Consider the following 144,179-nt stretch of genomic DNA (forward strand, 5'->3'; position numbering starts at 1 on the left):
CGAGCAGAGCTCCAGTGGTAACATGCGAGAGGACTTGGGGACCGAGAAGCACCGTCCACCACTTATGAGGAAGAGCTTTATTCGAGATGAGCTCGAGCTGGCACACACTTATGATGATATCTACAAATGAAGAAATTATACAAATGATGATTACATGTCCAATTGGTAAAGAAAAGTCGGTGACTGCACTCACAGTCCTTTCGGCTTTTTCATGCCCGTGCCAGTTTTTTCGTTCTCCATATCTATGCCGGCGCGCGCTTCATAGCTCCACACACTTCACCAAAGAAACCCCGCTGCCCGCGCAGGCCATGGGGAGCGTGGCGAGCTCGTGCAGCAGGCCGGCCCTGCGGGATGACAAACGACGTGGTGGTGACACTCCGTGGACCAACGAGGGTGCGGAGACCAGGAACGGTGAGAAGAATAGAGCATTTAACGGTGCGACTGTTGGGGACACAGCCAGTGAGTGCGATGACCTTGAAGCAGAGGTCAGAAAGTGCCCGATGATAAATCAACGGCCGTCAAGAAAAAGATGACAAGAAGCAAAAAAGAGGAAACGGAAGATAACGGTACACAGGGACACAAGACTAACACCAGACGACTCGGAGCCTGGCACAAAGGCGAACAAGGCCAGAGTTTGATTTTGAGGTGGCCAAGGCTGCACTTGAAGTTGAAGTCAATCATCTCAAACAGGACACATCGCAGCATGCTATCTGCATCAGCCAGCTGGAACGCGAGTTGGGAAGCTTGACTGGGAAGCCCCAGCGTGACATTTAGAGAGCCAAGGCAACCACCGTGATAAAGAAAAGGACCACCACATTTCTGACCTGAAGGACAACATCTGTACTCTGGAGAAACAGCTCGAACAGCAGCTGAACGAGTCTCAGCAGCATTTTTTCGCGGCCGAAATATCCTGGAGTGACAAAATCTACACCCTTGATACTCAGATCTTCGTGAACCAAAAGATGGATGAAGACTCGTTGGAGTGCTGTCGCATCAAGAGGCTGCTTGCAGGTGCTCAGCAGTGCCTTACAGATCAGCACCAACAGTATGCTAAGCTCAAGGGGCTTGAGAGGGACACTGAACTAGCAAACAACCAATGCAGCCACAAAGAAGAGCTTCAACGGCAGCACACACTCCAGGACTTTTAGCTGGACGAGCTATGAAGGCAGACAGCTGACCATGCGAAGCTCGGCAAGGCCATGCAGCACCGCGACAGAGAGGCCAGTCAAGCACAAGCTCAAGTTGCAGAACTGGAAAAGAAGGAAGCCGAGTACAATGAGAGCCAGGACTGAATCCAAAGGCCCGAGCTCAACCAAAAGACTTTGTCGGCAAAAGTCTTCAAGCTAGAGACTCAGCTCCGTCTGGCGTCACACTCCGAGAAAATCTTCAAGCCCAGTTTGAAGAGTGAGGCGAGACTATAAACCATGCAGGAAGAGCTTGCAAAATTGAACAAGGTGCTAGCCTCAGCTGAGGCAAAGAACAAGCGGCTAACGGAAGAGCTTGAGGCAGAGCACCAACCAGCGGATAAACAATCTAGGCCGAAACAGATGACACAGCTGCAGAAATCCCAGAAGAGGACGGCAGAATAGGTGGACCTGTTCTAGGAAGAAGCTGCTGCCCACGTGAACAATCGCACCAGCGTGTCTGACCCAGAGTGCAACACCAGAGAGGAAGGAAGAAGTTAGTGCCAGAGGCATATGCAGCCAGAACTTCATTGGGGACGTCACGCTTTTTGGCTGCTGAAATAACAACAACCCGCACATAGATGGTCTGGAGGGTGAAAACGGCAACAAAAATGTACAGTAGCCCATGTCCTTTTCCCCCACTTTTTTCGATGCCAGGGGGGGCAGTATGGGGGCGCTCGGCGGCTGTGAGCACTCCTAGAGGACAAAAATCTCAAGTGGCTAGTGTCATGCAGCCAGCGGCCGCTAGGAGTTGCTGTTGGGCATCGGCGGAATAAAGATGGCTGCTAGTCTGCCTCAGTGTCTTCTGATGTGGTGCCAAGCAAGCAGAAGCCCCGAATGCCGTAGACACCACAAGCCAAATTCAAGCACAATAATGGCTAGTCGAAAGAAACTGAATAATATGGGCAGAAAAAAACTTTTCTGTGTTGCAAGCGAATTGCTAGGTTCTCTTGAGTAAACTCGCCTTATGAGACAAATCAAAAACATGTTGAAGCAAAGTTTTGCTTCAACATGTCATTGATAGCAAGCAGTGACCAAGGTGGATAGCGAGCCGTGACCAAGGCACGTGCAAAATCTACATGCCTCCCATTGGTGTCCTCATTGCTGTCCTCCTCATTGATGTCTACCACACATCATAGCAAAGTGAAAACTTAAAATAGTTCATTTTATAATTCAGTAGACTGCACGATCAGTAAGAGCTGCAGCAATTGTGGCTATTTTTAATTATGGGTGTTTCAATCACAGCGAAAAAGTAACACACATTTGTACCACTAATCCGCAAAGGGTTAAGACAGAATGATCAGTCCATAATCAAGTCTTAAACTAGCTACAACGAGCAATGCATGGCAATCAGTAGTGCTGCCAAAACCATGGTAAGACAAATCTAGGAATCACGAGCGCACATCATGCTCAGCATTATGGATAAAGCTTATCATAAATGTTGAATTCAATTGCAACAATAAATGAGTGCACAGGAGCCACCACTAAGCCTTCCTTGGAGCATTGAATGCAATAAAAAGTAAATAGGCTCTCAGGTTATCACTAAATGCATTGAAGTATTAACAATTACAAATGAATGACATGTAACTCACTATTTTATTCAGGGCACTGATTACACTTACACAATAATTTTGCAACACTGTGTTCAAGCAACTAATCATAGCAAATAAGCACTCACATTGAAAAATACTGTAATGCAACATAATTATACAGCTCAAAAATACAAATAACAAAAAGCACACAATCCACAAAAATATCTTGCTCTCACAAGAGCAGAATAAATTACAAAAGGGGCTCTCTAATACATTTCAAGCCAGAGATTTATTTGCAGGTACTACAGACTGACTGGTGAATGTGCATTAAACATGAGTTAAAACATTGACATTGAAATACTTGACATTTTATTCAATAGAAAAACCTCAACACTGCTGATCACCAAAGCATGTGGCGGTTTTTGCAAGAACCATTTCTGGCGGACGCATTGTCGCCACGTGCTTATCTACATTTGGGAAAAACTTGAAAAACCCTGTTGGACATTTCTTGTTTCCTCTGCTTTGAATATTATGGGGAGATGAGGGTTTTGGAAAATTTTATTAGTTGGGCAAACTCAACAAATTTGAAACATATTTAGTTTTTTCTGCCAAGTTCATATTCTTAAATATACTAAATACAGATGTTTAATACCTGTCTCAGAACAAAAAATGTTAAATTTGTGAAATATGAATTTTGAGTATTTCTTAAAGGCCTTTTCGATAATTTTACCAAAAACAAAGTATTTGGAAAAATAGCCAGAGAGCTTGTAAACTGATGATGCCATTCTTTTCGTTTCTAAGAAATTACGAATGTAAATTGGGCAGATTAAACCACGGGCAGATTTTTTCTGCTATGTATTATGATCATTGAGAATTATTTGGTGAACAATATAATCTACAAACGAATAGCATCACTGGCTACGCTACCTCACTTACAATATAGACACATAATTTGTGTTTTAAAAAGAGAATTTGTCGACAAGCTCATTAAAGGATATGCTTCATTCACATTTTAAATGGCATTCTTTTGTTTCATTGGTACCATTGAAAATCTACCAGCACTTTTAGAACATGCAGGCAGCTCTATGAGCATATTCGATTTCATTTAGATCACCATACCATTGGAAAAAAAAACATGTTGAAGAACCACTTCCCTCTTTTACGTATGCAGATACATTCGCTAAAAAAAAAAAAACAGAGTGAGATCTCTGAAATTACAAAACGGGCTAATAGCGCATGCTGCTTTTCAGCCTGTGGCTCTGGCACATACAAAAATTCTAAGACACTCGAATCCATGCAAAAGCTTCTCTTCCCGCTTATCTATGCTCATCAACTTCGTTTTACATGTACTGTACACATGTGCATTTAAATAAAAAGGTAGATGTTTTTCAGCTTGGCTACTTGCTTTCCTTGTGGTATGTATACATAGCCACAGTGCTTGTTACCATGGAAATGGTGCATCTGGCACAATGAATGGAACAAGCCACAATGTTCCACTATGCAAGCGTTCCAAGCTCTGTCATCAAAAGTGCCGTATTACATCGTGGGCAAGAATATTGAAGACAGTCTTTTGCTCTCTTGTATGCTGATTTTTTAATGCTCAGTAACTTTAAACTATGTAGCCCTATTATTCCTATTATTAAATGTATTTACCTCCTTTGTCTTTCAGTCAACATAGTCCACAAACAGAACACAGGGATTGGAAGTTTCAGGGGGCTCCCTTAATGTAAACCAAACAATACTAACAAAGTTGCAACCGAAACCAATACAGAGAAGTAACAAAGGCACACCGGAAAACAAACAGTACAGTCACACACAGTTGAAAAAACTTTCAATTCACGTGTATTCCACGACCTGTAGAAAACTTTCAACCTGGAACACATAGCCACTAGCAGCATGATGCCACTAGTGTGGCTTGAAAAACGCTTTACGCAATGCTGACAAATGAATCCAAAAAGTGCCAATTCCACAGCATTTCTATTGCTGAACATTCAAGACAAAAAAGACGAGTATGCCCGAAAACTCGTATCTTTTAAGTAACTACAACTTATCAAAAAGTAGCTACAATGTCCATCATATTGAAATTCCGGCAAAATTATTCAACAGATCCTATAATAGTAATCACAAACCTCTCCTTCAGTGAAAAATTCTTGAAAAAAATTTGCAGACATAAAGCACTGCACGTCAACCTACAAGATTTCTCCAGAGTACATGTATGTGATCTAGTAACTGATATAGTTATCTACTGTAATCAAAGCCCCCGTGCAAGTGTCAGTATTTCAACCAAGCAGTTGTGTGCCTCTGACAAACAAAAAAAACATCAAACTAGCTTGAACATCCATGTGAATCTTGTAGATGCCATGAAATGTACAAACATGTGAGCCTAATAAAAAATGATTAATAACATGATACTTCCTATAAAATTTAGACTACCAAGAAAAAAAAAAAAAGGTCACCAGAATGCAGAGAAAATGATGGATAGATAGATGAAAAACTTATGACACAAAAAACATGGTTGATCCCTCCATCATAGGAATTGATAAAACGAGAAAGAAAAACGCCTCCTTACAGATGTCATAAATGCACGTGTATTCACAATGTGTGCACACATAAGCACCATCACGTCTTAATGAAATATTTCAGCCTACCGCAGTTCATGCTGGTACTGTGTGGCATTTAGCTAATGTTCTTCCATACGCATACTTTGCATAACGTCGATTCGCAAGGTACACAAGATCTGCCAATCTTTCTAACTGCTGGGGTTTTACCAGCTGAAACAATCAAGTGATTACAAGGCAGCCTTAATGAAGCAATCAGCATTAGATTCCGCCACCTAGTGTTCTTAAATACAACCTGAAATCAAGAACACTGGCGATGCTCGATTCAGTCCCCCATTGAAATACGGCTGCCCCCGTGAGGATTCAGTCCTGAATATAAGTACACTGACATTTCATTCAGCCCCCTATCGAAGTATGGCTTCCACATAGAAGATTCAGTCCTGTGATGTCACTTGTAGAGTTATGCCCAGAGTTTTCATAAAAACTTATTACTGCCCAAGTGCTCTAGAATGCCCAGTTTGATTTAGTTTAATGTGCCTCTAACGAAAGGACTCACCAGAAATTCTACTGAAACATTCACTCGTGATGATCCAGGCGCAAGTGCCGGGTCAAGTTGCTTTTCCACGCAAACGTACGAGGACATAGGGCGCACTTATGCGGATCGCCTGCATGCATGTTCAGATGATCTCTCAATAAGCACTTTCGAGCGAAGCTCTCAGGGCAGAGGTGGCACTTATGTGGCCGCTCGTCCTTGTGGGTGTGCAGGTGTTCTACCAAATGCGGTTTCTGTGAGAAGCTGTGAGCACAGAAGTGACACTTAAATGGCCGCTCGCCTGTGTGAACCCTGAAGTGCACTCTCAGATTGAACGATCTCTCAGTCTCATAGTCGCACAAGTTACAACGGTAGCGGAATCCATGCGGCGACTTGTGACCGCCCTCACGACGTGCCGGACGTGTAGACCGCCCTGGTGCTGCACAAAGAAGATAAGACAGGTAAGCTTTGCATCGTTTTCAACAGCACAGCTTTTAGTTTGGCCAGTTTGTATGAGAAGCTGTCCATGTAAGGCGGGTTTGTGCCAAGCACCTCCGAAAACAGCACAGCCAAGCATAGTGAAGTTTAACAATGGGATGGGAAGCGAGAGTGGGGAGACTGAAGTTAGGGTGAGGAGGGAGGAAAGGTTGTGGAAGAGGAAAAATCCATAGCATAACCATGAACAGTGTAGCACAGCTAGAAATGAGACAGAGAACTAAAAAGAAGCCAGAGTGATGCAAGGGTATAGAAAGTAGGAATGGGCCACATAGATAGAGGTAGGCAAAGAGAAAAAGATAAAAGAAAACAAAAAGAAAGAAGGAGATGCAGAAATACATACAGGAAGAAAGAAACAATAAATAAGAAGATAGAAGACCTCAATCTTCATTTGCCTTTTGTTAGCTCTACTGTTTACTCAGACTGCACAGGTGTAGAAATGGCTCTGACTCGTTTACGGAAGAAACACAACGAAGATAAAATGACCTTACTCAATATTTCAAATAACAACAACGTCTTGGTTAGGAGGAACTTTTTTGACCACTTGAGTTCTTATCACACGCTAAAGTCCCAGTACACAATGGTTTCTGCTTTCACTCTTATGACAATGTAACTACAATGTCCGTAATATTGAAATGCCTACAAAATTACTGAACAGATACTACAAAGGCAATAACAAACTTCTTCAGTGAATAAGTCCTGAGGGCGATTTCCAGACACAAAGCCCAACACATCAACCTATTTAGGATGTGCACAGTGCACTGGTATGTGATTGCAAAGAATTAGAATGTAGTAAAATCTGCACACATTAAAGCTTACCGGGTTTTGTACAATACAAAAGCTTATAGGTGAGAAGCAGTCAAGGGTGGCTTCACCATAAATGACTTCTAAATCCTAGATTGTAAGCCCATAACTGAAAGGGGCCCTGCAAAACTTCTGTAAGTAACCAACTAATTGCTTCATTCAAGCGGTTTATTGCTTCACGAATTGCCTGCCGCATGTTTTAGGCACTTTCTCTTGCGTTTTGCGCTAATTGTACTTGAAAGCTATGCAGGAGGAAACGAGAAAAATGTGCCGCAATATTGAATACTTGTTTTTATTTTAGTTTATTTTTTGAATTCGTGATTTAGCTTTGGTGCGATTCCGGGCGAATGCGAGCATGTTGCGTCATCCTGTGGCAGCCAACCGTAAATATGCAGCTCACGGCGCTTAAAGCAGTTCATGGCAGCGGGCCTTTTGTTTTTCGTTGGTTCATTCCAGTTTATGGCCTCATGTGCCAAGAGATGAGAGCAATTTCTTGGTTACAATGAAAATTGTGGATTCCATCCAACGTGCTGCACTTTAATTTTTGAAGTGAATGTTCTGAGGAGCCTCTACTATCGATCGGCAGTGTTTTCTGACTACGCTGAAAAAGTGTTGCAGGGCCATTTTAAGTAGTAATATCATAGCGTGTTTCAACTCTGTCTTCAGTAACCAAATCAAATCGAGCCAATATCATACCTGGGGCATAGATTCTCCCAACATTGTGTGCTGCAATGAACTATTACATATGATTACAATACATATGCTCCATGTCGTGCCTCTACTAATTATTTAAACTACAGTGTCTTAATATACGAAACATAAGCATACACAATTACCAAAATACCCAAATCCACGTTCCTATATACAAAACCAAATGCAATAAAAGTCAATTTGATCCCCAAATATAGTCTACACAATAAGGCTTAAACAAACAGGGTACATCTAAAAAGCACCAATGAACACAAAAAAAGAAAAGAAAAGGCAGTATTAAAAACTCAACACACAGAACTACAACAAAACCATTTTCCTTAAGTCCATATTTTTTATCAACTGATATATTAATAATTAACAACTGTAATCAAAGCCCATGCAAGTGTCAGTATTTCAACCACACAGTTGTGTGCCTCTGACAAACAAAAAAACAACTAACTTGAACATTCATGTAAAACTAGTAGATGCCATGAAATGTACAAACATGTTAGCCTGATAATAAAATAATGAATTGCATGACACTTCATATAAAATGTAAAGACTATGGGGGAAAAAAAAATCAGAATGAAAAGAAAATGATGGATGAATGGATGAAAAGCTTAGACACAAAAGACACGGCTCATCTCTCCATTATAAGAATCGGTAAAACGCTAAAGTAAAACGTCTCCTTACAGATAAGAGAGCCTATACAATGCCTATTGGTGTTCAACAGCTAAAGCCCCACATCCAGGCGAAGCAGGTGCATTGCTCCATAGAGTTCGCTGCTCTATGCATTGCAGGACTATTTTTGGCATGGATTAATACTATGAGCCACACTGACGCTTTGGATAAGCTCAGCACCTGGCCGTGTGTTAAAGGGTTGATAAAATTGCGCTTCTATTGGAAACGCACTGAATAGGATGGATGTTTAGAAACGACGCTATGGTGGCTAGCATAACGATGCATTGAAGGAACTAATCGTGGATTAGACGTTCTCAAGAGTACTGCGAGAGGTAGATGTAGATATAAAAGACAGGTTTTTAAACCTTTCAAAGAAAGTGGCTGTCGCACAGTAGATAGCGTTCCCGGCAGCTGTTATGACCGACCTAGGTATTGTGGGTGGGAATCCCATTGACAAAACGGTGCTTTTTTTCTAGACGTCACTTCAGTGACAGAAGTAAGTCTCTGAAATCTTGGTGCACACCTGCACAAAGTGCTTTCACGTTTTAAAAAAATGCAATAGTAATTCAAGCATAAATTAAAACATAAAATACAGCTATGAAAACAATATTTAAAATGCAGTGTTGTTCATTTAACAGTACACTCAGATTCCTTCCACATTCTGCAACAAGAACTGAAAAACACAAAGAAAAGCAATAACGTTAAAAATAATTAAATAAGGCAACAACAGCTATCACTTCTCAAAGCATTGCGTTTTCAGAAGCAGTTTTGGAATTCGTCTTTGAAGCTTGAACAAGCAATGTTTTTACGAATAAATTCTGTTTCGATTGCAATCCCTTTCTAACCAATTAATGCACAAGAAAACTTAAAAATCACTGTTTTGCACATTCAGGCAAACATTGCATGACTTGTAAGAGTGCTTTGCTCAAAGCACATTCGAATCTACATGAGACTATCACTGCCACAAACCATGAACAAACAGCTACGATGAACTATAAGATGCTTCAGGAGCATTATTAATGTACTTTCTTATATTTCATATACAATTTCAGAGCAATTTAATGGACTCTGAAAGAAAATTGTAATGACTGAGGAATAAAAAATAACTGGTTTGTATTCATAATTACAGTGAGGCATTCCTATTACTTATCTAATAAGGATACATATTCTAAAGCTACAAGTTATCATTCTTTGTAAAACCAAAACATTTCCTGAATTTCCCTGCCATCGTAACCATGCCGACTAGTTCAATTTACTTAGAGAGTTTTCCAGAGAGATACATCTTCCAGGATGAACTGGTCGGTTAGACAATGAAAACCCCATATTCCCACTTGTTCTATAACTGCTCATTTGCAATGTGGCACATCTGATTGCTTACCACATGAAATCACTATAAGCCTGTTTTCTGGAAAAACTTTCTCTCGATTTATCATTATACAAATATTTTCCGACATTTAAAAAATAATCTTCGGCAGAGAGAGGCATCAGGTGAAAAGTGTGCTAAGCTTCAAATGAACACCACAACGGCAGTACTAGCAAGACAATAAATGTTTTGATGTGTAATAAGAAAATCTCACTGATCCATAGTAAATCTGGCATAAATAAATTTAGTGATTAAAATTTCCCATAACAATTGCATCAAATGTGAGTCATAAATAAGCACACAACCCCCCCTCTCTATAGCTTTTGTTAGATTGCAAAAAAGAAAAAAATGCAACCGAGTTTACAAAGAACAATTAAAGTACCAGAAAATAACCAAGGCATTTTCTCAAAACCTAGGGTCTCGTTCATGCACTGAACGTACTGAACTTGCTTTGAAACAAAATTTTTAAGGGGAGATGCTACTCGAAGACACTTTTTTTTTATTATTCACACTAGAGCAATGAAACTTGAGCTGTTTATGAAACTTTTTATGCTAATTTCAAATATATAATTAGTTTTCTTTCAAATTTCACACCTTTAGCTCTGCAACATGCCAAAGTGAAAACCTTATTCCTTTTGCCCTCCCTCTTTTCATCCCTAAACTTCTGTAAGTTTTTACCATTTATAGTTCATATTGCTTCAAATAAAGTGTAGAGTGCAAATAACTAATTAGGAAGCACATACAAAATATGTAATATGCGTGAAAAATAATAGACGTAAAAAGTCCATATTTCTCCTACCCTAGTGAAGGTTTACATAGAATTTTTTTATTATACAATAAAATACAGAAATTTAAACTAGATAATTGCATTTGCCATACTTTGGAAAAAATTTGGGCAAAATTTCATGCAGATCGGAGCACTAGAAGTGCCCAAAAAAAGGAGGGGCACATGGAAAAAAAAGGTGAAATTTGTGTTTTGAGAAAAACGAGTTGTAAAGTTAAAATTGAGTTTTCATTTATGAAAGATATTATTAAATCAGATGAAATTTGCACATAAAAAAAAAACAATCCTTATTGTAGGGGCTACTGTCACTAAAATACGCCAGCACCATAAGTTTCTTCCTCTCGGCTTTTTCAAACAGACACCTCACAGACATTTCGGTCACAGACAGGGCCATGAAACGCTTGCCACACTTCCGTTCCATCTGGCCATGTGCCAACTGCAAACTAGGAAGAAGTTTGACAGGACTGCGAAATTCAAACTAAGTCCAGTGTCATGCCATTTTGCAGCCACGCTTGTGCCACATACCGTCGTACATAATGGCAATGTTGTCCCTGCTAAGTTCTCTCACTGCGAGCTTTTTCGGTCTCTCAAGATTGGTGCTGACGTAATTCATTGTCGCATCACGAACTTTACAGCTGACGGGTGTGAATGACTTTTGATGCATTGGCTTTTGCAAGCCAACAACTGCCGCAAATCGGACCAGCTGCTCGTACCCTATTCCTACAGAGCGCGCTGCACAACGGCTTTCACTTGCGAGCAATGCCTTTTTTAATTCATAACAGAGATAATTACACGAGAAAAGCATTGTTCAGCTGTGCTGCTCGACAAGACATGGACACCGCAAATAGGTTTCAAAGCACATACAGGCGCGCAGCGGCCAATGGCGATCCCCGATTCGTACCATGTGATAAGCCAGTTGCGGCGCTCGAAAAACGCGCAGAAGAGTGCTTCTTTTTATTATTTCTTGCGCTGCATCAGCGAGAGAAACTGTTGTTATTTGAAGAGTGAGGCTCGACTCTTCGACTCATACGATCAACAATAGCGAGCGGCGGCGCATTATCGGCGGCGAGGTGGTCAAAGACTGCGAACTTTCGACCTTTTAACAGGCACCTTGGGCTCTTTAGATATGATTTTAAAGCATTTTCAGTTAAGTCTAGACCTGTATTATTTTTTTCATAACAGTAGAGGTACTAATCTTATCAAAACAGGCAAAAATAAAAATCGGTATTTTTGAATAAAAACTCGCATTTATGGACCCGCATCTCCCCTTAAATGCTTAACTACTGTAGTGAAACACTCAAGTACTATATGTGCTACAAGACTGCAAGAAACTTTAGAACAATATACATGTAATGAAAAAGGGAAATTACACACACACACAGTCTCAGAAAAAGCAAATTTGTGAGCCTAACATGAAAGTGATCATTTTTGGAAACAACAGACGTGCATGGAAATATCTTCGCCACTGCACTAGTGCAGTGCCGATAATGAAAACAACAATAGTCCCCAAACCTTTAGCTGCTTGCACTACGTTGCAGGACGTGCGCCACAGTAAAAGAGGGCACATTAACTTTGACCACAATAGATGCTGCCCCCCCCCACCCCCACCCCCACCATCCTATAACTCAAAATGTGACAGCCTTGGCTGGGTATTAGACATGCATCTTCGAGCATACCAACACATTTTAACTGCTAGTTGCAATAGAGGGTGTAATACTTCAGAAGCTCTGGTCCTCAGCTTAGGTTTGCACATTCAATCATGAAAACCACAGTTGCATTTTAATGAAGACACAAGGTGTAAAGACGCTCAAATATTGAAACTTGTGCTCTTTGCAAGAGCCTCAGGTCCTGAAATGAGTCTGCTGGTGCCCAGAGTAGATTCATCACACTAAGAGGATTTCTGAAAGTAAGCACTCTTAATAAGAGTTGGCCTATAACACATCAGTAATTTGCCATGCAGCAGAGCAGCTCCCCTGTGTTTCGATGGAAGCAAGTTTTTCGGCTAAGCTTTTTTCAGATTTATTGTTGTACACACATTTTTTTTTTACTCTTTTCAAGCAGAACTGTGTTTCGACAAGTACTACAGTTGATCAAGTAAAGAGCTCACAACTATTAGCAACACAGACCACAACTAGATTGCTCTAAAAGCCATAGCTAGACAATTGTAGGGATCACAAAACCACATTATTCTCAGCAATATGAATAACAAAGTATGTCACAACAATCACATAAAATGGCAACATAAGATTAATGCACTGAAGCCATGACTCAGCTTGTCTTGGAGTTTTCAACACAAACAACAGGAAATCAGTTCACAGTGAATATAATGAAATATCATAGTGAATGGAGAAACAAAAAATGACATTTTACTAAGGGCACCTGAAATACCAGTGACAATATTGAATATTACCTTGAAGTATACATTAAATATTTTATAATGACTTACAATATTCTTTCATAATAATATGGTTAAACAATTCATCACAGCAAACAAGTACTTAAATGATGAAAGGTTGCAAGAACACTACAACGTCACATACTCAAAAAGCTACAACTAAATACCTACATTATAAAGCCTAGATGCACGAAGATCCTCAAAACTCAGAAGAAAACACATTTTAAAAATGCCTCTCGCTCCTTGCAACCTATATCATATATTTATTTGTAGGTAATGAAGACTAACAGAGCAAAACTCCTTTAGCACACACAAAAATATACACATCTAAATATTCAGAACTTGAAACACTAAAAAATTCATAACACTACCAACCACCTAAGCACATAGCAGTGCTCGCAAGAAGCATTTCTGACAGATGAACGACACCATGCACTTATCAGTGATTGGTCAAGAACAAAAATTGTATAGAATCACTTTACTGCAGCAAAACCTTGGTAGAGATATTCTTTGTTTGCTTTACTTTTCTTTCATGGTGACTCTGACAGAGGTGGTCTGTCCTACATTCCACACAATTCATAAATAAGAAACTATTGGCTTGAAAAGTGTTAAAGGGTTCTAGTAACGTGCACCAAAAAAAACTACTGACGGTGACAGCTCCACAGGTGTATGAAAGGCAATAGAAGCACAGTTAAGAATTAAGGGTGAGATCAGAAAGGCCAGCAAGTTTTAATTATTGGTATTCCAGAATCTCAAGGAGCTTTATTTTATACACACAAAAGCAAGCTGTGTCAACTGAAAAATGCACCATGTATACAAGAATTGTTATAATTTTAAAGCAAGTGAGGGGATCAATGTATACTAAGTCAATTGCATTTGTGTTTAGACAAGTGAATGCCAAGGTTGCTTTTCGATGCAAACGCCAGAGGACATAATGGGCATTTATGCGGTCGATCGCCTGTGTGCCAGAGCAGATGCTCTGTCAATGAGAACCTTCGAGTAAAGCTCCGGGAACACAGGTGGCACTTGTGGGGTCGCTCAGCTCTGTGGGTGCTCAGGTGGCTTACCAGACCGGATCTATGCGAAAAGCTGCTAGGGCAGATGTGGCATTTATGTGGTCGCTCGCCGGTGTGGATGCACAGGTGGCTTATCAAATGGGATTTTTGTGAGAAACTCTGAGGGCAGGCGTGGCATTTATGTGGCCGCTCACCCCTGTGTATACGTAGGTGAACTACCAAATTGGTTCTTTGCGCAAAATTCTGAGGACACAAGTGACACTGATAGGGCCGCTCCCCTGTGTGAGTCCTCATGTGCACTTTCAGATGGGTCGAGTAATCAGTTTTATAATCACAAAAGTGACAGCGGTGGCACAATCCACGATGAGTCTTCTCACCGCCCTTAGTTGCCGGATGGCTGAATGACCCCAGAGCTGCACAAAGCAAACAAGAGAAGTGATTTTCTACCATTTCTTTTGACAAAAAAACGTGAAGAAGTTGCATTACAACTTCAACAACTTGAAATTTTTCGTCACACCAAAATATAAGTACAATAACACCTCATTAATTCAAACTCTTTATTTAGAAATACTGCATATTGTAAATAATTATAGTGTCCCTGTTCACAATCTATATTTATATGCATAAATGTAAGGGGTGTTTAGCACCAATCCAACAACATATAAAGCTTTGTGTTCCATTTGCGTTTTCCCAATTCTGATTTTGCTGCATATCCATAGAGATGAGCCGTGAGAGCCAGGAGGCAATAAAATGTAGTTATAGTAATAATGAGTTAACCTAAAAATGCCCACAGTCTTGCTTTTGCCAAAGCAAAAGAAAATAATTATAGAGAAGAAAAGAAAACGTGCTCTTCTGATCAGCTGAAAAGAAGATGGGCTTCACTGCATTAGAGTAGCATCGCGCAGACAGCATGTCGCATGCTTCAAGCAACATCAGCGCGTCATGACTTACCCTTTCTCTCAGGGAATATAAAGAAGAAAATTGATTGATATGTGGGGTTTAACATCCCCAAACCCCCATACGATTATGAGGGACGCCGTAGTGGAGGGCTCAGGAAATTTCGACCACCTGGGGTTCTTTAACGTGCACCCAAATCTGAACACACGGGCCTCCAGCATTTTCGCCTCCATCGAAAATGCAGCCGTCGCAGCCGGGATTTCATCCTGCGACCTGCAGGTCAGCAGCCGAGTACTTTGGCCACTAGACCACTACGGCGGAGCTAGAAATTAGTAAAGGATAGTCTGACAGAACTCAAGATGTATGCGAACCTTCAAGTGGTGGTTGCTCGAGCAATTGACCCAATTGCACAGCTGGCGGGGCTTTTGCCTGCAACATAGTTACTTTGTGAAAATTAATTAATGTTTTTCAGCCAGAACACAGCAAGAATCCCGTCACATTGCTCATTATTTTCATTTTTATTTAGTTTTCTAAACAGAATGGGCATCTCGATGCGCTGATGCTATGAGGTGCAGGTGACATGCTACCTGTGGGTCACAACTGTGTTGCAGTGAAGCACAACTTCCTATCAATAGGCGCGAAGTACAAATTTCTTTTTTTTTTTTTATTGACCCAATATTAGGTAGGAACAGACAAAGATGCCAAGGAGAGTATACAGGATCAGAAGTAAAGTCTAGGCTAGAAGACATCAAGTCTGGTTTGACCATGAGAAGCTTGTTAATGATAGTTAATAAGCCCATACTTTAATAACACCATAGGGCATATAACTATAACCTCAGTAACCAAATGAAGTTGAGCCTATTTTATATTTTGAGTGTAGATTCCCACAACACTGCGTGTTACGACAGTACCGTAAACACAGTCTGCATGACATCTTTCCTAGTTTCTAAACTATAATATCCTAATGAATGTGACAATTATTAACATAACCATATTCAACTAAAAGTACCAGAATACACAAATGAATGTCATTTGTGTAACTGAATTTGTGTAACTGTAACTGAATAACTGAAATGAATGTCATTTCTGTATCACTGAGTGCTAAGAAAAGTACAAAAAAAGGGCTTAAATCCATAATTTTAGAATAAGCAATGATGCTTATTGAAACAGAAGATGTGTGATGCCTGAAAAAACACAAAATGAAGCAAAGAACAGATGGCAAAATGACCAAAGTAACTATCAAGCAACCTTACCGCATAAAACTTTTTTTTATATCAAGGCAATTATGATTACTTAACCCATGCGAGCCCATGAAATGCAATCGACTATTCATCACACTAGCTTGAACAGCCATGTGAGTCTAGCATATCCTTTTTAAAGTACAAACATGTGAGGCTCAATAAAAAGAGAATAATCAAAGCGCACTTCATGTAAAATGCATAGACAACTGAAAGAAGCAGTCACAAGAAGGTCGAGGAAGGATGCAACTAAAATAACGAATGCAGTGGGTGTTCAAGTAAAATCTTTTTCCATCCAACACTGGCATCAGATTCCCTTTACGTTTCAGGACTTGGACCTAAAAAAGGAAAAAAGAACAATGCGTGAGAAACCATGAGTTAAAAGAAAAACCGCTATCAACCTCAAGACCACTGCTACATGCAATGCATTCTTGATATTGTCACGGGGTCGTGACGTGGCCAAAGACAGAAAACTTTGTGTTGGGATTTAATTGTTTATTTGGGCGAACCTGTGCCCGGTAAAGGGAAAGTAATTACAGCAGCAGTCTTGCACAGATAGCAGTCTCGGACTGATAGCGGCGAACGCAGCGTCGGCCTTCGATCAACAACTGACAAGCGGCGAAGCGCGTCGGCATTTATACCCTTGCCGTCGAATGTTCTAGCGTTATCGCTGGCGGTGGCGTAGGTTCCAGAACAATCTGTACCGTTCGCACAGTGGGCGTGATCTTATCGAAATGATCTACTACAGTCCGGAACCCTCTAGAAACCTGCAGGCGCGGCTTGCGCCGAGAATCGTGCGGTATTTCGGAACGATAACAAAAACTTGTGAAATGGAACGTGGCAATATTGTCACGGGACCGTGAGGTGCACGAAGGTAGCAGACTGCAGGGCGAATATTAAACTGTTTATTTGGGGCTGAACTTGTGGCCATGTAAAAGAAAAGTTGAATTACAGCAAGACACTGGCACTGATAGCAGCGAGCAGAGCGTCGAGGGTCGATCAACTGACAAGCGGCGAAGCACGTCAGCATTTATACACGTGCCATTGAATATTCTAACGTTATCGCTACCAGCCACGTAGGTTCCAGAATAATCTGCAATGTTCGCTAAGTGGGTGTAATCTTAACAAAATAATGTACTGCAGTTCCGAAACTTCACGAACACTGCAGGCGCGGCTTGCGCGGAGAATTACTGACAGTGAAACAGAGCGATAACAAAACTTAAGGAGGGATTGTGGCATTGCCCCCCTCTGAAAAAGGCATCGTCGCGATGATGTAACAAAAGACCAAAGTACCATTATAAAGAAAATAAACAGTAAGTACAAGCATAAAGAATAGCAACAAAATACAGTCCCCCAGTTCGCGCATGAAATGGCTTGAGGCGCATGACATGGACGACTTCATGTCGAGCACGACACCATTGAGAGTTCGTAATACCGTCGGGAACAACCTCGTAGTCGAGTGGACCGAGAAGTCGAATTACACTGTACGGTCCGAAGTACCGTCACAGAAGTTTTTCACTGAACCCATGTCGGCATATCGGCATCTATACCCAGAAACGGTCCCCAGGATGGTACTCCACAAAGCTCCGTTGAAGATTGTAACGGCAGCTGTCAGTCGCCTAGTGATTCTTGATGAACAGGCGGATGAGTTGATGAGCTTTTTCTGCGCGCTGAAGATAGGGGCTGACGTCGAGGTTCTCTTTGTCAGCGATGTTTGGAAGCATAGCTTTGAGTGTCGTTGCTGGGCTCCTTCCATAATCAACCTGTACGGCGTCATCTGCGTCATTTCTTGGACAGCCGTATTGTACGCGAAGGTCACGTATGGCAGAGTTTCATCTCACGTCTTGTGCTCGACGTCGACCTAGATGGCCAGCATATTGGCGATGGTCTTATTAAGGTGCTCAATGAGGCCATTGGCCTGTGGATGGTAGGCGGTGGTTCGGCGGTGACCTGTCTGGCTGCACCTCAGGATCGCCTGAGTTAGGTCCACCGTAAAGGCCGTACCTCTACCAGTAACGAGGACCTGTGGAGCTCCGTGATGCAGGACGATGTTCTAGACAACCTTTGCTACCTTGGTGGCACTGCCTTTGGGCAAGACTGTTGTCTCGGCATAGCGCGTGAGGTAGTCGGTAGCTATGACAATCCATTTGTTCCCGGAATTCGACGTCGGGAACAGCTTCAGTATGTCCATGCCGATTTGTTGGAACGGCTGTTGAGATGGCTCCATGGACTGGAGAAGCCCGGCTGGCCTAGTCGGAGGTGTCTTTCGTCGTTGGCAGTCCCAGCATATCTTCACAAAACGAGTGACGTCAGTGAAAAATTGTGACCTGTAGTACTTCTCCTGTATTCTTGCGAGCATAAGAGAAACAACGAGGTATCCAGCCGTCGGGTAGTTGTGTAGAGCATCCAAAACTTCTGGACGTAATGCTGAAGGTACTACGACAAGGTAGTTGGCCCAAAGTGACGAGAAGTTTTTTTTGAGAACACCGTTCCACAAGAAAACGACTCAACTCCTCATTTAAATAATTTTGGAATAACGGCGGCCTTTCCCTCGAAGTATTCTACAAGGCTCTAGAGTTTCGGGTCAGCTTGTTGCCGCTCGGCGAAGTCGTTGGAAGTTATGGTTCCCAAGAAGCAGTCATCATCTGTGTCGTCCTTCGGTGGTGGTTCGACAGGGACACGAGACAGGCAGTCGGCATCTAAGTGTTTTCTTCCAGACTTGTAAATGATAGTAACGTCGAATTCCTGAAGTCTCAGGCTCCACTGTGCGAAACCACCTAAAGGGCCTTTCAAGTTAGGTAGCCAATACTAGGCGTAGTGGTCACTCACAACTTTGAAGGGCCTGCCGTAAAGGTAGGGGCGGAACTTCGGTGTAGCCCCGATAATTGCAAGGCACTCCTTTTCTGTTGTAGAATAGTTGGCCTCTGCCTGTGATAGCGACCGGCTAGCATAACTGATGACTCTTTCCAGTCCATTAGTCCTTTGCACCAGAACAGCACCAAGTCCTACACTGCTTGTGTCGGTATGTATTTCTGTCTTAGCGAATTCGTTGAAATGCATAAGTTGCGGAGGCATCTGCAGGCGTCGTCTCAGTTCCTGGAATTCTTCCTCCTGCGGCGTTTCCCACTTAAACTCCACGTCAGTCCTGGTAAGGTTAGTGAGTGGCTCTGCAATGCGGGCAAAGTTTTTGACGAACCGCCTGTAATAGGTGCACAGGCCGAGAAATCGACGCACGGCCTTCTTGTTGGTGGGCAGCGGGAAGGTGGTGATGGAAGCTGTTTTCTGCGGGTCAGGGCGAACGCCGCACTTGCTGATGACATGGCCCAGAAACAAGAGCTCCTCGTATGCGAAACGGCACTTTTCTGGCTTTAGAGTGAGTCCGGAGTTTTTGATTGCTTGCAGTACAGCTTCAAGGCACTGAAGGTGTTCGTCGAAGTTTGAGGAAAACACCACGACGTTGCCCAGGTACACAAGGCAAGTCTGCCACTTCAAGCCGGCCAGTACTGAATCTATAACGCGTTCGATAGTTGTGGGTGCTGAGCAAAGACCAAAGAATATGACCTTGAACTCGAACGAGCCATCATATGTTCTGAATGATGAGGGAATGGTGACTTGTTTTTTCCAGCACATTCAAGGAGTGCTTTCCTGGTGGCGTGTGCGGCGGCAGTGCTTTTTTTGTCGATAGCATTATCGACTTTGACCTGTGATTGATGACTCCACCGTGAAGGCCTAAGAAGTCCATACCAAGAGTGATGTCATTGGAGCAACGTTGTAGGATAACAAGTTGCAGGGTAAATCCGGTTGTTAATAGAGATTCTCTCTGTGCACATTCCTGCCGGCATTACTAAGTGACCTCACTGTCTGGATCTCAGGGCCTTTGCAGGTGGTCTCAGCTGGTCTCCAGCTGTCCCAAGTGACCTCCAGCTGTCTGGATCTCAGGTCTCAGGTGGTCTTCAGTTTCTTCAACTTTGCGGCCAACAGTCCACTGATGACGGAATGGTCGGCTTTGGTGTCGACGAGAGTTGTCACATTGTGGCTGTCGATAAGAACTTCGAGGTCGCTAGTTCGTCGCCTCGCGTTGCAGTTGCGTCGTGGAGTCAGAACCCAACTGGGACGGTTTGTACTGCTGCTTCGACGTTGCGTCATCAAGTCTTCTGGCCACGAATTTTCGACTTTGGGACTACATTGACCTTGCGGAGGGTTCTTGGAGTTTCGTCGCGGCGGTGGCGAAGAATCTTCAGTTGTTTGTCGTAAAGCAGCCGCACCTCCATCGGTTGCTGCCCTTAGTTTTCTGAATGAATGTGGGCGCTAGGCGACTGGCCCCGGATTGGGCCAGTGTACGGCTGGTAGTGCGTTGAGTTGTAGAGGCCAAGCGACGGCGAACAGTATAGAGATCATTCTTGCCACCGTGTTCGAGTGATGCAATCGGCAATGTCGGGAAGCCTTTCACCCAGCTGTGGGCGCCATGCGTTGACAGCAAATTCCTGGAGCCCCATCTGTCGGTATTGGCAGCTGCGGTAGATGTGGCCAGACTCCCCGCAGGGGTAGCATAGCGGGCAGTTGTCAGAGGATTGCCAAGTGTCCGTTTCCCGTGGTGCATAGTGCTGGCCGAGAGAAGAACGGTAGGGCATCGGTGGTGGTGGCAGCGGGACCTGGCAACGAAGTTCAGCGGAGCGGCTTCTCGGTGTGAGCGTGGAGGGGACGTAGCGTCGGGCTGCAGCAGCGTAGCTCATCGCTTGCGGCTGAGGCTGCGGTGATTCGGGAACTCCAAGTAATTGCCGGATTTCTTCGAGGAAAATGTCTGCAATCAAGTCCACCTGGGGCTGCAATGAAGGCAGCAGTTTCCAGAGCTCCTTCCGCACGATCTGTCGTATCATTTCACGCATGTCGTCGGAGCCGAGGGCGTAAAACACATTAAGATTCTTTTTCCACAGCATGCCTAGCTAATGACTTTATATAATGAATTTATAAAACAGAAAAATAAAAGGACCATGGCACCTTTTGAAAGGAGCTAGATAAATATGTCGTTTTGCAAGGAACATCAGGGCAATTACTGCTGTTGTGATCGGCCCTCGTGCCTTGGCCCTGCTGTGACACGTGAAAGGAATTTAGACTTTGCCGCGCTTCCTGAGGGTCCAATAAACGACAGCACAGTGAATTCTTCACGTCCGTCGGCTCGCCTCAAGCCCGCTGGGCCCACTGGGCCAACGAATTCCCTGGAAAAGGCTGTGTTGCTGTAGCTGACTGGACCCTCAGTAAGCACGGCAAAGTCAAAATCCTTCCACGCGTCCTAGCGGGGCCAAGACACGGGGGCCGATCACAACACAGCATTTAGTCTAATCTAAAGAATTCTACCAATGATCCACGATGGCACGTAAATGATCACAACACACATGCATGCACACACAAAAATACAAGAGAATGTAGACAAGGATCAGGATTAGCTGTGCATGAAAAGTCTGCCAGGTATGTTTTGGTAAAATTTCTAATTTAAATGGTTAAAATGCAGGGTTTATCCAGTTGAGATGAAGCTCACTTCTTAAGTTGCCATCTACAATAAGGCTTTAACGTTCGATTTTAGTCTGCAAGATAGCGAAGCCTTTCTCTTGGGGCATGCCAAATGCAAAGGCTGGTTTTCATTAACCACTCCTGGCTTCAGTATGCAATCAGACGTGCAATCCCAGGTCCTCGGGCACAGCAGTACTTTGAGATTTTCGGCACGTACCAAAAGATAGTGCAACAATTTGAGGTCTGCTTTCTAAACTGCACGAACAACTAACTGAAAACATTTAGTCAAGCTGCGTGCAACTCAGCAGACCTCCTGGGCTTCAGGCTCTGCGATAAGCAATGAATGCTTTGTTAACTGTTCCAATTATTAAAACAGAAATGTTTTTAAAGCAAAAGTTATCACTCAGAGCAAAAAAAAAAGGCCATATGAAACAGTGACAGTGTGCATTACCGAGAAAGGAGACCTTTGTTCGGTCAAGGCAATAAGTCAGCAAAAATAATTTTGAGTAGGATTGTTTGAGAATAGGCACTAGGACACTCATGATATTCATAGTGTGCGATACCAGTCAGTGCTCTCGCTCTGCCTCTTAAAACCTTAATGCCTATAACAAACCTATATCGACACGGACATGTCAGTTGGAGATGCGAATTTTGCCATTTCTGTCCACAACTGGCAAGGAATAGATGCATACACTGAGCCAATGATGAATTAAGCATGGTTGTTGCCTAATGTTCCTTCTCTTCTTATTGAAACATTTTGCTAAACACAATCACTTTTTTTAAGGGAGTCGAGTTTAATGAGATTGTAGACATGGGGCATTTCAGCAGAAGATACAACTGTTTTTTTTTTTACCTTTTTATGAATGTTTAACACAAAGAAATAACTCTTGCAGGCAATTTGTGTGGGTCATTCAATCGTTCATAAATATACCATGATAGCCAGTACAATAGTTAAATAATAATTTACATGGTAATAACAACTAATTGCTGTAAGTGCACCATAATTTTTTCCAGCACCTCTACTTGCTTTAAACTTGATCTCCAAAAACCTTAGGATCAATGAATGCAAGTTTCATGCTATAATGCATGCCTAAACATTCTTTTCTGAAGCTGACCTAACTGTATGTTTGAAATATTTACATTTATAAGTTCCCGTCCCCTTCAAGTGAACTTCCTGTAGCGACTGAGGCACTTTGTGTGTTCCCACTTTTCTTGTCAATTTTTTGTTTTTTCCAAGTGTTCTCTTTTTTTTTTTTTTTGAATGATCCTGTAGTGTTTAGATGTGTATTTTTTGTAAAGGTATTAGGTTGCGATGAGAAAGCTGGAACTGCCCACAATGGCTTAACCACAATACTATTACTAAAAGTGAGCAACCATAATTAAATAGTCCACTTCTCATCAATGATATCCAATAGCTCGTCTTAAATATTTCCACAGCAACCAGATAGAGTCTAGCCAATTTCTCATCAAGATTCTTCCAACACTGTGTTATATTAGACAGTTACACAAAATTAGAACAAATGTATTCTATGTCATGTGTCTGCCTGGTTTCTCGCTACATCATCTTAATGAGACACTAAAGAGAAAAGTGATTTTTCTCATATTAGTGAACTATACGCTCATGATACCGAAACCATGCTTGCTGCAAGGTGACAGTAAGCAACAGAACATGCAAAAATAAAATGCTGATGGCAACACCTTATAAGAAAATTTCCTCGCCAGCTGCCGTGACATCCCACATTTTTACACTGTCCACTAGGGCCTATGCAGTCCCTTAACATCTTGGGTTCAATGTCCCAAAACCACGACATGATTGTGAGCGACAACGTGGTGGAGAGCACTGTAAACTTTGACCATTTTTTTTTTATATATATATAACCATGCACCTATATTTAAGAGCACGAGCCTCAACATCTTCGCCTTCACAGGAAATGCAGCCGCTTCGGTTGGGATCAAGTAACACGGCCTTAGGTCAGCAGTCGAACATTATAACCATTAGACCACTGTGGCAAGTATTGTAGCTCTTCTTTGTAACTCAGCTTGAAAATTAAGTAGAATTTTTTCATGGCAAGTGTCAAAAAACTTCTTTGTACTGATACACAATCTTGAGATAAAAAAACAGTGCGAAAGGACTGAAGCGACAAGGACTGAAAAAGAAATAACAGTGCAGTGTCATCTCTTGTTCAGTCCTTTTCTATATTTTTGCGCTGTTTTTACATCACCAGCTCAAACCACCAACTAGCTCAACTTTCACATCTAATTTGTGAACAAAATACGAAAAAAACACTTTGAAATCTGAGACATTATTACCACAGCTGCTTTCAGCAGGCAACTTAAAAGTGAAAATTTTAAGATCGATTTGCTCGTCTCTCTTCTTTGGGGCGCTCTGCCAATTGAGCTAACCAGGAAGCGAGTGATTGACAGTATGACAGCAAATTTATTGACAATTTGAAGCACAAGGACACAAGTGTTGCAAATGAGTTCTGCCGAAACTCGAAAGGTGGCAGAAGGATTAAGAAAGGGAAAAAAGAAAAATGACCTGATTGTAGCACAAAGCCACAATGAAATCCATAGGGATTTCCTAGTGGCTTCATGCTAAAATCGGGTCATTTGTCTCCTTTCCCCTTTTTAACCTTTCCGCCACTTTGAGAGTTTCAGCATAACTCTTTTGCGATATTTGCTCATCCGTTAATAAACCCATAGTAGCGAAATTAACAACGCTAAACTTTTAAAGGGGCCCTGCAGCCCTTTTTGAGCATGGTCAGAAAACGGTGCCGATCGGTAATAGCGGCTCCCGACAAAACGAGAGCCATATGTTATAGCGCAGCACACGGCCTGTAATTCATAGTAAATTATCAAAGTCAGCTAAAAATGCCTTTCTCTTCTCTCAACAAATCACAGAAGACGCTCAAAAAGCAGTCGTAAAAAGCCTATCTATCAGCCATTGGCTGATTTGAACATGGCACGCTCAGTCGTTACAGAGATCACCGCGGGAGGCCGCGACTTGTCCACACGTGTGCGCACTATCCCACTGAAAGAGCTGCACATTCAAAGAAAAAAAAAAGAGAAAAGTCCTCAAAATCACGAGGCGTGCGTAACATTTTTCTTTGCCCCTGCCATCCTCCATGCTTAGCTTCCAGCACTTTCCTCGGGACGAGACAAGAGAAAATGCAAGTGCAGCATGTGACAACTCTTTGTAACTCCACCCGCAGTGGACGTATTCTTAAATTTCCGCGGCGTTGAATTCATGAGCCAATAAGCTCTTCCAGTGAATTCATTCTATGGTTACTTAAAAGTGTTTTAGGACCCATTTAAAGGGCCACTCACTAGGTTTGACAATTTTGATCTGACAAGCGCAATGCGTAGACGAGGCTTTCATGATCACGTCTGCCAAATGAGGGCGTGACGTGCGCGTATAAATGGTCCTACGTACACGGCAATGCAATGACGTTGGTCCTCCACGTAGACGACTCTGTTCTGACGTTGCAGACAGTGGCACGTGATATGGCGAAAATTATTTAACACGGCATGCGTAGTTTATATAATTTGTTGCTTGAAAATATCAATATTACTCTACATAAATAATGAGATGCAATAAGAGAATATGAGCGTCTTTTATCCATTTTTCTCCCACAAATTGCAACAAGATGCGGGCTAATGTGTCAGAGTTTTGCATGCGTTCGCGTCCCCGCGGTCAGCGCATTGAGCAGACGACCGCCGTGGAACGCTCCTACGCGTTCACGCACTCATTGTGCTCATCTATTCTACCACGTCTAAGCCAGCGTTTCCAAACGATCCTGCAGAAACAGGCAGGAGACCACAAATTAATGCTGGTCAACAAAGCAACGCTGCTCGCGTGCTCGGGGGTTGGACTTGTTTGGGCTCGTCATGCGCACGTCACCTCTTGGTCAGATGCCGGAGAGGGTGGGGAAGAGATTTGGCTTGCGAAGGCTAAGCGGAGGAGCAGCAACGGTTTCGAGCTCGCCTCCTCTCATCCTCATTTCGCGCCACGTCAAAAAACGAGTTTTCTTCTGCTCGTGATGAACCAATTCAAAAAATTTTTGTGGCAAATTGTTTCTCATCAGACACCCATTAACTTCCACTGTCTAACTAAAATTTGGTATGGGGCCTGGTGAGTAGCCCTTTAAAAGTGTTTCAGTAGACACTTATTGTTTCACTTCAGTGTCCCTTTAATATGTGCTAAATCGTTACATAAACATGCTCCAATGAAAATACCAGAAAACCCAAATGTATATTACTGTGTACAGAGGAAAGCACAATAAAAAAAATGACTTCAATTCACTACAGCTGTGTAAGCAAAGATGATTAAAATGAAGGATTCATTTGATAAAGCCAGCAAAAAATTTAATACGAAGCAGTGAACATAGGACCAAATTTAAGTAAATGATTAGTAGTATCAATGATTGAAATGTGGAGTTTAACATCCCAAAACCACCATATGATTATGAGAGACGCCGTAGTGGAGGGCTCTGAAAATTTAGACCACCTGGGGTTCTTTAACGTGCACCCAAATCTGAGCACACGGGCCTACAGCACTTTCGCCTCTATCGAAAATGCAGCCGCCGCAGCCGGGATTCGATCCCGCGACTTGCGGGTCAGCAGACGAGTACCTTAGCCACTAGACCATTGCGGCGAGAAGAGTAGCAGTATCAAAGAATGTTACTTTTTAAGTATTTCTAATCCCTTTCATTAATAATACCCAATGCCAGTAATCAAAGCATATGCAAGAGTCGGTATATGTAGCCCAGCAAGCTATCCCTTAGCAAATGAATACCCTTCAAAATACTGTTAAGAGCCATGGAAGTCTGCTGGAACCATGAAAAAGAACATTTTGTGGGCAACATTGGCCAACAAAATTTCCTCCTACTTGGCACATTAAGTCTGTGGTGAACTTGAGGGAAATGTGCATTATTTTCACCGATTAAAAGCTTCGTATTGCCTAGTAGATGCTATGAAAATTTATGAAATCACCACCAACATTTTCTTTTTGCCCGTTTACTTGCTCACCAAACATCTTTTCGTGGTAAGGTTGTTGTTTTCGGTATTGTGAGATTATAATATGCTGATACACAGATAACTGTCTTTCTATTTATTTCACTTTCAAGATTACACATTCTCTCATGGACACAGAAGTTACACTGCAACCTTTTGACAGAGACACAAGGAGTAAAAATGCTCATCTGGAATGTAGACTTGTGTACAAAACGAAGACTTCGTTGGGAAAATAAATCCCAAGCTGCCCACAGTGTCTCCATATTAATTAACTACACATTTTTGCAATTAAGTGCTCCTAATTAAACTTGATCTATATCTCACTGTCCAAATGTGAAGCCGCAGAATAGCTCCCCTCTGTTTCATGACATCAGCAAGATTTTTGAAAAATCTTTATCCAGATTTATCATTGTACACACAATCTCTACCTTTTTCATTCTTCGTGAAGCACTAACTTCAAAATGAAAAATCTTGCTCAAAATCTGCAGAACATACATGATCAATTGGGAAATTTATATTCTTTTGAGAAATTTGGCAGAATAGTTTCTGCGAAAATAACGGTATATATATGTACGTTTGATGCCACTTTACAAAAACAGTTTCCAACGTTTTATAAAAGTGTTTCATAAAAATTTCACTAAATGTATTACAAAAGTTATAGAAACAGTTTTATAACCACTGTTTTATAGTGCTGTTAAATTTTCAATATTTTTAGGCATTCAATGCACTGCAGAACTTGGTATTTTCTATAATGATAGTTGCTGTGCTTTTATGCAAAGCTTACACGAAGGCAACCTGTGTCGGGCATACATCAGTCTATGTGGTTTGCACAGTACAGTACTTAGCTGATCGTAAAGAGGACAATGGTTGATGCTGTTTTTCCCGATAAACCTTCTGCTGCGATAAACATAGAAACACTGCTTATGTCCAAGTGTACCAGTGTAATAGCTGCCCAATTAGGACTAACACTTATGGGGGTGCGCGGCGGCTGAGAGCATTCGTGGAAGACTACCACGATCGTGGGTGGCTCATATCATGTAAGCAACAGCCATTGGCAGTTGCGGCCGGGCATCGGCGGAGTAAAGATGGCTGGTACTCTGTCACAATGTCTTCCCTGAGGGGTTTCAGGTTAGACGCAGCACCGAAATTCCCACACATCATAAGCCAAAATGAAGCCCACAAATGGCTCGTCAAAGAGAATCGAATAATAACGGCAGAAAAAAATTTTGTCTGTGTTGCAAGTGGATTACTAGGTTCTGTTTAGTAAATTGACCAAATGCAACACATTAAAGACATTTTGAGGCGAAGTTTTAGAGGTGCTCACTTAGGCCACTGCAGCGGATAGTGAGCGGTAATCAAGGCATGTGCTAATTCAGTTTCCTGTCCACGATACATGTCATAGCGAAGTGAAAACTTAAAATAGCTCATTCTATATTTCAGTAGACTGCACGATCAGTAAGAGTGGTGGCAATGGTGGCTATTTTTAATTATGGGTGTTTTAATCACGATGAAAAAGTAATCCACATTTGTACCATTGCCCTACGAAGAGTTAAGGCGCAGAATAACCGGACCATTATCGAGTCTTAAGCTAGCTACTGCTAGCAATGCATGGCAATCAGTAGCGCTGCCAAAACCGTAGTAAGACAAATCTAGGAATCACGAGAGCACATCATTTTCAGCATTATGAATAAATGCGTGGACAAGAGCCACCACTCAGCTTTCTTAAGAGTATTGAATGCAATAAAAAGCAAATAGGCTCTCAGGTTATCACTGAATGCATTGAAGTATCAACAATTACAAACACATGACATCTAACTCACTATTTATTCAGGGCACTGATTACATTTACATAATTATTTTGCAACACTGTGCTTAAGCAACTTGTCACAATAAATTATTCAGGGCACTGATTACACTTACATAATTATTTTGCAACACTGTGCTTAAGCAACTTGTCACAATAAAGAAGCACTCATATTGAAAAATACTGCTATGTTACATAATCAAAGAGCTCAAAAACACAATCATTAAGAAACACACATAGTACAAAAATATTCAGATCACGCAAGAGCACAAAAAATTTCTAAAGGGGCCCTCAATACGTTTTAAGCCAGACATTTATTTGCAGGTAATACAGACTGTCAAGCAGATATGCATTAAGCATGCGAAAGAACATTAATATCAATTACAGGAATCATATTATAAAGCACGACATTGTATTGAAGGCAAAGTGAAAAATGACACCAAGCCCAATGCAAGACAATACAAGAGCACGATAACTAACTAGACCACACGTGACCTGGTGCAATTATTACCGAAAACCTGAAGCAAAGAAAAAGTGTTTACACAAACATGGCACAATGTGCTTCTGATTACTATAACTCCAAATTGATTTGGCTCTGAACTTAGTTTGTTCAATAGAAAAGCGTAGTGCTAGTCTGAAGAGAACATTACTTTTGTTCAATTAGGAAGCCAGCAAAATGTTTTGTGATCAAGTGTCCTTATGTGCTTCTTGGCAAAAACTACATGTAAAGAAGAAAGCAATATGAAAGAAATAAAAGCATACAAGACACGTATCGCTCTAGAAAATTATTTTACAGACGAGTCTACAAACAAAAAACAATCTTAGCGACATAATGATACTGGTGTCTGCAATTGTGGTCCTGATTGTTCACGGTCGTCTTAAGAACATTTAATAACTGTTGGGATTTTACAAGCTGGCTGACACAATTGTGTGATTACTAGGCAACATTACTGAAGCACTCAGCTTAAGATTTAACCACCTAGGGATTTTAAATACGACCCGAGTCTAAGTATACTGACAATGCTGCACTTAGCCCCCCCCCCCCCCCTTTGAAATACAGCTGCCACAGTCAGGATTCAGTCCTGTGATGTCACTTACAGAGTTATTCCCAGCGTCTTCATAGAATATTTAGCACTGTCAGGGTCTTGTAAAAACCAACTCAGACTTGGACGAACACACCTTAAAAAAAAATCACATCATATTCACAGAGTTAATGATGATGAGTTGGGCGAAGCGTCTGTCTGTGTGTCTGTGTTTGTCTGTCTGTCGATCTGTTTGCCTGTCTATTTCTCTGTCTGTCTATCTGTTTGTATGATACTGCCGATTGTGCCTGCAAAGGACACGGTTAGACTAACAGGACCTCGCCCCTAAAGGAGAAGCTAACAGAACTCTCACTGAACGGTTAACTTACATTTGTGCCTGCGCAAGTGCTTGTCGAGGCTGCTTTTCGAGACAAACGTTTGTGGACATAATGGGCAATTAAGCGGTCGTTCACCTGTGTGCAAGAGCAAATGCTCAGTCAAAGTAGATTTTCGAGAGAAGCTCTGAGAACACATGTGGCACTTGTGTGGTCGCTCGCCTTTGTGGGCACGCAGATGGCGTACCAAATGGGATTTGACTGAGAAGCTCTGAGGGCAGAGGTGGCACTTATGTGGCCTCTCGCCTCTGTGCGCCCGTAGGTGATCTACCAAATGGGATTTGACTATGAAGCTCTGAGGGCACAGGTGGCACTTGTGTGGCCTCTCCCTTTTGCTGGCGCTGCTCACGTGATATACCAAATGGGCTTTCCGTGTGAAGCTCCGAGGACACAACTGATACTGATATGGCCGCTCGCCTGTGTGAATCCTGATGTGATCTTTCATGTGAGACACGTTGTCAGTCTCGTAGTTACAGGAGTTGCACCGGTGGCGGCGCCCATGCTGCGACTTCGCACCGTCCCCTCTTGCTAGAAGTGTGGACCACCCCGGTCCTGCACAAGAAAAATAAGAAAGATAAATTTTGAATCCCTTTCAACAGCACAGCTCTAAGTCTTTCCTTGTGCCAGTTCCTGTGACCAGCTCCACAGAAAGCGGATATGAGGCAAGCAGCTCCCCGAGCATAGTACAGCCAAGAATAGGGATAGGAAAAGGAAGTGAGAGCGAGGAGAGTGCTGTTAGGGTGAGGAGCAGGGCAAAGATGTGATAGGGTAAACTGCACCTGGACACGGCACCAGTGCTTCTGTGCAAGCACTGAATCACTTTCCTTCCACTCCTCGTGCTATTATTATCGGCCATAACCTTCGGCGTGACATGTGTTCCTTCGTCAACCTCGGCATTGGAACACCCTGTTGTGCCACAGACATGTTCCTCGTTCGGGAGCACGCCTCACAAGATCGAGCCCTGTTTCGACGAACTGTCTCCCCCCCCTCCCAGCGCCGCCTTCTGTGCAGGAGAACCGTGCAGTCCGGGGATAACGTCGTTTCCTCCGCCGAACCACTTTGCAGTTCCGGGTATGGCTACGTCTCCCCCTCCGAGCCCGAGAACTGGTCTGAGAGAATGGACCAAAGACGCTATTTAAGGCCGAGCCGGCCCCATGTTAGGAGATTTTTGCCCCAGCCGACGTTGTCGTGCTGGCCGGCTTTGTACAAACGACAACCTGCTACAGTAAACGCTCCTTTTGTTGCTGTTTTCCAAACGGATTGCCTCCCTGTTTCACCTTCGGGCTAAGGCTTCATCGAAGTCCGCTCGACGGCACGCCTCTCTTCGCCACCGCTACCATCGCGACAGAGCAAATTCATAACAACCCTCATGTTGGCGCAGCTGACGCGGTACTCTTTTTGCCACGTGATATCACGCCCATGCTGCCCCTGCTAGTTCCTGACGGACTCGTCTTCATCCAACCATCCAGATCAATAACATCACCTTCAACCAAGTATTTATGAAGCCAGCACATCTTGAACCAATTCAGAGGTCAAGGCAACAGTGCTTCTGTACCAGCACTGAATGAATCACTTTCCTTTTGCAATGCAGGGGCGTACAAACATTTCTTTATACGCAAAAGAAGTAACAATGCCTGCTTATTGCTAGTTCCATGTCCACGGGTGTTAAGTGAAGTTTCTTATGAGTGCTTTTTTATGCCCTTTTTACTGTTATACTCCAGTGACGTTGAGAGCAACGCCGGGTCCCCTATGAAGTGTTTGGACACGCTCGGTGACACAGCACCTTTACCCTCCAATCCCGCTAAACGTATAAAAGTCATCCTTCAAATGCTTAAAAATGTTCACACCCGTTCACTGAAAAGTTCAAGAGTGCAGACTGAATTAGTGGCTGATGTCGAAACAATTAAACCTGGGCATAAATCTATTGAATCCAAAATCACTGCTATTCAGAATCACCTCGAGGTACTGGAGTAAATTTATAAAAACGCCAGGTCTGCGCGGTAGGCGCAGTCACAGCGAAAGCTCGAAGAGCAACTTTTCAGAGCCTTTTCAAGACACTCATTGGGGAACTACTGCAAGCACACTTGCTTGGTACGAACTAGGGCATTAATAATAAACTTTTGGGTAGTAGGCCGGCATTCGCTATATTTTTCGTCATTCTTCTGAGAAGCGCAGTATCCGCTAAACTATTGCTAGAAATTTTGTGCCAATTGTCCATGCAGTGGTTGATTACGATGATGAATTATGGCTGAAGAGGGTATGCGCCACAGTTAATAGGGAAACAAGAACAAGCTTTCATAATGAGTTGGAGCATTGGTCGGCCCACTCGTTACGCTAATCGAATTATGCAATGACTGGTTCTTTCGCTGTTGTAAAACGCTTTATAAGTCGTATTAACGTGATTACTTTCCTGACATCAAGCCTGCCTAAGACAAGTTTGTCAAGTTACAAGCACCGGCGTAACTCAGTGGTATAATATTGGGCTGGCACACAGCGGACCCGGGTTCAAGCCTCACTGTGTCATTGGTGCAAGGTTTTTTTTTTTTTTTATTTCGCCCGACGTGGTTACGGACACCGGCGACGGAATACATGCAACTGCGCGTGACCTGAGTTGTGATCTTATAACAGCTTTTGCTGTAAAAGCTAGAAGAAGTTAGCCAGGCAGTTCTCAGTATCCATACTCAGATGAACTTTCCGCACAGGTCTCCCCAATGCAAACACGCATACAGTATCACGATGACAGACTAAGACGCAACAACTTAATATGGTATTCTGGATAAGGAGGAAACCTGGCAAAAGACAAAAGAAAAAGTTCTTTCCCCTCTCATCTGCCACCTTTCTTCTCCCCTTATTTCTGATGCTATTAAATGTGCACACCGTCTGGGTGCCTTCCGCCAGGACAAGTGTGGACCAGTCATTGTTAAATTGCTATCCTATAAAACAAAAGATGCATTATTTGCGACAAGTATAAATCTGAAGAAAGATAACATTACTGTCACAGAGGCTTTCTTACCTGTTACTTATGCAGCCCGAAAAAAAAAAAAAAACTTGATTTTCCCAATAGTCAACCAGGGCCCCCAAACATAAATTGAGGTACAACAAGCTAAATTTAAACCAGAAATGCTACATGTATGATCCAAATACCGACGCAGTCATCCAGACTCACCAGCGTAATACACCAACACATTCCCCTTCTGCGACTTTCAGGGCATAGGATTGTGCCAGGGGCAGTGGTGATGCGCCTCAAGCTTCTGTATCGTTCCTTTTATTCAATATCAGAAGCGTTCTTAATAAGTACCACTCCCTATCATCAGCTATCGACTCGTGTTCCGCTAAAATTGTCCCATTGACAGAAACTTGGCAAACGCGCATGTACGCGACATTGAAATATTTCTAAATGCTGATCGTATCTCTTTTTTCCTCTGTGACCCCAGCACACAGAAAGGCGGTGGCGTACTTTTGGGTATTTGCAACGATATCCCATCATCTCTTCACGTTCAAACTAACCTAGAAATGGTATGGGCTGTGATAACGCCTAGCCGCCAGAATGTAGTTATTGGAGTGTGTTACCACCCATCGTCATGTGCATTCAGTGGTGACCTTCAAGATGCTACAAACATTTTTACTACACCTTTTTCCACATCTCCTCTGCTGTTCTTAGATGGCTTCAATTTTCCTAACATAGATTGGAATTCCCATTCTGCTTAAATTTTTCCACTCTCGTCGCAAGCTCGTGATTTCTTAAATGTCTGCTCGGTATCCTCATTACAGCAAATGTGTACACAACCAACAAGAATAGCTGCACATGTTTCAAACACACTACACTTAATACTTACAAACAGTTTGAATATCATTTCGCCCATAACTTCCCTTCCAGGCCTTAGCGTTCTTTTGCTCCTATATTTTGACATTAAATAATTTGCCCCTCCGAGAACAAACAAAAAGAAAAAAATGATATGCAACTATAACAGGGGTAACTTTGATGCCATCAACCAAGAATTCGCTAAGTTCACCGATCATTTTCTTGATGCTTTTGGCGATAAGAGTGTCGATAAGTGTGAAAAATTGGTAAGGTTATTCCAATTTACAAATCTGCCAGCAAAAGATCTCCTCTTAACTATCGCACCATTTCTTTAACTAGCACATGATATTCACCAACCTTGTCATTTTTATTGAATAAAACTGGTTTTTCTCTTCAGCACAACATGAATTTAGAAAACATTATTCATGTGGGACTCAGCTCACATCATTTACTCATGCTCTACATCAAGTTCTCTACCGATCGTCAATCATCGATTGCATATATTTAGATTGTTGTAAGGCATCTGACAAGTATGTCATAAATTACTGCTGCTTCAACTAAACAATCTCAATATTCATAATAATTTACTGAAATAGATTGAATGTTTCCTGCTAAACCACTCACAATTTTTTTCCTTTAATGGCTCTAACTCCACATTTACAAATGTTTATTCAGGCGTTCCTCGAGGCACAGTCCTTGGGCCTTTATTAGTTTGAATCTATATTTATGACCTTTCTTCTGTTGTAAGCTCTAACATTTTTCTATTCCCAGACGACTGTGTCATTTTCAGAGAAATAATGAATACTTACGATTCTCCCTAACTTCTTACTAATCTTGGTACAGTTGCTAATTGATGTAACAAATAATTAATTCAGCTAAATAGTAATAAGTGTAAAGTCATGCACGTTTCTAGAAAATCTTCCTGCCCACCACTTTACTACATTGATAACATTAATTTAGAATCACTAACTTCATATAAGTACCTCGGCGTGTACATCACAGCAAACCTCAACTGGTCTACTCACATTGTGCACTTAATTAACAAAACTAACCGCATGTTAGGTTACCGTCATCTAAATTTTTATCATGTTCCTCCTTCCTTGACACTCCTACTCTATAAAACACTAATTCGATCGAAACTGGAGTATGCTCCACCGGTCTGGGATCCCACCCAAGCTTATCTACTTTCTACTCTCGAAATGGTTCAGAATTACTTCGCACGTTTCATTCACTCTATTTACAGCTGCACCGCCAGTATAATTTCTATGAAATCAGACGTTTCCCTCCCGTCATTATCGCCGCGCAGGAAAGTGTCACGCATTGCCTTGTTGCATAAAAATGTATCATAACCCTGCACTACGTGATCGCCTCATCCCTGCATTATTTTATGTATCCCATCGCACAGACCATCGTCATAAAGTCGGATTCACTTCATGTAATACTGCGCACTTTTATCATTCATTTCTGCTACGAACCTCTCATGATTGGAATGGCCTTCCCGTGGATGTTGTCAACACTTTCCATGATGAACAGTTCCGCAACTCCGTAGCTAATATTGTATACTCAGGCTTTTTTTAAACTCACTATAATTTCACATTTTGCGCTTGTTACATGTGTTTTGTTTTACTTTTTGTTTTATTATACTTCTTTTGTCCTTTTCTTTTTTGCTTTCTTTTGTGTGTCAAAGTGTTGCTAGCACTCCCCCTCTGTAATGCCTCTGGCCCTCAAGGGTATAATAAAATGAAATTAAATAACCATGTACAGCCACAGCCCGGCTTGAGAGCACCTGTACGCTCGCTTCTTATGGCCTTCGCATCAGGTGTAGTACATGCCTCTCGCTGCTGCTTCGAGGGGGGCACTGAGACACTGAGCTTCCTCCGACACTGAGCCTAATCGTTGAAGACGCACAAATGGTTTATGGTGACAAGGCTGTGCGGAAAGGAGCGCACGCAGGTGCAGTCTAGCCCGGCCATGGTAAAGCGTAACATTGCAAACAAAGGGGGAGTCAGAACTATTCAAGGGTTCAGAAAGTAGGAAAAGGCAATAGAGAAAGAAGTGGATGTAGAAAACAATAATGGAAGAAAGAAACAAGAAAAAAGAAGACAAATGACTCCAATTCGTGTTCCCCAGGTGGTGGCGCTTGCTGGCCAGCTCCACTGTTTACTCAAATTGCACAGGCGTGAAAATGACTTCAATTTTTTACGGAAGAAACATATTGAAGTAAAATTACCTTACTCGTTATTATAAACAAGAACGCCTTTGTTACAAATTTTAAGAATTCGTTGAGTACAAACATGGTTACAAGAATTTGCCGCATGCTTTAAGTGCTTTCTCTTGCATTTAGCAAGTGAGCTTGAAAATTATGCATGAGGGGATGAGAGGAGGGCAAGTGCTTCCATCAGTGCTCATCATTACCTTAAACACTTTTTACTTTTTTTTTTTTTCTTCAGACACGATTTATGTTTCACTGCTATTCTGGGCATATGCAGGCACATTGCGCCATCCTGTGGTGACTTCTCCAAATATGCAGCTCACTGGGCTTAAATCATCCAATGCCGTGAACTTTTTGTGAATGTTTATTCATTCCAGCTTATGGCATCATTCGTCAGGAGACGATGGAGCGATTTCTAGATTACTGAGAATTGTGAATTCCATACCGGACGCTGCGCTATAATTTTTGAATCTCATGTTCTCAAGAGCTTTGACTATCAATTCTTAGCATTTTCTGAACATGCTAAAGAAGTGTTGCAGGGCCATTTACAGTAATAATTACACAGCACATTTCAACTCTGACCTCATTACCCAAAGGAAGTTGAGTCAATTTTACATACATTCTCCTTACAATACATTACCATTATTAGGGCATACATTTTCATTACAGAAAACTATTACCTATAATTTGAATCTGTGTACACCACGTCACATCCCTGCTCAGTTTCTCAATAAGAATAAACTTAAAGTGGCAAAAATACCCAACTAAATGTTCCCTATCCCGAAAAATACTATAAAACTCAATTCAATCTACAAGTGCAGTCTAAGCAATGAGGCTGGAAAAAAAAAAAAGCAGCATGTTTGTCTGATATCAATGCCAAAAAATAGGATATTAAGCAAACAAGAAGCAAAATAAGAAAATAAACAAATTCAACTATGTACCTATAAAAGAAGCTTATCCTAAATTTCTCTTTTTGTAATCACCTGATACAGTAGTACTAAACTACTGTAATTACAGCCCATGCAAGTATCAGTATTTTCACCATACTAAGCGTGCCTATAACAAACAAAAAACATCAAACTGCCACAAACATCCATGCGTGAATCTAGTAGATCTTATGAATTGTGCAAACAAGTGAGCTTAAAAAAACAAAGATCAATCCCATGACAGTTCATATAAAATGCATAGACAACTGAGACAAAACAAGAGTCACCAGAAAATTGAGAAAATGACCCAATTACAATCAAAATGCAATGGCAGTTCAAGCATCATCTAAACCTTGTAAAATACAGATATTAACACAATGTTTGAAGTGTAATGTTGCTCATCCAACAGAGCTCTCAGAGTCCTTCCACATCTTGTGACGGGAACCTACAAAGATAAAAATAAAACAATGTATTACAAACAATAGACTAAGACATCAGCAGTTTTCAGCTCCCAAAATATTGCTATTTACAAAGCAGTTTTGAAATTCATTTTCAAAGTCCGAGCAGACTACATTTTTACAAATTGTGTTTCTATTGCAAAGTATTTCCTAACCAACTAACGCCCAATAAAACTGAGTAAAATGAAATTGCTATATGTGGCATATTCAGTCAAACATTACATGACTAGCAAGAGTAGTTTGCTATCAGGCATATCGCTTTTACAAACCTTGAACAAACAGCTATGATCAACTGCCAGACGCTCCAGCAGGGTTGCATACAGTAGGGTGATTGCCCTACTTGGGTACTTTAGGAATTTTTCAGCCAGCATAGGATAGCAGAGTGGGAACATAGGACAATTTCAACTATTCGCTCATCCCTGATCAGTCAGAAATGCAGAAGATCCGCACGACCTATACAAAGGTTACATTCCTAGAGAGATCCGAAGGAGAACTGTCGCAATTCGAATATCACCAGCCCAAAAGATGGAACATATTGTGTCAAACATCATTGTGCGACGTTTGTACGCTAGTTCTCTTTCTAGAGACACCTGTTTTTTTCCTCTCAGTTGTCTTCCATCTTTTCATTGTGTGGAGAGGCTTTTAAATTTTGTGACGGTAGAAGGCTTTAGTTACGAAGAAGAAAGCATTATTCACCCCATCCTACTGAATAGTGATAGTCTGTATCAATGCAACTGTTGCAGAAAATCATCGTGACATAAGCGGGATTCACACAAGGGAGAAATCCCCGGAGGAGAGGCGGGGATGGCGCATCACGTGACAATGACATCACGGGTTAGTGTGTCAACGCGACCTCCTCGCGGCTCCTCGTGGGAGGCAGGGATTGTTTCTCCTACTGGTCAAATGATCCCCGTGCAACGGGGAATGTAGCGGAATTTCAGGTGGGTCTTTGGCCACCTTCTAGCCCTCTCTCCTACAGTGCCTGCAGAACGTGGCGGCGGCTGTTTCAAATTACGCTCCGGACTTGTGTGCACAGGTATGGTGAAAATGAACGACGAAGTAACTTCTTTTCTCTCATGGAAGAATATCCTTGCTTGTGAGACATCCCTTCCGATCACTATAGTAAAACAAGCCTAAATAATGGTGTGTGAGAGACGATAGCCAAGCAGATGATGGAGCACTACCATCTCTATGGAATGATATTTAGTTTTGTTTTAAAGTGGTTATTCTGATGAGCATAATGACAATGCCTGCTTTTGTTATTACTGGTGCTGCAACTGCTCTGCTTCTTAAGCCTGATGGAGATGTCTTACTTTATAACAAAATTTTTAATGGGTCTCTTTATTCAAGATTAGATGCTTAAAATATAGGCAGCTGTATAATTCGAGAGCTGCTTTTTATTTTCAGAAACATGACATACTTCACATTTTACTTTAATTAGCTGCGCTGATGCAGCAGAATCTTAGGCTGAGTTCGCATTGTGAAGAATGAAGTGGTCTTCTTTACCTTGTGTTTTGAAATTATAATTCAATGCTTTTACAGATATTTGTCAAATAGTGATAGGCTAGATCCCTTCTGTTCTCGGTTGTTCTCATGACAGAAATGCTATGATGGCATAATTTCTTCACTCACAGAAAGCCAACCGACATCAAAAGATACCCAAATTCCTATCTACTGACTCAATAGTAGTATTTGACGAGTCAAAGAGGCTGTGAGCAATTTCGTAGTCGAAAAAAAAAAAACGTCAATGACGCTGCCCGGAATGTCGTTTTGGGCGATTTCGCCTTTGCAAAAAAAGAAAAACTTGCGGTGGTGAGTCAAACCAAAGGCAATGCCCCGTCTGCATTCCTCATACACACCATCATCATAGCAGTCATCATGTAGGCAAATTTCCATGCGCCAGCCTCGACATGTCTGAACAAGTGGTGCGCCACAGTTGCTCAGATTCCTCGAACATACACGTCATGCTAACCGTGCCCCTCTGGATGTGTTGGGAGAAAATGCGTGCCAGTGTGCCTATTGTCCAGAAACCTGCTTGACCAGCGGCGCGCACTGCTGAGGGAAGCAGCACAGAAAACAAGGGTGTTCGTGTCGTGTCGCACGTGTGTCGTATGTACGCTGAGCCGGTCTCAGAGCAGCAGTAGAAAGATTTTCTTTTCAAGTGCGCCCGTGTGGACATCAGCAGCAACATGCCAAGTTACAAATGATGACTTTTCTACAAGAAACACCAAAACGTGGCACGAGCCCACCACTGTTTTCGGCAGAGATTACCCCAGCAAGCAGCAGCAACCCCACTCACTCGCTCAACACAGGTAAGGCCACGTGTTACCAATACATATCTGTTCTTTACGTATCATACAAAACATTTATCGGTTCTTAGACCACGTTAACTATGGTCCATCATTTGTATAAGCCCTGCCAATATGTGGCATGTTTCCAGCTCTTCATTTGCTCACATATTTCTTGCTGTTAACCGATTTAGGGCGAGCACGTGGTCAGTGCCTGTACACCTTCTTTGGAAGCATGTGCTACACCCACTGGTTTTTCTCCTGTACTTGTCTGTGTGTACGTATTGTGGTTGCCATAAACACGCCCGAGTAGGATTTTTTGCTAACACTTAGTTTAGTAATGTCCGGAATATCCGATACAGATGTCCCGTCGTATGCCTGCTGCATATCCGTGGTTACTTGGGGAGAGGAGAAATTGACTGTGCGGTTAAACCCCTCAATATAAGACTCAAAGACCTTTCTGGCCTATTAGTGATCTGGCTAGTAGCTTCTCCTGTGATGCCTTCCTCACACTTGCCGAAATGGAAGAGACCCAGGCGCATGTTTATTCAATGATGGTCACTTAAAGAGACACGTAAGAGCAATACTTTCTTCACGTATTCGTAACATACAACTTCACAATTCCGAAAACACCACTTCTACCGCAACACCACAGTTGGTAAGCGCGAAAGTGTGCGAAAAGAAACTGAGGGTGGAGGTGCCACCTTGAGATTCCCGCACCAAACACTGTGACATCATCAATTTTTTAGGACGTCTACTGGGGCCCTATGTATATTCTAATCGCCAAACTTGAAGTATATTGTAACCTGTGGGTGCTATAGACTTCACATACGAAGTCTCAGATAATTTTATGGAGCCACTGGCGTGAAAATAGAAAATATACATTGTGAAATTTCCAATGTCACGTGCGAATATTACCCCGCTACATTTAAAAACGAAACTTCAACCTTAATTTCTCCATTAATAATGAACTTATGAAAGTGAAACTTATAACAGAGTTCTCAGAGTACAGCTTATCAGTCAAAAACAACTCAATGTTTCCCTTCAGTGTCCCTTTAACTCACCAAGCTCAGCAATAAAAAGAGTGTTCTCCAAACCACGCGGTAAAAAAAGACACTAAAACAAAAGACCGAAGTAAAGAAGCGTGGCTTCACAGCATTACAGATTTCCCTTAAGTTGTTTTATGGCACAGCAGTCCTGCACTGCAGTGAAACCAATATTAACTTCTTTCTTATGCATTTATAGACTGTAATGAATTCAACACCTGTACCATGTCTTATAACTCCACAAATCCTTTGAATGCAAGTCTACACGCATTATTATTTGCAAAGAACTATTCAAATAAAAACTGCTAAAAACTGGCTGAACAGAAGTGCATAGATCAACTTCAAGCACATTTCGGAACCTGTAAAAAATTTGAGGGTTTTCAATGCCATCAAAATGCTACTTGAAAATAAACACTGGAAAAAGGACACCAACCAGAGTATTCAATAACAATACAAAATCACGGCATATCCTCGCAGTGAATAATGGTGTGTGGGTGAAGCAGTGGAATTGTTCAGTGTTGCCGTAGTTGCCTGTAGCTTTGACCACTCACACATGTATATGAGTGCCCAGCGGTGTAGTTTTAGGGGCAAAGGTCCTCTTAGTCTAATTTTGTCATGCGTCACGCATAACCGAGGGAAGAGACGAGAAAGAAGAGAAGGCAGTATCTCCCGAACAGTATAATATACAGTGATGTCTCATAGAAGTACATACAAACTGCACTTGAGTGGGAGTATTCTAGATGGCACTGTACCGCTAACTCTACGAATGGCTGCTGCACGGGCTGTGCTTAGGTATGCGGAAAACGAGTGCCTCTCTCAGTCTCCTGGATAGTCGCCATATGTGGCGGATCGTTGGCGGGGCATGAACAAAGCAGGGTGGAGGGCGCGTTGATGCTTGCACTCAGTCTCCTCGGCTCGCGTCTCGTCGGTGTTACCCGTGCACTGTATGCATTCACAAACGCGATCGGATGCATGACGCGTGCACAGACGGACGGACACACAGACGGATGGACAGAAAAACCCTTCGCTCCACTCATCATAATTCACTCCGTGGATATGCCATGATTTTTTTATTGGTGATCAATGGTAAGTTTGTTGAGTTGTGAATTTCGTTTTGCCTTCATTATTACTATTTTGTGGTATCGGATCTAGCCTAAAGTTCACAGAGACGAGGTCTGGGCACGTTACCCTGCTGGTTGTTGGTTGTTTCCAGTCATACGAAACGCGTCGTAGAGCATATTGAAACATGATATACTGCACAAGCCAGCCATCTGTGATTATCACTGTCATCATATTCATTGTCATCAGCATCATCGGCATAGCATATACAGACTACCTCACATGTGCTGTGCCGTCAGGTCAGAAAGAGACTGTGTGCTTTGGAATGTGTTTTTCTTTGCAGGCCTTTCCAATATTTACGGCAGAATTCCTGATGATAAAGGTTGGTCCATGCGACATCATAATGAAATGAGCTTTCGTTTGGCCCATTATGACACGTTTGTTAAGTGTTTTCTACCCAGCTTTGCCATGTAGCCGCTTGCCCGTTCTGCATTGTCTGACGTAACTATTTATTTATTTCCAAATACTGTTGGCCATCATGGCCGTAACAGGGTGGGTACAGTAAATGTAAACATAAAACAAAAACATGTACAACATATTGTAATGAACATTAAAAAAAAATACATATTGATCCAGAACAAAAAAATTATTTTAAAATGCTGCTTATAAAAACATACATATATTATGATGGTTGTATAGTATGCAATATGAAGTAACTGGTACACAATGTATTTTCAAACAATATGACAATGTACATACAACTCTATAGCAATACTCAATGTTCACGATATATTTTAATGCATTCTTCAAAGCTTTCTATGCTCTTCAAATTCAGTACTGGTACTGGCAACTGTCTCCCCTATTTTATTTTTAGTGGAAAAAAAAAATAAGCGTACACATCAAGATTTCATTTTGGCCCCAAAAACACAAATTGATTCTATGATCTGACATTGCTGGAGGGCCTGGGAACAAGATAAGGTTTAGTTTCAATATTGAAGTGTCCTTTTGATAACAAAAAAAGAAATTTGTGTCAACCAACTTTTCAGCAGTAATCAACTGTGCCATCAACTGATTTCACCTTATTTTCTGCACTTTTGACTACGAAAGAGAAGATAAATAAACGTGTGTAGCAAAAAAAGACGAAATCCTAGTACGCTTCGTGCTTAGTATTGACAACATCCAAGCGCTTATGAAAAGAGGTGAGGTGGAGATTGTCCCTGTAGGAAAGGTATCCAGGCAAGAAAGCAAACACTTCTTTGAAATTGGAGCGGTTCAAGGGCACTTTATCAAGAAGAAGGACACTATTGCGGGTGCTGTCACCAGTGTATTGCTTTACACATATCACTATTCGCATCCCTGATACGAACAACTTGTCACTATGCAATAGAGCTTTCTCAACAAAAACTAGAATGGAGTGCAAAATGCCTGCTTGGAATCACAAACGTGTGACGTGAACTCCGGGCATGCCTTGAGCCTTTGTGACTGAAAAGCAAACATGCGAGCTGGAACAAACTTACATTAGCTGACATTGGCGTCAAACTTCGATGAGGGTCGGCTCTTGTCCAGGGCCAGTGTCCTGGAGGCTCATATCCACATCAATGTCATAGTGGGAGTCTGCATATTTTTTTTAGGACATTGCCAGTGTTCTGATTGGCATCAAGGCAATAGGCATAGGCACAGTCAATGGCATCGTGCAATATTGCCTGATTGGCAACAAGGAAATAGGCACAGTCAATGCAAATCGCAAGAAACAAATAAACAAGAAACTGGTTAGTTGTCGAATGTGGAGTATAAATCAGGCACATATATAAATTACCGGTACTTGTGGCAGAAATGAGATCAAACCAACAAATCTGACCACTACATTTTAGAAATAACCGCAGTCCCATATAACTGTTGCCAAATAAGCAGTAGGTAACCGAAGCACAAACCTACATGCTTACAAAAAGGGTTCAACTTAAATTTAGGACAACCACGCGAGTGATGAAAAGAAAAATGGTAGATGTAACCTTAAGAGACAAGATCATAGCAGAGTGAGTCGGGTAACAGACCGGCATCAAAGATATCATAGTTGAATTCAAGAAAAAGAAATGAACATGTGCCGGGCATGTAGGCAGGATAACAGCTGGTCATTAAGGTTAATTGACTAGATTCTGAGAGTAGGCAAGCTCTGAGAAGAAGACTGAAAATTAGGTGGGCAGATGAGATTAAAAAGTTTGCACGTATAGCGTGCGACTAGCAAAAAGCACACGACTGGAGGCAGCAATGGGGCATCCAGCATATCGTCTCACGCATTTTTCTCTCCATGTGCAGCTATCTCGTCCTGCGGTCAACATTTCCAGGTGGAAAGCGAACCTGCTTATTCTGGTCAACGGCTTCTCATAAGCTTGTCTGGTGTTATCGGCGTCATCGCCTGGCCACAAGTCCGCCAGGTGTCGTCACTTCGTGTAACACCGCTCATAAGAAGCAGGGCCATCCCAGAGACTTCACTGGTGACAGCGACGGTGCATCCGGTATCGTCTCACGCATTTTTCTCTGCATGTGCAGCTATCTCGTCCTGCGGTCAACATTTCCAGGTGGAAAGCGAACCTGCTTATTCTGGTTAACGGCTTCCCATAAGCTTGACTGGTGTTATCGGCTTCATCAGCTGGCCACAAGACCGCCAGGTTTCGTCACTTCGTGTAACACCACTCATAAGAAGCAGGGCCATCCCCGAGACTTCACTGGTGGCAGCGACGGTGCATCCGGCATATCGTCTCACGCACTTTTCTCCGCATGTGCTGCTATCTCGTCCTGCGGTCAACATTTCCAGGTGGAAAGCGAACCTGCTTATTCTGGTCAACGGCTTCCCATAAGCTTGACTGGTGTTATCGGCTTCATCAGCTGGCCACAAGACCGCCAGGTTTCGTCACTTCGTGTAACACCGCTCATAAGAAGCAGGGCCAGCCCAGAGACTTCACTGGTGACAGCGATGGTGCATCCGGCATATCGTCTGACGCACTTTTCTCTGCATGTGCAGCTATCTCGTCCTGCGGTCAACATTTCCAGGTGGAAAGCGAACCTGCTTATTCTGGTCAACGGCTTCTCATAAGCTTGACTGGTGTTATCGGCTTCATCAGCTGGCCACAAGACCGCCAGGTTTCGTCACTTCGTGTAACACCACTCATAAGAAGCAGGGCCATCCCCGAGACTTCACTGGTGGCAGCGATGGTGCATCCGGCATATCGTCTGACGCACTTTTCTCTGCATGTCCAGCTATCTCGTCCTGCGGTCAACATTTCCAGGTGGAAAGCGAACCTGCTTATTCTGGTCAACGGCTTCCCATAAGCTTGTCTGGTGTTATCCGCTTCATCTGCTGTCCACAAGTCCGCCAGGTGTCGTCACTTCGTGTAACGCCACTCACAAGAAGCAGGGCCATCGCGGAGACTTCACTGGTGGTAGCGACGGTGAATCCAGCATATCGTCTCACGCATTTTTCTCTGCATGTGCAGGTTAGTTTTGTGAAACTTTACGCACCTTTTTCACTTGTTTCCCGTCATTGCCACCACTTTTTTTTTCCCTGTACCTTTGCTTGTACAGTTGTTTGGTTGCCGTTTTCCTAGCAAAACGCCATCAAATGCAGAGCTTGCCAAGCGGTTAGATGCACTTGAGGCTAAATTGAAAAATGAAAGCAGCAAACTCACTGACGATATTCTCGGTAAATTTTTGGTAAACCTTCAGTCCTCTGGTCTTGATGCTGTCGAACTAAAGAAACAAGTAGAAAACTTGGAATCAAGTTTGCATGTTTTAAATGACATTATTGAAAAACTGCGTGATTGAAAACTTGAAGCTTACAACAGATAACAAAAAGTTCATATAAGCAAACAAAGCGCTGTCCTTAAGGGTGGCCGAGCTCGAACAATACTCTAGAATGAGCAATGTTGAGGTGAGGGGCGTTCCCTGGACCCAAGGGGAAGACTGCGTTGCACTCATGTAAACCATTGGCGCAAAAATTGGGTGCCTGGTATTGGCGACTGATTTCGATGTTGCTCACCGAGTTCCCACTAAGTTTAAGACAAGAAAAATATCGTAGCTAGGTTTTGTTCGCGACCAAAAAAAGCTGAATAAGTCAGTAAGGCACACAAAGCTAAGCTTCACCTAAGTGACATTGGTGTGAAAGCTTCTGTTGGCAGTGCTGTCTATGTGAATGAGCACTTGACGCCACGAAACAAGGCGCTCTTCTCGAGGGCATTGGCTTTGAAAAAACAACACAAATGGCAATATCTGTGAATCAGCAACTGCCAAATCAAAGTTAGAAAAGCTGAGAAAACCGAAGTGTACCGCATAGCCAAGGAATCGGACCTCGCGGTAATTAACTAATCTGATTTTGATTTGTACCTGCCTTACTCTCATCCTCCTATCATGGCTTCATAATACAGCTCGAGTGGGTTAAACAAATTTTTTAGGAATAGTAATCGTTCTGTTATTCATTTATATGCACGCAGCCTCCGTAAACATTACGATGACTTTACTAATCATCTTTTCACCCTTTCTTTTACTTTTTCAATAATTGCTGTCTCAGAAACCTGGCTTAGTGACATTGATAAGAACTTGGATTGTTTCCCTTTGTACAAATCTGAATACGCCTACCGTCTATCCAGTAATCATGGTGGAGCTGCTATCTATATCTCGCCTGATATACCCTACAAACGCAGACACGACCTCACCCTAAATACTGAGAATTGCGAATCAGTTTGATTAGAATTCGATCCCAACTTTCTGAACATAGATACTAGAAATTTCATATTCAGTTGCATTTACCGATCACCTTCTTCCTCTGAATCTGATTTTTGCATTTCCTTAGAAACAATGATGCCAAAGCTATCTACAGAGAATAAAAATCCTATAATTATGGGTGATATAAACTTAAACTTATTGGATTCATCTGTGCACTCTCTTAGTTATTTATCCTGTTTTCATAGTTTTGGTTACGAATGCTTTATTAGCGTCCCTACTCGCTCTATTCCCGGTGGTTCCAGCACTCTGATCGATCATGCATTGTCGAATCTTCTGTATCCACCTGACGTAGGAGTTCTTGGAACAGACATTACGGACCACTTCTCCATCTTTCTGCGCACTATATCTGCTCACTGTTCATATTCCAATTGCTACACGAAACTCGTTTTTGACAAAAAAATCATTCTTAGAATCCGTTTCCAATGGTGACTGGTCTTTTGTTCTTAATACTAATGACCCGCCGTTAGCTTACTCACAATTTCTGACAAAGTTGTTATCACATTATTAATCGTGCTCCCAAATGCGCAAATGCAAAAAGAAAGTGGCATCTCCGAGAAACCCTTGGGTTACCGAAAATCTCCTTAAAGCGATGCGCACACGTGAAAAAAAAACAAAAAGACAGCCTTTCAATGTAAACTTACGTGTGCGCTATAAGAGATTTTCCAACTCACTGTCTGGTCGACTTAAAGAAGCTAAAGCCAAATATTACGAGGAAAAGATACTTAAATGTGGTCTTGATGTAAAGAAAAAATGGGAGATAGTGCATTCATTTTTGAATAGAAAACAAGCAACCGATAATATATCACAAATATACCATAATGGTAATACTTATCTTACGCCACTTACGATTGCAGATGATTTTGGTTACTTTTTATTTTCTGATGTCAATCCACCTGCACAGAAATCTTTATACGCCCCCTAACACTTTTCACAATCATTCTATATGTTTTCAACTACTCCTGATGAGGTTGCATCAGTAATTCATAATTTAAAAATAACCTGCGCTGAGCTGGACAACATTCATCCAGGACATATTAAATTAATCTGTAAACCGATATCATTTGTCATGTCTCACATCATCAACCTCATGTTTAAAACGGAAACTTTTCCGCGAGAACTCAAACAAGGTAGAATAACTCCAGTTTAAAAAAAAAAAAAAGATCGCTCATTAGTATCCAATTATAGACCGATCTGTGTTTTACCTTATTTAGCAAGGTCACTGAAAAAATTATTGAGGAACGATTGTTAAAATATATAAACAACTTTGATATACTTTCAACAGATTAATTTGGATTTAGATCAGGTTATTCTACTGAATCAGCACTTATATCTCTTACTGACCAACTAAAGAAAGCCATTGATGATGGTAAATATGCAGGTTCTTTATATTCGTCGACTTTACACGGGCATTCGATACCATCGATCATGACATTCTTAAAATTAAACTAGACTCAACTGGCATAACTGGTCCTCCTTTACTGCTGCTATGGCACTACTTGCAAAACAGGTATCAAGTCGTTAGTATATGCAATGCTTATTCTAAACCTAAAATTACTAATATAGATGTACCGCAGGTGTCAATTTTGGGCCCCTTGCGACTTTTAATTTATATTAACGATTAATGACCTGCCTAATTGTCTTACCTTCTTCAAGTGCATATTATATGCTGATGACACTACAATTTAACTCTAATGAAAATATATCAGTAATAATAAATGAGCTTAACAGTGACCTCCATAACCTGTTGGGTTTGTGTAAGACTAATAGACTTACTATTAATCCCTCTAAAACTAAATTATTTTTGTTTTCACCAAAAAATAAATCGCCACCGTGCATTCCGCCCATATTCATTGATAACCATGCATTACCGGCAAGTGAAGAATGTGTTTACTTAGGGGTGAATATTGACCATCATTTAAAATTTCAAAACCATGTCACACAACTTAAAAAAAAGTTATCTCACGGAATACGCATCCTTATCAGAGCACGTCCAATTTTTTCACGTCCGGTCTTTCTCTCACTTTATTTCGCATTTGTGCATTCACACATCAATTACTGCATAACTTCATAGGGTAAGACGTACGCCACTCATCTGAAACCACTACAAATCATTCATAACCAGGCAATTCGATTAATCACATTTAGTTCGCCCACCCACAATGCTAAGCAGTTGCTACAAGAAAATAAAATTCTCGATGCTGCCAGCCTTGTAAAATTCAATCTCGCCACTTTTCATTTCAAAGTAATTAATAAACAAATATTGTTATCAATTCATTCATCACCTTTACTAAATATTAACCCAACTCGTTTTGTGCAGCATAATAACTTCATTTTGCTCAAAGCATGAACTAATCATTGTAAACACACAGTTCACTTTGCGGCCATATCATTATGGAACAAAGTGCCATTTCTAATGAAAATTCGAGAACCACATAAATTTTGCCATAAATTGAAAAAAATTTTTTTATGCGACACTCACTCTTCTGCCTAACCGGTTTCTCCCTCGCCATGTCATTCTCTTTCAGTCTCTCGTTTTTTTTTTTATGTCATGCTATTTATATAGAAGTATATAAATATATTTTACAATTTATATTTCTGACTGCATATAGTTGATGAGGGCATCATCATTTATATGTATCTGTAATTCATTTTTAAACCTTGTATTCTCTTAGTTTTACACAGTTGTTGCTAATCAAATACCTGTGTTTACATTTCATAGGAGGTCCCATTTCAGTGTACACTACAGGACCTCCTTTCGTATATTCTTTTTTTGTACATCTTATTATGAAATAATAAAACTTGATTTGATTTGATTCGCAGAACAAGGGAGAGGTCTCTACCATGCAGTGGGGGTAGTCAGGCTCGTGATGATAAATCAAAATGGCAACAAAGCTACCTTGCTCGTTTTCAGAATTCGCTGACGTAGTCTTCATGTCCAGTGGAAAAAAAAAAGTAACAGCTATATGATCTACATGCTTGGCATGCAGTTCCTGTGATTTAAATAAAATTAGAGCTGATAATGCTGCACAGTCGCAACCCACAAGGGTTATAGTATACAGATCTTTGTGTTTCTGTAGGGCTTACGAGTTGGGCGTACAGCTTCTTCATTCTCAATCTCTCAATGCTATTTCGGAGCAGGTTTTGAACAATCAATAACAGGTATTCACAGTTAGACCATCATTTTTCTTTTGGGGCAGTTTGGAGCAATCGTAACAGCACTTCCATCACTGCTTTTACTCATGACAGTCAGAAAACAAGCAATCGCCTAGATGCACAAAGAAGCGAAAGGCACTATGCTATGTGATGTCTAGGTTGGTACAATAGAAGTTCATGTGATAAATGTTTCACGGCAGTCAGAATGTTCACTCTACACAAATGACAAAATGATAGGTGGACAGAAGAGATAAAGAAGTTCTAACATTGCTACCGCAACGGGACCTGCTTTGTTGGAGAATCGTGGGAAAGACTTTTGCCCTGCAGTGGGTATAGTAAGGTTGATGATGACGCCGATCAGGGTACTCGCAATGGTCAGTTTCGAATGATCTTGAAAACTGTCTGTTCTCACAGTCTAGCCAACGCTTATATTTAAACATTTTGTCAAGATTGTTATTGTGGATATTATTTGCTTTAGCCTATACCTTTTTAACAAGCATCTGTGTGTGAAATCTGCCTGCAATGCCACAAATTGCATATTTGACAGTAGTAGTAGTAGTAGTAGTAGTAGTAGTAGTAGTAGTAGTAGTAGTAGTAGTAGTAGTAGTAGTAGTAGTAGGAGGAGGAGGAGGAGGAGGAGGAGTAATAGTAATAGTAGTAGTAGTAGTAGTAGTAGTAGTAGTAGTAGTAGTAGTAGTAGTAGTGTGTCATTTTTTTTCACGAATACACAAAGTGCTTTAACAAAAAAGAATGCAAATGAACTAGACCATTGCTGAATAATTATAGGAACTGAGAGGGCCGCTGTCTGAAAATGACAAAAAAGAAAAGAGAAGGCGTATAGGAGGGGCATGTGGGCTAAAAAAAATCCGGGAGTGCTCTGACACTCGGACACCAAAACAACTCCTCAATGCTGCCACTTTAACTCACGTACATACTTAGGTACAACCAAAAAAAGCAAAAAAAATTTATAAGTAACAGTTGTAACGATGCTATTACCATGACTCACACATGCTTCATGCGTGTATAATAAAAAAAACTTTAAATATTTATGCTTTGATTGCACACATTTTTGTAACAGGTGTATGCCCCCTCAGTTTATTAACTGACTTTTAACGAATGTTATATCTAAGCCCGAAAAATTCCAGACGTCTAAGGAGAAAAAGCAGCTTTTTCTACTCCTGACAAAGTTAAAAAACTGTGAAGAACGAACCTATGTTCCCCTCACAATCAAGATTGCAAGAGCAAACATAAAGAGAAGTTCGTCAACTGTGTGGAATTTGTTGTTTACAGCTTGTCTATTTAATGTGGCAACACATATGTAGGACATAGGGGGAGGTGTGTAAATGGTCGCTTCAGGGAACAATGGCCTGAATGTTAGACAGAAGTGGGCAGGCGTTTTGAATGAGGAGTTGTGATGGCTGTGACGAACTTGGTGTTTCAGTGCTGAGGAAATGTACACTGCAATGTGGAAAAGAAGTACTTACCAACGTTTCAACGTTTAAGAAATGCACAACTATAAACAGAAGCAAAAGAAAACTCGCATGGGAAATAACTCGAGCTGAAAAAATAGACAGTTTAGTCCAGAGAATTGAATTGAACGCGATGTCATTGACGGCGTCATAGTCCTTCTCTGTCGGCAACATGTAAAGTGACGTCTGCACTTATACATTCCGTTCCTCGGGCTTCAATAAAAGTGTCGAAAGTTAGTGTCTGTGTGTCGCCGTGTCTTTAGTCCTCATCTGTCTGTGCACTTACAATTTATTGGTCCAAGAAGCATACAGCACTGTCGGAATGTGGGAGAAAGAACGACCTTCATAATGACTGCGAGGGTTTTGTGTCTTAAAACCACAATTTGATTACGAAAGGCACTACACTGAGCAACTCCAAAAAATTGGCAAGCCAGGATTTTTTAACATGCATCCCAATATGCACCTCCAGCATTGTACCTCCATCTAAATGTAGCCATAGTAGCTGAGAATAAAAAAAACACCATAACAATGCCAAGTAGTAGAACGAGCCTCATTAATGCATGTAATATTGCATGGCAGAAGCACAGAATTGCACACGGCAACAAAGCATGTGAGCTTTGCAACAAGCGCGTGTTTTAAAGGCGAACTCATCTCAAGGCATTCAGACATACTTAACCATCATCACCAGCAAAAGCATGAACAATGTGAGCAGCTAGGAAGGTTCACATCTTGCCTTACAGATGATACACAGTGAAAGGTATAGTTTTGCCTTAATGAACACTCAACAACTGCACCCGCAGTAGGCATTCTAAGCCAGCTTGAAACAGCCATCGTTACAGTCATTTGTTTCTTTACAGCACAATTGCGACATGCATGGAGAACCGACATCAGGCTAGCAATTGAGAAAGCAATGCACATGGCGCTCAATTACACTATCGCATTCTACTCTTAAAGGCATCCCTCAAGTGTCTCCTAACCTTTTGCTTCTAATTTATACACTGCCTCCTTGTGACAAGCGTGCTAAAATAAGCATGATTCACATTGAGGTTTTCTATATCAATATTGCCCATTCACCGAAATTGGCACGTTGCCTGAAAAGATCCCCACGTCACCTCTCAGTCTTCAGGTTCTTGGCTGTGCCAGCTTCATGCAATTTGGCCAACGCCTGCTTTGAGGCAATACACCTACCTACGCTGAGGCAATATGCCCAACTATACGTGACTTACGAATGAACGGAACTACAATGTAGACCGCACCAAGCCTCTTTTCGGCAGATTTGCTTTAGCGGTGAGCCGCCAGCGGTCATCACAATTGCAGATGTACGAGACAACACGTTCAATGTGCCGATGGTTTCCGAGCATATTACACCGTCACCATGATTTCCACAGTCAGGAACGAGAAGTTTCTCAAAGAGGCCCTGCGACACTCTTAAAACAGCCTTATTTAGCAGCGGAACATGTTTAGCCATGATTACCGAGACGAATGCAACAAAAATAATGGAAATTGATGCACGGAAAGGGAAGCTATGAGTCCTCAAACTTCAAAACCCAAGCAGACGATGACGAGAACATTCCCTTTCGCATTTCGCTCGCCGGCTGATGTCAAAGACCGCTTCTAATCCCAGCGCGCATTTCGTAACGACATACCGGAAATGTCACCTCACGGTGGTCTTCACACAATACCTGGCTACCACTCTTTTTGATGGCCTCGTTAGCATGCTTTCTTAGCAGCGGCATTAGCATGTGACATCAAAATTGCCTCGTCCGCGCATGCTAGTACTCCCACATGGCAGTTTCAGCGACGTCAGTGCAAGCCATCTATGTGCAAGTAAAACAAGGTGATGAATTTTCACTGAAAAAGTCGGAGGATAACGTTTAACTAAGGTTGCTACAGAAAACCTCACAAACCTTATATGTATACACTTTGGCCTCTAACTGAAAGCGCCGGTAGCCGCGTATTTTCACGAAAGCTTCATGTCTAGCAAGGACGAATCCCCAAACTATCCTCATGTCACGGAGGAGCCCCGTTTGTTCATTGATGTAAAAAACATGCTAAGTCGCAGTTCTTCTTTCTTACTACCGCGTTCACACTGAGACTAGCCCAACCGAACAAGAGAGCGACAGCGAAGTGCCGCCACTGTGTCATTTACTGAACTTCCCTCGAGAGGATGCTCACAATTAGACGTGGCAATGTGACAGTATGAGCACTGCAAATTAAGAGAAAGAAAAAGTTTATAAGAGTGGACACTCAGCCAAATCTGGCCTCAGGAAATACTTCACGACTACATAAGAAACTAGTGCTCTCACCAAACGCCAGGATATACAAGTGCGAAAAACAAAAAAGTTATCAATCCAACGGAATGCTTTATTACTAAATAATAGTTAGACACCCATTATTGGCATGTTCATTATACATAAAAACTATTTATTCAACACATCTTACAAACGTGGCTATTTTTGTTAAGCCGCAATGCCCTAAACAGCCTCTACAATTTGCACCGATTAGAGTACCCGACGTACCAGCATACGACCAGCCAAGACATCACAGCGGGAAAGTTTCATCGACGTTGGCTCCTTCGGTGTTTTCGTGAAGGAGATAGAAGGTGAGGCACGTTTTCAAGAGAAGCTTGTTGAATGACATGTTGTTGGGCTAGTGGGGTCATTGATTCAGAAAAGGGTTACAAGTGCGCCAATAAGACATGTAAGAAACACAAACACGCCCACATATGTTGCGCTTCGTGTGTGGTGCGTTTCGATGTTTTTTATGTGGTGTCTCTCGTGCAGTTGTAACCTTTTTCTGGAGCTAGTGACGACAACCACGTTCGCTAAAAATACAGTTTGCGGCTGTATGTGGAGACAAGACGTGAACATTGTGCAACGCATACAGTATAGCAAAGCATTTCTTCGTGATGCTCTTCTCATTTTGTGCTTTTTATGTGCTCAGCTTCTACGTTGCCTTGGAATAAAAACATAAATGTATAGATTGAGCGCTTGTTCCAAAAGAAAGACAAGCGCGATGAATAAAGCCGTATAGTGAATTATGACTACCTGCATCACGTTCTATTATACCTTAGTCAAAGTAAAAATTATGCCATGACCTCAATTTGCACAAAAAATTTTGAGCTAGACAAAATAGGAAATTGATAAATCAAAGCGACAAACAATAGCCTTGCCATCTCTATGGAGAAAAGTGATCTGAAATTGTTAACTTTCACCATAGCCAAGCGTCGGTTGCGCACAGTAATCCAAAATTTGCCCCAGTGAAACAACAGAAACGAAAAGTACAGGCCAGTTGCTCCCACCCACGACCTACTGTACTCCTGACCTGCCCAAATAGCGGGGTTCATATGGGAGCCCGTGTCCCCGCTCTCGTTCAATCACTCACTGTTGGTGGCGCTACCTGAAACCGGTTCACCTGCTTCTCTATGGCTGTTTGGACGGTGCTGGAGTAAGAACTCCCGCAGTCCGAGATTGAACAACTGGCATATATGCGTTCATTTCTGCAAACTTAGAAGGCTCGTCAAGTAAGCTATTCAGTGCGCTTAAGTATTTATTGCACACTGGTGACACACGTGGGAGCCTGTAGGCCCTTATGACCCCATTTCGCTCTACCTTTACCTGATCTTTGAAAAATCACTAAGCACTGGCCAGTTGCCACAAGACTGGAAAGTGGCAAATGTAGTCCCGATCCACAAAGGAGGTCCTAAAAAAGACGTCACGAATTATAGACCTATTTCGCTTACCTCGATATCATGTAAAATCATTGAACATGTAATATATAAGGCTCTAATGAAGCATTTATTAGATTACGATTTGTTAACAAAGACTCAACACGGTTTTCGTAAGGGCTTTTCCTGTACGACCCAGCTTCTCGAGTTCTACAACGATCTAGTATCCGAAATTGATCTAGGTGGGCAAACAGACTGCATCTTTTTAGATTTCAGTAAAGCTTTCGACACTGTTTCGCATCCTCTGCTCCTCGAAAAATTACGAATATTTAATATAGATGAGAGAATTTTTAATTGGATAGAGAATTACCTGTCACAACGCCGCCAATGTGTTGTCCTGAATGGTACTAAGTCGGAATTTCTAGAGGTCACTTCGGGCGTCCCCCAGGGATCTGTATTGGGGCCTCTGCTATTCATAATTTTTATAAATGACATTAACAAAGATATAAGCTCAAGTATACGGCTCTTTGCTGATGATTGCGTAGTCTACAGAAAAATTCAGAAAGAACATGATGTCCTTGAATTGCAGGCCGATCTTGCACGTATTCATCAATGGTGCCTTAAGTGGCAAATGAAGTTAAACACAAATAAGTGCGTTCATGTGTGTTTTACAAAGAAGAAAAAAATATTTGATGCAAATTTTTGTCTAGGAGGAAATAAATTAGATAAAAAATACTCGTACAAATATTTGGGTGTATTGCTGTCGCATGATTGTTCCTGGAATGCACATGTGGATTATGTGGTTTCCAAAGCCGCGATAGCGTTGAATTATATTCAAAGGAACTTGAGATGTGCAGATCCTAACCTTAGAAGCACGGCCTACCTCACTTGTATTCGTCCAATCTTGGAGTATGCCTGTACTCTTTGGGACCCAACACAAACAGGTTTGATAAATAAATTAGAAAAAATACAAAACAGAGCAGCCAGGTTTGTTTTGGGTCGGTACGGACAAAAGCAGAGTTGTACCGAAATGAAAAAGGAGTTAAACTGGGAGTTACTGTCGTCCCGTCGCAAAAAATTGCGTTTGAAGCTTTTATACCAGATATTTCATAAAAAAACGGGACTAGACAGCGACACTTACTTAAAAAGACCAGATTACATATCTCAACGTACAGACCACATACACAAAATAAAGCCGTGCCGGGCCAGGACGAACCTGTATTCAAACTCGTTTTTTGTTAAAACTATTAACGAATGGAATTGTTTGACATCTAAGCAAGTGTGCAGTGTTAATGAAGATGTATTTTTTTCAACTTTGTAACCCCCCTGCTGTAACGCCTCTGGCAAAGCGGGGATATGTATGAATAAAGAAAAAAAAAAATGACGTTGGTCAGCCTATGTGCTGCGACATTTAATTATATAGTAAAAAATTCTAAAAGACTTCTAGTATATTTATCTATGACTTACTTTGCTTTTGTAGATAATATTTATGCAATATGAGTGCTTTGTTGGCCAAAATATGACCACAAACGCTGAAGATGATGCCAGCGAACAGATCTTGACTACCACCACACCGCCCGTCGGCAACAGCCCCAGCGACAGAAGGTGCAAACTAGACGTGGGCGCAGAAGAGGGGTTATCTGGGCGGGTCAGAAGTACAGCAGCTCATGCTCTCACCAACCACGAGGTGCACTAGTGCCGATTGGGCCGCAGGGGTTTATGAGAATGTCCACTCTTGTTTTTTATTTCTTTAGGCTGCTAATGCATGCAGGTGAGAGACATGCGATACTGAACATGGCATGAATACCTTTATTCGTTCCAAAGCAAAGGCAGCCCGGTGAAATAGCGCCTCGAAGGCGTAGCTGTGCGGTGGAACACACGCAGGAGGCCGGGGTTCGATTGCAGCTGGAACCCTGGTTCTAAATTTGAATCGATTACAAATATAGGGGGACGCTATGCAAGCTCTTATGACTCTAATTTAAGCATCTGTTCACACAGGTCAAAACCGGCCAGCAATAATTTAGAAATAGCATCGCAGCCTGCGGTTCTAAATGGGCACACGTATACACGCGTGAAACAAATCGCCACGCCAGTAAAACGCTTATCTGCGCAGTGAAGCGCTTTTTCTCTTTTCCGTATTGTTTCCGCCAAAAAAAGTTCTCTTCTTATATTGCTATGAACCGACTAGACCCACTACAAGTTCTGCTGAAGCTGCACAACAGTGCCTTCGATCGAAAGCAATGTTTGCAACCACGAAACAACGACGAAGTACTCACGAACGCTGAAGTATACTTCATTCTGAGTTGCAGTGAAAGGCGCCAAAACACACACGAAACCTCGGTAGACGGTATGCGCGTACAACATGCAAGGAAAGGTCGCAAACTCTCGAACAGCGCGCGTGATAAGCGTAAAGCCACAGAACACCTACCACTTCGTCACAGTTCACTTCACGTACCACTTGACGCTACGGTCAGTGTTGCCAAATGTCAAACATCAAAAATGGCTAAATAAAAGCGTAAAAGCAGCAAACAGAAGCTAAAAAAAATTTAGCAATAAAGCTAAGAGCAGAAAAACTATTTTTCGTGTATTTTATTGCAATATTAAATATACGCGCAGTCTCGACTAGTTTTTAATGTTGCTTCTGCTGCCATCATGCACCATATATGTATATGTATCAATATATAAGAAAACTCAAGAAAGAAAAAAAAAATTGGCGCAACTCGACTTGTTCCACTGCAAATGTCGTCAAAAGACGATAGTCTTGCGTCTGGAGGGAGGGAACAAAACGTTTATTCGATGTTCTGCGCAAGAAAATCGGGGAATGGTATCATAGCCTCCTATATTTTTTTGTGCCCGCGCATTAGCGCTAAATACATACGCGCCATCCGTCCCTTATAGTTTTGGCGCTCGCCGCCAGATGCCGCACCGATCCCATAATAACAGCAGACGACGCGGCTTATGCACGCTTGCGTTTATGACGGTCTAGAAACCGTCTACATTGCATTGGATTATGCGTATACGTTAAGAAGTGCGCACACACCAAATTTTTAACACAAGCACTGTATGCAGAATGCAATGTGAGCTTTGTTATTTGATTTCGCGCTCAAAGCTTGAGCACTTTTCGAGACAATGGTTTGACATGAAAATCTTTTGCCAAGTCGTGTTTGTCAGTCACACTCGTCGCGAAGTTCAGAAAAAGTGGGCGGAGAAACTTCACGAGCACAACCTCCAAAAGTTTTTTATGATGTCCCGGGGTCGAGCACTTGAGTTTGTCACGTTTCTGTAGTATTTGCGCGGCGTTGTCAACGGCAGCCTTCAGGGGCTGATTCATCTTTCTCGCTCTTGCGAGGAAAACTTTCGCGTAATTCTTTAGAGAATTTAGAACCATTACGAGCTCAGTTGACGGATACAGGAGTACACCTGGGTGGATATCTCCACATTCAATCAGAACATGCTCCGCCGTTTCCTTATCTTTCCCGCAGCATGTGCATTGTTCTTCTTCTTTACTGAATCTTGCTTTATAACTACGCGTTCTAAGGCAACCCGATCTCGCTTCAAACAGTAAAGCGCTTCCCCTTGAATTATCGTAAAATGCCTCCCTCCTTATTTCATTTTTGCCCTTTCGGTAGTTACTCAAAGCCGGTTTTTTCTCCATAGCTGCCATCCATTCTCTCGTTTTGCGCCTCGGCGCTCCGCCAGGAGCGCTCGCATCCCATAATAGCTCGGGGGACGGCGCTGAGGGACCGACCAACGTTTATAGATACTATAAACGTTGGTCGACCAACGTTTATAGATACTTTATAAAGTATCTATAAACGTTGGGACCGACCGCTCGGGCACAAAGTTATAGAGGAGGCTATGATGGTATTCTGAAAGGTGGATGGATATGGCTGTGTCCTTTAGATTGGGCGGTGGCTAGCGCCTTTAAGCCGTAATACTCAATGAACCAAAAACTAGCTTTATATATATTTTTTTTCCTTTATATAATGAGGTTGAGGATTCGTACTTTGCAGTGAAGGCTTTAATTTTCACTCGTGCCTTGACTTTAGCCACCAATCAGATAACCTCCTTCTAGTTACTTCTACTCGCTTAAAGTCTATTTTGCCTCCCTTTCCCTAAACCCCAGTGCTTCGAAAAACTCTGTGCCATCATCCTGAACTATAGGGTGAATCCCTTTACAAATCATTATCAAGTGTTCGGCACTTTCTTCTTCCTCTCCACACGCACTGCATACCATGTCTACCCCTTCGTATTTGGCCCGATATGTCTTGGTTTGCAATACACCCGTCCTGGCGTCAAACAGTAGAGAACTACCCCGAGTATTATCATAGATCCTTTCCTTGGCAATTTCCTGCTTAAAAGTTCTATATATCTCTAGTGCGGACTTCTTAATCATGCCAATTCTTCACATGTCAGTCTCCATTTCCTTCACTTTCTTCTTAACCGATAGTTCTTTTTGGTTTGGCCACCTGCTGTTTTCTAAGTATATACCAGTCAATTTTCTGGTTCGCTTCTTCCATTTTGTATCGACATTCTTCATGTACAAGTAGCTGAATACCTTCCTAGCCCAACGCTCCTCCCCCATTTCTCTCAATCACTTCTTAAATTTTATCTTGCTGCTTGCTTCCCTGCCCTCAAATGATGTCCATCCCATATCACCTTGTAATCCCGGATTCGGTGTATTCCCGTGAGCTTTTAAGGCAAGCCTACCTATTCCAAGTTGCTTAATTTCTAATCTTGCTTGAACTTCTGATCTCATGCACAAGACCGCATTGCCGAACATCAAACCAGGAACCATGACCCCTTTCCATATTCCTCTCACGACATCATACCTATTCTAATTTCACAGTGCCCCGTTTTTCATTACCACTGAATTCCTGTTACCTTTCGTCGGCACGTATATTTCGTGTTCTCTTAGGTACTCGGCCCCATTGCTTATCCATACGCCCAGATATTTGTATTTATCTGTTTTCTCCAGCGTGACCTCCTGTATTCTAAGTTCACTACCTTCATTGTCATTAAAAAACATGACTGCTGATTTTTCTTTACTGAATCTGAAACCCAACCTGCCTCCCTCATTACCGCAGATGTCCATCAATCTCTGCAAACCTTCCTTGTTGTCGGCCAATAGCACTATATCATCTGCGTATATTAACGCTGGTAGTGCCTGATCAATGAGTTTTCCTTGTTTTCCTTGTTTGGCACGTTAGGCCTGAACGCCGTCTGTCAGTTATCTTCGAAAACGAAGGCGTGCGTGACCGCGGAGAAAAATGCGCGCCAGACCCGGAGGTGATAAGGTGCAGAATGCAAAGCGACGGACGGGCAGGTGCCACCACCGTGCCGTCGTAGCAAAGCGTTGGAAACACCTTCTTGAGCATCGCGTTGCACTGTCAGCGCAGCGCGTTAAACTCTATAGTCCTTAGAGTTACTTGTGTGCCTCTTCTAGTATAAAGGCAGACATACAAAACATAGACGTGTTGTTATGGTGCCTCAAATGTGCGCAATATTTGCTTTTTCAATTGACAATCGTAACACTATGAACGATAAACCTTGAGTAATATTGGTGGGCGCCGCGGATGGGGTTGGCCGTTTAGTGCCGTTTGAGATATCGTTAAGGCAGTGAAACAGACAAATGTACAGACGGACAGACGAAACTTTTTCCATCGAAGGTTCCCAAGAAAGACTATCCTCTTTAAAAGCTGCCCATGCTCGGCACCCAGCTCGTCGCAACGCGCGAACGCGCACTTGTGTGATTCTTAAAGGGAAAAGAAGAGAAAAGTGAGCCCCATAACTGTCTGCATAAGAGTGCGACAACTCAACGCTAGCTCACAAGGGATGGGGGTAAGAAGGGATTAAAAGGATATAATTAAAAGAGGAAGCTGAGAGCGGGGCGCAGTACAGCGAGCGACTGAAGTAGAGAGGAGATAGGAAAGATGGACCCGGTCGTAGGAGTTCCAGGACAGGGCACCACTGAGCGAGAGCTCATGTCGGCGTCACGAAATGGCGTTGGGCGAGCCCACTCGGTCAGAGCTGCGCTGTCGTAGGAGATCGCGAAGGCACAACCGGTGGGCGCGCTTATTTCCCACGCGTACTTTGCCCCATGTACGCATCAGAGCGTAGTGGTTAGGGGCTCCTATTAGTTCATCGACAGGCCCAGAAGGCATTCCAGTTATGCTGATAAAGACATTGGGTCCGAAGTCTAAGCAGATTTTGAGAGAGGCAGTGAGCAAAATAATAATCGCTGCAAGTCCCTGATGTATGGAAACTTAGCAGGATGAGCATGATCTATAAAGGAAAGGGGGACAAAGCTGACATAAACAATCAGTGGTCTACATGCTGGCAATGCAGATCATAAAGGAAAGACTGCAGGCATGGATAGAGGATGAGGGGGTGCTGGGGGAACTGCAAAATGGGTTTCAGAAACAGGAGGTTGGAAGACAATCTGTTCTCACTGACGCAGTGCATCGAAATAGCAGAAAAGGAACACGGGCCCCTGTGGCTAGCATTTTTTTATATCAAGGCAGCGTACAATAGCGTGGTTCAAGAGAACTTGCAGGGAATACTGGACGCACTAGGTGAGAAAGATGGAGTCACCAATCTTTTAAAGGATATCTATAAAAGTACACAGGTGGTTATAAAGCGGGAAAAACGGGTATCCAAGCCTACAAAGGTTAAACGGGGGCTTATGCAGGGGTGTCCTTTGCTTCCCTTGTTATTCATGATGTACCTACAAGAATTAGAGGCCAAATTAGAGGGAAGTGCACTTGGCTTCAACCTCTCTTTAGTCAAACAAGGAAAACTCATTGAACAGGCACTACCAGCATTGATGTACACAGATGATATAGTGCTAATAGCCGATGACAATGAAGGTTTGCAGAGATTGATGAGCATCTGCGGTAATGAGGGAGGTTAGATTTCAGATTCAGTAAGGAAAAATCAGCAGTCATGATTTTTAATGATAATGAAGGTAGTGAGCTTAGGATACAGGAGGTCATGCTAGAAATAACAGATAAATACAAATATCTGGGCGTATGGATAAGCAATGGGACCGAGTACCTAATGAAACAAAAAAATATACGTGACGACTAAAGGGAACATGAATGCAGCAGTGATGAAAAATAAGGCACTGTGGAATTACAATAGGTATGACGTTGTGAGAGGAATATGAAAGGGGGTCATGGCTCCTGGTCTGACGTTCGGCAGTGCGGTCTTGTACATGAGATCAGAAGTTCAAGCAAGATTAGAAATTAAGCAGCGTGGAATAGGTAGGTTTGCGTTAGGAGCTCACGGGAATACACCAAATCAGGCAGTACAAGATGATATGGGATGGATCACATTTGAGAGCAGGGAAGCTAGCAGCAAGATAAAATTTGAGAAGCGATTGAGAGAAATGGGGGAGGAGCGTTGGGCTAGGAATGTTTTCAGCTACTTGTACATTTGGGTTGTTAATACAAAATGGAGGAATCAAACCAGAAAATTGACGGGTAAATACTTAGAAAAGAGCAGGCTACCAAACCAAAAAAGAGCTATCGGTTAAGAAGAAGGTGAAGGAAACAAGAGACTGACATGTGGAGAAGTGGCATAATAAAGAAGCCGGCGCTATAGATCTATCAAACTTTTAAGCAGGAAATCACCAAGGAAAGCTTCTTTGATAACGCTTGGGGTAGTTCTCTACCAGGGGCGGCGCCAGGATGTTTGTACTGGGGGGGCAACCACGAAAAGTGAGTTCCTCAAGGGGGGGGGGCAAGCTCTGCTCCTACTAGGTTTTCAATATATGCTTCCGGCCACTTGGGTGGGCATAGGGGGGCAGGCGAGAATTTCGGGGGGGGGGCTCCAGCCCACCCCCTGGCGCTGCCCCTGTTCTCTACTGTTTGAGGCCAGGACGGGAGTATAGCGAACCAAGACTTATTGGGCCAAATACGAAGGGTTTGACACGTTATGCAGTGCGTGTGGGGAGGAGCAGGAAACTGCCGAACATCTGATAGTGTTCTGTGAAGGACTTTACCTTATAGTTCAAGATAATGGCGAAGAGGAACAGCGAGGGCAAAAGAGACTTTAGGCAGGTAGAAATAACTAGAATGAGGTTATCCGATTGGTGGTGAAAATCAAGGCACGAGTGAAAATTGAATTCTTCACTGCAAAGTACCAGTCCTGAACTTCACTATTTAAAGAGGAAAAAGGGATAAATCTAGTTGTTGGTTTACTAACTATTACGGCTAGGTCGCGTTAGCCACCGCCGATCTAAAAGGTACAACCATATCAATCCATCTAGTCCATCCATCCATGTGCGCTCATGCTCAGGCAAGGAGGATATAAAAACCTGCTGGAGTGGAAGCCGCCTATGCTTACCCATGGGAGCGGGTGAAGCCACGCCGAGCCGCCGGCGGCCATCTTGGCAGAGGCAAGAAACAGCCGAGTACAGCTGCGCTCGCGCTTATCTAAGCAGCAGGTGCAGTTTCTCGCGTCTTCAAAGCAATAAAAACAGTTGTCAGGTTGTAAGCATTTATTCTTTGCTTTTTGGTGGCGAAATAGCCTACGATAACGCTTTGAGAAACTCGAAAATGGAAGAACACAATCACACAAACATTAAAAATATATGCGAACAGTATAGCCGAAACGAGCAGTGCGGGGAGACTTGTACCAGCCCCTTAGTGTTCGCTGGGATGGGAGGGCTTCGTTGAACTTGGATCGTACATACTCGTACGCGGCTGGACTAAAAATGCAAAGTCAGTGCACATGCTCGCAGCTCAGGTGGGTACTTGCCCTTCTGCTCATAGCCCACCCTGCAAAGTAGTTGCTGAATGTCATCCGAGAAAACAGATGAAAACACATGCGAGCCTTCTTCTGACAAGAGTTTTCGCTCTCTGATTTCTTTGATGATTTCTTGGGCGGTTACATTTCTCTTGACCAGCCTTCGTTTAGTTTGCTGCAGTGTTTTGACCTTCTTCTTCAACTGGGTTATCTCTTCTTGTGAGGAAAAGACCTTGTCTTTGTAGAACTGTTTGGTTGGCGAGTTTTCAGGAAAATATTCAGCTCCAGGCAGGTCGCACAACCCAGAACACTCAGGACCAGGCGGGGGCGGGAAATCTCGAGACTTGGGGTCGGGACGGTTCTGTTTGACCTGGGCTTGAAAGCATACGTTTTCTCAGACGAGCCAAAAAGGCAGCAAGCGCAAAAACTAAATGAAACCTCACACGTATAATGTGGGTACGATTAAGCTACACATTTTCTTTGAAGAAATAATAAATGTATTAAGTAACAAGCTTTTTCATAGTCGTGCACGAGACATTGTGTGCCAGCAAAAAGGACATGCACCAGCTCTGGTATAACTTTCCATTCGCCGGATGTGCCTTTAAGTATTGAATTGTAACCACTGTCAGTATGCTGTAGATGTCAATAATGTTTCTGTAGTAAACATTTCTGTATGCCAATTCCTGCTTAAGACCTGGTAAACAGGTCAGTAGTAATAAATAAATAAATAAATAAGTATCTTGATCACCAGTTAAGCCGAAGGTGAAGCAGTTACCATTACCGGTAACTTCACCTTCGCCGGCGGAGTCCGGTAACGCGGTAAACGGTAACGCAAACACGGTAACGATATGCTAAATCTACAGCTACCCCTCCACAGTACCGCCAATTCTCGGCACGCAAAAAATGCCACGTATACCCGCAACATTTCGTGGAACAAGTATTATGTAGCGGCCGTAACGCCACATGCGTTATGCACGCTAAACATTACGCTTTTCGTCCAACGATGGCAGTAATACTGACAGGTTTCTGCAGATGAGGCGGAAAAGCTGGAAACGACGTGGGCACACTTCCCACCCGCAGTCGCGTCGTTTGCCCAGTGCGGTCAAAGCACTCAGGAGTGAAATGTACAGAGCACAGGCGGTCTCCATCCTTAGCGCGCCACCCTTCACGGCGAACTGCCCGCTCCCAAAGACTCCGAACTTCTGCATTCTTTGGAAACCTGTCAAGAAATATACGACAATCAACTGCGGCACACGTACACACAATGCCATTTTGCTGCTCTTTCATGCGCGGGCCTGCAAGCAACTACAATGCGGCTGAAATGACCGCGAGTAGAACACGCATTTCATGTACTTACAGGTGAAATGTGAGGCCACAACCTTTCTTCAGCTTGTTTGTGCATCCGTAGGCAACGCAGGAGGTAACCATTATCCAAGAGCAAGACTTGCACTCATTGAAAACTTCCAAGAGAACAGCGTGCACCAGCAACGAAGCGTGGAGGCGACACACCGGCAGCGCGCTTTCTGCCTCCGGCAAGATGGCTGCCGCTGGCGTCACCTGACGGGCGTCGCTTCCACTCCAGCAAGTTTTTATATCCTCCTTGTGCTCAGGCAGCTCAGCCTCCAATGGGGAAAAACCAAGGAGGATTAAAAAAATTGCTGGAGTGGATATCATAGCCTATGAGTGAAGCCGTGCCCAAGGCAAGAAGGCGGCTGCAGCGGCCTTCTTACTAAAGGCATAATAAGGTATCACCGTTCAGCGATTAAGAACGAAGCGTTTCTCTCGCATGCCACACGAGTGTAATGTGGAAACTTTTTCGGGTAACACAGTGCTCCAAGTGCATCTTAGTGTTACTAGTTTTCCTATAGTGAGCCTCTTATTGGAGTGAAAGTTCCTGGGAAGTTCAGTCACCCATACTCGTATCTGTGTATTATTTCGTCGGGAACAACTATCTTTTATTATAGAAGTAACGCAGCATTTACCTAACATATCAAAGCCGCTTGATCTTCAAGTGGGCACTATCAGAAAAGAGCATGTTTCCGCCATCTTGGCTGTGGCAAAAGCTGGCTTCACTTATCCTGGCAAGGCATTGCGGGAGTTTCCACTCACGCATTTTTTTTTTTTAATCCTCCTTGGGAAAAACGTATGCCTTGGCCTTTCACCGGAATGATTCCGTTAGTAGCCTGGGCCGAAAAGGCCAACTTCGCTCACTGATCAGGCCCCGTTTGCGAAAAAAGCGCGATTTCATACACAGCGAAGTAACAACTGGGACACTCGTCAGTTCGCACTCATATCTATACCTGTGATTTCGTTTCGTGCGTCGTTTTTGTTTAAACAGCACGTTAAGCGTCAAGTTGTAAACGTTGTAGTTCGCTCTCATCATGTGTGTGTTGTTTTCGTGCGTCATTTGTGCGTGAGCAAAACGCTGCACGTTTTGATCTGCATGCCGTTCTCGGCGCACATTTCCAAGTTATTGCTGTCCCATTCATTGCTTCGTCTTTGCGGCAAAACTGTGATTTTTTTAGGTATATCCTATAAGTGTAACGAATTCACTATCATGCGTTATCTTACAGTTTAAACAGAGCAAAAGCGTGCGCAATTTGACTCCCAATAGTCTAGGGCAGGCGCACGTGTTTTTAGAAAAACGTCCAGGCTCCCGCATTCATCAAAAACTAGCTGCGTACGCACAGAGGTCTGTTAATATTAGGACATGGGAATACTAGAAAATTTTGAATAAGTAACCGAAGAAGACATATTTGAACAACCGATTCAATTTTCTTTGAAGCATTTTTGAATAACCTGCGTTAAGGGGAAAATCCCAAAAAACGACGTGTTGGAAGAGAAAATGATCATTTTTGTTGTTTTAATTATTGAATATTCAAGACGCCTGCAAGTCAAGGTGCATGCAAGACGCCTACAGCTGAGCAACACCACAGGTCAACCTCTTACTGGAACATTGAAACTCTGTTCAGCGCTGCATGAAAGACTTTTTGTTCCTTTAAATTCCTGTCACAGAAACGAATGTCTTCAATCCCCTATCATTCTCTTGAAATGCCTATTGTTCATTCGTATTCGTGATATAATATCTACCGTGCACGTCTTAGCTGGGGATAAATCTTTAAAACTGAGTGTTCGATATGGACAGCATATACGAGAAAACTTTTCTTTCAGACTTCGCACTTCTATAGTGTTAATGAAACGCAGGGAGGAGCCCACCCTCGAAATTCGTAAAAGAGTAGTACAACTATAAAGCTGTGGTTGTAAACGGCAATCAGTCTTGCGGTATGCATATAATTATTCGACATGCAATATCAAAAGAATGGCTACTTGGGCTGCTTGGTATTGCATTTTTGAAAGAAATACACTTTTTAGAGCACAGGGAACGTTTTTATGAAGAAGACAGAGATAGGACAGAAGGCACACATACAACCATTTTGTTGCACAGATTGCGGGAATATATATATACATAGTAAAAATGGTGGGCAGATGACAAAGAAAAAAAAAGGATCACATCGTATGGTGAATGTGCCAGGACCAAGGAGGTTATACCTCCTTGGCCAGAACGTCTTATTCGAATGTTGAAAATTTAACTGAAAAGATGCTTGGTCCAACAGGTTGACGGACGGGGCATTTACGCACTCAGTTCCTGCTGTATATTGTCACGATGTCAAAACAGAGGTCTTGCCGCAGAGATTGAGACACCAGAAGCAGGTCGATCTTTTTAATTAGAACGCGTAAGCGAGTTCTTCTTTTTCGTCCATTTCGTAGTCCTTCGTGGCACATGCACAACTGCTATCGTCTTTCTTGAGCAGCCACGTGACATTTGCCTCCCTCCGAAAGAAGCATCATCCCGATGCGCAACTTAGGTGCTCTACCAGGCGTATGAAGTGGTCGTACGAAAATGGCAACCAGGAGCTTAATTAACTCGATATTTTACGGTTTCATACGCACGACGTGCACGACTTCGGCCAAATGCTTTTGGCGCTTAGAACTACAATCAGTGTTGGGAACAACTCCGTAGTTCACGTCGTTCAAGCGTCGCGTGACGCTGTATGGACCAAAGTACCGTCTTAGCAGTTTCTCAGACAGTCCACGTCGACGTATCGGAATCCAGACCCACACTTTGTCGCCTGGCGTGTGGCTAATAAACTGGTGACGGGTGTCGTAGCGTTGTGCATCTTGATTATGCTGATGACAGATGCGCACGCGCGCGAGCTGTCTGGCTTCTTCGGCACGCTGAGTGAATTCTTCGGCGTCTACATGGATGTCGTCACACTCATGCGGCAACATGGCGTCCAATGTTGTCGTGACTTTGCGACCATAGATCAGACTGAACGGTGTCATTCCAGTGGTTTCTTGTCGAGCGGTGTTATGAGCAAAGGTCACGTACGGCAATATCTGATCACAGTTTTGATGTTCCGCGTCAACGTACATGCTGATCATTTCTATGAGGGTCCTATTGAGGCATTCCGTCAATCCGTTTGTCTGCGGATGGTATGCAGTTGTTCTCCGGTGAGCTGTACCGCTGAGTCTGAGAACCGACTCCAATAGCTCTGCGGTGAAGGCAGGTCCTCTGTCTGTGATCACTGTTGTCGGAGCGCCATGCCGAAGGACGATCTTTTCGTTGAAAAATTGAGCGGCTTCTGTTGCTGTGCCGCGCTGCATAGCTTTAGTCTCCGCATAACGAGACAGGTAATCAGTGACCACAATAATCCATCTGTTCCCTGTTGTGAAAGTTGGAAATGGACCCAGGAAATCCATTCCAATCTGGGTGAACGGCTTTTCTGGTGCTTCGACTGGATGTAAAAGACCGGCTGGCTTGCTGGGAGGCGCTTTGCGTCTTTGGCAGTCGATGCAAGTTCGCACGTGATGGTTAACAGCAGCAGGTAACTTTGGCCAGTAGTACTTGCATCGTAGTCGGCACAATGTTCGGGTGTAGCCTAGATGACCAGAAGTTGCTTCATTATGGCACGCTTCCATAATTTCTTTTCGAAGAGAGGCAGGCACGATCAGCAAGTGCGGGTTACCGGTCGATGAGAAGATTTTCTTATAGAGAACATCGTTTCGCAAGCAAAAAGATGGCAGTCCTCCAGCAAATAACCGCGGCACGTCTTTACGTCGTCCTTCAAAATATTCAATGAGTGGTAACAGCTCAGGGTCACTGCGCTGCACTCGTGCAATAGTGGCCGTGTTGACAACTCCCAAGAATTCCGCGTCGATGTTTTCATCATCAGGAGCGACAGTGTCCACTGACGACCATGAGAGACAGTCGGCGTCGATGTGCCTCTTCCCAGATTTATAGACGACGGTCATGTCAAACTCTTGAAGCCTTAGGCTCCAGCGCGCCAAACGACCAGATGGATCTTTAAGGTTGGTGAGCCAGCACTAAGGGTGATGGTGGCTAACAACCTTGAAGGAGCGGCCGTACAAATACGGACGAAACTTGACGACTGCCCACACCACGGCGAGACACTCCTTCTCGGTGGTCGAGTAGTTCTCCTCCGTGCGAGAGAGAATACTGCTGGCGTAGGATATCACTCTTTCACAGCCGTCTTGCCACTGCACCAGAACGGCACCTAGACCTACATTGCTGGCGTCAGTGTGAAGTACTGTAGGGGCGTCATGGTCGAAGTGCGCCAGGACAGGAGGTGTTTGCAGGCGTTGTCGTAGTGACAATATACTACCTAAAGGTAGCATATACAGTGGCTATAGGAAGGGAAAGGAGACAACCGCCAGCACGAAGGCACATGAAAAAAAAAATCCCGGTACAAATTTCTCGGAAAGAAAGCTTAAGCCTCTTAGTTGACGAACCCCGAACCATGACGAACTTTTTGGCAACTAAGAGGCCATTCTTTTTAACAAACGTGTGGTTGTCTTCTTTCCCTTTCGTAACCCTTCGGCCACCTTGCGGGTTCCACAGAACTCATTTGCAATATTTGCTCATCTGTTAATAAGCCCATATATGGTGAAATTAACAATTAATTCTTCAGTTTCAAGAGTATACTCACCCAGTAAACAGATTGCTTTCACCTTACTGCCCAAAGTTTTTTTTTGTGTGGCTAAGGTAATTCACTTTAACGAAATGTAATGACATCGGATTATATCGGGCAGGATCATTGCAAACAGCATGCGTAGAACAAATTTTAGACGCCTGTTTTCTATGTATATTTAATAAATTTATATGGTTTTTCTGAGACATGCATGTAACATATTACCACTTATTTTACAGTAACGCTCCCCTGTTTGTCACGAGTGAATGGCACAGATGCAACAGCTGCAGCACGATACATCAGGATATGAAAGCCGAGCGCACCAAGCTTCGCACTTGAACCACAGTGCTGGTTCAAGTCAGCTATATAGCAGCGATTGCCTATGGGGCATGGTCGGCACGGTGTACCATTTTTTTGTAGTATACTAGTAAATCAGGATAATCTTCTACACTTAAAGGGGCTGTGCAACACTTTTTGAGCATGGTCAGATAACGCTGCCGATCGGTAGTACAGACTCCCGAGAACACGCGAGCGAAATGTTATAATGCAGCATGCAGCCTGGAATTCACAATGAATTCTCAAAGTCAGCTAAAAATTAATTTCTATTTCCTTGACAAATGACGGAAAACGCCCAAAAATCACGCGTAGATGACCCATCTATTAGCCATTGGTTCATTTGAACATGGCGCACTTGGTTGTTACAGAGATCGCCGCGAAGGGCCGTAACTTGTGCTTGCGCGCGCGCACAATCGTACAGAAAAAAACCGCGTATTCGAGAAAAAAATAAGTGCTCAAGATCAAGAGGTCCGGGTGGCGTTTTTTGTTTTCCCTTTCCGTGGTGCCCCTCTTTACAAAGAAAAAATGAAGAATTATCTGAGAACTCCTTTCATTTAATGCTCACGAGTCCGGTTCTCATACAACTGAAGGCTGTCCAGAAGGCCCACGATGCGGCGGTGAGGCTGGGCCTCCCCGTCCCAACGTGGGAGCGGCCCGCGATCCTACCCCTATGAAACGGGGGTGGAATCCTTCAGGACCCCAATAAAAGTTTTTCATCCATCCATCCATCCATCCATCCATTCCTCCCTGCTTAGAGTTGCTGTATATGCTACCTTTACATATACAGTAACTCTATCCCTGCTTTGGTCAGAGCGCTTTCGTTGGGACGAGAGAAGAGAGTGTGATTGCAGCGTGTGACAAATCTTTGTAACTTCGCTCGTACGGGACGGATCCTTAATGTTTTTGTGACGTTGAATTTATGAGACGTACGATACGCTTTTCTAGTGAATTAATTTCATGGTAACTCGAAAGAGTGTTTCAGGGCCCCCTTGAAGTACCCCAGACATTAAAAGTTTTGTTTGCGAGCTTTTTACACTAATTTGTAGTTTTGCATCTGGTAATGCCAGAATTTTATCGTAAATGCTCTAAGGCATCGCATAAAGATTGCAGGCGACGTTAATTCAAAACGATTTTGCGTCAGCTCGAAACGCCCACCTAAATGACATAACTATAGCACCCCGTAGGAAAGCAGCGCTATAGATCCACGTGTGCTCAAGCTTAAGAGACGCTGAAACACTCTTTTCAAATAGGGAGTGCCGCGGTTGGTGAAGAATAAAACGATGAGGGGGATTTTTCCCCAAGGTGGATAAAAAAAAAATGCTGCAGTGGAAATGATTGCACAGAAGTGAAGCCGTTCCTCTGGCAACATGACGGCCATCTTACTAGGGGCATGATAAAGCATCACTGTTCAGCAATTAAAAACGAAGCGTTTCTCTCGCACGCCCAACGAGTTTAATGAGAGAACTTCTTTGGGTCACATAGTGCTCCAAGTGCGTCTTAAAGCTATAGTAGTTTTCCTTAGTGAGCCACTAATTGGAGGCAAAGTTCTTTTGAATATTCAGTCACCCATACTTGTTTCTGCGTGTTATTTCGTCAGGAACAACTATTTTTTTTTAATTTAGAACTAACGTAGCATTTACATAATATCAAAGCCACTTGATCTTTAAGTGGGCACTATCAGAGAAGAGCATGTTTCCGCCATCTTGGCAGTGGCAAAAGGTCGCTTCACTTCTGCTGGCAAAGCATTGCGGGAGCTTTCACTCAAGGAGGAGAAAAAGGAGGAGGAGAAAAAGGAGGAGGAGGAAAGAACTTTGAGAGTCCGGCGAGTAGATGGGGTGGGCGATTGGCGCCGCCTATGTTACGGCCAGGAGTCCTTGAATCCTGGCGGCTTCCTCGGCTCGCTAGACGGCCCACATTTGGTCTTCGAGCTGAGCGTTGCGGCTTCCCCGCTCGCGCAAAGGCTGTCAGCAGGGGCCGCATACTTGTTATGAGCACTAATTCCTCTACATTCCCATAACATATGCTCCAGAGTGGCTCTGGAGTCACAATGCTTGCACCTGTCTGTTTTGTATATATCAGGATATATAATGTGCGATAGTGCAGGATTCGGATACGTCCTAGTTTGTAACTGCCGCCATTCGACAGACTGTCTTTTTAATTTTGGCTGAGGGGGCGGAAATATGTCCCTCTGTAATCTATAATGTTTGTAATGCCATTGTATCTGGTCATTCTGTCTTCCCACTTCCACTCGTCTGCCGCGCCGTAATCACCGGAGGAGGCTGGGGCGGCACTTGAGAGGGCAGCTCGGTCGGTGAGCCCTCGAGCTGCAACATGTACAGCCCCGTTGTTGCTGTCCCCTGCGATGGCGTGAGCAGGTGTCCATGTAATGTATTTCTGGGGCTTGTTCGACACCCTCCTTGTAGAATACGTAGCGCCTCCGGGGAGATGCGGCCGTTGGCAAATATTCTCACTGCCGTTTGAGAGTCACTGACTATCACGGTTGCGTTTGTCTGAGCTACAGCAAGCACTATTGCTACTTCTTCCGATATCTCTGTACTTGTGCTGCGCAGCGTCGTGCCTGTCGTACAGCGTTTGTTGCTATAGATTACGGCTGCGGTAACATGTACCAAACAACCCTAGTGATAGCGCCAGCAGTACCGGTGTATGAAAAACAATAGAAGCACAGTGAAGAATTAAAAGTGAGATCAGAAAGGCCAGAGTTTCAATAATTGGGTATTCTAGAATCTCAAGGAGCTTTATTTTATACACCAAGAAGCAAGCTGTGTCAACTGAAAAATGCACAATGTAAACAAGAATTGTTATAATTTTAAAGCATGTGAGGTGATCAATGTATACTAAGTCAATTGCATTTGCGTTTGAACAAGTGCTTCCTAAGGTTGCTTTCCGACGCAAAAGCCTGGGGACATAATGGAAACTTATGCGGTCGAGCGCCTGCGTGAACGTGCAGATGTTCAGTCAATGAGAAACGTAGAGAGAAGCTCCGGAAACCCAGGTGGCACTTGTGAGGTCGCTCATTCGTGCGAGTGCGCAAGTGACTTACCAGAGTGGATCTATTCGAAAAGCTGTTAGGGCAGAGGTGGCATTTATGTGGTCGCTCGCCTTTGTGGGTGCACAGGTGGTCTATCAAATGGGATTTCTGTAAAAAGCTCTGAGGGCAGAGCTGGCACTTATGTGGCTTCTCGCCATTGTGGGCAGTAGGTGAACTACCAAATTCGATCTTTGTGAGAAGTACTGAGGACACAGATGGCACTTAAATGGCCGCTCGCCAGTGTGAACCTTCATGTGCACTTTCAGATGGGATGAGTGGTCAGTTTCATAATCACAAAAGTGACAGCAATGGCGCAATCTGTGGTGCGTCTTCTCACCCTCCTTAGTTGCCTAACGCCTGGACAACCACTGCACAAAGCAAACATAAGAGGCGATTTTGTACCGTTTCTTACAAAAGAGAAGTGTGATGAAATTGCATTACTCCTTCAACGACTTGAAACTTATTATCACACCAATACATAACTACAATAACACCTCAATATTTTGAACTCTTTATTTAGAAATACTGCATACTGCGGAGAATTTTACTGTCCCTGTTCACAATGTAAATTTATATGCATAAATGAAAGGGGTGGTTAGCACCAATCTGACTACATATAAAGCTTTGTGTGCCATGTCCCTTTTCCAAATCCTGATTTCGCTGCATATCCATCGAAGCGATGAGCCGTGAGAGCCAGAAGGCACTTCAATGTAGCGATAGTAATAATGACTTAACAGGGAAATGCCCGCTGTCTTGCTTTTCCCAGTGCAAAAAAAAATAATAGAAAACGTGCTCTCATGATCGGTTGAAAACAAGATGGGCTTCACTGCATTAGAGTAGCGTCACACAGACAGCATGTCGCATGCTTCTGGATCGTCAGCGCGTTTTGACTTACCCTTTCTTTCTGGGAATATAAAGAAATTAATAAAGGACAGTCTGACGAAACTCGAAATGCTAGTGAACCTGTGATCGGCTGTTGCTCCAGAAATTTGTGCAATTGCACTACAGACAAAGATGCCAGGGAAAGTATATGAGATTAAGAGTAAGCTCTAGGCTGGAAGACATCACGTGCAGTTTGATCATGACCAGCTTGTTAAGAATAGTTTTTAAGCCTATACTACAATAATACCAAAGGACATATCAATTATAACCTCAGTAACCAAATGAAGTTGAGCCTATTTTATATCTTGAGTGTAGATTCCCACAACATTGCATGTTATGACAGACATCTTATTATAGATGTCATAATTATGTTGCAACACTGTGTTTAAGCAACTGATGACAACGAAGAAGAATTCATATTGAAAAATACTGTAATGTAACATAATTAAACTTAGAAATACAAACTATAAAAACACAAATACCACAAAGATATTCAGATCTCGTAAGAACAGAGCAAACTTAAAAAGCAGCCCTCCAACGGATTTCAATCCAGAGATTTATTTGCAGGTAATAAAGACTCCAGCAGCTGTGCATTGAACATGAGAAAGAACATTCATATCGAACACAGAAATCACAATATAAAGCTCCACCTCATATTGAAGGCAAAGTAAAAAATGACATCAAGTTCAATGCAAGACAATACAAGAGCACGATAACTAACAAGGCCACACATTACCTGGTGCAATTGTTCCTGAAAATGGGAATCAAAGAAAAAGTGCTTACACAAACATGGCACAGCGTGCTTCTGATTAGGATAACTCTAAACTTAATTGGTTTAGAACTGGGCTCACTCTTTAATAAAAAAGCGTAGTGCTAGCCTAAAGAGAACATTGCTTTTGTTCAATTAGGAAACCAGAGATACGTTTGGTGAACAAGTACCTTCATGTGCTCTTTGGCCAAAAGCACATGTAAACGAGAAAGTAATATAAAAGAAATAAAAGTACACAAGACACGTATCGCACTAGAAAATTATTTTACGAAGATGAGTCTATAAGCGAGAAAACATTCCCAGCGACATGATACAGGTGTCTGCATTTGTGGTTCTGAGTGTACATTGTTTTCGTAACTACATACATTAACTGTTGAGATTTTACAAACTGGAACAATCGTGCCATTACAAGGCAACCTCAACGAAGCACTCAGCTTTAAATTTTACTACTTAGTGTATTTGAATACGACACGAGTCTATGTTGTCTATGCTACACTTTTCAAGTCTAAGTCTAAGTTGTCAATGCTCGCTGTCAATGCTACACTTAGCCCCCCTGAAGTATGAATGTCAAAGTCAGGATTCAGCGCTGTGACTTCACTTATAGAGTTATCCCCAGAGTCTCCCTAGAATATTTAGCACTGTCAGGGTATTGTAAAAACCATGTCACACTCACAGGGTCACATCTTTGAAAAGAGGAGCTAAAAGAAGTCTTGCTGAACTGTTCACTTGCGTCTGTGCCTGAACAAGTGCCTGATGATGTTGCTTTTTCACACAAACGCCTGAAAACATATCGGGCACCTGAATGGTCGGTCACCTGTGTGAGAGCAGATGCTTTCCCAACGTGGACTTTTGAGAGAAGCTCCGGGAACACAGGTGGCATTTGTGTGGTCGCTCGCCATTATGGGTGTACAGGTGGTCTTTCAAATGGTGTTTATGTGAAAAGCTGTAAGGGCAGAGGTGGCACTTATGTGGCCTCTCGCCTTTGTGGTGACGCAGGTGACGTAGCAATGTGGATTTGACCGGGAAGCTCTGAGGACACAAGTGACACCGAAACGGTCGCTCGCCTGTGTGAATCCTGACATGCATTTTCATATTAGACAATTTATCAGTGTCATAGTTACACGAGTTACAGTAGTGGCGAAGTCCATGTTGCAACTTCTCACCGTCTTTACATGCTGTATGTGTGGACCACCCCAGTGCTGCAAAAAAAATAGTAATAAGACAGGTAAATTCTCTATCCCTTTAAACAGCACAGCTCTTTCAGTGTTTTGCTGTGCCAGTTAACGCGACTAGCTGCACAGAAAACCAGTATGTGCCAAACATCTCTGAGCATAGCACAACCACACATAGTGAAGTTTAACAAAAAAATGGGAAAAGCAAATGATAATGGCATAACCATGTACAGCATAGCAAGAAATCGGAAAGGGAACTGAGCAAGACACAAAGTGATGCGAGGGTTAAAGGAGAAAAAAGAGGGCGACATAGAAGGAGATAAGAAAAGAGACAAGAAAGAAAAATGGAGGTGGAGAAAAAGATAAAGGAAGAAAGAAACAAGAAAGGAGAATAAAAAAGACCTCAATCTGTGTTTACCTTTTGCCATCTCCACTGTTTACTCAAATTGCACAGGCATGGAAATATTTTAATTTCTTTACCAAAAAAACTTAATGAAGATAAGATTACTTCACTTATTATTACAAACAACAAGAACATCTTATAGGAGGCTTTTTTTACCACTCGCATTCTTTGCTAAGCACACATAAAATCTAAGTGCTCAAATATTTTTGCTTTCATTGCTATGACAATGTAGCTGCGATGTCCATAATGTCAAAATCCTCACGAAATTATTGAATAGATATTGAAATAATAATAAACCTTTCTTCACTCATTAAGTCTTCACAACACTTTTCAGATAGAGAGCACAGCACAAGGACCAATAAAATTTGTCCAGTGCACAAGTATATCATTGCAAAGAATGGAAATGCAGCAATATCTACAGAGATTAAAGCTTACCAGGTTTTATACAATATTAGGCAAGAAAATATTAAGGGTGGCTTTACCATAAATGATATCTTAATACTATACTGTCAGCCCATAACTTAATGGGGCCCTGTAACGGTTTCGCAAGTAACCAATGAGTGCCTTAATTCAAGCAGTTTATTCTATCCCGAATGGACTGTCATAAATCTTAAGAATGCATTGAGTACAAACATGATTACAGGAGTTTGCCGCATGCTTAAAGCACTTTCTATTGCATTTAGTACCAGCGAGTGGGCTTGAAAATGATACAGGAGGAGATGACAAGATAGCAAATGCCTCCATCAGTGCCCTTCATGAGTTTGAGTTCTTTTACTTTCTTTTTTCCTTCAAAGTCATCCTACAGTTTCAGTGCTATTCCAGGCAAATGTGAGCACATTGCGCCATCCTGTGGTGACCTCCGGAAATATGCAGCTTACGGTGCTTAAATCAGCCAATGTCAAGGATTTTTCGTGAATGCTTGTTCCTTTCAGTTTACGGCATCATTCGTCAAGAGACGAGAGAGCGATCTCTGGATGACTTTGAGAGCTGTAAATTCTATACCGCATGGTACGCAATAATTCCTGAATCTCATCCTCTCAGCGGCTTTGAATATCAATACCCAGCTTTTTTATTGATATGTGGGGTTTAACGTCCCAAAACCACAATATGATTATGAGAGACGCCGTAGTGGAGGGCTCCGGAAATTTTGACCACCTGGGGTTCTTCAACGTGCACCCAAATCTGAGAACATGGGCCTACAACATTTCCGCCTCCATCGGAAATGCAGCCGCCGCAGCCGGGATTCGAACCCGCAACCTGCGGGTGAGCAGCCGAGTACCTTAGCCACTAGACCACCGCGGCGGGGCAATACCCAGCTTTTTCTCACCATGTAAAAGAAGTGTCACAGGGTCTTTTTCAGTAATAATATCAGGGCACATTTAAACTCTGACCTCAATAACCAAACAATGTCGAGCCAATTTCATATCTAGGGCATACATTCTCCTTCTATTACATATAATTTAAGAGTACATACTCCATGCCACATCTCTGCTTCGTTTCTCAACTGCGATGAACTGAAAGTACCAAAATACCTAAATCCATTTTCCTATTACAAAAAATACTATAAAACAATTTAATCTATAAGTGCAGTCAAAGCAATGAGGCTGAAAAAAGTAAAACAGTGGGTCCATCTGATAAAGATGTCAAAAGACATGAAATGAAGCATATAAAATGCGAAATTAAAAAAATAAACATATAGAACTTTCTATAAGAAAGTTTATCGTAAACTTGTCTTTTTTTATTCGCCAAATAGAATAATACCCAACTACTTTAATCAAAGTCCTTGCAAATGTCAGCATTTACACCACGCTAAGCATGCCTACAACAAACAATATACATCAAACTGGCACAAACATTCATACGTGAACCTAGTAGATCTTATGAAAAGTACAGACAAGTGAGCCTAATAAAAAAAAAGATCAATCACATGACACTTCATATAAAATGCATATGCAACTGAAAAAAGTCAAGTCACCAAAAAATGAACAAAATGACCCAATCCCAAAAACAAATGCAATGATGGTACTATCTAAAACTTAAAGAATACAGCAATTGACAGAAAACTTGAAATGCGGTGTCGTTCATCCAACAGTGCCCTCATATTGCTTTCACATTCTGCAACAGGAACTGAAAAATAAAAAAGCAATATATTTACAAACAATGAAATAAGGCAACATTTTCAGTTGTCAAAGCATTGTATTTTCAAAACCAGTTCCGGAATCGATCTGTGAAGCTTGAGCAAGCAATGTTTTTACGAATAAATTCTGTATCCATTGCAAATTGTTTCCTAACTAACTAATGCCCAAGAAAACTTTGAAATTACTATGTTTTGCACATTCAGTTAAACATTGCATGACTTGTAAGAGTAGTTGGCTGAAAACCCATTCGAATCTGCATGGGACTATCACTACACAAACCTTAAAGAAATAGCTAGGATGGTCTGTGAGAATCTCCAGAGCACTATTCACATATTTTCTTATATTTCATATGCAATTTCACAGTGACTTCATGGGCTCTGGAAGAAGACCGTAATGACTTAGGAATAAACAATAGCTGGGCTTGGATTCCATATTTATAGTAAGGTATCTTTACTCTTTATCCACTAAGGATATATATTCGAAAGCCACAAGTTATCGCTCTTTGTAAAACCAAAATATTTGCTGAACTTTCCTGGCACTATAACAATGCTGACTATTTGAATTTACTCCAGAGTTTGTCACCGAAACATATATTTCAGAATGAAATGGCCGGTTAGACAATAAAAATCCCATATTCCCACTTGTTCTATAACTGCTCATTTTCAATGTGGCACATCTGATTCCTTAGCACATGAAATCACTATAAGCCTGCTTTATGAAAAAACTTTATCTCGATTTACCATTTTAAAAATATTTCCAACTTTTAATAGGCTTCGGCAGATAGAGGCAAGGAAAAGTCTGCCAAGGTTCAAATGAACACCACAATGGCAGTACTGGTAGGACGTTAAATGTTTTATAGCACAATAAGAAAAGCTCACTGATCATAGTAAATCTGGCATAAACAAAATCATTGACTATAATGTCACATAATGATTGCATCAAATGTCAGTCATAAATAGGCACACGAAAACCCCCATAGCTTTTGTCGGATTGTAAGAAAGAAAAAAATGAAAACGAGTCGACACACTTGGAATAAAATTGCTAAATGCTTCATTGTTGTAAGGAAGCGCACATGTACTACATATGCAACAAGACTGCAAAGCATATAGAACAAATAATATACATATATTAAAAAAGAGGAAAGAGACACACACAAGCACTCCCAGAGAAAGCACATTTGTGAGCTTAACATGAAAATGATCGCTTTTGGAAACAACAGACGTACATGGCAATATCTTAGCTACTGAAATTGTGCTATGACGGTAATGAAAACAACAATAGTCACCAGGCGTTTATCTGCTCGCACCAAGTTAATGTTACAACCCATGCGCCGTAGTGAAATACGGCACATTAATTTTGACCACGGTGACTGGGTGCTGTTTGTTGTATGTAATCACTTCAGTGCGTTGAAACCTTGGCCGAGATATTTGTTGTTTGCCTTGCATTTTATGGTGACTCCGAGAGACGTGGTCTGTCCTTCAGATTACACTTCATTAATTAAAAGCTAATGGCTTGAAAATTCTTAAAGGGTTCCAGTAACGTGCACCAAGGAATACTACTGACAGTGCTAGCAGTACCGGTGTATGAAAGGCAATAGAAGCACAGTGAAGAATCAACGGTAAGATCAGAAAGGCCAGCAAGTTTCAATTAATGGGTATTGTAAAATCTCAAGGAGCTTTATGCACCCAGAAGCAAGCTGTGTCCACTGAAAAATGCACTATGTAAACTCTAACGAAAGAATACAAGAATTGTTACAATTTTGAAGCATGTGAAGTGATCAATGTATACAACGTCAATTGCATTTGTGTTTCACTCTTCACATAAAATGCACAGACAATTAAAAGAAGCAGTCAGATTAGGCAGAAAGAATGACACAAGAATTACAGGAAATACGGTGGGTGTTCAAGTAAAATATTTCCATCCAACAGTGGCATCAGATTTCCTTTACGTTTCAAGACTTACACCTAAATAATGAAAAATAGCAATGCGTGAGAAACGATGAACTAAAAGAAAAACGGCTCTCAGCCTCTGGAGCACGGCTACAGGTAATGCATTTTTTATATCCATGTCAAGTTAGAGCGAGCTGTATTCTCGGATCAATATTTTCTTTTCATAAAGGCTAGCCAAGTACTTATTAGGATTTGATAAAATGAAATTTCCATTTGCAGTAAATAAGCTCAAAAATAACATACAAAGTGATTTTCAAGAAGGTCACATCAACATGATAGAGCATCCAGAAAAAAAAAAAAGCTTGAACAAACCGGGGAGTCGAATGGAGGCATTAGGCAGTGACAGAATTCCTAAATTTTTCGTAAACTGAGCCGACTGAATACAGCACATTAAGCTTCTTTTTCCACAGCATGACATTATTAAATGCGGTGATAAAATTGTAAAATGAAAAAACAATGCTACTCTTTGAAAGGAGTTAATTATATATGCCATTAGCAAGGTACATCATAGCAATTACTGGATTTAGTCTGCTCTAAAGAATTCCACTAAAGATTTACGATAGCATATCAATGATCACAGCACACACACAAAAAATATAAAAGACCATAAACAATAATATTATCTGTGTATAATAAGCCTGCCAGGTATGCTTTGGTACAGTACCTAATTAAAATGATTAAAACGCAGGACTTATTGAGTTGAGATGGAGCTCATTTCTTAAGTTTCCACTTACAATGACGCTTTAAATTTAGATTTTAGTCTGCAAGATAGCGAAGCCTTTCTCTTGGGGCACAGCAAATGTAAAGACTGGATTTTTTAACTCTTTCCGGGCTTCACTATGCAATGAGACGAGGCCAACCCACCTCCTAGAGCACAGCAGTACTTGATTTTTTACACTTGCCCAGAAATGGTGCCGGAAATTCAGGTGTGCTTTCTATACTGCACGAACAACAAAATGAAAGCATTTAGTCAAGTTGCGTGAACTCAGCAGACCTTCAGGCTCTGTAATCAGTAATGAATGTTTCGTTAATTGTTTCAATTATTACAGCTGTTTTTGAACATGAACTATGCTCTTTCTTGGGCAAAAAATGATGGCCATAAAAATGATGGCCATAAGGAACGGTGAAAGTTTGCATTACCAAGAATAAACACCCCTCTTCGGTTAAGGCGATATACGTTAGCAAAAAACATTTTGAGTATGAACATTTCAGGAATTGGCACAGGACACTCACGATATTCATAGTGTGCAATACTAGTCAGTGCTCTCACTCTGTTTAATAAAATCTTAGTGCCTATAAAAAACATACAGCAAAGTGGGCACGTCTATCCGATATGCCATTTCTGAATTTTGCCATTTCTATCCACAACTGGTGAGGAATAGAAGTATACCATAAGCCAATTATGATTTAAATATGTTTATTGCCTAATGTTCCTTCCCTTCTTGTGGAAATATTTTGCAAGACAATGTCACTTTGCTGAAAGCAGTCGAGTTTAATGAGATGGTAGAAATGGGGTTTAACAGAAAAGTTACCCAGTGTTCTTTTTACATTTTAGGAATGTTCAATGTAAAAAAATAAGTAGTGTGGGCTATTTGAGTGGGTCATTCAATCGTTTATAAATATACCATGAGAGCCAGTACAATAGCTTGGTAATAATTTACAATGTAATAACAACTAATCGCTGTGAATGCACCATTATTTTTTGCCAGTATGTCCACTTGCTTTAAAATCTACCTCCAGAACCTTGGGATCAATGAATGCAAGTTTCCTGCTATAATGCATGCCTAAACATTCTTTTCTGAAGCTGACATAACTATACATTTGCAATATTACATTTATACGTTCCCGTCTCCTTCCAATAAACTTTGTGTTGCAAGTGTGGCACTGTGTATCTTCTGACTTTTATTAACAATTTTTGTTTTTTGCAAGTGTTCTCCTTTTCTTAGATGATCCTGTAGTGTTTTAGTGTATGTGGGTGCATTGCAAAAGCTTCAGGTTGCGAAGATAAATTAGGAATTGCCCACAATGGCTTAATTTCAATATTGCCACTTGCACGAACTTGGTAGACGCGACGCAGCGTTAGCTTGGGCGGCCTTGAGTTCGAACCAAGGTTATATATATAGTGTTTCTTGAGAAGAGAAAAAAGGCACTAATTTCTCTCTGCCCCCTGGCGACACGCCTCAGTGCCTAGTAGGAATGGGAAGAAGGAGGGACAAAAAAAAATTACTGGGCAGTTATACAGAAATAAATAGAATGAGGCAAGCGAAGGAAAAAAAAAGGAAATAGAAAAGTTGAGAGCCGGTTGAAAAAGTCCGAGGACGGGACATCACTCCGCGATACTTCACGGCGTCAAAACACCACAGAGGGCGAACCAGTCGGCGGAAGCTACGCGGGTGTCGGAAGAGATTGCGGGCAGCACAACCAGTTATATTGAAATCCTCCAAGCAACTCCAACCCAGGTTGTTTCAATTGCAAGACACATCCTTTCCTCTTTTCCTCCCTCAGTGCCAGACTCACAACACACAGGTGCACATACTCAAACTACGATTGTAACATCTCTCCGCGCACAGACCAAGCCCACCAGGCAAGTCACACAGTCTCTCTAGGACTGAACGGCTTTAAACAAGCAATATGTGTAAGTTCTGTTTTGCAGAATGTGGCCTATTCGCTAGCAGGCAAGCAACGAGGTCACTCACTTCGCTTACCCGTTCGATATTGATATATGATCCAACATAGCGTGCCAGCAATTTTACACATAATTCACGTTCTCTCACTGGAGTCCAAAGCCACACCAAGTGGCCGTGTTCATATATGAAATGTCGGCAGCGTCGGTCGAACCGTACCTTCGAACGTCCTTACAAAGCAAGAGTGTGCAAAAGGGCAAGTTGTCGGGCCTTTTTTAGGCGGCACACAGCTTCAGAAATGCAGAGATTATTGAGGTCTAGAAGTGGTAAAAACATGTCGAGTGTATAGCGGGGCAGTTTAGCGTAAAGAAGAAAGAAGGAACTGTAGCCAGTAGTTTCATGCAGTACGGTGTAATGAAACTAGTGAAAGGCAAAACATCGTCCCAATTTTGGTGGTCTGATGCGTCAAACATAGATAGCACGTGCGTCAGAGTGGTGTTTGTGCATTTGGAAAGACCGTTCGTATGAGGTTAATAGGGCGTAGAGTGTTGAAAACATGAAGCAAATAGACAAAGCATGTCTTCAACCACGTCTGCCATGAACTGCTGTCGACAGCCCCAAATGATAACTTTGGGAGGTTCGTGTCTGAGAATCGCAGAGTGTAGCATGAAGAAGCACAGATCACGAGTAGTAGCCGACGGCATAGCAGCCATCTCACAGTATAACGTCAGACTATCGGCACACACGATAACCAGAGGATTTTCGATTGAGGACCATGGAAAGGGGCCAAGCAGGTCAATTCCAACTTGTTCAAATGAAGTTCCTGGAGGTAGCACAGGATGTAGTCGACCAGAAGGGGTACTTGTAGGACTCTTGCAACGTTGACATTCATTTCAGGTAGACACCTATTATTACATAGTGTGACGCGTTAGGTCAGTAACACCTTTCTTAAAGCTGGTAGAGTCATCATTGCTCCTAGATGGCCGGATGTTGGATAGTCATGCATAGCTTGTAAAATGGAAACGCGGGGACTCTTCGGCACTAGCGGAAGGTATCTCGAACCTGTAGTATAATAGTTTTTCCTGTACAGTAGCCAATTGTGAATGCAAAAATGGGTGGCCGATGAATTTCGTCCCCTAGCAAGGAGTTCTTGCAGAGCACCGTCCTTCTGCTGCTCTGTGCTAAAAGCATTCTTGCAAGGAAATCCTGACAATGTGATGATCCCGTCGAAGTTTTTTGCATCACACTCTGTCGTTAGAAGCGGCAGCCAACAAGGGCAATCTACATCAGCATGCCAGCGCCCACTTTTATATGCAACTGCAAAGTCGTACTCCTGTAAAAGAAGTGCCAAACAGGCAAGTCGACCAGGTGAATTGCATAGATTGATGAGCCAATACAGGGAATGGTCGTCTGTCATGTTAGTGAAGAAGCATCCTTAGAGGTATGGCCTGAAGCGTTGTTCTGCGAAAACCACTGCAAGACATTCCTTTTCTGTAACAGTGTAGTTACGCTCAGACTTGCTAAAACTCGCATTTGCCACGACATGTTCTTTCGTATCGACGTGCTGAACCAAAACAACACCAACACCGCTAGCATTTGATTACACTTCTGGGGGAGCCATAGGGTCGAAATATCAGAGAATAGAATGGAACGTCATTCGGAACTTGAATTCTCGAAAAACGGACGGACATTCTGGGGTTCCTTGAAACCGTACGCCTTTTTGAAGCAGGCACGTCAGTGGGTGCGCGATATTAGCAAATGCAACAATGGAGCGACGAAAGTAAGAGCATAGTCACAGAAAGCTTCGTAGTTCTTTTACTGATCGAGGCTGGCTTAAGACTTCCACTGCAGCCGTCTTCACTGGATCAGGTCGTATCTCCTCTTTGTCTACCGAGTGGCCATGAACGAGTGTTTGACACCCTCCAAAATGGCATCTTTTTAGGCCAACATGAAACGTGCTTTGTTTAGACAATCTAGCACAAGGTCGAGACGATGCTCACGAAAAGTGTGCCCAACTATTACCACATACAAAGGCTAAAAAAGGAAAAGAAGACAACGACCCGCTTGTAGTGCCAAACCAAAAGAAAATCCGTACGAATTTCTTGGAAAGAAAGCCTCTTTGTTGCCGAAAAATTCGTCCTGGTTCAGGTTCAAGTCCAGGACCAACGCCTTGTTGGGGCTGTCACTGTCCCTATTAAGCTAACCAGGAAGCTAGTGATTGTCAACGTGAGGGTGAATTCATTGACAACTCTAACAACATAGACACAAGTATCGCATATGATTTCCGCGAAAACCCGCAAGGTGACAGAAAGGTTAAGAAAGGGAAAGAAGACAATGACCCGCTTGTAGCACAAATTCACAATGAAATCAGTACAAATTTTCCAGTGGCATTCTTCTAGAAACAGGTGGTTGTTTTCTTTGCCTTTCTTATACTTTCCACCACTTTGCAGGTTCTGCAAAACTCAATCGCAATACTTGCTCATCGGTCAATAAACCAATATCAGTGAAACTAACAGCCCTACAGTTTTACGAGTATAATCTCTCAATAGACACTGATTGTCTCACTTATACGTTCTGTAATTATGTGCTAAATCCTTACATAAACATGCTCAACTGAAAATGCCAGAAAACCCAGATGTATGTTACTGTGTACAAAGGAAAGCACAACAAAAAATGCCTTCAATTCACTACAGCTGTGTAAGAAATGATGATTAAAATGGAGGATCCATTTGATAAAGCCTGCAAAAAAATCAACAAGAAGCAGAGAACGTAAGAAAAAACACAAGTAAATGATAGCAGTATAAAAGAATCTTACTCGGTAACTATTTTCAATCCCTCTCATTAATAGTACCCAATGCCAGCAATCGAAGCACATGCAAGTGTCAGTATATGAAGCCCGCCAAGCTCTTCCTTAGCAAATGAATACCCTTCAAAATACCGTTAAGAGGCATACAAGTCTGCTGGAATGAAAAAAAGAACATTTTGTGGGGAACACTGACCAACAAAATTTCCTCCTACTTGGCACAATAAATCTTTGGTCAACCTGGCGGAAAATGTGCATTATTTTCACTAATTAGAAACTTCGTATTACCTAGTACATCCTCTGAATATTCATGACGTCACCAACCGCGTTTTATTTATGCACGTTTTCTTGCTTACCGAACATCTTTCCATGGCAATCGAGGTAGGAATTTTCGGTATTGCGAGATTATATTTTGCTGACACACAAATAATGGTCTTTATTTTTATTTTCTTTTTAAGATTACACGTTCTTTTATGAACACAGAAGTTACACTGCATCCTTTCGACAGGGACACGAGGAGTAAAAACTCTTATCTAGAATGTAGATTCCAGTGCAGAACCAGGAATTCGTTCTAAAAATTCGCAGCTTCTAGCAGCTGCTGGAAGCTGCGGCAGGGCATCAGCGGAGTAACAATGGCTGCTAGTCTGTGTCGGTGTCTTCCATTAGAGGTTTAAGGTTAGCTACAGCCCCGAAACTGCCACACATCATAATCCAAAACAAGCCAATTGGCTCGTCGAAAGAAACTGAATAATGGGCAGAACGAATTGGTGGTACAAGTGGATTGCTAGGTTCTGTTTTGTAAACTCGGCAAAAAGGGAACTCTAAAGAATGATTGAAGCGATGTTTTCAAGGTGCTCATTCAGGCCACTGCAATGGACAGCCAGCGGTGATGAAACTATGAGACCTATGCAATTCGCTTTTTGCCCAATAAGTTGTAGCCAAGTAATAAGTTCAAAAGAAGACTCCTCCTATACCTCAGGAGACCAAAACACCAGTAAGAGTTGCCCTGATTTGAGCAATTTTTAATTACGAGTCTTTGGACACAATAAAAAAGTAACACACATTTGTACCACTGCCTACAAAGACAGAATCATAAGTCCAGCACCAAGTGGAAAGCTAGCTACAGCTTGCAATGTATGGGAAATTGATAGTTTTGTCAAAAATATAGCCAACCCAATCTAAGAATCACGAGAGAATGTCACTCTCAGTAGTATGAATAAAGCTTGTCATAGCTGTTGTATTCAATAACAATAAATGAGTGCACAAGAGCCACCACACACCTTGACTTGGACTACTGAATGCAATAAAATTCAAATGGGTTTGCACATCACCATCTGATGCACTGAAGTATCAACAATATCGAATGCATGACATCTAAGGTACTCGCTATTTTATTCAGGGCAGTGATAATATTTACACAACTATTTTGCAATACTTTGTTTAAGCAAACTATCACAACAAACAACCACTCATACTGAAAAATACTGCAATGTATATTAATTAAGCAACTCTAAAATACAAACTACAAAAATTGGCCCCGTATCTGCATCTTAATCAGCAAATGTCGACGAAAGACGATAGTCTTGCCTGTGGAGAGAGTGAACAAAACATTTATTTGATGTTCTACGCAAGAGAATCAGTGAATGGTATTCTGGAGGCGCTGCGTTAGAGTGCCTTGAGCGTGCAGCAGAAGCGAACGGGCGCATGAAGTCATGTCTCACGTCAAACATGAGCGCCATTTGGCAGTTTTCTTGGAAAACGAACCACGCAGCTCTGAGACAGGTGTGCACGCCCGTCTCAGAGGTGATAAGGTGTAGAACGCAAGGCAACAGGTAGGTGCCACCACCGTCTCATCTTAGTAAAGCGTTGGAAACACTCACTTTTTCGTGCAAGCGTTGCATGGTCAGCGCAGCGTGATAAGCACTACGGTCCTTAAAATTACTTATGTATAGCATTTCTAGCAAGAGACGCACATGCAGAATATATATGTGTTTTTATGGTGCCCCAGACATGCACAATAATTGCTTTTTAATTGACAATTGCACAAGTATGAATGCTGAATCTTGAGCAACATTGGTAGGCGCTGGGAATGGGGTCGACCGTTTCAAATAACCAATGCCGTCAAAAGTGGACAAACAGACAAATGCACAGACATACCAAAATTTTTGCGTCAAGGGTCCCCAAAGAAGACTATCGTCCCTAAAAAACACAAATACCACAAAGATATTAAGATTTGGCAAGAACAGAGCAAATTTAAAAAGGTGCCCCCCAATACATTTCAATCTAGAGATCTATTTGCGGGTAATATAACTGTCCAACAGATGTCCATTAAGCATAAAAAAGGACATTGATATCGATCCAAGGGACCGCATTATAAAGCTGCACCTCGCGTTGAAGGCAAAACAAAAAGTGACACCAAGTCCAATGCAAATCAACACAACAGTACTATCAAAAACTAGGCCACACATGAACTGGTGCAAGTGTTACCAAAAACCTGAAGAAAATGAAAAAGTGTTTACACAAACATGCCCCAACGTGCTTCTGATTACGATAACTCCAAATCTGAACTGGGATTTTTCCTCAATAGTAAAGTGTAGTGCTAGTCTGAAGAGAATATGACTTTTATTCAATTAGGAAACCAGCAATACATTTGGTGAAAAAGTACCTTCATGTGCTCTTTCGCCAAAAGTACATGTAAACAAGAAAGTTATATGAAAAAAATAAAAGCACACAAGACACGTATTGCACTAGAAAATTATTTTATGAAGATGAGTCTAGAAGCAAGAAAACAATCCGAGCAACATAATGATACAGGTGTCTCCATTTGTGGTTCTGAGTATACATTGTTTTCGTAACTACATTCATTAACTGCCGATATTTTACAAGCTGAAACAATCATGCAACTACAAGGCAACCTCAACGAAGCACTCAGCTTTAAATTTTACTACTTAGGGTATTTGAATACAACCTGAGTCTATGAACCCCGAATGCAGAGATGTTACTTGACTCGTACTTGACTCGTTCTTAACTCAAGACAGTCTTGCCGGTACCCATAAATCGTTCTCGAACTTGGGGACGACTTAAAGGCGACTTGGCTCGGTCGAAATCAGGACAAGTTTCAAGTCAGCTGCGGGGCTAGCTTGGAAGCGACTTCAAGCGTATTCGAACATAGCCACCTCTTGAATGGACGTCGCGCGGAGGGTGGCCGCTTTTGAGTTTGCTTACCTCGCCATAAGCGAAGCATTTTCTGAGACGCACTGCCTGCCAAAAATTCTTGGACCCGCCTTACGTGACCTAGGAAATCCGATGGAGTTGTACGACGAGGAAGAATTCCACGCTCGATACAGATTCACGAAGAACGCCGTGCGGCAGCTGCTGAGTATGTTGCCGCTCCGTGAAAGTGGGGACAACCGAGGACAGCCTGTGTCTCCAGTGTTACAGCTACTGATGGCTCTCGGGTTTTACGGCGCTGGCACATTCCAAACAGTCACCAGGAATCTCATCTGCATTCCATAGTCGACAGTTTGCCGTGCAGTAGGAAAAGTTATGCGACTCATCGCAAAGCACCTGTACGCAATGCTGGTGCGCTTTCCGCAGCCGGCAGCACTTTCTATAGTTATGCAGCACTTTTATGAAGTGGCTGAATTCCCTGGTGTTACAGGCTGCGTCGACTACACACACGTGCGTATTAATAGCTTCGGTGGGGACGACGCCGAAGTGTTCCGTAACCGGAACGGCCATTTCTGCTTTTCTTAAACACGACGACACTTTCCGCCTCTTTCGGTACAAAATTGAATCGGCGCTGTGTCTGTGTCCCTCGTCTATCCTTTCGTTCCGTCTAGGGCGCTGTTCCTCGCTCAGAAAGGTATCGGTTGTAGCACAACGCTACGTAAAATTCCACACACATAAAAAAGGGGTGCCCCTATCACGGGTTTCTTTATCCGCTTCACCATCATGCAGCGATACACTGCTGCACCCCGGGAGACAGAATTCTGCTGAAGGCAATCTCCTGACCCCCACTTTTTTTCTTGTTTACCAAGCTCAACAAAAGGATACGAATCACATTTGTTCCCAGAACTTTTATTTTTTCATAATAACTGCGACCTAGCCCACTACAGGCATGCACACAGGTGAACAGAAAGGCGAATACCGTGAAAATCGCGTCACCTCGTGAGCCAGGTCAGCACAAATACATGCCGTGGCGTTCCATTGAAAAAAAAAAAAAACAACGATGAAAGAACCCAACGCGATGCTTGTTTCGCCTCCAAACAAGCAACCGGGGAGAAACGAGCCGCATTTGGGTGGCCACTAAAACCAGCGGGCAACGAACGCTTTACAGAAGAACACTGCGCGTCGCTGTGGCGGCAGGCACCACGTGCCGCTCGTTAGCTGTAAAATGGCAAGAATATGCTTGTGGCTCTTCGTTTTTATAGTTATTTTAAAACGTAGGGTCTTTTTTTTTTTGCTGTATGCATGCCTTACGCGAACAACTTCGTTATTACCCTCGTTTTTCCACGTGGAAAGCGAACCTGATTATTCTGGTCAACGGCTTCCCATAAGCTTGTCTGGTGTTATCAGCTTCATCGGCTGGCCACTAGTTCACCAGGTATCGTCACTTCGTCTAACACCGCTCATAAAAAGCAGGGCCATCCCCGAGACTTTACTGGAGGCAGCAACGGTCAATCCGGCATATCATCTCACGCATTTTTCTATGCATGTGCAAGTTAGTTTTGCTAAACTTTACGCACCTTTTTCAGTTGTTCCCCGTCGTTGCCACCACTTTTTTTTCCCTGTGCCTTTGCTTGTACAGTTGTTTGGTTGCCGTTTTCCTCGCAAAATGCCATCAAATGCAGAGCTTGCCAAGCGGTTCGATGCACTTGAGGCTAAATTGCAAAATGAAAGCAGCAAACTCACTGACGATATTCTCGGTAAATATTTTGGTAAAGCTTTAGTCTTTTGGTCTTGGTGCTGTCAAGCTAAAGAAACAGTCCTTTGGTCTTGATGCTGTCAAGCTAAAGAAACAAGTAGAAAACTTGGAATCAAGTTTGGATGTCTTAAATGACATTATTGAAAAACTGCGTGATTGAAAACTTGAAGCTTACAACAGATAACAAAAAGCTCATATCATAAAACAAAGCACTGTTCTTAAGGGTGGCCGAGCTCGAACGATACTCTAGAATGAGCAATTTTGAGGTGAGGGGCATTCCCTGGACCCAAAGGGAAGACTGCGTTGCACTCATGTAAACCATTGGCGCAAAAATTGGGTGCCTGGTAACGGCGACTGATCTCGATGTTGCTCACCGAGTTCCCACTAAGTTTAGGACGAGAAAAATATCGTAGCTCGATGTTGCTCACCGAGTTCCCACTAAGTTTAAGACAAGAAAAATATCGTAGCTAGGTTTTGTTCGCGAGCAAAAAAAAGATGAATATGTCAGTAAGGCACACAAAGCTAAGCTTCACCTAAGTGACATTGGTGTGAAAGCTTCTGTTGACAGTGCTGTCTATGTGAATGAGCACTTGTCGCCGCAAAACAAGGCGCTCTTCTCGAGGGCACTGGCTTTGAAAAAACAACACAAATGGCAATTTCTGTCGCCTCTGTGTGCCCGTAGGTGATCTACCAAATGGGATTTGACTATGAAGCTCCGAGGACACAGGTGGCACTTGTGTGGCCTCTCCCTTTTGCTGGCGCTGCTCAGGTGATATACCAAATGGGCTTTCCGTGTGAAGCTCCGAGGACACAACTGACACTGAAATGGCCGCTCGCCTGTGTGAATCCCGATGTGATCTTTCATGTGAGTCATGTTATCAGTCTCGTAGTTACAGGAGTTGCAGCGGTGGCGGCGCCCATGCTGCGACTTCTCACCGTCTCCTCTTGCTAGAAGTGTGGACCACCCCAGTCCTGCACAAGAAAAATAAGAAAGATAAATTTTGAATCCTTTTCAACAGCACAGCTCTAAGTGTTTCGTTGTGCCAGTTCCTGTGACCAGCTCCACAGAAAGCGGATATGAGGCAAGCAGCTCCCCGAGCATAGTACAGCCAAGAATAGGGATAGGAAAAGGAAGTGAGAGCGAGGAGAGTGCTGTTAGGGTGAGGAGCAGGGCAAAGAGGAGATAGGGTAAACTGCACCTGGACACGGCACCAGTGTTTCTGTACAAGCACTGAATCACTTTCCTTGCACTCCTCGTGCTATTATTATTGGCCATAACCTTCGGCGTGACATGTGTTCCTTCGTCACCCTCGGCATTGGAACACCCTCATGTTGGCGCAGCTGACGCGGTACTCTTTTTGCCACGTGATATCACGCTCATGCTGCCCCTGCTAGTTCCTGACGAACTCGTCTTCATCCAACCATCCAGATCAATAACAACATCACCTTCAACCAAGTATTTAAGAAGCCAGCACATCTTGAACCAATTCAGAGGTCAAGGCAACAGTGCTTCTGTACAAGCACTGAATCGCTTTCCTTTTGCAATGTAGGGGCATACAAACATTTCTTTATACGCAAAAAAGTAACAATGCCTGGTTATTGCTAGTTCCATGTCCACGGGTGTTAAGTGAAGTGTCTTGTGAATGCTTTTTTATGCCCTTTTTACTGTTATGCTCCGGTGACGTTGAGAGCGACCCCTTGTCCCCTATTAAGTGTTTGGACACGCTCGGTGACACAGCATCTTTACCCTCCGATCCCGCTAAACAGATGAAAGTCATTTTTCAAATGCTTAAGGATGTTCACACCCGTTCACTGAAAAGTTCAAGAGTGCAGACTGAATTAGTGGCCGATGTCAAAACAATTAAACCCGGGCATAAATCTATTGAATCTAAAATCACTGCTATTCAGAATCACCTCGAGGTACTGGAGGAAATTTATAAAAACGCCAGGTCTGCACGGTAGGCGCAGTCACAGCGAAAGCTAGAAGAGCAACTTTTCAGAGCCTTTTCAAGACACTCATTGGGGAACTACTGCAAGCACACTTGCTTGGTACGCACTAAGGGCATTAATAATAAACTTTTGGGTAGTAGGCCGGCATTCGGTATATTTTTCGTCATTCTTCTGAGAAGCGCAGTATCCGCTAAACTATTGCCAGAAATTTCGTGCCAATTGTACATGCAGTGGTTGATTACGATGAGGAATTATGGCTGAAGAGGGTATGCGCCACAGTTAATAGGGAAACAAGAACAAGCTTTCGTAATAAGTTGGAGCATTGGTCGGCCCACTTGTTACGCTAATCGCATTGTGCAATGACTGGTTCTTTCGCTGTTGTAAAACACTTTATAAGTCGTATTAACGTGATTGCTTTACTGACATCAAGCCTGCCTAAGACAAGTTTGTCAAGTCACAAGCACCGGAGTAGCTCAGTGATAGAATGCTGGGCTAGCACCCAGCGGACCCGGGTTCAAGCCCCACTGTGCTATTGGTGCTAGGTCATGCCTGCCTAAGAAAAGTTTGACAACAAGTTACAAGCACCGGCGTAACTCAGTGGTAGAATATTGGGCTGGCACCCAGCAGACCCGGGTTCAAGCCCCACTGTGTCATTGGTGCAAGGATTTTTTTCTGATTTCGCCCAACGTGGTTACGGAACTGGCGACGGACAACATGCAACTGTGCGTGACCTGAGTTGTGATCTTATAACAGCTTTCGCTGTTAAAGCTGGAAGAAGTTAGCCAGGCAGTTCTCAGTATCCATACTCAGATGAACTTTCCGCACAGGTCTCCCCAATGCAAACACGCGTACAGGATCACGATGACAGACTAAGACGCAACAACTTAATATGGTATTCCGGATAAGGAGGAAACCCGGCAAAAGACAAAAGAAAAAGTTCTTTCCCCTCTCATCTGCCACCTTTCTTCTCCCCTTATTTCTGATGCTATTAAATGTGCACATCGTCTGGGTGCCTTCCGCCAGGACAAGTGTGGACCAGTCATTGTTGAATTGCTATCCTATAAAACAAAAAATGCATTACTTGCGACAAGTATAAATCTGAAGAAAGATAACATTACTGTCACAGAGAATTTCTCACCTGTTACACATGCAGCCCAAAAAAGACACAACTTGATTTTCCCAATAGTCAACCACGGTCCCCCAAACATAAATTGAGGTACAACAAGCTAAATTTAAACCAGAAATGCTACATGTATGATCCAAATACCGACGCAGTCATCCAGACTCACCAGCGTAATACACCAACACATTCCCCTTCTGCGACTTTCAGGGCATAGAATTGTGCCAGGGGCAGTGGTGATGCGCCTCAAGCTTCTGTATCATTCCTTTTTATCAATATCAGAAGCGTTCTTAATAAGTACCACTCCCTATCATCAGCTATCGACTCGTGTTCCGCTAAAATTGTCCCATTGACAGAAACTTGGCAAACGCGCATGTACGCGACATTGAAATATTTCTAAATGCTGATCGCGTCTCTTTTTCCCTCTGTGACCCCAGCACACAGAAAGGCGGTGGCGTACTTTTGGGTATTTCCAACCATATCCCATCATCTCTTCACATTCAAACTAATCTAGAAATGGTATGGGCTGTGATAACGCCTAGCCACCAGAATGTAGTTATTGGAGTGTGTTATCACCCATCGTCATGTGCATTCAGTGGTGACCTTCAAGATGCTACAAACATTTTTACTACACCTTTTTCCACATCTCCGCTGCTGTTCTTAGATGGCTTCAATTTTCCTAACATAGATTGGAATTCCCATTCTGCTTAAATTTTTCCACTCTCGTCGCGAGCTCGTGATTTCTTAAATGTCTGCTCGGTATCCTCATTACAGCAAATGAGTACACAACCAACAAGAATAGCTGCACATGTTTCAAACACACTACACTTAATACTTACAAACAGTTTGAATATCATTTCGCCCATAACTTCCCTTCCAGGCCTTAGCGTTCTTTTGCTCCTATATTTTGACATTAAATAATTTGCCCCTCCGAGAACAAACAAAAAGAAAAAAAATGATATGCAACTATAACAGGGGTAACTTTGATGCCATCAACCAAGAATTCGCTAAGTTCACCGATCATTTTCTTGATGCTTTTGGCGATAAGAGTGTCGATAAGTGTGAAAAATTGGTAAGGTTATTCCAATTTACAAATCTGCCAGCAAAAGATCTCCTCTTAACTATCGCACCATTTCTTTAACTAGCACATTATATTCACCAACCTTGTCATTTTTATTGAATAAAACTGGTTCTTCTCTTCAGTACAACATGAATTTAGAAAACATTATTCATGTGGAACTCAGCTCACATCATTTACTCATGCTCTACATCAAGTTCTCTACCGATCGTCAATCATCGATTGCATATATTTAGATTGTTGTAAGGCATCTGACAAGTATGTCATAAATTACTGCTGCTTCAACTAAACAATCTCAATATTCATAATAATTTACTGAAATAGATTGAATGTTTCCTGCTAAACCACTCACAATTTTTTTTCCTTTAATGGCTCTAACTCCACATTTACAAATGTTTATTCAGGCGTTCCTCAAGGCACAGTCCTTGGGCCTTTATTAGTTTGAATCTATATTTATGACCTTTCTTCTGTTGTAAGCTCTAACATTTTTCTATTCCCAGATGACTGTGTCATTTTCAGAGAAATAATGAATACTAACGATTCTCCCTAACTTCATACTAATCTTGGTACAGTTGCTCATTGATGCAACAAATAATTAATGCAGCTAAATAGTAATAAGTGTAAAGTCACGCACGTTTCTAGAAAATCTTCCTGCCCACCACTTTACTACATTGATAACATTAATTTAGAATCACTGACTTCATATAAGTACCTCGGCGTGTACATCACAGTAAACCTCAACTGGTCTACTGACATTGTGCACTTAATTAACAAAACCAACCGCATGTTAGGTTACCGTCATCTAAATTTTTATCATAATCCTCCTTCCTTGACACTCCTACTCTACGAAACACTGATTCGATCGAAACTGGAGTATGCTCCACCGGTCTGGGATCCCACCCAAGCTTATCTACTTTCTACTCTCGAAATGGTTCAGAATAACTTCGCACGTTTTATTCACTCTATTTACAGCTGCACTGCCAGTATAATTTCTATGAAATCAGACGTTTCCCTCCCGTCATTATCGCCGCGCAGGAAAGTGTCACGCATTCCCTTGTTCCATAAAAATGTATCATCACCCTGCACTACGTGATCGCCTCATCCCTGCACCATTTTATGTATCCCATCGCACAGACCATTGTCATAAAGTCGGATTCACTTCATGTAATACTGCGCACTTTTATCATTCATTTCTGCTACGAACCTCTCATGATTGGAATGGCCTTCCCGTGGATGTTGTCAACACTTCCTATCATGAACAGTTCCGCAACTCCGTAGCTAATATTGTATACTCAGGCTTTTTCTAAACTCACTATAATTTCACATTTTGCGCTTGTTACATGTGTTTTGTTTTACTTTTTGTTTTATTATACTTCTTTTGTCCTTTTCTTTTTTGCTTTCTTTTGTGTGTCAAAGTGTTGCTAGCACTCCCCCTCTGTAATGCCTCTGGCCCTCAAGGGTATAATAAAATGAAATTAAATAACCATGTACAGCCACAGCCCGGCTTGAGAGCACCTGTACGCTCGCTTCTTATGGCCTTCGCATCAGGTGTAGTACATGCCTCTCGCTGCTGCTTCGAGGGGGGCACTGAGACACTGAGCTTCCTCCGACACTGAGCCTAATCGTTGAAGACGCACAAATGGTTTATGGTGACAAGGCTGTGCGGAAAGGAGCGCACGCAGGTGCAGTCTAGCCCGGCCATGGTACAGTGTAACATTGCAAACAAAGGGGGATGCAGAGCGATGCAAGGGTTCAGAAAGTAGGAAAAGGCAATATGAACAATATGAACAGGCAATATAGACAGGTATGGTGAAAATGAACGACGAAGTAACTTCTTTTCTCTCATAAAAGAATATCCTTGCTTGTGATAAATCTCTTCTGATGACTATTGTAAAACTAACCTAAATAATGGTGTGTGAGAGACGATAGCTAAGCAGATGATGGAGCACTACCATCTCTATGGAATGATATTTAGTTTTGTTTTAAAGTGGTTATTCTTATAAGCATAATGACAATGCCTGTTTTTGTTATTACTGGTGCTGCAACTGCTCTGCTTCTTAAGCCTGATGGAGATGTCTTACTTTATAACGAAATTTTTTAATGGGTCTCTTTATTCAAGATTAGACGTTTAAAATATAGGCAGCCGTATAATTCGAGAGCTGCTTTTTATTTTCAGTAAAATGACATACTTCACATTTTACTTGATCAGCTGCGCTGATGCAGCAGAATCTTAGGCTGAGTTCGCATAGTGAAGAAGAAGTGGTTTTCTTTACCTTGTGTTTTGAAATTATAATTTAATGCTTGTACAGATAATTGTCAAATAATAATAGGCTAGATCCCTTCTGTTCTCGGTTGTTCTCATGACAGAAGTGCTATGATGGCATAATTCCTTCATTCACAGAAAGCCAACCGACATCAAAAGATACTCAAATTCCTATCTACTGACTCAATAGTAGTATTTGACGAGTCAAAGGGGCTGTGAGCAATTTCGTAGTCGAAAAAAAAAAAAAAACATCAATGACGCTGCCCGGAATGTCGTTTTGGGCGATTTTGTCTTTGCAAAAAAGAAAAACTTGTGGTGGTGAGTCAAACCAAGGGCAATGCCCCATCTGCATTCCACATACACACCGAAAAAACGTTAACAAAAAAGTTTCTAAAAGCAGCAATGCGGCAGATGGGAGGGGTGCAGAATGGGCACTTGCCTAAAACCACACCAGCACTTTCCTCCCCCACGATACACCAGTGCTTTCCTCCTTCTCCAGTCAAGGCAACGCAGCTCCCACTCCACCTGTTTCCTCCAAGACAAAAGATTGCTGATATCTATGGCTGGGGATCAAAGAATTCTTCAGTGCTCACGCTCCATTATATGCTGAAGGCTCTGGCCACACTGATCTCCCCCACCGTTTGCCTTGTCCGCGTGAGTGAGGAACATTTGGGGGGACTTATCCTCACCTGTTGACGTCACTAGGCTCCGTCTTTATCCCCCGTGTATTTCTCCTTCGTGTGAGTCCCACTATAGCAGCGACACCTCATTATGCCACTGCGGCCTGACATAACCCCAGAATTTTTTATGTCATCATGAAGTCATTGTGACCTCACTGTGGCATCACGATATGGCACCTAATGATGGCATCATCAGATGTCATCGTCGCACGGTCTGTAATGCTGTCCATTCAACGGTGTCCTCGGATTTCTTGCATATTTCTTCACATGCACCTCGAGAGAGAAAGACACCATACTACAAACAATGAACTATAACACAAGCAGCTATCAATCCCAAAAGCAATGTTATTTGCAATGTAGCTTTGAAAGTCATTTAAATTTTGGGCAAACTGTATCTTTGCAAAGAAACTGGTTCTAACTGTGGTTAAATTTCTCATACACACTAAACTTGAACACAAGAAATTTACTGTGCATAGAATATTCACTTGAACACAGCATGACTTACACAGTGATTTGTGGAAGCCAATTCGAATGTACAGGTCGGTTTACTGTTAGAACACACAAACATGTGGCCCGCGCACGGATCACACGTTGGATGTCCTTTCAGAATCTCAGAGGCCATAATTTATAGAATGCAAGGCCACAAGTGGGTGGCAGCACCGTATCGTCTTAGTAAAGCATAGAAAACACCCGCCTTTTTGTGCATAGCGTCACATTGTCAGCGCAGCGTAATAAATGCTACTGTTTGTAGAATAACTTATGTATGCCTTTTTCTAGTAGAAACACACCAAAGAATATTGGCTTGTTGATATTGTGCCTCAGATATGCGCAATGTTTGCTTTGTGGTCGACAATGTCCACAAGTATGAACACAGAAACCAGATCAAGATTGATGGGTGTTGAGGAAGTGAACTTTAGCAGTTTCGGTTGACAGAAAGGCGAGTCGACTAATAGAGAGACCAAAATTTCTTGTTGAAGTATACCAAGGAAGCGTATTATCTTTAAATGTCTAAACGAAGGGGGGAGGGCACGGCCACAAAGTGCCTTCCCCTGGCTACACCACTGAGCAGGATCTCGTTTACGCCGTCTTCGCCATGTTGGGTTGCGAACCCATGAGATTAAAGGCAAGTGGCATACAGTCTGACATTTCACCTTTTTACAGGGTGCGCAGTGTTGCAATTCTCTTAGCTAGAAATACTATTAACTAGGTGAGAGGCCCTTTCAAGTGTTCACAGAAATCCAAGTAACCATGGATATCCGCTGGCTGTCCATTCTGAATACAAATGTCCGGCCGTATGGATATCTAACACGGATAGCCAATGAACGTACTGTGAAAATCCATGTCCTGTGTGGCTGTTCTATGGACAACTGAACTGAATGCCCGACCAGACATTAAGTTTTGAATGCTGACTGGCTTTCTATATGATGACATGCCAAGGATATGTGCATTCGCTCATCAATTATTGAAAGATTAGAATGTAATGAAAATATACATAGATAATATATTATATATAACCCCGGGTGCCAACTTTGTAAATTTCATTAAAAGACCACTATAAATTCCTTAAAAATTGGACTCCTGCATTTGATCCAAGGATGCCAAATTATTTTGCTTCCCGAGGCAAAACAATCTGGTTGATTCAATATATGTATTATATGTCATAAGAAAGAATGTACTTAGTGTTAATATTATCGCATGTGAACTAATGAAAATGTGGATCAAGCGCATCATAGCAGTCATCATATAGGCAAATTTCTATGCGTCAGCCTCGACACCTCTGAATAAGTGGTGCACCGCAGTTGCTCAGATTCCTCGAACGTACACGTCATGCTAACCGTGCCCCTCTGGATGTGTTGGAAGAAAACGCGTGCCAGTGTGCCTATTGTCCCGAAACCTGCTTGACCAGCGGCGCGCACTGCTGAGGGATGGAGCACAGAAAACGAGGGTGTTCGTGTACAGAGTTCTCAGAGTACAGCTTATCAGTCAAAAACAACTCAATGTTTCCCTTCAGTGTCCCTTTAACTCACCAAGCTCAGCAATAAAAAGAGTGTTCTCCAAACCACGCGGTAAAAAAAGACACTAAAACAAAAGACCGAAGTAAAGAAGCGTGGCTTCACAGCATTACAGATTTCCCTTAAGTTGTTTTATGGCACAGCAGTCCTGCACTGCAGTGAAACCAATATTAACTTCTTTCTTATGCATTTATAGACTGTAATGAATTCAACACCTGTACCATGTCTTATAACTCCACAAATCCTTTGAATGCAAGTCTACACGCATTATTATTTGCAAAGAACTATTCAAATAAAAACTGCTAAAAACTGGCTGAACAGAAGTGCATAGATCAACTTCAAGCACATTTTGGAACCTGTAAAAATTTGAGGGTTTTCAATGCCATCAAAATGCTACTTGAAAATAAACACTGGAAAAAGGACACCAACCAGAGTATTCAATAACAATACAAAATCACGGCATATCCTGGCAGTGAATAATGGTGTGTGGGTGAAGCAGTGAGATTGTTCAGTGTTGCCATAGCTGCCTGTGGCTTTGACCACACACACATGTAAATGAGTGCCCAGCGGTGTAGTTTTAGGGGCAAAGGTCCTCTAAGTCTAATTTTGTCATGCATCACGCATAACCGAGAGAAGAGACGAGAAAGAAGAGAAAGCAGTATCTCCCGAACAGTATAATATACAGTGATGTCTCATAGAAGTACATACAAACTGCACTTGAGTGGGAGTATTCTAGATGGCACTGTACCGCTAACTCTACGAATGGCTGCTGCACGGGCTGTGCTTAGGTATGCGGAAAACGAGTGCCTCTCTCAGTCTCCTGGATAGTCGCCATATGTGGCGGATCGTTGGCGGGGCATGAACAAAGCAGGGTGGAGGGCGCGTTGATGCTTGCACTCAGTCTCCTTGGCTCGCGTCTCGTCGGTGTTACCCGTTCACTGTATGCATTCACAAACGCGATCGGATGCATGACGCGTGCACAGACGGACGGACACACAGACGGATGGACAGAGAAACCCTTCGCTCCACTCATCATAATTCACTCCGTGGATATGCCATGATTTTTTTATTGGTGATCAATGGTAAGTTTGTTGAGTTGTGAATTTCGTTTTGCCTTCATTATTACTATTTTGTGGTACCGGGTCTAGCCAAAAGTTGACAGAGACTAGGTCTGGGCACGTTACCCTGCTGGTTCTTGGTTGTTTGCAGTCATACGAAACGCGTTGCAGAGCATATTGAAACATGATATACTGCACAAGCCAGTCATCTGTGATTATCACTGTCATCATATTCATTGTCATCAGCATCATCGGCATAGCATATACAGACTACCTCACATGTGCTGTGCCGTCAGGTCAGAAAGAGACTGTGTGCTTTGGAATGTGTTTTTCTGTGCAGGCCTTTCCAATATTTACGGCAGAATTCCTGATGATAAAGATTGGTCCATGCGACATCATAATGAAATGAGCTTTCGTTTGGCCCATTATGACACGTTTGTTAAGTGTTTTCTACCCAGCTTTGCCATGTAGCCGCTTGCCCGTTCTGCGTTGTCTGACATAACTATTTATTTATTTCCAAATACTGTTGGCCATCATGGCTGTAACAGGGTGGGTACAGTAAATGTTACCATAAAGCAAAAACATGTACCACATATTGTGATGAACATTAGAAAAAATACATTTTGATCCAGAACAAAAAAATTATTTTAAAAATGCCGTTTATAAAGACATACATATATTATGATGGTGGTATAGTATGTAATATGAAGTAACTAGTACACAATGTATTTTCAAACAATATGACAATGTACATACAACTCTATAGCAATACTCAATGTTCACGATATATTTTTAATGCATTCTTCAAAGCTTTCTAGGCTTTTCAAATTCAGTACTGGTACTGGCAACTGACTCCCCTATTTTATTGTTCGTGGAAAACAAAATAAGCGTACACATCAAGATTGCATTTTGGCCCCAAAAACACAAATTGATTCTATGATCTGACATTGCTGGAGGGCCTGGGAACAAGATAAGGTTTAGTTTCAATATTGAAGTGTCCTTTCGATAACAAAAAAAGAAATTTGTGTCAACCAACTTTTCAGCAGTAATCAACTGTGCCATCAACTGATTTCACCTTATTTTCTGCACTTTTGACTACAAAAGAGAAGATAAATAAACGTGTGTAGCAAAAAAGACGAAATCCTACTACGCTCCGTGCTTAGTATTGACAACATCCAAGCGTTTATGAAAAGAGGTGAGGTGGCGATTGTCCCTGTAGGAAAGGTATCCAGGCAAGAAACAAAACACTTCTTTGAAATTAGAGCGGTTCAAGGGCACTTTATCAAGAAGAAGGACCGTATTACGGGTGCTGTCACCAGTGTATTGCTTCACACATATCACCATTCGCATCCCTGATAGGGACAACTTGTCACTATGCAATAGAGCTTTCTCAACAAAAACTAGAATGGAGTGCAAAATGCCTGCTTGGAATCACAAACGTGTGACGTGAACTCCGGGCATGCCTTGAGCCTTTGTGACTGAAAAGCAAACATGCGAGCTGGAACAAACTTACATTAGCTGACATTGGCGTCAAACTTCGATGAGGGTCGGCTCTTGCCCAGGGCCAGTGTCCTGGAGGCTCATATCGACATCAATGTCATAGTGGGAGTCTGCATATTTTTTTTAAGACATTGCCAGTGTTATGATTGGCACCAAGGCAATAGGCATAGGCACAGTCAATGGCATCGTGCAATATTGCCTGATTGGCAACAAGGCAATAGGCACAGTCAATGCAAATCGCAAGAAACAAATAAACAAGAAACTGGTTAGTTGTCGAATGTGGAGTATAAATCAGGTACATATATAAATTACCAGTATTTGTGGCAGAAATGAGATCAAACCAACAAATCTGACCACTACATTTTAGAAATAACCGCAGTCCCATATAACTGTTGCCAAATAATCAGTAGGTAACCGAAGCACAAACCTACATGCTTACAAAAAGGGTTCAACTTAAATTTAGGACAACCATGCGAGTGATGAAAAGAAAAATGGTAGATGTAACCTTAAGAGACAAGATCAGAGCAGAGTGAGTCGGATAACAGACCGGCATCAAAGATATCATAGTTGAACTCAAGAAAAAGAAATGAACATGTGCCGGGCACGTAGGCAGGATAACAGCTGGTCATTAAGGTTAATTGACTAGATTCTGAGAGTAGGCAAGCTCTGAGAAGAAGACAGAAAATTAGGTGGGCAGATGAGATTAAAAAGTTTGCACGTATAGCGTGCGACTAGCAGAAAGCACAGGACTGGAGGCAGCAATGGTGCATCCGGCATATCGTCTCACGCATTTTTCTCTTCATGTGTAGCTATCTCGTCCTGCGGTCAACATTTCCAGGTGGAAAGCGAACCTGCTTATTCTGGTCAACGGCTTCCCATAAGCTTGTCTGGTGTTATCGGCTTCATCGCCTCGCCACAAGTCCGCCAGGTGTCGTCACTTCGTGTAACACCGCTCATAAGAAGCAGGGCCATCCCAGAGACTTCACTGGTGGCAGCGACGGTGCATCCGGCATATCGTCTCACGCATTTTTCTCTGCATGTGCAGCTATCTCGGCCTGCGGTCAACATTTCCATGTGGAAAGCGAACGTGGTTGTTCTGGTCAACGGCTTCCCATAAGCTTGTCTGGTGTTATCGGCTTCATCGGCTGGCCAAAAGTCTACCAGGAGTCGTCACTTCGTGTAACACCACTCATAAGAAGCAGGGCCATCCCCGAGACTTCCCCGGCGGCAGCGACGGTGCATCCGGCATATCGTCTCACGCACTTTTCTCTGCATGTGCAGCTATCTCGTCCTGCGGTCAACATTTCCAGGTGGAAAGCGAACCTGCTTATTCTGGTCAACGGCTTCCCATAAGCTTGACTGGTGTTATCGGCTTCATCAGCTGGCCACAATTCCGCCAGGAGTCACCACTTCGTGTAACACCATTCATAAGAAGCAGGGCTGTCCCCGAGACTTCACTGGTGGCAGCGACATGCATCCAGCATATCGTCTCACGCATCTTTCTCTGCATGTGCAGGTTAGTTTTGTGAAACTTTACGCACCTTTTTCACTTGTTTTGTCGTTGCCACCACTTCTTTTTACCTGTACCTTTGCTTGTACAGTTGTTTGGTTGTTGTTTTCCTAGCAAAATGCCATCAAATGCAGAGCTTGCCAAGCGGTTATATGCACTTGAGGCTAAATTGAAAAATGAAAGCAGCAATCTCACTGACGATATTCTCGGTAAATTTTTGGTAAACCTTCAGTCCTCTGGTCATGATGCTGTCGAACTAAAGAAACAAGTAGAAAACTTGGAATCAAGTTTGGATGTTTTAAATGACATTATTGAAGAACTGCGTGATTGAAAACTTGAAGCTTACAACAGATAACAAAAAGCTCATATCAGCAAACAAAGCGCTGTCCTTAAGGGTGGCCAAGCTCGAACAATACTCTAGAATGAGCAATGTTGAGGTGTGGGGCATTCCCTGGACCCAAGGGGAAGACTGCGTTGCACTCATGTAAACCGTTGGCGCGAAAATTGGGTGCCTGGTAACGGCGACTGATCTCGATGTTGCTCACCGAGTTTCCACTAAGTTTAAGACAAGAAAAATATCATAGCTAGGTTTTGTTCGCGACCAAAAAAAGATGAATATGTCAGTTAGGCACACAAAGCTAAGCTTCACCTAAGTGACATTGGTGTGAAAGTTTCTGTTGACAGTGCTGTCTATGTGAATAAGCACTTGACGCCACGAAACAAGGCGCTCTTCTCGAGGGCATTGGCTTTGAAAAAACAACACAAATGGCAACATCTGTGAATCAGCAACTGCCAAATCAAAGTTAGAAAAGCTGAGAAAACCGAAGTGTACCACATAGCCAAGGAATCGGACCTCGCGGTAATTAACTAATCTGATTTTGATTTGTACCTGCCTTACTCTCATCCTCCTATCATGGCTTCATAATACAGTTCGAGTGAGTTAAACAAATTTTTTAGGAATAGTAATCGTTCTGTTATTCATTTAAATGCACGCAGCCTCCGTAAACATTACGATGACTTTACTAATCATCTTTTCACCCTTTCTTTTACTTTTTCAATAATTGCTGTCTCAGAAACATGGCTTAGTGACTTTGATAAGAACTTGGATTGTTTCCCTTCGTACAAATCTGAATACGCCTACCGTCTATCCAGTAATCATGGTGGAGCTGCTATCTATATCTCGCCTGATATACCCTACAAACGCAGACACGACCTCACCGTAAATACTGAGAATTGCGAATCAGTTTGATTAGAATTCGATCCCAACTTTCTGAACATAGATACTAGAAATTTCATTTTCAGTTGCATTTACCGATCACCTTCTTCCGCTGGATCTCATTTTTGCGTTTCCTTTGAAACAATGATGCCAAAGCTATCTACAGAGAATAAAAATCCTATAATTATGGGTGATATAAACTTAAACTTACTGGATTCATCTGTGCACTCTTTTAGTTATTTATCCTGCTTTCATAGTTTTGGTTACGAATGCTTTATTAGCGTCCCTACTTGCTCTGTTCTCGGTGGTTCCAGCACTCTGATCGATCATGCATTGTCGAATCTTCTGTATCCACCTGAGGTAGGAGTTCTTGAAACAGACATTACGGACCACTTCCCCGTCTTTCTGCGCACTATGTCTGCCCACTGTTCATATTCCAAATGCTACTTGAAACTCGTTTTTGACAAAAAGTCATTCTTAGAATCCGTTTCCAATGGTGACTGGTCTTTTGTTCTTAATACTAATGACCCGCCGTTAGCTTACTCACAATTTCTGACAAAGTTGTTACCACATTATTAATCATGCTCCCAAATGTGCAAATGCAAAAAGAAAGTGGCATCTCCGCGAAACCGTTGGGTCACGGAAAATCTCCTTAAAGCGATGCGCACACATGAAAAAAAACAAAAAGACAGTCTTTCAATGTAAACTTACGTGCGCGCTATAATAGATTTTCCAACTCACTGTCTGGTCGACTTAAATAAGCTAAAGCCAAATATTACGAGGAAAAGATACTTAAATGTGGTCTTGATGTAAAGAAAAAATGGAAGATAGTGAATTCATTTTTGAATAGAAAACAAGCAACCGATAACATATCACAAATATCCCATAATGGTAATACTTATCTTACGCCACTTACGATTGCAGATGATTTTGGTTATTTTTCATTTTCTGATGTCAATCCACCTGCACAGCAATCTTTATACGCCCCCTAACACTTTTCACAATCATTCTATATGTTTTCAACTACTCCTGATGATGTTGCATCAGTAATTTGGAATTTAAAAATAGGCTGCGCTGAGCTGGACAACATTCATCCAGGACATATCAAATTAATCTGTAAACCGATATCATTTGTCATGTCTCACATCAACAACCTCATGTTTAAAACGGAAACTTTTCCGCGAGAACTCAAACGAGGTAGAATAACTCCAGTTAAAAAAAAAAGATCGCTCATTAGTATCCAATTATAGACCGATCTGTGTTTTACCTTTTTTAGCAAGGTCACTGAAAAAATAATTGAGGAACGATTGTTAAAATATATAAACAAATTTGATATACTTTCAACAGATTAATTTGGATTTAGATCAAGTTATTCTACTGAATCAGCACTTATATCTCTTATTGACCAACTAAAGAAAGCCATCGATGATGGTAAATATGCAGGTTCTTTATTCGTCGACTTTACACGGGCATTCGATACCATCGATTATGACATTCTTAAAATTAAACTAGACCGAACTGGCATAACTGGTCCTCCTTTACTGCTGCTACGGGACTACTTGCAAGACAGGTATCAAGTGGTTAGTATATGCAATGCTTATTCTAAACCTAAAATTACTAATATAGATGTACCGTAGGGGTCAATTTTGGGCCCCTTGCGACTTTTAATTTATATTAATGACCTGCCTAATTGTCTTACCTTCTTCAAGTGCATATTATGTGCTGATGACACTACAATTATTATGACATTACAATTATTGACATTACAATTATGACATTACAATTATGACATTACAATTATCGCCACTGTGCATTCCGCCCATATTCATTGATAACCATGCATTACCGGCAAGTGAAGAATGTGTTTACTTAGGGGTGAATATTGACCATCATTTAAAATTTCAAAACCATGTCACACAACTTAAAAAAAAGTTAGCTCACGGAATACGCATCCTTATCAGAGCACGTCCAATTTTTTCACGTCCACGTCCGGTCTTGCTCTCACTTTATTTCGCATTTGTGCATTCACACATCAATTACTGCATAACTTCATAGAGTAAGACGTACGCCACTCATCTGAAACCACTACAAATCATTCATAACCAGGCAATTCGATTAATCACATTTAATTCGCCCACCCACAATGCTAAGCAGTTGCTACAAGGAAATAAAATTCTCGATGCTGCCAGCCTTGTAAAATTCAATCTCGCCACTTTTCTTTTCAAAGTATATAATAAACAAATATTGTTATCAATTCATTCATCATCTTTACTAAATATTAACCCGACTCGTTTTGTGCAATAACTTCATTCTGCTCAAAGCATGAACTAATTATGGCAAATAGTCAGTTCACTTTGCGGCCATATCATTATGAAAAAAAGTGCCATTTTTAATAAAAATTCAAGAACCACATATATTTTGCCATCAATTAAAAAAATTTTTGTTATGCTACACTCACTCTTCTATCTAACCGGTTTCTCCCTCGCCATGTCATTCTCTTTCAGTCTCTTTTTTTTTTTATGTCATGCTATTTATATAGAAGTATATAAATATATTTTACAATTTATATTTCTGACTGCATATAGTTGATGACAGCATCGTCATTTATATGTATCTGTAATTCATTTTTTAACCTTGTATTCTCTTAGTTTTTTACAGTTGTTGCTAACCAAATAACTGTGTTTACATTTCATAGGAGGTCCCATTTCAGTGTACACTACAGGACCTCCTTTCGTATATTCTTTTTTTGTACATCTTATTATGAAATAATAAAACTGGATTTGATTTGATTCGCAGAACAAGGGAGAGGTCTCTACCATGCATTGGGGGTAGTCAGGCCCGTGATGATAAATCAAAATGACAACAAAGCTACCTTGCTCATTTTCAGAATTCGCTGACGTAGTCTTCATGTCCAGTGGAAAAAAAAAGTAACAGCTATATGATCTACATGCTTGGCAAGCAGTTCCTGTGATTTAAATAAAGTTAGAGCTGATAATGCTGCACAGTCGCAACCCACAAGGGTTATAGTATACAGATCTTTCTGTGTTTCTGTAGGGCTTACGAGTTGGGCGTACAGCTTCTTCATTCTCATTCTCTCAATGCTATTTCGGAGCAGGTTTTGAACAATCAATAACAGGTATTCACAGTTAGACCATCATTTTTCTTTTGGGGCAGTTTGGAGCAATCGTAACAGCACTTCCATCACTGCTTTTACTCATGACAGTCAGAAAACAAGCAATCGCCTAGATGCACAAAGAAGCGAAAGGCACTATGCTATGTGATGTCTAGGTTGGTACAATAGAAGTTCATGTGATAAATGTTTCACGGCAGTCAGAATGTTCACTCTACACAAATGACAAAATGTTAGGTGGACAGAAGAGATAAAGAAGTTCTAACATTGCTACAGCAACGGGACCTGCTTTGTTGGAGAATCGTGGGAAAGGCTTTTGCCCTGCAGTGGGTATAGTAAGGTTGATGATGACGCCGATCAGGGTACTCGCAATGGTCAGTTTTGAATGATCTTGAAAACTGTCTGTTCTCGCAGTCTAGCCAACGCTTATTTTTAAACATTTTGTCAAGATTGTTATTGTGGATATTATTTGCTTTAGCCTATGCCTTTTTAACAAGCATCTGTGTGTGAAATCTGCCTGCAATGCCACAAATTGCATGTTTGACAGTAGTAGTAGTAGTAGTAGTAGTAGTAGTAGTAGTAGTAGTAGTAGTAGTAGTAGTAGTAGTAGTAGTAGTAGTATGTTTCATTTTTTTCACGAATACACAAAGTGCTTTAACAAAAAAGAATGCAAACGAACTAGACCATTGCTGAATAATTATAGGAACTGAGAGGGTCGCTGTCTGAAAATGACAAAAAAGAAAAGAGAAGGCGTATTGGAGGGGCATGTGGGCTAAAAAAAATCCGGGAGTGCTCTGACACTCGGACACCAAAACAACACCTCAATGCTGCATCTTTAACTCACATACATATTTATGTAGAACCAAAAAAAAAGCAAGAAAAAATTTATAAGTAACACCTGTAACAATGTTATTACCATGACTCACACATGCTTCATGCGTGTATATTAAAAAAAATTTCAATATTTATGCTTTGATTGCACACATTTTTGTAACAGGTGTATGCCTCCTCAGTTTACTAACTGACTTTTAACAAATGTTATATCTAAGCCCGAAAAATTCCAGACCTCTAAGGAGAAAAAGCAGCTTTTTCTACTCCTGACAAAGTTAAAAAACTGTGAAGAACGAACCTACGCTCCCCTCACAATCCAGATTGCAAGAGCAAATATAAAGAGATGTTCGTCAACTGTCCGGAATTGGTCGTTTACAGCTTGTCTATTTAATGTGGCAACACATATGTAGGACATGTATAGATTGAGAGCTTGTTCCAAAAGAAAGACAAGCGCGATGAATAAAGCCGTATAGTGAATTATGACTACCTGCATCTCGTTCTATTATACCTTAGTCAAAGTAAAAATTAGGCCATGACCTCGATTTGCACAAACAATTTTGAGCTAGACAAAATAGGAAATCGATAAGTCAAAGCGAGAAACAATAGCCTTGCCATCTGGAAGGAGAAAAGTGGTCTGAAATCATTAACTTTTGCCATAGCCAAGCGTCGGTTGCACACAGTAATCCAAAATTTGCCCCAGTGAAACAACAGAACCGGGAAGTACAGGCCAGTTTCTCTCACCCACGACCTACTCTACTCCTGAACTGCCCAAATGGCAGGGTTCATATGGGAGCGCATGTCCCCGCTCTCGTTCAATCACTCACTGTTAGTGGCGCTACCTGAAACCTGTTCGCCTGCTACTCTATGGCTTTTGGGACGGTGCTGGAGTAAGAACTCCCGCAGTCCGAGATTGAACAACTGGCATATATGCGTTCATTTCTGCAAACTTAGAAGGCTCGTCAAGTAAGCTATTCAGTGCGCTTAAGTATTTATTGCACACTGGTGACAAACGTGGGAGCCTGTAGGCCCTTATGACGTAGGTCAGCCTATGCGCTGCGACATTTAATTATATAGTAAAAAATTCTAAAAGACTTCTAGTATATTTATCTATGACTTACTTTGCTTTTGTAGATAATATTTATGCAATATGAGTGCTTTGTTGGCCAAAATATGACCACAAACGCTGAAGATGATGCCAGCGAACAGATCTTGACTACCACCACACCGCCCGTCGGCAACAGCCCCAGCGACAGAAGGTGCAAACTAGACGTGGGCGCAGAAGAGGGGTTATCTGGGCGGGTCAGAAGTACAGCAGCTCATGCTCTCACCAACCACGAGGTGCACTAGTGCCGATTGGGCCGCAGGGGTTTATGAGAATGTCCACTCTTGTTTTTTATTTCTTTAGGCTGCTAATGCATGCAGGTGAGAGACATGCGATACTGAACATGGCATGAATACCTTTATTCGTTCCAAAGCAAAGGCAGCCCGGTGAAATAGCGCCTCGAAGGCGTAGCTCTGCGGTGGAACACACGCAGGAGGCCACGGTTCGATTGCAGCTGGAACCCTGGTTCTAAATTTGAATCGATTACAAATATAGGGGGACGCTATGCAAGCTCTTATGACTCTAATTTCAGCATCTGTTCACACAGGTCAAAATCGGCCAGCAATAATTTAGAAATAGCATCGCAGCCTGCGGTTCTAAATGGGCACACGTATACACGCGTGAAACAAATCGCCACGCCAGTAAAACGCTTATCTGCGCAGTGAAGCGCTTTTTCTCTTTTCCGTATTATTTCCGCAAAAAAAAAAAAAGTTATCTTCTTGAGCCGACTAGACCCACTACAAAAGCCGACTAGACTCACTAAAAAAGTTCTCTTCATGAACCGACTAGACCCACTACAAGTTCTGCTGAAGCTGCACAACAGTGCCTTCGATCGAAAGCAATGTTTGCAACCACGAAACAACGACGAAGTACTCACGAACGCTGAAGCATACTTCATTCTGAGTTGTGGTGAAAGGCGCCAAAACACACACGAAACCTCGTTAGACGGTATTCGCGTACAGCATGCAAGGAAAGGTCGAAACTCTCGAACAGCGCGCGTGATATGCGTAAAGCCACAGAACACCTACCACTTCGTCACAGTTCACTTCATGTACCACTTGACGCCACGGTCAGTGTTGCCAAATGTCAAAGATCTAAAATGGCTAGATAGAAGCGTAAAAGCAGCAAGCAGAGGCTAAAAAAATTTGGCAGAGACTGCTGCGCCGCGCGGTGCATAAGCCACCCCCAAACAGAAACGGCTGCTGCACCGCACGGAAGTGCCGTCGTGCATTTTCCGGTTAGGCACTTTGTTTCAATAGTCGAAAGGGTCTAGCGGTACTTCTAGACATAACGATAAAAGCCGGTAAAGTTACGTCCAAACAAAACAGTGAACAAAAATGTTAGTTAGGTTTAGCGTGACAACAATACTAAATTGGCTTGTTTGCCATCTCGAACAGATCGGCTCATTAAAGAAAGGCGTAGTTGGTTAAACCAACACATCAACTCGTGAGGTCGTTGGTTCAAGTTTTATTGCAGTTTATCTTTCGTATTTTTTCTTTTTGTTCATGCATGTATTGTTTTAACATTTGCGCCTCCTCATCAGCCCGACTTGTTGCTGCTGGTGGTCCCGTCCACAGGCCCTTTAATATTGGATAGCCAATGACTCTTGCAGGATTGACTATATTTATTATGATAAAGTGTTTTGCGAATTAGTGCTCTTAATCGGCGAGACGCAAAAAGACACAATAAACATGAATGCAGCTAGCTGCATTGGTTTCTTCGGCACAGGTGTCAGGAATGTTGATTTCCACGGTTTATCAAAGTTTTGATGACAGAAAGATGCACTGCAACGTAGTCATAGAGAAAGAAGAAGACAAGAGCGGACACTCCGCGAAACCTGGCCTCAGGAAGTGCGTCACGACCATGACCTACTACACTCCTGACCTGTTCAGATAGCGGGGTTCCTATGGGAGCGCGTGTCCCCGCTCTCGTTCAATCGCTCGCCGTAGGTGGCGCTACCTATAACCTGTTCGTCTGCTACTTTACGGCTGTTTGGACGGCGCTAGAGTAAGAACGGCTGCATTCCGTGATGAACAGCCGGCATATATGTGACTATTTTTTCACTTAGATGACTGGTCAAGTAAGCTGTTCAGTGTGACGAAAAATTTATTGCACACTGGTGGACAAATGCGAGAATCCGTAGACTTACATAGTGTAGGACAGCATATGTGATGTTGCGTCCATTTAATTGCAAAGAATTTGTGAATGACTTTTGAAATATTTGTTTCAAAATTATTTTTCATTAGTGCATAATAATTACGCAATATGAGTGCTCTGTTGGCCGAAATATGACCACGAACACTGAAGCTGACGTCAGCGAACAGGTGCTGACTAGCGCCACAGTGCTCGTAGGTGACGGCCCTAGCGGCAGAAGGTATGAACTAGAACGTGGGCGCTGGAAGAGGTGCTCTCTGGGCAGGTCAGGAGTGTAGTAGGTCATGGTCACGACTACGTAACGAACTAGTGCTCCCACCACACGTCAGAGGGCGCAAGCGCAAAAAAAAACACAGTTATAATCAATGCAACAGAATTGTTTTCACAAATTAATAATTACACGCCCAAATTTGGTATGTTCTTTATACATAAAAACGATTTATTCAACACACCTTACGCGATTATTTTTCTTCAGCCGTACTGTCATAAACACCATCTACCCAGCGACAAGCCCATGCATGACTGACAGCGAGAAGCTTTCGTCGCTTTCGTCAACGTCGGCTGCGTCGGCGTTTTCAAGCGTGAGATAACAGGTGAGGCACGTTTTCAAGCGAAGCTTGTTGAATGACATGTTGTTGGTCTTGTTGGGTCATTTTTTCAGAAAACGGTTACGCCTGCGCGAAAAAGACACCATGCAACAAACATAGAAAGATGCACACACACACGTTGCGCTTCGTGTGTGCGAGTTTGTTTCTTACGTGGCGTGTCATTCACGCAGTTGTAACCTTTTTCTGAAGCTTGTAAGGACTGGGAGGTTCGCTAAAAAGAAAGTTTGTGGCTCTATGCGGCGGTTAGACGGGAACATTGTGCAACGTATGCAGTATAGAAAAGGCGGCACGGCGTCAAGCCGAGGCGACGCGTGCTGCGTCTGCCACGGACGCGAGCGTCTGTGCGCTGAGCATAGCTGGGCAGCTAGGTCGTAGGCTCGGTGCAAAATATTGAGAAGCGTTTGTTGGGCCTCGCATGCTTCACGACGCATTTCCCGAAGGCTCGGAACACGAATAATTCTTGGTGTGCCGGAGGCAAATCTGGACTAGCCAAGTGGCCATCATCTTCGTTTCTTCGCTAGCCTTGTGCCACTAGTGCAAGCTGCCCACAAATTTTTTTGACGTTTCCAATATAATTTTACCGCACAAATTTCAACTACGATTTTTCTTCCCAATGTACTGCTGATACTGCGTACGCACGAAGGTGTTCTAATGTTCCCAGGCCGCGATACCATTGCATTACAAGGGATAGCGGCCTGGAAACTTCTGAAGATCTTTGTTCGTGGTCTTGACGTATATCTTTGTAAGTCAGAGTTTTATGGGTCAGAGATGTATCACTGGTTTTGTATTGTGCATCGATTAGCTAATCATTCAAAGGGGTTTGCTGGTACACTTATGACGTGCACATATCTTTTTTGTAATTTGACAGCGAAGCATCCACTTACTAACATTTTCAGACCGCGCTGACGCCATGCCGTCCGGCGGTCCAAGCTACGGCAGCTACTGCTGTGTATCGTGGTGCTTCAACAATGGCAGAACCCACAAGAAGCCTGGGACGAGTTTCTTCCGCGTACCACGGGACGGCAGGTGTGTTAAAGCTTTTGTATGGTTTGCATGTCTGTAGGCTTACTGTTCGTACTTGCTAAGTGAGGGTAACAATAAAAAATCACTATTCAAGCACTTCCCCTTTCAGCTGATAGTTCATTGCCAATGCAGGATGAAAGCATGGATGCAGTATGCTGGACGCGATGATCTCCTGAGTAAGCCGGCCAGCCTATTGTACGCAACGTACAGGGTTTGTAGCGACCATTTTACTGCTCAAAGTTTCATGGACCCTGGGCACACAAGGCTTACAAGAATGGCTGTTCCCAGTGTGCAACCAGCTGCACCATGTAAGTGATTGACTGAAACTCAAATATGTGCAATAGCAGCCACTTGTATTGAATCAGTGGCGACAGTTAACCGTGAAGATCTCTGTAGCCGATAGAGAAACCTCACTACAGAAGTAACACTTGGAAAGTCTTAAGTTCTGTGAATTGTGGGCTATTACCTTCCTAACAGCAGCTTTACATTTCTGTCATTTTTTGATGCTCTGGACCTGCGCAACTTGTTTTGAAAGACTTTAAAGGGCTATTTCACGTTATCTTCAAGCCTGAGTGCACATGTACGTATACCTTTCATCAGTGAAAGCTGCCACTGTTGATAATTCCAAAAATCACAAATTACTTGTTTCCTAGTTGGTGCCGTCTCTTTCCTTCCACGTTCGACCAATTTATGCGTTTGAAAGAGCTGTTTAAGCTTCCCCATGCTACAAGCTTTGTAACTTGTACCAACTGCACATATATGCAGGTTCTCTGAGCGTCGCTTCAAGTAGTGACTGTGACATGGCTGCAGAAGCTGCACTGCAAGGTGCGGATGAGCTTCAGTTTGTGTTATTATAAGCCTCTTACTGACACATTGTCGTAATTTCATCTCTTCAGGACCTGCGGTAGAGGCTTCAGAAAGCGGCTCCCACACATTGAGGTGCCCCGATGAACAGGGTGCGTTCAGTGTCGCGATTTCTTTTTTTTTTTTACCCAAATTGACTGTTGACCAAACCTCTGCAGGTGGCAGCTCCCTTGTAGCTGGTGAAAGAATTTCTGATGATTTCGTCTTGCCGGAGAAAACCTTAACCAGTCGTTCAGCTGTCACAAAAGGAACTTGTGTGGCCGGTAAGTTGTATGTTCACTTCAACACCAGAGTGGATTGATATAGAGACTTCCGCAGGCCGCTCGCAAGATTGTTCCGACAGCATTGTCCGAGGCACTGAACAAGCTTCACAAGACCCTCCAGAAGACGTCTCCGCCAACAGCTCCACGCCTGAGTGCCTTAGAGAAAATGGTGACTATGCTTTTATTGCAGCAGTTTTTAATGTGCTATTTTATGTTTAGGACATTCTGAGGAAACTATCCTCAAAAGGACACTACGTGTGCACTTACAAAATGTAAGGGTGGGCTCTCAGTGATTTTCATTTTTTTTGTGCATTGTCAACATTGTGAATGGTTTGTTTTTAGGTAGTGGAATCGAAAACTTTGTACCACAGAAAGTTGTGCACCTTGGGTCTGAAAGAGCGAGGAAAGTGCTCGTATGGGATTAGTTGTTCTTCGCTTTTACATCAATTTTTTTGTTTATTGCAGTGCGTTCCTGTGTGCCAGCGACAATGTCTCCATCAATGAAGTACAAGCAAACCATTAAACATCTGCAAGCCAAAGTAGCAGCACAGCGGAAAACTATCAAAAGACTGCAGAGACAGCCTCACCAAGCACCGTCATCGACTACGAAGGCCCTTGAAGTTATCCGACCGCACGTCACCGAGGAGGTTTTTAAACTTCTTTCTGCACATGTTCGCTTGAGGCCCAAATGCAAGGGCAAGCGGTTTCCCGTGTGGTTCAAGAAATTCGCTCTTCACTTAAACTTCCGAGGTCCGCGAGCATACCGATTTCTGGCTCCGTATTTTTCTTTGCCCTCCCGGCGTTCATTAAGGAGGTGGCTAGCTAATGTAAAGATGACTCCAGGCATAATTCCAGGAATCCTTTCTTCCATTGCAACAAATACTCAAGCTTGGAATGAACGGGACCGAGTGTGCGCTTTAGTTTTCGACGAAATAGCACTCAAAAAGAATTTGTACTATGATGCTTCAAGAGACGTTGTCCAGGGTTTTACAGATGATGGCACTCATCGCACTTCAACCATCGCTGATCGAGCACTGGTTTTTCTTCTTGTTGGTGTTTCGAGAAAGTGGGTTCAACCGGTTGCTTTTACTATAGGGCACACATCAACACCATCATCTGTTATGCATAACTTGCTGGTGTCACTCATTTTGGAGCTTAGGAGCATTAATATTGCAGTGAAAGCAGTCATTTGTGACCAGGGCAGTTCAAATGTAAGTCTCGCTAACCAACTAAAAGTGACTGTAGCAAAGCCTTTTTTTGAAGTTAATGGTGAGCGGGTATATTACATTTTTGATGTTCCGCATTTAATTAAAACAACGCGCAATAATGTCCAAGCACACAAGTTATACATTGGGGATGACATCGTTAACTGGTCGCACATTGTAAGCCTTTACCAATCCTCACATGAGTTGCGGTTGCGATTGGCTCCAAAGTTGACTGAACGGCACGTTCATCAGAAACCTTTTTCTAATATGAAGGTCAGCAGAGCAACTCAGGTCTTCAGTGCATCAGTTTCGATTGCTATCACGGCAATGGTGTATGCGAAGGTGCTGCCTGCCTCGGCCATCACTACAGCTCAATTTTGTGATCGTATGGACAGGATTTTCGATGCCTTGAACAGCTCGAGTAAAAAAAGAACTTCGCAAAAGCTGCGGCATGCAATCATGAAAAATGATTCAGAGCTGATTGACTTCCTCCGAGGCCAGCTTCCCTGGATTGCATCATGGCAGTTTGTTGGCAGACGTCAACCACAAACCATCGTAGGTTGGCAAATAACAATTCAGGCAATTTGTCAACTATGGGACGACCTCTCCAAAAATTACAATTTTGAATACCTGTTAACACGCAGGCTTCAACAGGATCCTCTGGAGAACATATTTGGCCACATTAGGCAAAAACAGGGTTGCAACACCAACCCCAATGTAGCACAATTTATTTGTGGCCTGAAGCACATCTGCATAAGAAAACTCTTCAAGCTGTCAGAATACGGAAATGTCGAGGATGATGAATGTGACCTCCTCCAGGAACAGCTGTCGCCATTCTCCCTCACCAGTGCGTCTCTTGTGGATAATGAGGAGTGTGCACAGCCACAGCCTGACGACTTTCCCGCTCTAGACGATCTCTCTGAACTTGCGACAAACATTCACTCCCATATTATCGATGACTCCGCTGCATATTATGTAGCTGGTTTTCTCATCAAACACTTCCTTCGGAATGCATGTGACGGTTGCAGTTGCCCACAGTTACTGAAAGACGACAGTGAGACGCTTAAGGGTACCCACCAGTATTTCACAATGCTCAAAGCATACCACGTCCCCAGCAAACTTTTTGGGAATCTCACTGTGCCATCAGAAGCAGCTTTTGCATACGTACAACAACTTGAATCTCGCTTTCTTGCCATAATTGAGGCCACTGCACATCACCTGAAAGTGTGCGATGTTTTGTATCACCATCTGTCAAGTGTTGGCGATTTTCATTTCTGCTCTGCTGGGTGTCGCGCTAAGTTTCTGAAAATGTTTTGCCGGGTTCGTTTATGTTGGCATGTGCGTTTTGTGAACCGAAACTTAGACAGGGTTAGGTTCCAGTCTTCAATCTCGGGCATGCAGCTTGACAAGTTCAAAGGTTAGCAATTAGCGGCGGGTTTACACTAAAGTATTGGAGTTGAGCCGAATCCTGCAATAGCTTTGTTATGTTATTACTTCGTTACAGCAGACTTCATTATGGTCTTATGTGCTTATATTCAGTTCAACTGGACTAACCACTCCTTCGTTGCATTCATTGTTTTGGTTACCCGCTATGAGGAGTACAAACACTGTGTATTCGCTCGAAGTGATTTGCATAACCTTAAAAAGAATGTTGGGCATCCTGTCTGTATTTTTTGTAGCAAATACGGGCGAACTGTACACTTTACTGTGGGTCGCTTGGTCACTGTGTATGCTTTATCTCTCCAGCTCAAGTAATATATCGATAACAAAACCGCTTGTTGAAATGTCTTCGAGCGGGTAAGGAACACAGTATGAAGTGGGCACGGTTCATGTTATCACGCTTTTCGTATTTTAGCTTCTCATCAACCTCCTCATCTTGCCCATCAAAATTTTCAAAAGAATACCCAAACTTGTAGTGTTTGATGGGGCTGCGGACGCTGCCATTTTATTTTTATATAGCTTGTGAGTGATAACGTACGATGTAGAGCCTTTGTGAAAAATAATGAGCCAAAGTGGTTTCCTTCTGCTATTTATTAGCCCTGTAATACCGCTCTCGTAGCACCAATTAAAGTCCACAATTCTGGATAAAGTGATGACTACAATCTATTTTAGCTCGCAAGCGTCACAGCAACACCCAAACGCAAATCACTTGGGATCTTAAGTTTTTGATGAAGGCGACGCATAACAAAAGCCACAAGACCTGCCAGTGTTGTAGCATAAAGTTTGTCTTTCACGTAGTGAGCAAGCTGCAAAGCCCTACCTTTCTGAGGACAAGCAGGCATCAAGTCTGCTTTTTTTCATTTTGGACTAGCTGTTCTTAAGCACAGCCAGCACACTGCACCTTTGCCTTTCTGTTATATTGTGTCGTGTGGTTTCTGTGCGCTCTTTTTTTCTATGCATTATTTCAGTTAAGCCCAGGCGTGATTCGCGACTTCATTGCTGTGTATATGTCACTTCTTCCTTCTTCATCAGCATTGTGCGCTATGTTTTTGCCATAGATCCTTAGTTACCCACTGGCCCGGTGTGTCATACTTCACCAGTTTCTCGGCTTCTGCCAACTCTAGCGATGTGTGCGTTGTCTGTGTTCTCTATGTATTTGTTACAATATTTGTTACAATTTATTTGTAAGGCGAGATGCATTTGTTGTCTACCTTTGTCATATTGTGCTTTTTATATTCTCATACTCTACCTTGCCTTTGAATAAAACATTGCGGATGCTCTGTTTCTTTGACTGATATATACATTGATCACTTGTTCCAAAAGAAAAACACAAGCGCGATGAATAAAACGATAGTGAATTATCATTACCTGCATCTCTTTTTTTTATAACTTAATCAAAATAAAAATTACGTCACGACCGATTCGCACGAACCACTGAACAAAACAAAACAGGGAATCGCTAAATCAAAACGACCTACAAAAACTATCCATTTGGGCGATGAATAGTGGTCTGAAATTATGAACTTACGACATAGCCAAACGTCGGTTATGCAAAGTAATTCAAAAGTTGCGCCAGTGAAACCGAAACCGGAAGCGCAAGCCACTTGCTCTCATCAACCACTAGGTGTGCTAGAGTCGATTGGGCCGCTGGGGTCTACGGGAGTGTCCACTCTTCACCTTTTTTATTTCTCTATGACGTAGTCTCAGGCAACTTTTTTTATGTCGCTCAGTATATGTACAATCACCTGACGAGGTAACCGGCAGGCCGCTTTCTTTAAAAATACTGACGTGTCACCGCAATGTTCTAGGCGATCAGCACTTGATAAACAATGCCCAAGGGCAAGTGCCGACGGCGTTAGCCCATCTAACTACAAAACAGCTTGTCTGCCTTGCTCAATAACACGCGCGGCCTGTGACAGCACGGGAGCATTCACGTAGCAACGGATGAGAATGGCCGTACGTGTTCGCACTTGACAAAACAGACGGCAATGCAGTAGCTCTGGCCTTCGGATATCACAGGCTTCGTAAGAACAATACAATAAAGTTGTTTCCATCCATCGCATGAACACTTCGCCGACGCACTGGGGTTTCATGCATGTGCGTCCGGTCAGTCACACGTGAACTGTGCGAAAGCATTTATTTCATCGTCGACCTTGTGCTTCGCGACAAGCAAAACTCGGCAGCAAGAACACTTTCATTTTTGACAACACCACGCTTGGCATTGCAATCTAGAAAATGCAGCACGTCCAACAACTGTAATCCGCACATCATACTGAGAAACTTTGTGGCGCACACACTCAGATGAAGCTGCGCGCGGTGGACGGCCGCGCTAGCTCCAACCACCAGGTTCAACTAAGCATCCAGCAATCACATGAAGCAGCGACGACACTCCAGTCCTCCTTCGGAGTAGCCTAGGCCATGGCCCCGATTTCATCGGAGTTTTCACCACATAACACATCGCACGCGGCTAGCATCTCGCAGTGTTTACCTTTCGCAGCCGCAGTGCCCAGGGCTCCCCTGTAATTAATGTACTTTATTATGTATTTAAAAGACAAACCTGGGCGAACTGACTCGTTAAACACTTCAAAGTGACGTCACTTCTGTGCAGTGCAGAAGCCACTTTTGTGTGGGGTTGGCTGCTGCACCGCGCAATGCAGAAGACGCTAGCTTAAAAAAATTGCTGGAGGGAAACCCATAGCCTAGGAGTGAAGCCGTGCCCAAGGCAAGAAGGCGGCTGCAGCGGCCTTCTTACTAAAGGCATAATAAGGTATCACCGTTCAGCGATTAAGAACGAAGCGTTTCTCTCGCATGCCACACGAGTGTAATGTGGAAACTTTTTCGGGTAACACAGTGCTCCAAGTGCATCTTAGTGTTACTAGTTTTCCTATAGTGAGCCTCTTATTGGAGTGAAAGTTCCTGGGAAGTTCAGTCACCCATACTCGTATCTGTGTATTATTTCGTCGGGAACAACTATCTTTTATTATAGAAGTAACGCAGCATTTACCTAACATATCAAAGCCGCTTGATCTTCAAGTGGGCACTATCAGAAAAGAGCATGTTTCCGCCATCTTGGCTGTGGCAAAAGCTGGCTTCACTTATCCTGGCAAGGCATTGCGGGAGTTTCCACTCACGCATTTTTTTTTTTAATCCTCCTTGGGAAAAACGTATGCCTTGGCCTTTCACCGGAATGATTCCGTTAGTAGCCTGGGCCGAAAAGGCCAACTTCGCTCACTGATCAGGCCCCGTTTGCGAAAAAAGCGCGATTTCATACACAGCGAAGTAACAACTGGGACACTCGTCAGTTCGCACTCATATCTATACCTGTGATTTCGTTTCGTGCGTCGTTTTTGTTTAAACAGCACGTTAAGCGTCAAGTTGTAAACGTTGTAGTTCGCTCTCATCATGTGTGTGTTGTTTTCGTGCGTCATTTGTGCGTGAGCAAAACGCTGCACGTTTTGATCTGCATGCCGTTCTCGGCGCACATTTCCAAGTTATTGCTGTCCCATTCATTGCTTCGTCTTTGCGGCAAAACTGTGATTTTTTTAGGTATATCCTATAAGTGTAACGAATTCACTATCATGTGTTATCTTACAGTTTAAACAGAGCAAAAGCGTGCGCAATTTGACTCCCAATAGTCTAGGGCAGGCGCACGTGTTTTTAGAAAAACGTCCAGGCTCCCGCATTCATCAAAAACTAGCTGCGTACGCACAGAGGTCTGTTAATATTAGGACATGGGAATACTAGAAAATTTTGAATAAGTAACCGAAGAAGACATATTTGAACAACCGATTCAATTTTCTTTGAAGCATTTTTGAATAACCTGCGTTAAGGGGAAAATCCCATAAGACGACGTGTTGGAAGAGAAAATGATCATTTTTGTTGTTTTAATTATTGAATATTCAAGACGCCTGCAAGTCAAGGTGCATGCAAGACGCCTACAGCTGAGCAACACCACAGGTCAACCTCTTACTGGAACATTGAAACTCTGTTCAGCGCTGCATGAAAGACTTTTTGCTCCTTTAAATTCCTGTCACAGAAACGAATGTCTTCAATCCCCTATCATTCTCTTGAAATGCCTATTGTTCATTCGTATTCGTGATATAATATCTACCGTGCACGTCTTAGCTGGGGATAAATCTTTAAAACTGAGTGTTCGATATGGACAGCATATACGAGAAAACTTTTCTTTCAGACTTCGCACTTCTATAGTGTTAATGAAACGCAGGGAGGAGCCCACCCTCGAAATTCGTAAAAGAGTAGTACAACTATAAAGCTGTGGTTGTAAACGGCAATCAGTCTTGCGGTATGCATATAATTATTCGACATGCAATATCAAAAGAATGGCTACTTGGGCTGCTTGGTATTGCATTTTTGAAAGAAATACACTTTTTAGAGCACAGGGAACGTTTTTATGAAGAAGACAGAGATAGGACAGAAGGAAAACATACGACCATTTTATTGCACAGATTGCGGGAATATATATACACAGTCAAAATGGTGGGCAGATGACAGAAAAAAAGGCTCACATCGTATGGTGCATGTGCCAGGACCAAGGAGGTTATACCTCCTTGGCCAGAACGTCTTATTCAAATCTTGAAAATTGAACTGAAAAGATGCTTGGTCCAACAGGTTGACGGACGGGGCATTTACACACTCAGTTCCTGCTTTATAATGTCACGATGTCAAAACAGAGGTCTTGCCACAGAGATTGAGACACGAGAAGCAGGTCGATCTTTTTAATTAGAACGCGCAAGCGAGTTCTTCTTTTTCGTCCATTTCGTAGTCCTTCGTGGCACATGCACAACTGCTATCGTCGTTCTTGAGCAAGCACGTGACATTTGCCTCCACCCGAAAGAAGCATCATCCGATGCGCAACTTAGGTGCTCTACCAGGCGTATGAAGTGGTCGTACGAAAATGGCAACCAGGAGCTAATTAACTCGATAAATACGGTTGCATACGCACGACTTCAGGCAAATGCTTTTGGCGCTTAGAACTACAATCAGTGTTGGGAACAACTTCGTAGTTCACGTCGTTCAAGCGTCGCATGACGCTGTATGGACCAAAGTACCGTCTTAGCAGTTTCTCAGACAGTCCACGTCGACGTATCGGAATCCAGACCCACACTTTGTCGCCTGGTGTGTAGCTAATAAACTGGTGATGGGTGTCGTAGCGTTGTGCATCTTGATGCTGCTGATGACAGATGCGCACGCGCGCGAGCTGTCTGGCTTCTTCGACACGCTGAGTGAATTCTTCGGCGTCTACATGGATGTCGTCACACTCATGCGGCAACATGGCGTCTAATGTTGTTGTGACTTCGCGACCATAGATCAGACTGAACGGTGTCATTCCAGTGGTTTCTTGTGGAGCGGTGCTATAAGCAGAGGTCACGTACGGCAATATCTGATCCCAGTTTTTATGTTCCGTGTCAACGTACATGCTGATCATGTCTGTGAGGGTCCTATTGAGGCGCTCCGTCAGTCCGTTTGTCTGCGGATGGTATGCAGTTGTTCTCCGGTGAGCTGTACCGCTGAGTCTGAGAACCAACTCCAAAAGCTCTGCGGTGAAGGCAGGTCCTCTGCCTGTGATCACTGTTGTCGGAGCGCCATGACGAAGGACGATGTTTTCGATGAAGAATTGAGCGGCTTCTGCTGCTGTGCCGCGCTGCATAGCTTTGGACTCCACATAATGGGACAGGTAATCACTGACCACAATAATCCTCCTGTTCCCTGTTGTGGAAGTTAGAAAGGGACCCAGGAAATCCATTCCAATCTGAGTGAACGGCTTTTCTGGTGCTTCGACTGGATGTAAAATACCGGCTGGCTTGCTGGGAGGCGCTTTGCGTCTTTGGCAGTCGATGCAAGTTCGCACGTGATGGTTAACAGCAGCAAGTAACTTTGGCCAGTAGTACTTGCATCGTAGTCGGCACAATGTTCGGGTGTAGCCTAGATGACCAGAAGTTGCTTCATCATGGCACGCTTCCATAATTTCTTTTCGAAGAGAGGCAGGTGCTGTGTTGCGGGCTGGCATGTCCCAACGAAGCAGAAGAAGAAGACGGCCGACGGAGACGTACGCGGCCGGCGGGGACACCGACCAGCCCGAACACGCGGGTTGGCGCGACGCGCCGAAAGAAAGCACCACAACCGCACTCCACGGCTACCTAACACACACACTGCCTTTATTTTACAGTCGCCTTGGATGGATGGATGGATGGATGGATGCTATGAGCGTCCCCTTTATAACGGGGTGTCGACAAGTATGCCACCAGGCTCGACAAAAAAAAAAAACCTTTTTTCTTTTTTTTATGTTGGCCTAATGCCTCTACTTCAATAAATTCTATCTTAATGGAAAAAAAGGTAAATTTTCAGCTTAAGTTCTCTGCCATTTACGGCACACTGTCCATATTTTATTTTTCCAATATTTATTTTTGTCCTTTCTCTCTAATTTTCTGCCACCAATACTCTAACCATCTCTTACTTATTTCAATCGTGGGTGTGTTCAGCTTTCCATTGTTGTCCCTAAAACTCAAGGCTTCCTGTAGGCTCGTGTCCAAACGTACACCTGGGTGGATATCTCCACATTCAATCAGAACATGCTCCGCCGTTTCCTTATCTTTCCCGCAGCATGTGCATTGTTCTTCTTCTTTACTGAATCTTGCTTTATAACTACGCGTTCTAAGGCAACCCGATCTCGCTTCAAACAGTAAAGCGCTTCCCCTTGAATTATCGTAAAATGCCTCCCCCCTTATTTCATTTTTGCCCTTTCGGTAGTTACTCAAAGCCGGTTTTTTCTCCATAGCTGTCATCCAGTAAAGACTCTCCGCCTCCCTGACTTTTCCCTTAACGCTCTTTGTTGACATATGGCTCACAATACCAGCCGTATATTTACTAGTGAGTCTTCTAGTTCTTTTTCTCCACTGTGTGTCCACGCTCTTCCTATACAAATAACGGAACACCTTCTCTGCCCATCTACTCTCCTTCATATTTCTTAGCCTTTCTTCGAACCTTATTTTGCTCTGCGCTTCCCTCGCCTCAAAACCTGCCCACCCCATATCGCCCTTTACAGCCTCGTTTGTCGTCTTCCCGTGAGCACCCAACGCGAGGCGTCCCACAGTCACCAGAATGTAGTCATCGGGGTATGCTACCGCCCACCCTCACCCTCGCCTACATTCAGTAGCGAACTTCAAGATGCCATAAACGTTGTTAGTACGCGTTTCCCTACATCGCCGTTGCTCTTGCTGGGTGATTTCAATTTTCCCAACATAACCTGGAATTCCCATTCCCCTTTAATATTTCCGCTTTCGTCTCAAGCTCGCGAATTTTTAGACGTTTGCTCGGTATTTTCCTTACAGCAAATGTGTACACAAGCAACCAGAATAGTAGCTCACGCTGCAAACACATTAGACTTAATTCTAACAAACAGTTCCGATATAATATCGCCCATAGCGTACCTTCCGGGTCTTAGCGATCATTTGCTTCTACATTTTTCCATTAACTTAGCCCACCCGAAAACAAAGAAAAAGAAGAAAATCATTCGTGACTATAACAGAGGTGACTTTGAGGCAATCAACAATGACCTTTCTACCTTCACTGATCTTTTTCTTGACGGTTTTGACGATCGCAGTGTACAAACTAATTGGAATATGTTTTCAGATAAAATAATTCAACTCACTGAACAGTACATCCCACACCGCAGTGTAACCAACAACTCAAATGCACCCTGGTACAACAGCCATATCCGGCGTTTGTCAAACAGGAAAAAGCGTTTCTTTCGCGCCGCAAAACTTTCGCCTTCTAATGAACGTTGGGCTTTATATGCAACAGCGTCTACGTTGTACATTCAAGCCCTTCGAGATACAAAAAAACATTTTCATTCCCATGTACTACCTTCCATGTTAACCACAAATGTTAAGAAATTCTGGCGAACTTTTAATCCCTCAACCGATGACGCTATCACACTGACCGATTCATCTGGCGACCCCATTTCATCTGATATTTGTGCCTCAGTTTTTAACCGTACATTTGCTGAGAACTTTTCTGCCCATTCTGCTGTTAATAAACCCACAACAAACAGCCATACCTTTGAAAGTATGCCACCTATACTAATCAGTACACTTGGTGTTCTTGAGCTCATTGGTGGACTTAGCCTTCATTCAGCTCCCGGCTGTGATAATATTAGTAACAAGTTCTTGAAAAACACTTCGGCCTACGCTGCGTTAATCTTAACTAAACTTTTTCAACAGTCTCTTGATCAGTCCATTCTTCCAAATGAGTGGAAAATTGGGAAGGTCATTCCAATTCACAAGTCTGGAAGCAAGACATCTCCACTTAACTATCGCCCCATTTCCTTAACCAGCACATGTTGTAAAATTTTTGAGCATATTATTTTCACTAACCTTGTCGGTTTTCTAGAATCCAACTCTTTTTTCTGTTCAGCACAACACGGTTTTCGAAAACATTACTCATGTGAAACTCAGCTAATAACCTTTACTCATGCGCTACATCAAGTACTAGATCGATCATCGATCATTGACTGCATATTTTTAGATTTTTCTAAGGCATTCGACAAGGTTTGTCATAAATTGCTACTGCTTAAACTAAACACGCTTAATATTGGTATTAATTTACTGAAATGGATTGAGTGCTTCCTTTTAAACCGCTCACAATTTGTTTCTTTTAATGGCTTTAACTCAGAGTTTACAGATGTCTATTCGGGAGTTCCTCAAGGTTCAGTCCTTGGGCCTTTATTATTCCTAATTTATATTAATGATCTTCCTTCCGTTGTTAACTCTAATATTCTCCTATTCGCGGATGACTGTGTTGTTTTTAGAGAGATAACGAACACTAATGATGTTGCCTCACTTCAGTCTGATCTTGGCGCAATCGCAGACTGGTGCAGTGAATGGCTAATGCAACTAAATATTAATAAATGTAAAGTCATGCGTGTTTCCAGAAAATCTTCCCGTCCACCACCATACCACATTGATAACATTCATTTAGAATCAGTAACTTCATATAAATACCTCGGTGTTTACATTACTGCAAACCTAAACTGGTCTGCTCATATCGAGCACTTAATTAACAAAGCTAACCGCATGTTAGGCTATCTTCGTCGAAATTTTTATCACGTTCCTTCCTCCTTGAAACTCCTGCTCTATAAAACACTAATCCGATCGAAATTAGAGTATGCTACATCGGTGTGGGATCCCACCCATATCAACTTAATTACTGCTCTAGAGATGGTTCAGAACAACTCTGTACGTTTCATTCGCGCTAATTACAGTCGCACCGCCAGCATAACTTCTATGAAATCAGACCTTTCCCTCCCATCATTATCACTGCGCAGAAAAGTGTCACGCATTGCCTTGTTTCATAAAATGTATCATCATCCTGATCTGCGCGATCGACTCATCCCTCAACCATCTTATGTATCCCATCGCACTGATCATCGTCACAAAGTTGGATTCGCTTCATGTAATACTGAGTACTTTTATCAATCATTTCTACCACGAACCTCTCGCGATTGGAATGGCCTTCCCGCTGACATTGTAAACATTAATAACTGTAAACATTTTCGCAATTCTGTAGCTAATATTGTATACTCAGGCTCTTTCTAACTTATAGTGCGTCTCTATTGTACTTGCATATTTTGTTCCTTTTATTTTGTTACCTTTTTGTGCTTTTACCACTCCCCCTCTGTAATGCCTCTGGCCCTGAGGGGTATAATAAAATGAAATGAAAATGAAAATGATTTACATCCATTCCCGATTGCACCTCTGCCCTCATGCACACCACTGAGTTCCCAAAAGTAAGCCCTGGAACCATTACACCGTTCCACAGACCTCGAAGCACCTCATACCTATTGTATCCCCACAACGCTCTGTGCTTCATTATTGCCGCATTCCTCTTTCCTTTTGCTGCCGAGGCTTTTTCCTGTACCTCCATGTATCTATCACTCTCATTTACCCATACTCCAAGGTACTTGTATTCACTTACCCTCGGTATTTCTTGGCCTTGTATGGACACCGTCTGATCACAGGGATCATTGAATACCATCAATCCACACTTCGTTACACTGAATCCTAGTCCAAAAGCTTCACCTTCCCTTCCGCATATATTCGCCAGCTGCTGTATATCATCTCGACTGTCCGCAAATAAGACGATATCGTCCGCATAAAATAAACCTGGAAGCTTCTGCTCAATCATCATGCCGCCCTGTTTGTGTGACAGATTAAAACCAATGTTGCTACCTTCTAGCGCGTTTTCCATACTCACCATGTACAGCATGAATAACAGCGGGGACAAAGGACATCCCTGTCTCAGACCCCTGCTAACCTCAACGTTCTCTTTGCTACGCATTCCTTCCCACTCTATGCAGACTGTATTTTCTCGGTATATCTCCCTCAAAAGCTGTATACCGTCATCGCCCATGCCCATTCCTTTCAATATATCCCACAAAATTTCCTGATTAACGTTGTCGTATGCCCCAGTGATGTCTAGAAAAGCCACGTACAAGGGCCTATTCTCTATTTTAGATATTTCTATACACTGAGTGAGAACAAACAGGTTATCGTCTAACCGCCTGTCGACTCGAAATCCGTTCTGAAGTTCTCCCAAAATATCGTTATGTTCGGCCCATGTTTCTATTTTCATTTTTACTGCTTGCATCGCCAACCTGTATAGTACCGATGTAATGGTTAGTGGTCTATACGAGCGAATCTTGTCCTTTTCTCCCTTGCCTTTATAGATTAAGTTCATTCTACTTTGTCGCCAACTGTCCGGTATTTGTCCGTCCTTTAAGCTTTTTTCTACTGCTTTTAACAATGCTTCTTTAGTGTTATGTCCTAGTTCGTTAATGAGGCTAACGGGAATCCCATCTAAACCCGCGGCAGTGCGCTTTGGAATTTTTCCTTCGGCCTTTTTCCAGTTGAAATTATCAAGTACTAGCTCTTCCTCTGTTGCTTTCTCCGCCACACTTTTACTCACCGGGGAGATCCCCTGGACGCTCTTTTGAAACGAATCGGCTGTTACCTTTTGGATGTAACCTAGCGCTTCGTACCCTTCCAATTGATTTCCTCCTTCATCTAGAATATGTTGTTGCGTTGTGACAGACTTCCTACCTAGCGCCTTTATGTGGCTCCAAAAAATCCTAGGCGCGGCCTCCTTTTTTTCGTGTATCTCTGTCATCCAGCGTTCACATTCACCTTTAATTTTTGCCTCTACCAATTTCTGTACAAGGGATTTTTTCTCCAAATATATTTCCCATATTTTTTTTACTTTGTCCTGCGGCCGCTTCTCCTTTTTTGCCTTTCTATGCTCCCGTGATGCTTCGCGTCGCTTCTCGATCGCCTCCCGGATTTCCTTGTTCCACCAACTTTTTGGCTTCCCTTTTCCTTTCCAGCAAACAGTTTTCTTCTCTTTCCCTATCTCCTTCGTCATTAGATGTAACAGCTCACTATACTCCCAGTCCTTGCCTGGTATTTCGCCTACTTCTTCCTCGACTCTTGCGGCTATATTTATTATTTGTTTGTCATTTAAATACGAGCTGCCAGACTTTGATTCCATGCTCATATTTTTAGTTTCGTATCCCATTTGTAATGTTATTCGTTTATGATCACTACCCAAGCTGTTAATGCCTTCCTCGTCTATCCTCATTTCTGTCAGTTTGTGGTAAATTCCTTCAGTCATGAGACATGGAATGATGCCAGAGCGGCGCCCCCTGGCATCCTCACATGTCAATCCGAAACCGAAAACACAAAACACAACAATCATCCCCTCCTCGAAAAAAGTTCACCTATACACTGTTTATATTTATACATGCTCGATACCAACATATTTTACAAGGTATGTACATTAGAACATATGAAAATTCAGAACACGGCACACTGAACTCGCACACTACGATTCCCGAAAATGCACTGAAAATATGTACATTGGAAGTCCTGAAAATTCACTAAAAAATTCTATACAACTCAGTACAATATAGATTTGTAGTTCTACGTGACGTAGTCTTCGAACCGACGCGGCTTCTGCCGCTTCCGCTTAGGGCGGGCCCTTTTGGGTGTAGAATCAGGTGCAAGAGCAGAAGAAGATTGTGAAGGCTCTGAACGAGCGTTAAAATTCGCGGTCTCATCAGAGCTCGCCGCATGAGCTTCGGAAGAATTTTGCGGACCGGAGTCTGGTTCAACGGTCTCAGCCGAATTTGAAAGTTCGAAGTGAACCGTATGACTTGGTGTACTTGAACCAGCGACACCGCCTGGTAACTCCTCCCCCCTTGAAGAAGAAATGCCTATACATGGAGGCCACATGTAACAGTCTGATGCGTAGTTGAAAGGCATGGACGGAACGTGATGAGGAAGACTTTTAGGTGTTGAAGGCGAATCCGTATGAAAAATAACAAGGCGCGAAGCATTCCAGATGTTACCATCACTTAAGCGGAAAGAAGTGGGGCTAACCTGGCCCAAGACTTTGTAAGGACCCCGATACTTGGGGCGCTTGCCTGGCACACGAACCTTGACTAGATCGCCAGTGCGAACTTTGGACTGTTTTGCACCTCGACGGGTGTCGACATACTTTTTCATTGCTTGTTGACGAGAAAAAATCCTGGTGCGGATTTGATCAGGAGAAGACACTGCTATGTTACGAGGCAAAGAGACTATGTCGAGAGCAACTCGCGGTTGCCTACCGTGGAGAAGTTGAGCAGGAGACACTCCAGTGGTGCCTTGTGGTGTGAACCTGTACGAAGCTAAACATTCAGTTAAGACTTGCTTGAGGGGACGGTGCTCTAATTGGGCGATCTGGATATGTTCCTTCAGAACGCGATTAAAGCGCTCGATTTGCCCATTTGATTGGGGATGAAAAACTGATGACCTCAAGTGCTGAATTTCTCGTTGTGAAAGAAAAGCCTCGAAATGTTGGGACTGAAACTGTCGACCATTGTCCGTAACTATGGCATCAGGAAAACCTTCCCGGCTGAAGATTGAAGACAGAAACTCAATGATGACCTCAGAAGTAACCGTATGTGTGAAACAAATTTCTGGCCATTTGGAATGGTAGTCGATGAAAGAAACAATGAACCGGGCATTTTGCGGAACATTACGCAAAGGACCGATGATGTCCATGCCGAGTTTCTGCCAAGGCCGATCAGGCCACTGGACTGGCTGCAACGGAGAAAATGCAGGTTTGGCAGACTTGTCAGCTGCCTGACATATATGGCAGTTGTAAACTGCATCCTCGACCTGCTTATCTATGGCTGGCCACCAGTACCTGTCTCTGAGATTCTGTTTGGTGCGGACAATGCCAGGATGGGCCTCATGGGCAAGCTGATTAGCTTGTTACGGAAAGAAGCAGGGGGAATCACGCGTTCATCGCGGAAAAGCAAGTCCTCGACACAAGACAGTTCCTGTCGGACTGCGAAGTAAGGCAAGAATTCAGAAGCAAGAGCACATTTGGAAGGCCATCCTTCACGTAAATATTTGAGAACTTGAGACAAAGTGGAATCTGCAGCTGTAGCTGCCTGAAGCTCAGCTTTAGTAATGCAGGAAGTAACTAATGAAACAACTTCCTCATCCCGCTCTTCAGTAACCGGTATCTGAAGAGGAAGGCGCGACAGTGCATCAGCAACCACGTTCTTAGAACCTTTACAATATTGAATACTGAAATTATAATACATGAGTTTGGCACACCAACGGGAAATGTGAATGGGGCGGCGGCCTTCGGATCCTGCAGAAAGAAGAGCAACTAGTGCTTGGTGATCTGTACGTAATGTGAAGTGCCGGCCCCACAAGTAAACATGCCATTTCTCACAGGCAAAAAGACAAGCGAGAGCTTCACGCTCTCCTACTGAATATCTGCGTTCAGCAGGGGTCAATGTACGAGATGCAAAAGCAATAGTGATCAGCTGATCATCTCTGAGTTGTTGAAACACTGCTCCCAGTCCAACATCGGACGCATCCGTCGTGATGACGATGGGAAGCTTCTCATTGAAAATACTAACAGCTGACTTTGAGGCCAGTATTGACTTAACTTGAATGAAGCTCTGCTCAGCTTCAGCTAACAGGTTAAAAGGCTGTGCTTGACGAAGTAGAGTACGCAGTGGTTCAACAACACCAGCATAGTGAGGAACAAACTTGGCATAATAACCAACAAGACCTAAAAAAGATTGCAAGGTTTTAACATCAGTAGGCCGTGGGGCATTGACAATGGCCTGAACTTCAGATTCAACAGGTGTCAAGCCGCGGTAACTGACATTATGTCCTATAAATTGTAACTCATTCACAGAAAAAATGCACTTGTTATTAAGTTTCATACCACATTCACTGATGCGGTTGAGAACAGTATGCAAGTTAGCATCGTGCTCTTCGTGAGTACGTCCCCACACCAAAATATCATCCAAGTAACAAAGGGTGCCATTACAACCCTTAAGAATAATTGACATCATTTTCTGAAACACTGCAGGGGCAGATGCAAGCCCGAAACACACGCGGCGAAACCGAAATAAGCCTTCGTGCAATTCGTGCGATACAAATGTGGTTAAGTCTCTACTGCACTCAGAAAGTTCAACTTGGTGATAAGCGGACGCGAGGTCCAGCTTGGAGAAACACACCGCTCCGGAGAGCTGATGAAGCAGTTCTTCAATGTGAGGAAGTGGAAACCCGTCTACGACGATCGCCTTGTTCGGTTCTCGTAAGTCGACGCATAGTCGAAGGGATCCATCTTTCTTCTTGACGACGACCAGTGGTGAAACCCAGTCGGAAGCAGAGACAGGCTCGATGATTCCGCTGGCTTGAAGGCGAGACAGTTCCGCAGAGACTTGCTCACGGAGAAAAAGAGGAATGCGGCGCAGCTTGGCACGCACAGGGCACACACCTGGTCGACGCATCACTTTATGCACAAAACCACGCACACAACCCAGTTCACGGGTGAACAGGTGGTGGAATTCAGAAGGCGCGTTGGCCGGAAGATCATCTTGGACGTCGACTTGAGCACACGTCATAGACGCACCGTCGATGTTGACGGACAAAGCCCTGATGGCATCACGTCCCAAAAGCGAGCTGCCATTGGCAGTTACATAAAAAGTAATGGAAGCAGTGCGACTGCGATAGGAGACCTGAGCTGTAAAATGACCTAAATTATCAATCGTTTCCTTGGAATATGTTTGTAGAACGACGTGTGAAGGCAAAAGCCGAATGTTGGAAAAATGACTATGAAAGTCAGCCTCGGCTGCGGGAGGTCGTGGGTTCGAATCCACGTGCCGCCGGAGACCCACCGGTTCCAAAATTGGGCACAGGTGACCCCGGCTTGACACTCGGCTACTCTCAGGGGTGAACCACCTGGAAAAGGAAGCCTACGCCGTTCAAATCCCATCCTCGTCGCCATTGCTGTGTTGCGGGCTGGCAGGTCCCAACAAAGCAGAAGAAGAAGAAGACGGCCGACGGAGACGTACGCGGCCGGCGGGGACACCGACCAGCCCGAACACGCGGGTTGGCGCGACGCGCCGAAAGAAAGCACCACAACCGCACTCCACGGCTACCTAACACACACACTGCCTTTATTTTACAGTCGCCTTGGATGATGATGATGATGATTATTAAAGGCCTCCCCTTTGAATCGGGGTGATGGCATGCGCCATCTAGCCTACCTTAATAGTTCGAGTTTAAATTTTGTCCCTCAACTCGGATGTCTTTTTAATTTTGCCCAGCCGCTACTCTTGGCTGGGATGTTATTTTATCGACTTCTCTGCTTTTCCTCCACCAATACTCCAGCCGCTGCTTAGTAATACCTACTGCTGACCAGTTAATGCTTCCATCAACCGCGAAGCCCAGCGCCTCAGGAAGTGTGACCTTCCCCCCATTTCTATCCGGCTGAATCTTTTGGCATTCCATGACTATGTGGTCGATTGTTTCTTTATTTATGCCACATCCAACACATGTCTCATCCTGTGACGAATATTTGCTCCTGTAAGTTAGAGTTCTCAAGCAGCCAGCCCGCGCCTCAAAGAGCAGTGCACTACCTTTATTGTTGTCATAAAAGTTCTCTTTCCGGATCTCTTGTTTGCTTGCCTTGTAGATTCCCAGCGATCCCTTCTTTTCCATCCTCTCTTTCCACATGAGCGTCTCTGTTTCCCTCACTTGCTTTTTAACTGGCCCCCTTTGCTTATTTGCCGCGGTCAAGTTATATTTAGTCGCCAGCTTTCGCGTCCTCTTCCGCCATTGGGTGTCCACACTTTTCAGGTACAGGTATCTGTGCACTCTGGCTGCCCAGTTCTTCTCATCTAAATGTCCAAGTCGCTCCTCAAACCGTATTTTACTTTGTGCTTCCCTCGCCTCAAATGAAGCCCAACCCATATCGCCTTGTACAGCCTCGTTTGTAGTCTTACTGTGAGCTCCCAGAGCTAACCTGCCGACTGCCTTTTGGTTAACCTCCAGCCCCGACAGGATATCTGACTTTAAGCATAATACGGCATTGGAGAACGTGAGCGCCGGCACCATTACCCCTTTCCAGATGCCTCGTACTACCTCGTACTTATTGTGTCCCCAAAGTGCTCTATGTTTCATTACTGCTGCATTTCGTCTCCCTTTCAGTTTGAGGTGTTCTTCATGAACATTCAGGTAGCCTTTTCCTTCATTAAGCCAGATCCCCAAGTATTTGTACTTATTTACTAATGGTATGGCTTCCTGTTGTATCCTTATTGGTGCTACACGAGCTTCCTCGTTGAACACCATGACTCCAGATTTCTGTGGGTTAAAATGTAGGCCTAAGTACGTTGCCTCATCACCACAAATGTCAGCCAGTTTTTGAAGTTCTTCCGCATTATCCGCCAGCAGCACTATATCGTCTGCGTACATCAATCCCGGAATCCGTTGCTCCACCAACACTCCATTGCTTCGGTGTGACAAATCAAAGCCCAATCCACTCTCCTCTAGTCGTCTTTCCATTCCTCTAATGTACAGTGTGAACAGCAATGGCGAAAGAGGGCATCCCTGTTTTAAACCTCTTCGAATGTACACGGGCTCTGTGTATGTACGCCCTTCCCATGTAATGTGTGCCTTGTTATCCTCATATATTGCCCTTAGCAGCCCTACAAATTCCGACCCAATCCCCTCCTCTTCCAGTATATGCCACAGCAATCCCCTGTCCACGTTGTCATAGGCACCCTTTATGTCCAGAAACAGTAGCCATGTTGGTCTGCCCTGTGTCGCCGAAATTTCGATGGTCTGGGTTATGACGAAAAGATTGTCTTCCAAGCGTCGACCCGGCCTAAATCCATTTTGCAGCTCCCCTAAAATACCGTTACCTTCATCCTACTTCAACAACTCGGCTTTGATGGCTTGTATAGCTAATCTATAGAGCACTGACGTGACTGTAATCGGCCTGTAAGAGCTCGCCTTGTCCCTTTCTCCCTTGCCTTTGTAGATCAAACTCATTCTACTTTCGCGCCAGTGCGCAGGAATCCTCTTGGATTTTATAGCGCGCTCGATGGCTCCATACAAGTGCGCCTGTCCCGCTGGTCCCAAATGGTTGATAATCTCTATCGGGATTCCATCCGGTCCTGTTGCCGTACCTTTGGGAACACTGTGTTCTGCTTTTTCCAGTCCAAAAATTCGATATTAAATTTTTCATCTGCCACTCTTTTATTTGCCACCTGTGTCTGGTTAGCCGACCTCTCGCGTGCTTGGCCGAAAGTATTTCCTATGACTCCATGTAGGTATTCTAATGCGCTGTCCCCCAGGAGAACGTTACCGTCCCCGTCCTGTATCTGAGTCTGCATCTCTTTAGTCGTCGTTCCCAATGCTTTTAAATGGTTCCAGAATTTTTGGGGGGGGGCGCTCTTATCCTTCTTACGTATGTCTGATACCCATTTCTCACTCGCAGCTTTAATCTTCGCTTGTACTAATTTCTGCACCTCAAATTTCTTTTCTTGGTACCGGCTCCACCGTAACTGCACCTCACCATCCTGATATCCCATTTGCTTTGCTTTTCTGTGCAGTCTAGAGGCCCGTCGTCGTTCTTCAATAGCCAGTTTAATTTCCTTGTCCCACCAGCTTCGTGGTTTCCGTTTACCCCTCCAGCGGTTTTTTTTCCTTACTTTGTTTATTTCCTTTTGTATACAACTAACAACCTCGTCATATTCCCACACCTTTGTTGGCTGTGCTTCTAATTCTCTTTCAATACTATTGACGATGTCTGCTATCTGCTTTTCACTTACTTTCGGGAGCCCAACCTCCTGTGTTTTCTTCCTAGCCCCCCCACTGTCAAATTTCAGGATTATACGCCTGTGGTCGCTGCCCAGACTGTTTTCTCCTTCTTCATCTATCGTCATTTGGTTCAACCGCTCGTACGTGTGCTCTGAGACCAGGCCGTAGTCTATGCAAGACTGTCTACTGCCGCTTTGCCACGTTATCTGCCCGTCGCATTTATGTTCCCGGTTAACTATTACCAGTTGCTGTTCTTCACACATATCGATAACCATTGCACCGTTATAGTCTGTATATCCATCTAGATCCTCAATGTGGGCATTTAAATCTCCTACTAATATCACCTCGCCAGATTCTTTAAATTTTTTTATGTCCTTCCTGAGGCAGTCCACCCACTCTTTATTTTGTTCTCTGGCGTCATTCCCTGTCCACAGATAGGCCACTCCCAACCGTGTCTTTTTTACTAACCCATAAGTGCTCCTTACAGCCCTGATTTTCCCTCTGCCAATTCCATCCTCGCCTAATCAACATGCCCACGCCTCCACCTTTCCTTTCTCCCGCTGCCCTGTTGCACCCCATCCATACGTAATCATCCATCACTGGTGGCTCCTCCATATCTCTCAGGTGGGTTTCGGTCAGGGCGTACACGTCAACTTCTTCTTTCTCGAGTTGGGTTTGTATCTCAATCCATTTTTCCTGCTTGCGGCCGCCTTGCATGTTTATATAACTAATTTTAATCCCCCGGTTTATTTTCCTTTTCTTTCCTTTGTGTTTCCGTCACCATGTATCAGTGCCCCCTCCTTCCTGCCTTTCACCACCCCCTCCACTCAGTCCGCCTTCTGCTTGAACGTTTGGCCTCCCCCCAAAAAAGCCACCATGTGGGCTGCCAATCGGTGCCCTACATGCTCAGCTAGACGGTTACTGAAGTGTATGCTGTCAGACACAAACGCCCTGTTGCGGCCTGCATGGACCAGGTTTCGGTTCAGGTTGACCACCTCGAACTTCATCGTTTTACCCAGAGTCCAAAGCTCCCTGTTTGCCGTAACCACCGCCCTTTCTACGTGGACTCCCTGTTTCTGCCCCTCCGGCACCGTGCAGACAGCAATCTGCACATCCTCCGAGGTCGCCCTCAGCTCAGTGATCCCCTTCGCAATCTGCTTTGCGAACCCTCCCCCGCGTCCCTGCAACACATCGTTCACACCCCCCATTACCACTACTAAACTGCGGTCCTCCATTCTATCCCACAGTTGCTCCTTTACTTGTTGCATCACTTCCCCTACTCTTTTTTCGGGAAGCTTGCTCACCTTCACGCGTTCGTCGTCTCCCACCCTCCCCTTAATCACCTCTCCCACCCTGGCCATGTTGGAGTCGCCGACAACAATCACTTGGCGCCTCCTCTGGTCTTTAGCCGGCACTTTTGTAGGTGTTCGGGGACTACTGTGGTTGAACACGGCAGCCAAGGACCTGGCTGGCGATCCCCCACTTCCCGGCGCTGCCTCGGGGCTTTCTTTGTTACCCGAGTGCGCTCTGCGTTGACGGACACCGCTCGTGCGCGCAGCATCAGTTACCCCCTGTGGGTCTGCGTTCCCGCCGGCGTGCCGCGGATGGATGGATGGATGGATGGATGGATGGATGAATATGGCTGTACCCTTTAGATCGGGCGGCGGCTAGCGCCACCAAGCCGTAATACTTAATGAACCCAAAACTATATTTATTTATTTATTTTTTTCTTAAAAAGTGAGTTTGAGGATTCGTACTTTGCAGTGAAGAGTTTAATTTAATTTTCACTCGTGCCTTGACTTTAGCCACCAATCAGATAACCTCCTTCTAGTTAAGTCTACCCGCTTGAAGTTTATTTTGCCCTCCCAGTCCCTAAACCCCAGTGCTTTGAAAAACTCTGCGCCATCATCCTGAACTATAGGGTGAAGCCTTTACAGAACATTATCAAGTGTTCGGCAGTTTCTTCTTCCTCTCCACACGCACTGCATACTGTGTCTACCCCTTCGTATTTGGCCCGATATGTCTTGGTTCGCAGTACTCCCGTCCTGGCCTCAAACAGTAGAGAACTACACCGAGTATTATCATAGATCCTTTCCTTGGCAATTTCCTGCTTAAAAGTTCGATAGATCTCTAGTGCGGACTTCTTAATCATGCCCATTCTCCACATGTCAGCCTCCGTTTCCTTCACTTTCTTCTTAACCGATAGTTCTTTTTGGTTTGGCCACCTGCTGTTTTCTAAGTATTTACCAGTCAACTTCCTGGTTCGCTTCCTCCATTTTGTATCCACATTCTTCATGTACAAGTAGCTTAAAACCTTCCTAGCCCAACGCTCTTCCCCCATTTCTCTCAATCGTTTCTCAAATTTTATCTTGCTGCTAGCTTCCCTGCCCTCAAATGATGTCCATCCCATATCACCTTGTACTCCCTGATTTGGTGTATTTCCGTGAGCTCCTAAAGCAAGCCTACCTATTCCACGTTGCTTAATTTCTAATCTTGCTTGAACTTCTGATCTCATGCACAAGACCGCATTGCCGAACGTCAGCCCGGGAACCATGACCCCTTTCCATATTCCTCTCACAACATCATACCTATTTTAATTCCACAGTGCCCTATTTTTCATGATCGCTGCATTCCTGTTACCTTTAGTCGTCACGTATATTTCGTGTTCCCTCAGATACTCGGTCCCATTGCTTATCCATACGCCCAGATATTTGTATTTATCTGCTATCTCTAGCGTGACTTCCTGTATTCTAAGCTCACTACCTTCGTTGTCATTGAAAATCATGACTGCAGATTTTTCCTAACTGAATCTAAAATCTAACCTATCTCCCTCATTACCGCAGATGTCCATCAATCTCTGCAAATCTTCCTTGTTGTTGGCCATTAGCACTATATCATCTGCGTACATTAATGCTAGTAGTGCCTGATCAATAAGTTTTCCTTGTTTGACTAAAGAGAGGTTGAAGCCCAGTCCACTTCCCTCTAATTTTGCCTCTAATCCTTGTAGGTACATCATGAATAATAAGGGTGACAGGGGGCACCCCAGCCTAAGCCCCCGTTTTACCTCTGCAAGCTTGGATACCTGTTTTTCCCACTTTATAACTACCTTGTTACCTTTATAGATACCCTTTAAAAGATTAGTGACTACATGTTCCACGCCTAGTGTGTCCAGTATTCCCCACAATTCCTCTTGAACCACGCTATCGTACGCTCCCTTGATATCCAGAAATGCTAGCCACAGGGGCCTGTGTTCCTTTTCTGCTATTTCGATGCACTGCGTCAGTGAGAACAGATTGTCTTCCAACCTCCTGTGTTTCCGAAACCCATTCTGCAGTTCGCCCAGCACCCCCTCATCCTCTATCCACGCCTGCAGTCTTTCCTTTATAATCTGCATCGCCAGCCTGTAGACCACTGATGTCACTGTTATAGGACGGTAGTTGTTTATGTCAGCTTTGTCCCCCTTTCCTTTATAAATCATGCTCATCCTGCTAAGTTTCCTTCCATCGGGAACTTCACCATCGGTTATTATTGTACTCACTGCCTCTCTCAAAGCCTGCTTAGACTTCGGACCTAATGTCTTTATCAGCCTTATTGGAATGCCATCTGGGCCTGTTGATGTACTACTAGGAACCCTTTTCTCAGCCCTTTCCCACTCTTGTTGTGAAAATGGAGCCATTGCACCACTTGATTTGTCCTTGTCTATTGTGGTGCATAAAGTACTTCTTTGTTGAAATTTTTCTGTCACCCTTGTTCTTATATATTCAATAGCTTCGTCACCTTCTAGCTTAGCACCTTGGGCTGTAGTTATAAAACTCTGCTCTAGGATTGTCTCATTTCTTAGGGAGTTTAGATGGTTCCAAAATTTCGCAGCTGCCTTTCTATCTTTTTTATGTACTTCTGCCAGCCACTGAGCTCCCTTCCTTCTAATCTTTTCATTGATCAGAAGGGATGCATCCCTTCTACAGCTTAGAAAGGTTGCCCATTTTCTTTCAACATCATCTGTCGGTTCACCCCGCTGCTTAGCATGTCTGTGTTCCCTAGAGGCTTCCTGACGTTTTGCTATGGCTCTCTTAACTTCCTCATCCCACCAACTTTTGGGTTTGTGTCTTCTTTTCCGGGGTGACTTGTCACGCGTCTTAGCAAGCTCTAGCTCAAAGAGTCTAATTAGATTCATGTATGTCCACACTCTCTTATTATCCTCCGTGATTACTTTCTCAATTTGTTTAGTGGCTATTTCTATTTGCCTTTCTGGATAAAAATTTTCCTGTAGTTGCTCATCTTGTCTCCTTCCCACTTTCACTGCTCTTCCAAAACTTAACTTGATACGTTTGTGATCGCTACCCAGACATCTGGAGCCACCTTCGTCTATGTGCATTTCCCTGAGCTTATCATACATCCTATGTGACATCAGTGCACAATCTACCGTCGACTGAAGCCTTCCTACCTCCCATGTTATTTGCCCTTCACACTTCTCGATACTGTTGCAAATGATCAAATCAAGCCTTTCACACATATCCATGATCATTTTGCCTGTCGGGTCGGTATACCCATCTATATCTTCTATGTGTGCATTCATGTCTCCTAGTATAATTATCTCGCACTCTCTTCCTAACTCCTGAATGTCCTTTGATATACACTCTACCATTGCCTGGTTTTCCTCTCTGGCCTTTGCTCCCGTCCACAAGTACACGAAACCAAGGAGTGTCATTTGACCTGCCACTTTCCCTTTTAGCCATGAATGTTCCTTGCACTCCTGCTTGACCCTTTGCCAGTCTGTACTTTTATGAATGAATGCCCCAATGCCACCCCCCTTTCTGCTGCCTTCTGTTCTATTACAATATTCCCACGCGTAGTCCGGATTGTTCGGAGGTTGTTCCATGTCCATGAGATGTGTTTCTACAAAACCGTATACCATCGGCCTCTTTTCCCTTAGCTGTTCTTCTATCTCTTCCCACTTCAGCCTGTTCCTACCACCCTGCATGTTAATATACCCTATGTCTGAATTGGCTCGGCGCTCGTGGCTACGTCTATTTATGCCCCGGACTCTACCTATCTTAGATATTGGTGCCACTTTGGAATCGTATCTGTCCATACCACCTGTCGAAGAGTCTCCTTGGTTGTTTTCCTCGTTACTAGCTATCCTGCACCCCGAAGGGCTCGCTTGCCCCCCAAAAAAGCTACTGCGCGTCCTGCAAGTCGCCAACCCACCTCACGACCTAGCCGCCCATCGAAGTGAATTCTGTCTCGTTGAAAACCCCCCCACCTATGCACCTCTCTGTTTATTTCCACCACCTCAAAGCCTTTCTCTCGACTCATCCGCCATATCTCTTGGTTTGCGTTGACCACCGCTCTTTGCAGGTTGCTATCACGCACCGGTACCTCCGGTATCGTGCATATCACTACCTGTACCTTAGGAGAAGTGGCGCGCATGTCATCGACGCCTTTCGCCAGTGTGGCTGCTAGTCCTGCCGCATCTTCATTTAGGACATCGTTTAAACCACCTGAAGTTATCACGAGGTTTCGTCTATCAGCTGTCGTTTTGAGCTTTGCGCTCGCTTGCTTTATGACTGCTTCCAGCTTGCGTCCTGGGAACGCCCCTACTGCAACCCTCTTGTCACCTCCTACCCTTTCTTTGATGGCTTCTGTGCATCGATTTAAATTTGAGTCCCCGGCGATTATCACATGCTGTGACTTTTCAGCTGGAGCGTTCTGCACCTGGGGGCTACTTGCACCTGTGACGCCGGCTGCTTTGTTCCCTCCCTGCCCCACCACTACTTTGCTGAAGCTGGGCCTTGCGACAGTTGAACCGGCTAAACCTGTTTTTTTTTTTCAAACTTGCTTGCTTTTCCTTCTCCACCATTCTGGTTGCCGGTTCCCTACTGTTCTCTCGGTAGGTGGCTTCTTTGTTCAGCTTCGCTAGCACTTCCTCGGCGGACTTCAGTCTTTCTCCCATTGCCCTCGTTTTCTCTTGCTCTGTCGCCAACGCAGTCTCGAGCTCGGCGATTCTCATCAGCAGTTCACTCTGGGCAACCATCATTTTCTCCATTTTTTCCTCGACCTCACATTGCCTACACTTCGCGTCAGCCTCTTCTCCATCCGCGTCTACGCTTGGGTCCACTTTCAAACCCACTCCACATCCTGAACACTTTACAGTCTTTTTAACCATGCCTTTCTGACACCAATTGTCCCTATACTCGATAATTACTAAACTCGAGCCCTGCACTACGAAAAAAAAAGAAAGTCCAAGCTCTACTACAAAAATTTGCGTGTTCAATGTACGCGCACCTCCCCCACGGGGTGGCAAAAGAAAAAAAAAACAACCACAAAAGAATTCAAACACACACACCCGCACTAACTAATAAATACCTGGTGACTGGCCCCCGAAAAAGCCGTATCACAGAATAACTGCTACGAAGATTTCAACCGCTGCCTTATAATTGTAAAGACAATGATGCCAGAGCGGCGACCCCTGGCATCCTCACATGTCAATCCGAAACCGAAAACCCAAAACACAACAGCAGGCACGACGAGCAAGTGTGGGTTACCGGTTGGTGAGAAGTTTTTCTTGCAGAGAACATCGTTTCGCAAGCAAAAAGATGGCAGTCCTCTAGCAAATAACCGCGGCACGTCTTTACGTGGTTCTTCAAAATATTCAATGAGTGGTAACAGCTCAGGGTCACTGCGCTGCTCTCGTGCAATAGTGGCCGTGTTGACAACTCCCAAGAATGCCGCGTCGATGTTTTCATCATCAGGAGCGACAGTTTCCACTGGCGACCGTGAAAGACAGTCGGCGTCGATGTGCCTCTTCCCAGATTTATAGACGACGGTCATGTCAAACTCTTGAAGTCTTAGACTCCAGCGCACCAAACGACCAGATGGATCTTTAAGGTTGGTGAGCCAGCACAAAGAGTGATGGTCGCTAACAACCTTGAAGGAGCGGCCGTACAAATACGGACGAAATTTGATGACTGCCCGCACCACGGCGAGACACTCCTTCTCGGTGGTCGAGTAGTTCTCCTCCGTGCGAGAGAGAGTTCTGCTGGCGTAGGATATCACTCTTTCACAGCCATCTTGCCACTGTACCAGAACGGCACCTAGACCTACATTGCTGGCGTCAGGGTGAAGTACTGTAGGGGCGTACTGGTCGAAGTGCGCCAGGGCAGGAGGTGTTTGCAGGCGTTGTCGTAGTGACAATATACTACCTAAAGGTAGCATATACAGTGGCTATAGGAAGGGAAAGAAGACAACTGCCAGCACGAAGGCACATAAAAAAATCCCGCTACAAATTTCTCGGAAAGAAAGGCCTCTTAGTTGCCGAACCCCGAACCATGACGAACTTTTGGGCAACTAAGAGGCCTTTCTTTTTGACAAACGTGTGGTTGTCTTCTTTCCCTTTCGTAACCCTTCGGTCACCTTGCGGGTTCCGCAGAACTCATTTGCAATATTTGCTCATCTGTTAATAAGCCCATATATGGTGAAATTAACAATTAATTCGTCAGTTTCAAGAGTATACTCACTCAGTAAACAGATTGCTTTCACCTTACTGCCCAAAGTTTTTTTTTTGGTTTTGCGGCTAAGGTAATTGACTTTAACGAAATGTAATGACATCGGATTATATCGGGCAGGATCATTGCAAACAGCATGCGTAGAACAAATTTTTAGACGCCTGTTTTCTATGTATATTTAATAAATTTATATGGTTTTTCTGAGACATGCATGTAACATATTACCACTTATTTTACAGTAATGCTCCCCTGTTTGTTCCGAGTGAATGGCACAGATGCAACAGCTGCAGCACGATACATCAGGATATGAAAGCCGAGCGCACCAAGCTTCGCACTTGAACCACAGTGCTGATTCAAGTCAGCTATAGCAGCGATTGCCTATGGGGCATGGTCAGCACGGTGTACCATTTTTTTGTAGCATACTAATAAATCAATATAATCTTCTACACTTGAAGGGACTGTGCAACACTTTTTTGGCGTGGTCAGATAACGCTGCCGATCGGTAGTACAGACTCCCGAGAACACGCGAGCGAAATGTTATAATGCAGCATGCGGCCTGGAATTTACAATGAATTCTCAAAGTCAGCTAAAAATTAATTTCTATTTCCTTTTCCTTGACAAATGACGGAAAACGCCCAAAAATCACGCGTAGATTACCCATCTATTAGCCATTGGTTCAAGTGAACATGGCGCGCTTGGTTGTTACAAAGATCGCCGCGAGAGGCCGTAACTTGTGCATGCGCCCGCGCACGATTCTACAGAAAAAACCGCGTATTCAAGAAAAAAAAAAATGCTGAAGATCACGAGGTGCGGGTGGCGTTTTTTGTTTTCCCTTTTTATTCCTTCCTGCTTAGAGTTGCTGTATATGCTACCTTTACATATACAGTAACTCTATCCTTGCTTTGCTTAGAGC

General features: G+C 43.0%; 2 protein-coding genes and 1 pseudogene across 2 annotated transcripts; 1 reads left to right on the plus strand and 2 right to left on the minus strand.

Moving 5' to 3' along the window:
- Positions 1 to 2,761: 2,761 nt before the first annotated feature.
- LOC119165681 (uncharacterized) lies at positions 2,762 to 111,032 on the minus strand (annotated as a pseudogene).
- Positions 63,253 to 65,127, minus strand: LOC142769324 (THAP domain-containing protein 2-like). Its single transcript, XM_075872474.1, has 3 exons — positions 64,876 to 65,127; positions 64,539 to 64,737; positions 63,253 to 63,888 (listed from the first exon to the last, which is right to left on the minus strand). The coding sequence occupies exons 1-3, from the start codon at positions 64,944 to 64,946 to the stop codon at positions 63,481 to 63,483; spliced, it is 678 nt and encodes a 225-aa protein (XP_075728589.1). The 5' UTR covers positions 64,947 to 65,127; the 3' UTR covers positions 63,253 to 63,480.
- A 1,449-nt stretch (positions 111,033 to 112,481) lies between the features above and the next one.
- LOC142769325 (uncharacterized) lies at positions 112,482 to 118,934 on the plus strand. The gene is made up of 8 exons (XM_075872475.1): positions 112,482 to 112,757; positions 113,669 to 113,798; positions 113,928 to 114,103; positions 114,561 to 114,620; positions 114,692 to 114,751; positions 114,818 to 114,922; positions 114,978 to 115,091; positions 115,388 to 118,934. Exons 2-8 carry the CDS (start codon positions 113,683 to 113,685, stop codon positions 117,547 to 117,549), a joined length of 2,793 nt encoding a protein of 930 aa, XP_075728590.1. The 5' UTR covers positions 112,482 to 112,757; positions 113,669 to 113,682; the 3' UTR covers positions 117,550 to 118,934.
- The last annotated feature ends 25,245 nt before the right edge of the window (positions 118,935 to 144,179 follow it).

Source organism: Rhipicephalus microplus, chromosome 8 (assembly GCF_043290135.1).
Source record: "Rhipicephalus microplus isolate Deutch F79 chromosome 8, USDA_Rmic, whole genome shotgun sequence".
NCBI lineage: Eukaryota > Metazoa > Arthropoda > Arachnida > Ixodida > Ixodidae > Rhipicephalus > Rhipicephalus microplus.

Coding starts and splice junctions, on each gene's coding strand:
- LOC142769325 (XM_075872475.1), top strand. CDS start 113,683: ATGCCGTCCGGCGGTCCAAGCTACGGCAGCTACTGCTGTGTATCGTGG. Junction 114,104..114,560: donor TGTGCAACCAGCTGCACCAT/GTAAGTGATTGA, acceptor ACATATATGCAG/GTTCTCTGAGCGTCGCTTCA. Junction 114,752..114,817: donor GAGGTGCCCCGATGAACAGG/GTGCGTTCAGTG, acceptor AAACCTCTGCAG/GTGGCAGCTCCCTTGTAGCT.
- LOC142769324 (XM_075872474.1), bottom strand. CDS start 64,946: ATGGTTACCTCCTGCGTTGCCTACGGATGCACAAACAAGCTGAAGAAA. Junction 64,738..64,875: donor TGTGGCCTCACATTTCACCT/GTAAGTACATGA, acceptor ATTTCTTGACAG/GTTTCCAAAGAATGCAGAAG. Junction 63,889..64,538: donor CGCCTCATCTGCAGAAACCT/GTCAGTATTACT, acceptor TTTCAAGCCCAG/GTCAAACAGAACCGTCCCGA.